Source organism: Neofelis nebulosa, chromosome 13, assembly GCF_028018385.1.
Source record: "Neofelis nebulosa isolate mNeoNeb1 chromosome 13, mNeoNeb1.pri, whole genome shotgun sequence".
NCBI lineage: Eukaryota > Metazoa > Chordata > Mammalia > Carnivora > Felidae > Neofelis > Neofelis nebulosa.
The window spans coordinates 58,308,607-58,431,213 of NC_080794.1; the positions used below are offsets into that span (position 1 = coordinate 58,308,607).

Below are 122,607 nucleotides of genomic sequence, written 5' to 3' on the forward strand. Positions count from 1 at the left end.
TCTTTATGTATTACTTTTAACTCCCGTATTATACCACAAGTGTGTGTGAAATTGGGATCAAGACTTACTTGTCGCCTGCATCCCCCCTGAGTAGAAGTGTAGCAGTCAGGATTGATTTGGATGTGCTGCAGTAACAAATAGCCCTCATCTCTCAGAGCTAAAAACAAGAAAGGTTTATTTCTCACTCATGCTACACGTCCCATCTCAGGTCAGGAGGAGGCTCTGTTCCAGGACATCCTCACTTGGAATCAGGAGGCCCCTCCATCTGGAACTGATGTGGCAGCAGGAAAATGGAGAGTAGAGGGTCTTAAGCTGGCAATTAATCGTTCTTACCTAAAAGAGACATTTCTGCCCACAACCCATAGGCAAAGTTGATCATGTGGCCCTATAGGGGAGGAGGGCAGGAAAGAATAACCTCATATAATGAGGAGGAGGAGAGAATAAGAAGAGGGGGAACATGAAGTCTCTACCACGGAGGCTAATATGGTGGCTTGTGATGGACAATCAATAGACATGTTGAAAGAATGAGCAAATCACAAATCAGGAGTAATTATAAAAGCAAAAATAAAGAATGGTGGCAATAATAGAATGTGTTTCATTTTTAAATTAATTTTTATTTTTATAAGTAGAGGAATGTTAACATCTGTGGGTATTTTGTTTTTCCTATTAAGTATGTATCTGCATATGGAATATAGATATGTGGTTTTTCCTCTCTGCTTATGAGGGAAGGATGGAACTAGGGAACTGTGAGTACACAACATACTTTTGGTAGAAGTTGGAGCTGTGCCATAGGCACACAAAAGAACTAGGTAGTGTTATGCCCAGAATCTGTGATTCCCAAAGACCACCAGGGAGACGAGTCTGATGCAAAAGCAAAGAGCCTTTATTCGAGCTAGCTCGAGCTCAATCCCCTACCTGCACCGACACAACACTGAGATACCCAGCGGGTTTCAAGAGCACAAAGGTTTTATAGGGATCATGGCCTCAGCCGATTGGCTGGGGAAGGGTCTTGGCCTCAGCCTATTGGCTGGGGGAGGATAGAACAATGGCTGCCAAGGTGTGGTCCCAGATCAGCAATTATCAGCGTCACCTGGAACTTGTTAAAAATGCAAATGTTGGGCCTGGTGGTCACAGACCCACTGAATCAGAAACTCTGGGGGTGGGGCTCAGCAATCTGTGTTTGAACAAGTCTTCCAGGAGATTCTGATGCACCTGAAGTTTAAGAACCGCTGTGTCTGAGGGTCTCTAACATGTTTGGCCTCGGTGTATACAGAATGTTTCTCACTGGTCACCTATTAACCATTGGCTGTCAGCCTTGCTGTGCTATATAAATACCTGGCACCAAACACCATCCCCAGAGACTCTGATTTAATTGGTTTGGAGAGAGGTAAAAGTGCTCCCAGGTCATTCTAAGCCTGGACAGGGCTGAGGGCTCCTGCCTCTGGCCCCTACCTGAGAGAAGCCCTCCCTCTTCTACTCACACTTTCCATGCCTCTCACACTCCCCTTCCTCCCACCTTAGACTTCGGAAGAATGCATCAATTGATAGCCTGCTTTCTTAGAAAACATAAGTTACTCAAGGGGAGGAGGCGTGGCCTGAGGTTTGAGCGGGAACTTCTTTCTGAGGCCATGTCCGGGACATAGTTACTAGTCGACCGGCCTAGGTCTGCTCTTTCAGTAGGAAGTGTCCAAACTGTGAGAAGGTGAGGGTCCCATGAGAGGGGTGGGCTGACTCAGATCCTTTCTCTTCAGAGGTAAACCCCTGCCTTACTCTGATTATAATGAGATGCTAATAGGATGTTGAAGTAAACAGCACTCTGAGGAGGACTCTCCTGAGACTAGGCAGAGGAGGACAGAAGGTGTGTGCTCTGCAGGGCCCCTCGAGGTAGCAAGTGAACTCCATGAGAAGCCAATAGCTCAAGTGCCAGTGTGAGTTGGGTTCTTCTGGGAAAACCATGTTCCAACCAGGACCCTCTCATTTCCTGACATAGAACCTGTGACCTCAGTGGATGTCTTTTCCTTTTTCGGTAAGACTGTTATCACTCTATCAAGGTAAGCTTTAAGTTTAGCACAGTAAATGAAACGCACAGCGTTGCTATCTTTGAAGTAGACTTAAATGTGGGTCTAACGGTAACTTCTAGAGTCACTGTAACATGGGGGCTCACTCAAGAGAATCTGTTACAAAGTTTATAGTTTTTTTAAAATGCTTAAAAGACCTTGGCTACCTTTGAAATCAGCATTTAAGTATTCAAGGAAATTGGGGGTGGCTGGGTGGCTCAGTCGAGAATCCAACTCTTGGTTTCAGCTCAGGTCATGATCCCAGGGTTGTGAGATTAAGTCCCGAGTCAGGCTCCAACCTGGGCGTGGAGGCTTCTTAAGATTCTCTCTCTCCCTCTGCCCCCTCCCCTCCTCGTGATGAGTTCTCTCTCTTTCTCTCTCTCTAAAAAGAAAAAAAGAAAATTCAAGGAAATCAGTTCATGAAATATGTTGTTTGACTTATTAGTTGTATAACAGTGTTTAAATATTTGGGAAAGTGTGCTTAATGGATGTAAAAGTTTAATAAACTGAACATTAAGCCAAACTAAGTAGTACTACGTGTTTGTCCACGCACAACCCCACCCCCCACACCCCACCCCCTCCCCCGAGATGCTGGAGATCCAAGCAACGGACAAGACAGGTTTTATCCACTAGATTTAACAGACTATGTCTCGGAGCAAAAATGCACAAGTCTGGCTATTACTATTCAAAACAAAATCCACACTAATATGCATGGCAGGAAAACCCAGTTAGCAGCTGCATGGGCTGCTTTTTACAATCATGTCTGTTGACAAGGATTATTGCTTAAGTTGTGGCTTGATTAGGCTTGGATCCCAGGCAAATGTTTTGCCGTGTTCACCTTTCTAGAATAAGATTAAGGTTTGTTCCCTTACAACACTACCGAGGTCAAGCTTTTAAATGAGGGGAATTGAGAGGTGAAGGTTTTAGAGAAAGTAGGCCAGGCAACTTGTTTGATCATAGGACTTTTAAGAGAAGGAAAGATTAATATTCCATTTTATGTTGCATGGATGCTAAATGCTTCTATCTCCCCTACGTGCTCATTAAAGTTGCTGTACAAATAAGGAGACACTTCCAAGGTCTAATAGTCTCACTTCATATAGCTGTCATGGAAAAAATGAGTCAAATTGTCAGTCGATGCTAATGTAATATCATTAATGGATATATTATCGATGATTCTTCTTGCTGCGGATGGCGGCTCGTGTTCCGTTATTTTTCTGGAAGAATCACTTCGACTTGCCACTTGCCTGGCTGATCTAAGATGTTCTGAGGATTCTCCGAGGACTTATGAGCTAATAATGCTTAGGGATTTCGTGTCCCGAAGAACTCTTTAATCCTGTGCTTCCGAATCCTACTCTAAGCCAGACCTTCTGTCACAGCCCAAGAGTTACCGGCAGTTTTTGAAAGCTCTTCCAAGCGAGCAACCGTTCTGTTCCATCTTTGGGGGATCTTGTGAGGTGCCATTACCAGGATGTATCTCCTCGCTGGCACTGGGTCCCAGGCGGTGCTCTGAGGGTGTTCCTTCCTGGAAGAGCAGCGAAGCAAAGCGAACCACACCATGGGCGAGATCAGCCAAGAGGCCGTGGAGAAATACCTGGAGGACAACCCTCAGTTTGCCAAGGAGTACTTCGCCAAGAGGCTGCCGGAAGCCCCCGGCCCGAGCAGGGCGCTGTCGCCGGCGGATGAGTGGGCCCTGTGCGCCGAGCTGCTGCGGGCGGTGAAGGAGGAGGCCCGTGGAGCCGAGCCCGCGGTGCACGGGGCCCTGCAGAAGCTGGCGCAGCTGCTGCAGGCCGACCGCTGCAGCCTGTTCGCCTGCCGGGCTCGCAACGGCACGCCTGAGGTGGCCTCCCGGCTGTTCGACGTCACCCCCACCTCCAGGTTTGAGGACAACCTGGTGGGCCCCGACAGAGAAGTCGTGTTCCCGTTGGAAATTGGGATAGTGGGTTGGGTTGCTCACACGAAGAAAGCCGTTAATGTCCCAGACGTGCACAAGGTAGGTGGCTTTATGACGGTGGGGCCCACCGGACGTCTTGGCGGGACTGAGGGGAGAAAGCAATGGAGAGAGAGTCGGGCGCCGACGGCCACCCTTGTAGCGTGGGTTTGGCTAGAACCTGAGTAGGAACGGTGGGGAGAGGATCTGCCAGGCCAAGGGTTGCCAGATTTAGCAAATAAAAATACAAGATGCCCAGTTCAGGTTGAGTTTCAGATAAACAATGAGTAAGTTTTTATTGTGTGTCCCTTGTAATGTTTTGCATTTTGTCGGGCAAACTCACCTGGGCCTGGTGCATTCCACGGGTGCTCCTTGCATCTCCTCCCTGCTCTGGGAACTTTCCTTCTGAACAGCGAGGCACAGTGGTGCTATTGGGAGATTAGCAAGCTCCTTGATGCTGAGACTTGTGAACTGCACCCCCCCCACACACACACACACACACATACACACCTCTCACTCACAACCTTTTCAGGTCACTCTGTGCTCTGGGATGGACTGGCTCACAAGTGAACACTTTCACCTACAGACCAGATGTGCAGAAAGAAAAAATAATACCATGTGAAAGTTCAGATGTTCACATTTGGATTGTGAAAAGTGTAAATTTGGGTGATAAGTGCAGTTGACCATCCCAACCCCCTATAACTCAGCTCTACTCAGAATCAACTCCAGGGGCACCTGGCTGGCTCAGTCCGGGGAGTGTGTGACTCTTGATCTCCGGGTGGTGAGTTTGGGCTCCATGTTGGGTGTAGAGATTACTTAAACTTCAAAAAAAAAAAAAAAAAAAAAAAAGAATCCACTCCAGTCATGTAGTTTGCCCCTGAAGACCCACAGCGTCCCGCACAAACACAAGGCATTGTTACATGCTTTTAAAAACAAACACACAGGGGCGCCTGGGTGGCTGAGTCCGTTAAGCGACCGACTTCAGCTCAGGTCATGATCTCGCGGTCTGTGAGTTCGAGCCCCACGTCGGGCTCTGTGCTGATGGTTCAGAGCCCGGAGCCTGTTTCAGATTCTGTGTCTCCCTCTCTCTCCACCCCTCCCTTGCTCACGCTCTATCTCTGTCCCCAAAATAAATAAACATTGAGAAAAAAATTAACAAACAAACACACAAACAAAAAAAATCACTCTTCTTGCCACCGGTGCTTATTCATTTTAAAAAGATTGTAAAATACAAATAAACAAAAGGGAGGAAATATAAATCACTCATAATTGTTCTGCTCATCAATAACCACAGGTACCAGCCTGTACTTTCTCCTGCTGACTTTTTTTCTATATGCACGCCCCATTAGTATGATTTGCTGGTAACCAAAGGGAAGCAGTAGCTTATGATGGAAGGGAATTGATGGGGAAGTGGTCCCTAAAATCTCTCTGCTTTCTGTGCCAAGGTTTGTTGGGTCGTGAATGGGGGCAGCTGGTCACAGGAGGATAATCCCCTTCATGCCTCCTGAAGCTGATTACAGGGGCACAGCCGCATGGATCCAGAAAGCACACAAGTCGTCAAACATTAGCAGCACTCTGCAAACAACCACACCACAGCCCTTAGGTGCAAGGGTTGCCATCAGATAGCACAGAGTCCCTCAGTCCTTTCTGATCCCTCCCTTCCGTGAGTTCAAGCTGGTCTAAGCTTCTGGGGCTGACTGCCCCCGCTTCAGTGACTAAAACAATTTGCACCCTTTCAGCAAAATTCTCTTGACACCAATTAGGAGGCTATGCCCACTCACCCTGAGGCTTTCTCACGGGAATATGCTTCTTGCCAGTCTCCACCATCTCCAAAATTACTAGGACTTCAAACTTAAAGTGACATGCAAGTTTGTTTTTGTTTTTTGTTTTTTGTTTTTTTCTGGAAAAAAACTTGCTTAAAGAGACAGGTAAAATGATTTCTGTTGTAATGCTTTATTAATGAGCCTAGTTCCACATGCTGAGAAGAGAATAATAGCAGAGAGCTACTTAACAGATCAGGCAGCCTTGGTCTATTGTTGTCCATGGTGAGCAACGCTGCATGAACAGGACAGTAATGGAGGTGGAGGTGGGCAGGAGTCGTGTTTTTCCTTTTTTTTTTTTTTTTTTTACCTAAGGACTCCTGGTTGTTATGGGTAGAACAGAGAAGTATGTGTTGAAGACAGACATCCTGCTCAGCTCGTTTGCTTTCCATTTCTACTGCTTCTAAGCATTTTTTCTCATGGTTGGTAGAATAGTGCTTTTCAACTCTGAATGCACATTGAAATCAAATTGGGAGCTTTAAAAAAAATACCACGCAAGACTTAATAGACCAATACACCAGACTCTCAGGGGTTGGGATGCAGGCGATAGTATTTTTAAAAGCTCCCCAGGCAATTCTAAAATGCAGTCAATATTGAAAACCACTGGTGTGTTGGGTGAGCAGATGCAGGAGGGAAAAGTGGATTCCAAGGCAAGCATGGGATACCAGATGGAAGGGGCTCCAGCAGTCTGGAGCTGACTTCTTCCTTGGGAAGAGGAAGCTGAGGCTGCATCTTTCCTACAGTCCATGGTATGGTCAGTGAGTGAGAAGGGCTGGACTAGATGAGGTGTCCCCAGTCTGTGTCCAATGATCTTTCTACCCTCCCCCTACCACACATCCCTGCAATTTTGCCAGACTTTAATCAACTGTGGTAAAATCTGCAAAGGGAAAGATGGAAACCAATGTTTTAATGAAATTTCTACTAATTCTTTACTGTTTCTTTGTATCTGACAATTTCTAGGCATTTTCACATTTGTAATCTATTTGATTCTGGCAAAGACCCTGCAAGGAAGGAGGGACCATGTTTTTATTTCCATCCCGTATATGTAAGAATCTTCTCAATGGCAATTAGGCAGCATGTGACGGGTCTGGGACCATAACTTGGGTCTTCTGAGGTCTCCCTCTTTTACCACACCACTGACCACACATGGCTTCTCTCTGGTTGACAGTGTTGGCACACGTGAGGGAAGAACGTGTCACACCTAGAAAAAGAGGTAAAGCCAGATGCTCTGACCTTGGGGAATCCATGAAAGTGATAGCAGGGAAGCCACGTGGTGTAGGGTAAGAGCCCGACCCCAGTGCAGGTGCAGGCCTGAGACCAGGTAATTGTGTGATAGATTGCTTTTCTGCACCTGAGACATAGAGGCAAATAAATATACAGATTCAACGTACGTAAAGTGCCTGGTTCCTATAGGTACTCAATAAACTACAACTACGATAATACTATATTTATGCCAAGGGGCTTTTGGGGTCTGTGTTTAGGTGGCTAAAAAAGGGTCAATGATTATTGCCTGTTTTTATTTATTTTTTTTTTTCAACGTTTTTTATTTATTTTTGGGACAGAGAGAGACAGAGCATGAACGGGGAAGGGGCAGAGAGAGAGGGAGACACACAGAATTGGAAACAGGCTCCAGGCTCCGAGCCATCAGCCCAGAGCCTGACGCGGGGCTCGAACTCACAGACCGCGAGATCGTGACCTGGCTGAAGTTGGACGCTCAACCGACTGCGCCACCCAGGCGCCCCAATTATTGCCTGTTTTTAAAACAGGTTAAAGACAGGAAAACTTTTAATAATAGGGAACTGAGAGATATCCTCCTCAGGTTAATGATTTCTTTCTCTGTTGGGCAAACTGCTGATCAACTCTATGGGTGGCTTTCATTCTGAATGTGGTTTAAAAGAAAGCCACGGAGAAGTCCTAAGTTTTCAATAATTAACAGGTTGCCTCTAGCTGCCGTACTTCTCTCCTCTGTATTCCTTCTCTTCTCTCTTTCTGGCTCCTGGTCTCAAGGGATAATGGTGTTCCATCAGAATCTAACAACGGGAAGATTGGATGAGGGACACAGTAAGTCTGCTGCTCTACATAATTTCTCCAGTTGCCTTCAGTGGCTTCTTTGAAGGGCCATCAAGGGGAGTTTGTGAATCCAAGAAATACAGGAATTACTCAAGCATACCTCACTGGGGCCTGTTTGAGCTGGTGAACCGGAAAGCCTCACCTCGCCTACCGTGTAACCTGACGGCTGGTTTTATCTAGGGCTTTCAGATACAATAATAAGCAAGAATTACATTTTGAAACTTGTAAGTCATTTTCTCAAAACAGCCGATTAAACTTAAGAATATTTCCTTGTGTTTAGAATCTAGGATAAAATAGCATCAAGGTTTGAACCTGCAGAGTGAAGTGTGTTTGCAAAGAAACACTGCCTGACTCCATCATCCCCTGGTGCGTGTATCTGGTATTTTGATTATTCATTTAGTGGCCGAGATCGGTGTGTAAATGAGGCAGAACGGTAATCACAAGAGAGAACTACTTCTCATCCAGGGAGGCCCAATGAAGTCCCAGGTGTCTCTTCCCAGTAATTTTTGACCAACGATTATGTGTCAGAGACTTTTCTAAGTGCTCTACCCATCCTGCGTTGTTCTATGTGTCAGGAACTTTGGACAGTTCACAGTATCAGTGTTCCTGTTTTCACAAAGGCTAAGTAGCCTTCCCAGGATCACACAGCTGGTAAACTGAGGCCTGGTTTCAGCCAGGGTACTCTGACTCCAGAGCCTAGTAAATGGCTGGTTTGTGTGGGTCCACGGTAGGAAAGGTAGAAAAGAGATCTGGGATAAGGGGCTGCATTTGACTCCTTTAGCATCTCACTGCTTCTAAGGGATCCTCCACAGGAATGAATCACCCACTGAAAGTACAGATTCCTGGGGGAGATTGAATCTGTTTTAGGAGGTTAGGACTCAGTGGGTCTGAAGATCCGCATTTATCTGCAGGTGGTTGTGAGGCACAGCCCAGGTCTACTGCTCTGAGCTGAACTGTGACTTCTGTTGACCAAGTGGCCCTGTTCCCTGGTAGATTCCGGCCCAGAAGTCTCACACCAGAGGACTCCCACCTTTTTAATTTGGGAAACTGAACAGAGTCCAGCCTCTGGGGGTTTGTGCTGTTCTTAGAAGCACCATCAACACAGGGAAATGAAAATAATACAACCTATGAAAGGAAAACCACATTAATTTTGGCCTGTGAGTCTTGGAGTCAGCCTGAAAGTTCGGTTCAATTGAAGGTTCAGTTGAAGGTTCAATTGAAGGTTCAAAGGAGAGATAGTATGAGCCACGAAAGGCTGAGTCTACACCCATCTAGAGTGCGTGATCCTCTAACTTACAGCTGATAAGAATGACTATCCTTGATCCTCTGATGCTCTTCCATTTATGGGCCTCTTCATACTCATCACTGTGCCCTTTCCATGATGAGGGTATTAGAATCATCTCTCGCATCTACTGCATGAGGCTTGTATCTGGGAAGATCCTCTTCGTCTCTCCCAAAGAGAGAAATTAAAAAAAAAATGCATGAAAGACATTAGGTTGGTAGAACATTAAAAACTAGTAAGCATCTCGTGCTGGCAAGAGAGTGGTCCTCTCACACATGACCAGTGGAAGTAAGATTTCCAGCTTGTTATGAAAGTAATCTGTGTAAATAAAAACCACATACACCTGTGGATCCAGCAAAAGGGATTTCCACTTTGGGGAATCCATCACATAAAAACGAAAGCAAGCATGATTAGCACAACGTTGTTTGTAGTGGGGAAAACTATAAACAGTCTAAGTCAGTAGAGAATGGTCGACTGGACCACGGGGCTCCCACACTGCGCTATTGTACAAGAATCTAGAGGGTAAATTCACATCCATATGCACTGGTCCGGAGGGAAGTCCACAAAATATTGTTATGTGATGAATGTCATGTGTAAATTCGAAAATAAAGCTTTATGAAAAGGGAAAAAGAAAATCTTTTGTCCAAACGTTAGGGAAAGGTACGCAAGGAAACATACTAAGCAGTTAACACTGGTTCTCTCAGGTTGGTGAGATTAGAATCAGGTAGAGAGTATTAATCTTTTTCTTTGTTATGATGTACTGGTTGCCTGATTCCAAGTGCACATTTTATTGTCATAATTAGAAAGAAGAGCTCGGTGGCCTATACCTGTAATCCCAGCTGTGCGCTCGTTCCCAGCACACTTTCTGTCCGTTGTAACCTTGCTTCCTCATAGCACTTCACTTTCCACTTTGCCGTGACATCACCTCTTTTCTCCTGGCCCAACCTCAGCCTCACCTAGAGAGGCCATAGCTCAGGTGGGAGATGCTCGTCCTGAGACCGGTGAGTTCATTCTGTGCAATCATGGGATGGGGGTGTGTGTGGGACCACTGTGCCGGGGCCCCGGTTGTCTGTACGGTTTGGACTAGAGAGAGTGGTCTGCTGCCATTCCCGGATCTACACTGCGTGGTTCTGTGCTGCTGTGGCAAACATGTGAATGTGTCTTTCAGAACAGCCATTTTTCTGACTTCATGGACAAACAAACCGGCTATGTCACAAAGAACCTGCTGGCAACACCAATCATGACAGGCAAGGAGGTTCTTGCTGTGGTTATGGCAGTTAACAAAGTAAATGCATCTGAATTTTCCAAAGAGGACGAGGAGGTAACGCTAACCCTGGGCACCGAGTCAGAGGCTTGGGAAATTGATTTGTTGTTTAACGAGAGAAAGATATCATACCTGATTTGGTTTTCTCTGCCTTCCATAGGTCTTTTCCAAATACCTCAGCTTTGTTTCTGTCATCCTAAAACTTCATCACACCCAGTACCTGTACAGTGTTGAATCCCGGAGAAGCCAGGTAACAGGAAGGTGACATTAATCACTCCATGCCAACCTGTTCTGACAAAGGGACCCAGAGGCAACAAGCTCAGACCCCTCCTATCACTCATGGGGGTTTAAGCCACATGGAGCAGATTCCCAAACTTTAGTCCCAGTTGTCTTCTCGTGGTCTGCTCCTGCCTCCCGCCCCCCTTCCCTGCCTCTCCGTCTGTAGGTACCACTGGCTTGCCTTTCTTCAGTCTTTATCCCGGGTAGCCATGGTTTCTTCTGTGGGTTGGCTATAATTAGAGTAACCTACCCTACATGCTTGTTGTAACTATCAAATGATCATTATATGAGTTTGTAACATAAAGCTCTTAGCGGTGCCTGCTACATATTGAAGCCCTTAATTTGAGGAGCAAATCACTCTTCTGAAGTCTGTTGCCTCCTTGAGCCAGAAGCATAAAGAACAACATTGGTAACCAGGGCACCTGAGTCCAGGCTGCTCTCTGAACCTCAGTTTCTTCATCAGTACAATGTGGGGGAGAGTGGTGGGGATGGAGGGCTTCCACATCCCTTCCCATCCAACTGTCCAGGTTAGGTTACCTCTGGGTAGCTCAAGATGCATGGAACAAGGCCTATGGCTTTCTCCCCTTAACTGCCAGCACGAGCCAGAGGGCCCCCAATACTGGACCCTCTCCCCCAAAACTGCCTCTGCCTCCAATTTTAGGTCACTTGCCCTTTGAAGCCAAAACATTCGGGCACGGGGACCAATCATGAGTTACCACTTTCATAAACCCACACCCTTGCATCTGAGTAGTTTGTCAGACAGGTACACGTTCAAAACCGAAATTGCATTGTTTACTGATATGTGTTCTTTTTGTCTGAGACACCTTCTCCTTTCTTTTGGCTAATGTTCCATGTCTTCACTGTATTTTGTTCTGTTTTCTCTTTAATTCATCCTTTCAGATCCTTATGTGGTCTGCCAATAAAGTATTTGAAGAGCTCACAGATGTTGAGCGGCAATTTCACAAAGCACTCTACACAATTAGAACATATCTGAACTGTGAACGGTACTCCATCGGACTGCTGGACATGACCAAGGAGAAGGTCCTCATTCTTCCATACATTTTGTCTCACCTCAAATCGTCTATACAAGACAGTGATCCATTAAAAAATGGATAATATTCACATACAATGTATAATGTTCATTTCTCATCTTGTTTCATTCATTCGGTTGGAGCTCTCCTAGCTCAGCATAAGTAATGAACACTGTCTTGTTTCTATTTCTTATTCTCCTTGTGAATTGAAGTTATTTTTTCAGAGTAATTGTTCTAAGTGGATAAACACAGGACCAAGTGTCAGGAGAGGTGGGTTCTGATCCTGGCTCTGGGACTTTGTAGTTGAGTGTATTTGGGTTAGGGTGCTTTTGGCTACAAGTAACATCAGACCCAGCTAAAAGCATCTTTAACAATAAGACAGTTATTATCTCATTTAACAAGAAGTCCCAAGTTCTTCCTGGAAGAAGAAGGGCAGAAGAAGGGCAGTTCTAGGTCTGGTTCATTGAGAATGCAGCACGGTCATCAAGGCCCCAGGGGCTTCCTGTTTTCCCACGGCAGGGTCTCTGCCGCCTTCAGCATGGTGGCAAGGTCTCCTCTTGGGGTGGCAAGATGGCTGTTATAGCTCAAGGCATGGCACATGGACAGGACCAAACTGGGAGGCTTTTCCTGTAAATGTTACCGTCATCACCTTTCATGTGATGTGAGGAGCACCCTTCCCCAGAAGCGCCTTGGCAGATTTCTCCCCCTTCTTCACTGTCCACAACTGGGCCATTTGCCTGCCCTCAGACTAATCCCAGGCATCTCATAGGGGCCACCCAGGGGCTGTACAAGCCCATATTCCCTGAGAAAAATGACCACCTGGCACCTAAATAAAATCAGGGTCTGTTAGAGAGGAAGAGGGAGAGAACAGATGTTGGGTAAGGTGGCCACACTGTTGGTCGTGCTGCATGACCTTGGCCAGGCCTCTTAACCTATTTAGATTTAGTTTATTTATCTATAAAAGAGCCACTAGCTATTGAGTCCCTTTGACTATGTGTCAGGGCAAGTGCTCTGTACATATTGTTCATTAACGCTCACCACAACCCTATAGCATAAACTCTATTATCATCCCTGTTTTACAGATGAAAACGCTTGAGTGACTTGTTCACATTCACAAGTTCGTAAGCGATATGACTGGAAATCGTAGGTCTTTTCCAGCTCTAAAATTCTGGATTTATAAAATAAATAAGTAAATAAAATATGCAAAGCCATGAAACTCATAGAAGATATAGTAGGTCATGGAACAGTTTGTTTAATATGTTTACATATAATTGCTTCCAGGAATTCTATGATGAGTGGCCAATCAAACTTGGAGAAGTCGAGCCTTATAAAGGTCCAAAGACACCAGATGGCAGAGTAAGTGCAAATGTCTTCCTCAGTGATATGTGTGCATGGTACAGGTTGCCAAAACCAGTAGGGAGGAAAGAAGAGTGCTGGCCTGAGAAGCCCTGGATTCTAGTCCTGTAAGTTTCTGGGGGACCTCAGAGTAGTAGAAAGAACACTGGACAAGGAGTTTGAGGTTCAAGTCCCAGGTCTTCCCTAGCCAGCTAGGTGCTCCTTGCCTTAACTCATTGTTTAACCGAGGGAAGACCTCCCAGGTCTTCCCTAGCCAGCTAGGTGCTCCTTCCTTGCCTAACTCATTGTTTAACCTCTCAATTTCCTTTTCTGTAAAGCCGGGCTTAGTGAATCAATAGATCTCAATAGGGAGGGACATCAGAGCCACCTGCCCAGCTTTTTAAGTGCACTATGCCCAGGCCCTCCTTCACACCTGCTGGACTCGAGACTCCAGGCAAGAGTTGGATAGTTGTGTCCCCCTTGACACAAGCTTCAGAGGGCAGGAACGATGTCTCACCACCATGTTCCCAAACACACAGGAAAGTGAAGGTACTGGGATAGAATGTGTCCAGGCCTTGGGGTTTTCATCTGCCCAAAGAAGTAGAGAGATTAGTTCTCAAGTCCCTTCCAGCTTGGAAGGCGGGAAATGTTCATTATACAGTGGGGAAGAGAAAACATTGACTGAGGTTGAGAAATTACATGGTTTGTTCCACTGAAGTTAGTAGTCAGGTATTTCTGGACAATAGAAAGGGATCAGCTAAAAGTAAAACAAGATTCCCGTGAAAGCTGTTTGGATAAACTCAACTTTTAAAATTTAGCTTAACAGGCTTGTTCATGTAGATAAATAGCCAATAGTATTTTCTAGTTGTGTTGCAAGCTTGTAATCAGGACATGAGTAATTTGGTGGTAGTTATGCAGAGCAATGTGGTTAGAATGTAAGGTACCATTTAAATGAGTTTTAAAGTATAAGCTCGCCTATAAGAAGTGTTTTCTTTGGGAAATGAGATTGCTCTCATAATCTCTTTCCTCTTAGGAAGTCATCTTTTATAAAATCATCGATTACATTTTACATGGAAAAGAAGAGATCAAAGTGATCCCGTGAGTACTGTCCTCAGCAGCCAGGAAGTTGCCATTTTGTTTTCGTGCACAGTGCATTTCTTCTCTGTATGACAATGATTTTCTTTCTTCTAATCTTCCTCAAGGACACCTCCTGCAGACCACTGGACTCTCGTTAGTGGGTTGCCGACCTATGTTGCTGAAAATGGATTTGTAAGTTATTGAACACATTTAAACCTTGAATAATATTGGATGAAGCCCTTATCAACTAAGGGGTGGGAGCAGTTGTGAAAGTAAAATGCACACACATGTGAGATGCTCACACAGGACATGGGGGAGAGGCATCTTGGCAGTTGAAAGTAGGTTGACTGGAGACTTCCAGACTACACAAAAATATTTAGTCGTTGTGAGAAAGATTCATCCATTCCCCCAACTTCTTATTCTGTTAGCCATGCAAATTTCAGACATCCTTTAGAAGTCTGTGACCATGATTCATGTTAGGTTTAATTTGATCTCAAGTACAGTTACCTTGGTCAAGACTTTTGAAGCATGGGAAATTACTGACAAGAGAGAAAAATGAATAAATGGGGAACTTTGCCACTGATTGCAATGCAAAATGTAGTAGGTTGATAAAGTAAGTGAAGATCTTTGCCCCGGTCTATCTCGTGGGGTGGGATGGGATGGGATGGACAGATAGCAGGCCAGGTCTGGCTAAGAGAGGTCAAGATATAGGCAGACAACAAGCAAGAGGTGTCTGGTAGGTCCCACAGGTCTCCAGGCCAGAGGACCAGAGTCACCATATTTTTCCCACTCTGCCTCAGCCATGCTTTCCTTTCTTCTCGTGGCTGATTTCTCTCCCTTGTTGGGCTTCTCCACCATCTGTGTCGTCTTTTGGCACCAAGATTCCTCCCTGCGAGAGTTCAATGCTTCCAACATTTCTTAGTGTTGGCATTTTCCTATCTTCCCCGTTATGAATCCAAGTTTCTGTAATGTATTTATAGCACTTATTTGCATATTTGCATATTTGATTTCGCTTTAGCGTTGTCCTTGTGTTTTGAGCAGTGTTCATTCATCTTCATTATTTAGGAAATGGGCATGTGAATTATAGTGACTAATAGAGTCACTCGAGGGTCAGAGGGAAGGAGAAATAAAACGTAGGTTAGCTCCTGTTTTCTTTCACTGTCCCAAATTTGCTTCTGCTTAGTGTGAAAGTTGCTGGGTTTGGAACAGTAGCAGAGTAAGGAAAATTCCAGATGTGACTGCAGGATGTTCTTATGTCAGGGTGCTTTGCTTTGGGGTTTCCAGGAGGCCTAAACCCTGGGGTCACTGGGTACAGGACCAGGTGGCCTCAAACAGGTGACACGATCCCTTTTTCTAGGTAGAGACATGCTAAAGGGGAAGAAAAGAAAACGAAGAGAAAAAACAATTTTATTTCTTTTAGGAATAAACAGCACTTTACACTAACAAATATCATGTTTTCAAAATCACTCCAAAATAATTGGAGTGTTTTTTAAATGTTATTCCTGACTTAGTAGTAGTGACGAAAACATTCCAATTCATTCCTGAGTCCACAGATACCACAACTTTTCAGCGTCTGTACATAACCAGATTGCTCGACCATTGACCCCCATCCTTTGTTTCCTTGCAGGTCACCTAGGCAGTTTTCTAGGGAAACAGGGTTTCCCCAAAAATCAGTTTGGAGAAAACGATTGTGTCAAAAGCCAGTTCATTGAATGGTTAATTTGCCAAGGCATCAACTTGCCATATTACCAACGTGCCAGGGAATTGATTCCCAAAGCAGGGGAGGATTTTCCGCCAGGTTTTGGTTCTATCACAGACCCAATGCACATGCTTCACTGCTGCCTTCCACATCGGAGCTCCTTCCCTGGGCCCCATCCCTGCTCTCTGAGAGCCCAAGACTGGCGGCAAACTGTTGTAAATCTAGTTTAAGGTATTTCTCACAAAATTGCTCATTAGGCAAATTGGCATTCCCAAAGTGATTTCCAGAGAATTGAGCTTGAGCCATTTCCTGGGACTCTAATTATGATTAGGGTGAACATACATCCAGTTTGCCTGGGCCAGCTTCCACGCACACCTGTTGTGCTTGAGTTATCAATAGTCCTCCCTTTCACTCCCAAAGGTATCACCCTATCATATGCACTTACAAGAGGCAGGACTTACTGAAAACATATTTTGTGTCTAGCACGGGATTTTCTCCAACTTGACGTTATTGACATTTGGGGCCAGACAATTCCTCGTGGGGAACTATCCCGTGCACTGTATGATGTTCGGCAGCATCACTGCCCTCTACCCATCAGATGCTCTACACCACCCTGGCTGGGAACCACTAGCCTAGAGGATGATTTCAAACATTTCAGCAGACCCAGCCAGAACAATGCATTCCTGGGCGGGGCGGGGTGGGGGCTGCTGTAATATGGTGGTGCACTCTATGACTCAAGAGCCCTGGGTGCCTTGACTCAGTCCTGCCCTGGGCAAATCCCTTGGCAAATCCTTGACCTTGGGCCAGGGAGGGAGAGAGGGAGGGAAGGAGGGAGGAAGGAAGGAAATAGAACCTTCCCAGAATCTCTGTCATCCCTGCCCCAGCAGAATGACCTTCTCCTCAGCTTCCTCCACTCCTTGGTCTGAACAGCTAAAAGTTTTGAATTTGGAAGAAGAATCCTTAGAGGCTGGGAAGAGTAGGCAGAAGCAGAGATTGTGCTAAATGTCACACAATGACTTAATTAGCAGAAGAGAACCTCAATGTGTTGTTAGCAAATTTGGCCCAGCCGTGGCTCAGTGTGAATAATTTGCCTGCAAACCATGGAGAGCCACAGAAGAAACCCTCGCCTCAAATGCATCCTTTCTTACACTGCTCTGTGGGTTGGTGGTCCCCCCTCCGCACGATGTTTCAGGACTTTCATGTCCTCTTGCTTTACAGATATGTAACATGCTGAACGCCCCCGCAGATGAGTACTTCACCTTTCAGGTAACTCTGCCCTCCGCCAGGCCTCCTATCACTGCTGCCCCCTCCCCCATCCTCAGGGTCTGCCTTGTGCTCAGGTGGCCAGGAGGCACGCACAAGGCTTACGTCCCATTCACCCTGGAGGGACCAGGGTCACCAACCAAGTAGCAGATTCTTCAGGGAAGGGAGAAGAGGTGGGAGGTGGAGGGGATGAGAGGAGACAGGGTGTTTATCACCCCAGCACTGGGCAGGGAAGTGGGGGGACCCTGCCCCTTCTCCATGCCCTCCCACTCCTGGTCACTCAGTGCTTCAAACAGCGCCTGGCACATCATAGGTGCTCACTAAGTGTTATTCGCAGGAGTGATCCGCTGCACAAGGTCTACCACCTGGATTCAGCCCTTTGTTGGTTTTCCCAGGCCCTTCCCTGCAGCGTATTAGAAAAGAAAAACTATTTATCGGGTCCTCGGGGGCCTCTCCTGCTGTCAGACTCTTGGTTTTATCTTTCCTCCTGCAGCATCCTGGGATCCCCCTCCCTACCTGTCCCCTCTGCCACCCCCTCCCCACGTGACTGCTGGGGAGAAAGTCGCATCTATCTCTGCGGCCCCTCCCTTTCTGCCTTCTGGTCCGTGTTCTGTGTCCCTATTTTCACAAACATCCACTTAGAGCCCTAGTTCCGGTCAGGAATAGAGAGCCACCAGTGTCTTCCTGTCTGTCACACAGACACACACACACAGAGCCCCAGCTATACCTGCTGGACAGGCTGCCTCCTCGGGCGAGAGGGGTGTGGGAGCAGCAGCAGACGCAAGCCGGGCCTGGGGAAACCGACTGCTTTGTTTCCTGGAAGGTTTCCCTCGGATCTCCTTGTTCGTCCCTCTGCTCACTGATGTGGAAAACACACAAACACCATATGGCGCGTTTGCTCCTGTTCCTCCCTCCTTGCAGCCAAAGCCTCACTGTGACCATGCTGTGCTGGCCCTGACCCCTACATTTATGGCAGTCGGGTGCCGGGGAAGAGTACACAGGAAGGAGCAAGGGGGCAAGCACTTTCTAAAGTGTCTGACCCTAAGCAGTCCTTGTCGGAACAGGGAGGGAGGGGAGCTGGCCCGGGAGAGCCCGGACTCTGCTCTGATATTTGGAGGCAGCCACGCATGGCTCTGAGGATAAAGATTTTGAGAACCACTCAAATTTTTTTCCCCAAAGCTTTGAATGTCAGGACACAATAAGTTGAGGCTTGGTTTCTCTGCTTTTCATTCCAAGTATAAAGACAAGCTCGCCAACTAATAAGCAGTTGTTTATTGAGCACCGGTCATATGCCCAGCACCGGCCCCTCACTTACATGGAAGCCAACAGTGTAGGAAATGCTCTTCCGCAGGATTAGGAAATAGCCTCACAGACAAAAATCAACAACTCCGAAGCTTTTGGAAATCATCTAAACTGCTACCTTGTGTGCTCCAGGCTAAAAGTGCTGTTAGAATTCTGAAAAAGAAAAGTTCCGTATGGGTGGAAAAGGTGAGAGAAGGCTTCACAGGAGAGGCAGGCCAGCCTGGGCCTCTGGGGACGGCTCACTGTGCTGAAGGAAGCAGAAGACAGAATAGGGTAGTGTGTTGAGTGCTTGGCTACCTTGCTCATACTGTGCAGGTGCCGCACCCTGGATCACAGGTGTCAGAGGACATCAGAGCTACCCGGGGAGCTTATTTAAGATGCACATCCTCAAATTATGACACAAGCTTGAAAAAAAAGAAAAAAGGTCTTGCACATTGACCTCACGCCACACTTTGAGAAATGCTCCTAAACTTCTGTGTCTGTATCCCCCCACTAGAATGTTATCAACCTGAGATTAGGGCCTGTGGTTAGTAGCCCCAGCAACTAGCCCAGGTCCTGGCACATCACAGGGGAACACAAAAGACGGTTTTGATGGATCCGTCGGGAACACAGAAACCACACTAGGTATTTCAACAGAGAGAATTTAATATAAGGAATTAGTTAAGCAGGTGTTGGGGGACAGAAAAAGTGAATGGGGAACACTGAGGCTTCCGATCCTTATAGCGGTGAGCAAAAGAGAAGCCGTTAGGGTTGTTACAGTGTAGACACTTGGTTCCAGTACACTGCATCAAATGGCCTAGAACACTTTTATGGCTCTATAGTCCCAGCTAATTTCTGACCCAGTGTAGGAATTGTGCAGCTCACGTAGAGATTAGATTATTCTTCCTTAAAGATAACCAGAGTTGGGGGAAGGTAGCTACGACAGGGTAGTAGTTCAGGGAAGCCTGTGATGCTCCATTAGTCCTCTGTCTTGATCCTAGTGGTAGGAGCACGTATGTACACATGTGATGAGCTTGCATAGAAATGCACACACGCATGCACACACACACAATAAGTACACATAAACCTAGTGAAATCTGACTGAGATCCATGGATTGTATCAGTATCTATTTCCTGGATTTGATGGTGCACTACAGTTACACAAGCTGTTACCTCTGGGGAAACTGGGTGAAGGGTACCTACGGCTTCCCTATACATTTCTTTTGCAACATCCTGTGAATCTATAGGTATTTCAAAATTAAAAGTTAAGAAAATAATCTAAATGTCCTTCCTGTTTGTAGAAAGGACCTGTAGATGAAACTGGCTGGGTCATTAAAAATGTCTTATCCCTGCCTATTGTCAACAAGAAAGAAGATATTGTGGGAGTAGCTACATTTTACAACAGGAAAGATGGAAAACCTTTTGATGAATATGATGAACACATTACTGAGGTAAGTGCAATCATAAACTAATGGAGACAAATGAAATTCATGAAACAATAGAGGTGGTGCAATTATTTGTTATTCTGGAGTGGTATTTTTGAAGGGCCATTAAGGCATGAGTGACATATGTTTGCGGTCAATATGTGGTTATTGTGTCATTTCTGTTTCCTGGCTTCTGTAAACTGCAACATTTTCTTCCAAAGATTGAACTTTGGCTTAATCAAAATTCTTTATAATATTAGGCAACTGGACAGAAATTTTCTATCTCCTTTCCCCACCCCTTCTATTCCTTATGTTTCTTGCTGTCACCCTCAATCCTCTGAGTTTCAGGCTGTGCTTTATTCTACTGGATATTGTAATTCTTTTGCTCTCATAAAACATTCACGGTGCCTGGTGCACTTTGAAAAGCAAGGGATTAGCCAATTTCATTGTCTGGGGCTGATTATTGGTACGTTTTTGTTCTTAGATTGAAATACGAAGCTGAATTGTTGATGGTAGAAGGGAGATTGATTGAGAGGAAAGAATGTAGATGGTTGCCTCCAAATCAGTTTTTCAGTTTTAGAGAATTGAATCACATTTTATCCATTTCAGACTCTCACACAATTTCTTGGATGGTCTCTTTTAAATACTGACACCTATGATAAAATGAATAAGCTAGAAAACAGAAAGGATATAGCTCAGGAAATGCTCATGAGCCAGACCAAAGCTACTCCTGATGAAGTCAAGTCTATTCTGGTAAGTGGGGAATTCAGTCCTGTGGACATTAGGTGGCATCTAAGCACAGCTCCTGGAATTCGCCTAATTACTTAGAGGTCTGACAGATGAGAATAGGTTTAGTCCTAGGCTAAGGAGGAGGAGACAAGGAGATTGGTGGGGGGTGGGGTGGGGGCTGCGGACCTGGGTGGCCCAGTGGACACAGAGCCTTATTGGACTTCTTGGCTGCTTGGTTGGAATAGCACTTTGCTTAAACAACAACAACAACTCAACTCCTGGGTCTGTAGGAGCTGGAGGAGTGACATCTAGATTCAAGTACGTTAGCAAGGAAAAAATATTTCCAGGAAGGGAAGTGTATCAGTCAATTATTGCCATATACATTGCCATGTATAACAACCATAACATCTCAGTGGTATACAACATTAAACATCTATTTTTGCACTCATGCATTGGTGGGTTGACTAGTCTTCAACTGATTTCTGGTTGGGCTTGGCTCTAAGCTATGAGTTTGGTTTGCTCTATGCATACCTCATCCTTCTTGCCCAGAAGCCACTTGATAAATGCCCTTCTTATGGTGAGGTCAAAGGTGCAAGAGAGCAAGCCAAACTGTGCAAGCTCATTTCAAGTCTTCCCTCATGGCACATTCACTAAAATTCTCATTGGCCAAATGTGGCCAAGACCAATATCATGGACGATGGGGAAGCAAGTAGATAGATATTTATTAACAGTGTTCTAATCACCACCAAATGAAGGGAAAATACCACACATCCCCTATCTCTATTCCTTTTATTTCCCTGGTTTTCAGAGTGTGTGTGTAGGTGTAGTTTTCTGGGGGTGGGTTTTGTTTTTTCTGGTCTTGGTTTTGCTGAGTTGCTTGGGGATTAAGAGAAATTTTATTTGACAGTTTGAGATGTTAAAAATGAGAAAACCTGAGGAGGATGAAGAGAAATTTCCATAAACTAATAGAAAAACAAATATAAGCCACTCATTTTTCTCTCTTTCTTGCCTACATATAAATAACCCACATTTCTCTCTCTCTCTCTCTCTCTCTCTCTCTCTCTCTCTCTCTCTCTCTGTCTCCCCTTCTCTCTCTCTGACAGCCACTGTTACATTTTCAGGAAATAAAAAAAAAATCATTACATTATTTTTTTTGGAGAAAATTCTTCATAATCAATGCTATAGGTCTTTTTTGTATCTAGAATACATCTTTGCAAAGAACTCATTACAGCATATTTTAAATACATTTAAACTGATTTTAAGAGTAGAGGAGTCAGATAGAAATTTACTTTATGGGAATTTCACACTTCAATTGCTTTTACATTTTAGAAAATTAAAGAGAAGTTAAATATAGATGTAATTGAAGACTGTGAAGAAAAACAACTTGTCACAATTTTGGTAAGTGTTTTACTTCTATCCTTAACGCCGCTTAAATAAAATATATTAGGATACATGTTCTCATTTCTCATGTAAGAGTTTCCTCTTCTCTGTCACCTTTAAAGGCTAAAAAGAAAAGAGATTTCTTATAAAGAGTGACCTTTTAGTTCTCTGCATTTTTTTCCTCCTGTGCCCCCTACAGTCCAATCCATAAAGATAACAGAGAATCAAAAACTAGGCTTCTGCGTAAAGGAACGCAGGCACAGATTCTAGGCATGTCATGGCCTCGTTGATTTTGATAGTTTTGGATGACACTGTGGTCACCCCGGAAGACATGACAGAATTACAGTAGAACAAAGACCCTTCAAGGCACAATTGTCCTCTGCCAGCACTCGCTTCTGTTTTCTGGAACTTGGAGGAATGTGGTTCTTTCCTCTTGTTGCCACCAGTTGAAATGGTTGAAATAACTTCTCTTCCTGTTATTAATCCTATATTTGGTTCTAGGTAGTTTTGCCCGAAACTTCTTTGCTGTAGACATCTTTGCCACAACCATTTCGTGGCAAATATTTTTGCCACATAACTAAGTGATCTGTAAGGCAGTTTTTCTGTAAAAGAGAAAACTCTTTTGACAGTTTGGTTTCCTTTCTTCATTGAGGAATTGACTGCCTTCAGCAGAGTTAATCTACTGAAGCTAGTTATCAGTAAAACTCTCGTCTTTATATTATGTAAACCTCAGCTAACCCTCACAATTGTCTATATAAACCTTAGCTAGCCCTCATAATGGTCTGTATGGACCTCAGCTAGCCCTCATAGTGGTCTATGCTGTGACAAGTACACGGGGTGGTCTTAAAGTAGGGGTGATGACAACTCCGTATACGGACTTGATAGAAAATACGGTGATAAACCTCACTGGAAGTGTGGAGTAGAATGTGAAGCCAGACTGCGCACCAGGCTGTACTAGACAACGGTAACATGCCAGTCATAATGGCCAAAGCTCAGTTGCAAACGCATCACAACCTTAGCATTTCCTCCACATTCCCCATAGAACTTAGGAACGTCTATCAACAGACGCGGGACAATCTGCCAGGAACAAACAATGGTGTAGAAGGCTTTCACAGCACAATACAGAGCTCTGTTGCAAATATGCCTCCTAGTATTTGGAAACTGATGCTTCTCTTAACAAAGGAAGAAATTTTAGTGAAAGAAAGAAAGTGTGATGCCAAAGGAGGAGACGAATCAACAAGCAAAAAAAAAAAAAAAAAGAGTGTAATACTCTAAATGAAAGACTTTGAAGACAAGCGCTGAGGTTCAATCCACAGAATGGAATCAGTTATTGGCACAGTACTGCCATGAATCTACGCTATACATTCTAAATATATTCAAATTTTTAAAAAAATTTTACAGTAAGTTCTCTTTTATTGTGTTATTCATTTTTTTTATGTTACATAAAGATGTTACATAATGTTACATGTTTTATGTTACATCCTTTTTATTGAATGTCCCTCTCATTTTTTTTGTGATTTTATTTTTATGGCAAAAATTACCTTATAGCTGACTAATTAGTTACACAGCAAGAATGTTTGCAGTGAAGATGCAATCATGGCAAGGGGAGATGCATGACTTTTGGAGAACTCGGCAATATTTGATTGTGTTTTGAGTTCTTCAGTTTTATGCAGTAATGATTTGGGACAAGCCTGGAGCAGATTTTACATTCAAAACAGTCTATTTCCTTGTAAAGCTACTGGTTCTTTGCCCATTTTGTTGCTTCTTCAATGTAAGGGCCTTCGTCCTTTAGGTGGAGAACTAGAGAATTTCTACAGTGTCAGGATGCCAACTGCAGTTTTGTTTTATGAGGAGGACTGAGGTAGGGGTGCGCTGATGAGGAAAGAAATCCCCCTACCTTCCCTCCTTTCCAAGACAAATCAGGAGGCCCTGCAGCTCGCGATCGCCACACCGTAGATCTGGAGGGGATTTCCCAAAGAAGTACCTTCGTCACTCATCCTTAATTCAGTTTTTTCTCATTCATGCAGTAGTTATCGAGAGGTACTATAATTCAAGGAGCTGCGCTGCATCCTGAGGACAAAAGGTAGTGTGGTCTGGTCTTATCTGGTTCAAGAAGCCCCATTTACTAGGGAGATAAAATGCAAACAGTGACACTGTCCCAGATGGACGAGTTAGTTCATAGACTGTGGACACCAACGGCCCCGGGGAGGCCAAGGGCCTGATTCTACTCACAGACAGTGGTCTGGTCGAATATGAGACAATACCCATGGCAATGAGGCTTAATGGGAAAGCAGGAGTTGCAGATAAGGGTTTTGGGGATGGCTGGAGGTGAGAAGGGGAAGCAAGACGGTACAGAACGGGGCCTGGAGACACAAGCGAGCACATTGTCTTAGAGAACCCCAGGCCAGCTGGTGTAGCAGAGCCCCAGGGAGCAAGGGCAGGAGCCCTGAGGCCCAGCGGGAAGGCGGGGCAGCATGACCGCCTGGTACCCCGTGAAGTGGCCCGCTCAGGGGCCCAGGGGGACCCTTCTGGGAACAGACGGAGCAAACCAGCCTCGACACAGGTGGCCATCAGAGCCATTTCATGGCCGAGTTGGGGTAGCAGCTTAACTGTGTGATTCCTCAGAGAGGTGAAAACTGGCCTTGGGGTGCCCAGAATTCCCACTTAGCAGACTAACCAAAAGCCTTTGTTCTTACAAACCCTCTGTGTCACAGAGTTTTAAATGGCTGTTCTTCAAAACCTATCATCTTTGTACTAAACTACTATCTTATTGGGTTGCCTGTTACTGCAAATGGGATCTGGGAGTCATTCTTCTGCGAACCTCTTCCTTCGTTTCCTGCTAAAATGAACATTTACACTTTAGTGTGACTGAGCCTGAAAGCATTAAAAAGCACTTTCACATTTTATCTTCACTCTGCAAACTGTAGGACTGAGACAGCCTCTAGTGGGGAGTCTGTGTGGCATGGAGTCTTCCCCACCCCAGCTGATGAACCTTCTCTTACTCTGATTTTTAAAAGATGTGCTTATTGTCTGCCCCTCCGTGAGATTGCATGTTTCAGGAGCAGTGATAATGTCTACTTTATTCATCCATAATGCCTACAACACACATAGGAACCAATAAGTGTCTGTTGAATGAATAAACAATAAATGAATGAAAGAAACAGAAGAACTCACATGGGCAAGGAAGCCGGGAAGGTTTGGAGAGAGAAAGAAAATGACAAGAAGGAGTAGCCAAGGACATAGGAGGGTCCTGTGAGAAATAGAGAAAAGTTTTGTGAATTGAATCCCCGTTAATTCTCTGTGGCACTTGCAGATGAAATTGCCATTGCTAGACAATGAAGACAACAATGTTACTGTTATTGTTCCCATTTCACAGGCTAGTTCAGTCTGGGAGATGTAGCTAATCTGAACCCAGAACTGAACACTAGTCTCCTGGCTCCAAACCGTTGCTTTTCAGGGAAAAAGGAAAAAAAAAAAATCTCTGCCTAAAGTGACCAGTCCAAGAGTAGACTGATGAGAAGGGATCAGAGGAGGTCACTGGGAGACCTGGGGAACAGAGAGAAGGACAAGGGTGTGAGAAGTCAACTCCGACTCAGGGGTTAGGGGATGAAAACCCATAATTTTACTTATAACAACCATATACCATTTGGTATTGAAGTCTGTATAAAGTAGAGCGTGAACTATCCCCTGGGAGACCTTAAACTTGCTGAGGGACATGGCCTTAGCACAGTGCACAGGACTCAGCACGGGCTCAGTAAATACCCAATGCACTGAATTGCTCCTGTACGTGGACCCACATAGCTCTTGCTAACTTCTCCCTCCTGGCGCTTTCACTCCTCCCCTGGGATTTCCTCCTCCCTGCCTTCCAACAAATCAGCTGAACTCACATCCTTCCTGAATCTCTCCTTCTTCAATCCCACTTCCAACCTGCCTTCAATTTCTCCCCCAGCCCTGGGCCCTGGATGTTATGCTCTGTGAGTATTCTAAGCTCTCACCTTTCAATGATCTATACTGTATAACCATTTCAATAGACCGCGTTCTTTAAGGGCAAGATCCATAATTTTGTTTCCTCAGCCATGTCAATACTCATGTGCTGAGTTCACTCTCTAACCTATCTACAGTCCTAAATCCTAACAAGGTGTGGGGGTAAGTGAGGTGTCTGCAGGTGTACCAATGCACCGCAGAGCATTTGTTCATTCAGTCCACAGACATGTCCCAAGCACCTGCCTGGGACAGGCCCTGCCAACTGTGAGCTACCACAGCAAATAAGACACGCGTGCTCCCACACTGTGGTGCCCACAGTCTACTGAGCATATAAAGAGTACGATAGAAAAAGGGGCGCCTGAGTGGCTCAGTCGGTTAAGCGTCCGACTTTGGCTCAGGTCACGATCTCACGGTTCGTGGGTTCAAGCCCCGCATCGGGCTCTGTGCTGACAGCTAGAAGTCTGGAGCCTGCTTCTGATTCTGTGTCTCCCTCTCTCTCTGCCCCTCCCCTGCTCACACTCTGTCTCTCAAAAATAAATATATGTAAAATAAAAACTAAAAAAAAAAAAGAATACAATAGAAATGAATTAAGTGATCACATACTATTTACTAAACATTTCTTGAATAGGAAAATAAAGTCGAGTACTGAAAACAGGTAAGGCTGCTGCAACTAAACATTTCATTTAGCAGCAAAGAAAGAAAACAGCCATTGGAAATGGATTTGGAATTGAATTCCAGCACTCAGAAAGTTTCTTAATATAGCTGAGTCTCAGTGTCACCATCTGGAAATGGGGATAATTGTGCAGGTTTGTTGTGAGGATAATAATACACGTAAACCGCATCCCCCAGAGCCGGTCCCACTGAGGCTCAGTGGGGTTGCATGCGGTATCCTTTCATGGTAATTTTGTTTTACGCCCAGGGCTGAATGTGTGAGACCAAAGGGAAAGAAGATGCATGTAACCTGAAACCATCTGTCCTTGTCCCAACAGAAAGAGGACTTGCCAGACCCACAGACAGTGGACCTGTACGAATTCCGCTTCAGTGACTTCCCCATCACAGAGCACGAATTGATTAGGTGTGGGCTGCGACTCTTCTTTGAAATAAACGTGGTGGAGAAATTCAAAGTACCCGTAGAGGTCAGATCGCATTTAATTCAAAATACTGTGTGATTCTGTTGCTGTACTCGCTAATGTGTCCCGTGGTTCAAAAGATTAACTTCAGTTAGGATTTTCAATTATTATTAACTTTGTAAATATATCAGCTTAAACCCTGTCAACAAGACCAACCTATCTTTTTAGATAAGATGGTCACAGACCTTGTAACCTTTAGAATTCTATTCCAAAGTCTGAACGGTGTTGTCTTCTTTGGGTGACAGGTTCTTACCAGGTGGATGTACACCGTGAGAAAAGGGTACCGGTCCATCACTTACCACAACTGGAGGCACGGGTTCAACGTGGGGCAGACCATGTTTACCTTGCTGATGGTAGGTGCAGAGAGCTGTAAATAATTGTCAACCCACACATTTCCCTCTTAGGCATGATGAGAAATGGATACGGTCCACCATTTTAGGTCAGTAATTTTGGAATTCGTGGACACAATCCTGTAAATCCCAAACTTCCCTGTGGATGATGCCAGGGAAAATGGGTATCCCTGGGCATGGGGCTGGATTATCACCTTGACATTCACATACTTACCTCTTTAAAGGAAAATTCGGTTACCTGCTGGGTTTTGTAATTGCCCAGAAGGAGCTGCAATATGCAACAAATTAAGCCAACTTGGTCTAAAAACATGGCAGGCCATCTTCTCCTTTGCAGGCAGTCTTCACTGCACTTGTTTGGAGGTGTATTTATCTAAGTAAATGTATATACATATATTCTTTTAGACAGGGAGACTAAAGAAATACTATACGGATCTTGAAGCCTTTGCCATGCTCGCTGCTGCTTTCTGCCATGACATTGACCACAGAGGCACCAATAATTTGTATCAGATGAAGTAAGTGATATACTGATGATGTTTGAAGGCACCTCGGGGGAGAAGAGAACTTGTCTCTGTCCCTTGGCCCTGTCAGCAACTCTTCATCACATTTAGGACTCTCAGGGCCATGTTCTGTTCCTTCTGAGCTTCAGCCTCATGATAATGTCTGCTTTCTCCCCGGAAGCTTGCAGCCCTGCAGCCCCCTTGCCCTTGGGTTTCCACTTCCAGGCGTGCCCTGCCCTACCTGTAAATGCCTTGACTCCTCCTTTCTTCAACTTGATTAGCCAGAGTATCAGATTCGTATATGAAAGTGCACAGGCCTTGGGCTTACACTTGTATACACCTGTGTAGCCCCCAGCTTAAGCCAGGGGGCGTTTCTTCCTGGGCTCACTCCCCTCCCTTCCCCTGGCTCCTCTGCTGCTCCCCAGCTCTCCTTCAGCTGGTTTGCACCTTATTCTCCTGCCCCGACAACGTGCAAACAGTAACGGTGCAGGTTCTCAGCTCAGACAGATTTGGGTTCACAAGTCATTTAAACTTTGTAAGCCTCGACTTCCTCGCCTGGAAAATAAGAGTTATATATAATAATGGTACCTAATAGGTAAGGTCGTTGTAAAGATGAAATGAACAAATGAATATCATGGTAGCCTCTTGGCAGTAAATGAGTAGTAAGTATTATTATTATGTCACTGACACCCTTCAAAATTCATCAGCAATGCCCATGGCCAGCCTTGCTCCTTGATAATGGCTTTGAGGATGCCCTGTGTGCCTTAGATACTGTATCCTCACCTCTGACACACTAGCTACCGGAGGCACTAGGTATTCTAGAGACAACAAGCTTTGGAGTCTGGGCTTGTGGGGTCCAACCACTTCCTGGTTGAGGCAGCTTGGGGCACATCCCTTCGTCTATTTGAGACTCAATTTCTTAGCGGTAGAATGGGCACAATATCTACCCGCAAAGACTTGTGGGAATCAAATGAAATTGCATGTAGACGAAACTACATAGTAGGTGCTTAAGAAAAATGTGTTCACTGAGTGAAAAGCACATCGTGAGCAGTGACTTCTCACCTATGGGACTTTGCCTTGAAAAGAGGAATGGCACTCTGGTTTTGGGCAAGGGATGTCTTCCTCCCGAGAGACTCGGGCCCACGTTGGCTATTCCGCACCTCGCACACAAGTCTCCTGACAGTCACCGGGTCCCCTTCCTCTCCTCGGATCACTGGTGCATTAGCCAATTCAGCTCCAAAGGAGCTCACATTTATAGCTCCTATCGTGAGCTGACCCAGGCTAAGAACTTGACACTCATCGTCTCATTTAATCTTTGCTGCACTCCACCTTTTACTGATGAAGAAACAAGCTCCAAAAGGTGAAGTCCAATTTGCCTTACGTGAAAGGAAGCAGCCACATTGGATGTGGTGTCTGGCCTCCAGTTTGCAGGAAGGATGCAGCCACATTTGAGGTCTCTGCTCTGGTCCGGCATTCAGAGTCTGTGCGGGTCCCCCTGGCTGTCAGCTGGCGGGGGGGGGGGGGGGGGGGCACGTTGAACTTCTTCCAGCATTTCTCTCCGTAGACCGGACAGCAGGAATATGTGGCCGCGGAAGGCCTGGGACCCGTGCACGGGTTTCCCTACCGCAGGCACCTGAGCACAGATGTGCTCCTGGTTCTGGTAGCTCCACTGCACCGTTGTGATCAAAGATCACGGTCTTTCTGCTCACTGTCCTTCAGTAGTGACGCTCGATGAGTCTCTTCACATCCTTATTGTTCTGGAGGAATCGCTCAGGAGCCCACAAAGACATGGAGACATTACATTGGCAAAAGCAGTTCACTACAAGGTTGAATGAAACAGTATTATTATTCTCACATTGATGGCTACAAATCAGGTCACTGCCTAGGGTGACTTGAAGCAGCAGGGACAGACATGACTCCACTTCCCGGCTGGAGTCCACTTCCTCGTGCCCTTGGTCTGATTTCTTGTCTCCAACATGTCTGGCCCTCTTGGTTCTGGTTTCCATCCTTATCCCCCAGCCCTAGCCTACCCTCTGACAATGCCCTAAAAACCTGGCCATTTTCACATTTCTATTATTCCCTCCAGTTCTCTTGTGCTCCTGTGTTCACTTCACTTTGCTAGCCAGTTTGTTTTCTGCTTCCCTCATTTCTAAGCTTACTGATTTCTTTCTTCATTTTGCCCCCTTTCCTTGTTTAGTTTCTCACCCCTCTTGTCTTTCTGCCTTTTTACTCTCCCCCATCCTGTTCCTGAAGAAATACAGGATGTTATTGGGACAAAAACACAAAGAATTTTAGAATTTATCTCATCCCTCATTCAACGCAGACCTCTCCTCTCTACTGCCTCCTTCCCCATTTCCTTGAGTCCACATATGATTTTTTTCCCATAATGGCCCACAGGGCAGACAGTTCTATTTGTAGATGATTCTAACGGTTGGACGTTTTTCATGATACTGAACTGAAATTGGTCTCCCGAGAACATCTGTTTGTCCTGGTTCAGGTCTCTGGAGCTGCTAGAATATATGTAATTTCTCAACCACAGGCCATTCCTTCATATTAAGGAGAATTATCACTTCCCCCAGCCTTTCCTGGTTGAACACAGCAGTTTACTTAAATCATTTCGTATATAACAGTTTCCACACATGTAATTTTATTTGTTATTCTTCTGTGAATCCTGTCTGGTGTTTTTATGTCATTCTTTAAATGCGGGTCTTGGAATTTAACACAGTAATCCAGATAGGACCTGAAGTGGTTTATAGTTAATCTTCATTAAATTTCATCTTCTTAATTTGATTCTTTATTCCACTCTTATTTGAAGTCTTCATTTGTCACTCTCTGTCAGCCAGTGGATTATCTGTTTTTTTCCAGTTTTCTGTCATTGGAAAGTTACTCATGATTTCCATCAATATTCATTCAAGTCTCTGATAAAGTTATGCATCAGGACAAGAGCAAGGGTCTTGTTTCGGGGCCCAGGGCTGGAAACGTACCCCCAGGGTTGAAGACAGCCAATTAAGTACACTCATTGAGCTCTGCTGTTCTGGCTTGTACTGAAGATATCTTGAGGTGTCCTGTCAATTACCTGGCTGAAATCCAGACACATGAGGTCCTGGCCTTCCGCTCCCACCAGCCCTGTCACAGAAGGTGCCATAACATCAACTTGGCATCATTTTCTCCTTGTAAACCTTCTCTGGAATCTCCTTGTGATTATTCTGTAAGCGCTCACAAACTCCAAAACAGTTTAAACTGTTTCAGAGATAAAGGTCAATCTTCCTGTTCTGTTATCTACAGATTGTGCCATTTTCTACTTCTTACATTTTAGGGTAAAATTTACTTGGATCCAGTCTTTAATCGTCTCCTCCGCTACCTCAGAATTCTCCAGGGGATACTGACAGTGGTGTTCCCCCGTACTAAATTTGAAATCCTCAAATTTCTTCAGGAAATTGGGATGTTACTAGTCTACCGTAAAAGAACCCCTTAGTGCTTCTTTACCAACACTGCCCCTTGCTGGAGTTCTAATTTTCAAAAAAATCAATCGGGGGAATGTTCCAGAGAAACTGATAGGTTCAATAGTCAAGCCATACCATAATCTCTATTGCTTGAGTTTCTCTCCTTTGGTTATTTTCTCCCTGAGTGCCTGGATAGTATCACAGTCTACACTGGCTATTTTCCATACTTGAAGCTTACTGTTGCCAGACATCCAAAATACAGAGAATTATTGACGGATGGTATGATTTAAACATTTTTTCCCCTCAATATCCCATTGAAACTTTTAATAACTTCTCTGAAATTTGCTTTATTTTTTAAAAATTTTTAAATGTTTATTTATTTTTGAGAGAGAGTGAGAGACAGAGCGTGAACAGGGGAGGCGCAGAGAGATAGGGAGACAGAATCCAAAGCAGGCTCCAGACTCCAAGCTGTCAGCACAGAGCCCGACGTGGGGCTCGAACTCACGGACCGCGAGATCATGACCTGAGCCAAAATCGAGTGTCACACACTTAACCAACTGAGCCACCCAGGCTCAGTTTACGCCCAGAGTAAACATTTTTGGCAGGAACTCTACATTGATGATGTTGTGCCCTTCTCAGCTCTTCAGGAGGCCCATGAGAGCAGTTTGTCCCATTATTTATGAGGTTTAGTTAAATTATTTATGGGTGATATCCAGGAGATCTCTTTATGTAAAGGTACATTTTCTCCTTTGTATTAAGTAATCTGTGAGGTGTTATTTTGAGACTGGGTGTATCTCTAACTCCCAGAAACCTTTTTTGACTGATATTTTTAAAACTAAAGGAATTAAAGATACTACTCTTTTCTGACTGGAATCAAGCTTTGATTTTTTTTTTTTTTAATCTCCAGTGCTGACACAGAGTATGTATGTAAATATGTGCTAAAATTATGATCAATTATAATATTGCTCAGGCATAGTCTGATTGTTCCCTAACTGGAGCATTTGGTTTACCAGACTTGTTCGTGACCTGTTACTGTCTCCTCTACTCCCTAAAGTTCTGTTCTTGCTGAAATAAGATGAAACTTCTCTACTAAGACTCCCACCCATATTTCTGATTTCTTCCTCCCTTCAAATTATTTATTCGCTCTGTATTTCTATAGCAAAGTCTTCACATTATCTGTGTAGGCCTTTGACCTTAGCCTCTCTCCATCACTTCCTCTTTCTACCTTTTTATCTTCAGATGCTTCCCATTCCTTAAACGGGAAGACTTGAAGAAAGACAAGGCACCAAAGACTGAGGTCCCCACTTATATAAAGCTGTGACCTAATCATTAACAAGTGGGAACTTCAAGGGGCACTTTGGTGGCTCAGTCAGTTGAGCATCAGACTTTGGCTGGGGTCACAATCTCATGGTTCGTGAGTTCGAGCCCTGCATTGGACCCACTGCAGTCTGTGAGGAGCCAGCTTGGGATCCTCTGTCCCCCTCTCTCGGCCCCTCCCCAGCTCTCCCTCTTTCTCTCTCTCTGTCTCAAAAACAAAACAAAATAAAAAACAAATGGGAACTTTAACTTAAACTCTGTGTCCCTGTCTTTGAGGAGGAAAGAAATGATTGCTTTACAATCAATTTTATTTTGGTTCCTGGAAATTCTTAATAAACATTTTCCATGCAAATGGTCGATGGGGCTTCAATAGACTTGTTACATGTTCTGGAAGTCATAGGCCACTACCATAAGCTCCAGGGAACCTAAAGATTTTAAACTGAAAGATGCAGTGGATGAACCAAACTTCCTAATTTAAATAATTCAGTCATTTTATGCATTCAACAAATTAGGTTTTTTAAAGAATTTTTTAAGAGTGTATTCTTATGTTCTAACCCTAAAAAATCTATTCCAATATGTTACTTTCGACCATTTCACAGCCATTAGAGGACAGGGAGAAAGGAGAAATGGAAAACATCCTCAGAGGGTAAAGACTCTATTCTCTATGGGCATATGTGTAGTCTTTAAAATTATGGTATATCCTCTTCCTCCTAGATCCACATCTCCATTAGCAAAGCTTCATGGATCTTCCATTCTGGAGAGGCACCACCTGGAGTACAGTAAGACTCTACTGCAGGATGAGGTACGTGAGGCTTTCCCAGGGGCAGCCAGAAGCTCTGGATCAAAGCACCAACCCACGGAAAATGCTTAGAAAGAGGATGGTCTTGAGTTGTGGCGGTTGGCAGTCTATACTCTCTTTGAGGTCAATTGCTAGAAATAGCTACTTTGCAACAGTTTTTGAGCAACCAAGTTAGAAGGAGCTGAGATAGAAAAGAGGCATAGAAAGTCGCAAAATCTCAGCGGGTCTGTGGAGAGAGAAGCAAAAGCTTACGGTGGACGTGAGAGGGCTCTGTGCACCCTAACGTGTATATCCATGGGAAGGGGAAACGAGGCTAGGTAGCCAGTGATTTTCTTATTCATGGGGCACGCACTGTGAGGAATTGTCCATATCTTTGAGGAAGGCAAGCTTTGGTAGTGGAGGCCAGCACGAAATCAGGATACAAGATAGGGACAGACAGCTGGCATCAGAGAGACAGGGAGAGGCCACATTCAGGAGTGGGCGTGGCATAGGAGAGCAGAGGGGCGGGGTCACCGACAGCTTTGGGCTGGAAGTGGCTTGGGCGTGGTCTTGAATTCACTTGGATTTGCACACGTCAGGTACTACGAACATTCCATAGGCAGCAATCATTCTTCCTTTTAACACTTTTACTTAAGGGGTATATAGGCTTGTGGAAAAGTTGTGGATATAACCTAGTTAGACTTAAAAAAAAAAAAAATCTCTTGAGAAAGTTCCAAACCAAAACTAATTAAATGAGTCTTTATTAGATGGAGGGGAACAATTTTGTCATAGCAGAGACCTTGTTTAGAATCGCACATGCTCAGGAGAAATAAGCCCTCTGGGAGTGGAGCTTTTCTGTTTCTGTGATAATATTTTATTAAAGTCTCAGGGAAGGAACATACAGAAATATGTCCAAATTTAGAGATAACACTACATTTTCCCAAGTAATGAGAAGCCAAGTGGGGAAACTTGTAAGGCAGAGAGATCAGGCCAAAAGTTGGAAAAAGAAAAAAACGTACTTGACTGTGTTTTGTTTGTTTTTAAAGTTTATTTATTTATTTTTGGGAGAGAGAGAGAGCGCGTGAGAGCGAGGGAGGGGCAGAGAGAGAGAGAGAGAGAGAGAGAGAGAGAGAGAGAATCCCAAGCAGGCTCTGAGCTGACAGGGCAGAGCCCGACATGGGCTGGATCTCACAAACTGTGAGATCATGACTTGAGCTGAAATCAAGAGTTGGACACTTAACCGACTGCACCACCCAGGCACCCCAATACTTGAGTGTTATCACCTGTGATTGATGCCATGCCCAGAGAGAGGGACCCGGACAAGTGCATCAGAATTCACCAGGCAAGTGTACTCGGGCTGTTAAAAACAGACCCTGGGCTTCATTTCACACTTACTGATGGGGTTCTCAGGGATTCTGGCCTGGGAATCTGCATTTTAATAAGACTGCTAATAATTCTGTTGGATAGCCAGAGCCTCTCCCTGCAGTAGTGTTTATAACATAAAAATGATGGTAATATCTGTTCTATGAAAATTAAAAGGAGTGGAATTGAAAGTAGTTTGGGAAGATAAGAGTAAATTGCTATTATTTAATTTTTTATGAGTCTTTTTCTTACTGGTTGGGACAATCTTACATTTTTGAGTAAGAATTTTCTCCACTTTCCATAATCAGTGGTGTCACTGATTATGTGACATCGTAAACAGGTACTGTCAAATATAATTTATTATTTAATTTTACATTTACCTACTAAAGCAAAATATATTTAAAAACTTCAGCCAAGGAGCGCCTGGGGGGCTCAGTCTGATCAAGTGTCCGACTCTTGATCTCAGCTCAGGTCTTGACCTCAGTGTCGTGAGTTCAAACAAATGTTTGGGTGGTACTCGTACTCATATGTTTTTCCTTTCTGGGATTTAAGGGTTTATAATGGACTTGTGGCTTTCCATCCTAATTTTTTAAATGTTATTTACTCTGGATCTGAACTGGTTTTGATGGCTGTATAAAGGCTTATTATTCTTTCTCAAAAGGCATACTGCATCTCGGTAATCCATACCACCTTGGCAAGGACTTGTCTACAATGCTATCCAACCTGCTAATTGCAGACTTATAAGGCTTGTAAATAGAGTCGCCAGGCAATGCAATCACAGAGATTTTTATGAGCAGGCAAATGGAACGCTAAAAAAAAAAATAAAAAAAAAAATAAAAAAAAAAAAAACTAATTTTTTAGCCATCAAATGTTCTTTTTACACTTTGGGAAACAATGTTGCTCTTTTATTTACTTTTTTTGTATAAAGAAAATATTTGCATTAAAAGCATTTAAATAAGGGAAATCCTCATGATTTAGATAACAATTTTGGTATTTTGTTTTGTATATTATGAAGCTTTGCCTTAAAATGTCATTATATCCCAGTAGATTGGGATTCACCGTTCTGAGGGTTAAGAACCACCTGCATTCCAAAGCAGACAGCAGTCAACCCTTTCACCTGAGGGAATAGATGGAAAGCTCACTAGTCAGATTAGAAAGAGCATACATCTTAATGCTACAATGTATTGTAGAAATGACAACACAAATGGCTCAGCATAAATAACAGACCCCTGTTATTATTCCAAACACTTCTTGACAGAGTTTGTGATAATCCTCTTTATGCTTTTTCATACCAACCCCATCTTTTAAAAGGAGTGAAGAAGCAATGAAATATCCAATGTATGGTCACAGTGAGTCATGAACACGTTAGCAGTCTCCTCCACAGGTGTCACAGGTACCACACTGAAGACTAGAATAGCCTATATGTTCTCCTGCCTCACCTCACCAGGAAGCTCTAATCAGGATGAATTGGAGTCATTCCTACCTATTTGGATGCACTACTGGGAATTTATATGTTTACTGCTGTTGTAATAGTAGGAGAGAACATAGACTCTCTGTGAGCTAGTGAAACCAGCTGAGCAAGTGGGGGCCCCGCCAGAATGAGCTGGGACATGGTCCCCTCTCTTGTGGTGGTGCACCTGTCCCTACCTCAGGTTTTCAGCACAATCCTCAGGAAAACAAATAGAATGTTAAACGTTTCTATGTTTTCAAAATTAATAACTTAATACTGGTTGTAAAAATTACACTTGCTCACTGTGAAAACTCAATGACAGGGAAAAATTTAAAAATAAATATAAAAAATTCATTTCAAATTCTATGACTCAAAAATAGCTATTTCATTAACACCTAATGAACTGTAATCAGCCACCCTGTGAAGGTATGCAGGCAGGATGGAGAGAAACAAGTTTAGAAAGATGGGATCATAGTATTCAAGCTTTTTTTTTAAGTCAGAGTTATGGTTTTTATTTTTTTTAATTTTTTAATGTTTATATTTGAGAGAGAGACAGGGAGACAGAGAATGAGCAAGGGAGGGACAGAGAGAGAGAGAGAAACAGGACTCAAAGCAGGCTCCAGCCTCTGGCTGTCAGCACAGAGCCTGATGCAGGACTTGAACTCACAAACTGTGAGATCATGGCCCAAGCCAAAGTTGGACGCTTAACTGACTGAGCCACCCAGGTGCCCCAGAGAGTTATTTTTTTAAATGTTTCTTTATTTTAGAGAGAGAGAGAGAGAGAGCAGGGGAGGGGCAGAGAAAGAGGGAGACACAGAATCTGAAGCAGCTCTAGGCTCTGAGCTATCAGCACAGAGCCCGACTTGGGGGTCCAATGGTGAGATCATGACCTGAACCGAAGTCAGGCACTCAACTGACTGAGCCACGCAGGCACCCCCAGAGTTATGTTTTTAAAATCAGCTTTATTGAAGTATAATATATGTACAATAAACTGCATCCTTTCAGTGTGTACAATTATATGAGTTTATACAATTTTATATACCTAGGACACCACTACCACAATCAAGACATAAAATATTCCTATGACCCCAAACCACTCCTCATGCCCATTTGCAGTGCAGGCCTCTCTCTGCTCCCAGCCGTAGGCAACCATTGAAATGCTTTTAGTCACTATAGTTTAGATTTTGTAGATTTTATATAGACGCAATTATACAGGTACTCTTTTGTGCTGTCTTCTTTCATGCAAAGTAATAATTCTGAGATTAGTATTGTATACACCAGCGATTGAATCCTTTTCATTGTTGAGTAGTTTTCCATTTATTTGTGTGTAATTCTATTTAAATTTAATGGAAGAAATATTTTAGAAATGTAATTGCAGAACTTTAGATACTGTGTCTTTATCAAAAGAAATAGTGGGTTTTTTTTTAAAGATTTAAAAAAAATGTTTATTCATTTTTGAGAGAGAGAGACAGAGCCTGAGTTGGGGAGGGGAGGAAAGAGAGGAGACCACAGAATCTGAAGCAGGCTCCAGGATCTGAGCTGTCAGCACAGAGCCCAACGCAGGGGTCAAACTCACGAACCATGAGATCATGACCTGAGCCAAAGTCAGATGCTCAACTGACTGAGCCACCCAGGTGCCCCACGAGATATTAGTTCTTAACGAACCGTCTAAAATGAACAGAGGACTATGAGAAATTGTGAAAAACCATAGCTCAGCATTTAGATGTTTGATATTTTTAGACTATATGTATTAACTTTATATTGTCTACTAACTCACTGCTATGAAACATGAAACAATTAAAATACTGCTTCCATCTTCACCTCCATTTTGTAAGGTACTTATTATCATTAGTATTTTTTTACCATTATATATTTATAAATTCATATGTTGCTCAATAATTTCCAGAGTTTTTTATCCTTTAAAAAATTTTTTTTAATGTTTATTTTCTGAGAGAGAGAGAGAGAGAGAGAGGCACGTTGTGAGCGGGGGGAGGGGCAGAAAGAGAGGGAGACACAGAATCCGAAGCAGGCTCCAGGCTCTGAGCTGTCAGCACAGAGCCTGATGCGGGGCTCAAACCCATGAACTGTGAGATCATGACTTGAGCTGAAGTCAGACACTTAACTGACTAAGCCACCTAGGCACCCCTTTTTTTTTTTTTTAGTTTTTATTTAAATTCCAGTTAGTTCACAGTGTTATATGTTTCAGGTTTACAATACAGTGATTCATCACTTCCATACATCATCAAGTGCTCATCACATGTGCAATCCTTAATCCCCATCACATATTTAATCCGTCCCCCAGCCCACATCCCTTCTGTTAACCATCAGTTTGTTCTCTGTAGTTAAGAGTCTGTTTCTTGGTTTGTCTCTTTCTCCCTCTCTCTTTCCCCTTTGCTCATTTGTTTTGTTTCTTAAATTCCGCATATGAATGAGATCATATGGTATTTGTCTTTCTCTGACTGACTTATTTCACTTAGCATAATATTCTCTAGCTCTAACACAATTGTTTATTTGTAATTCTATATTTAAATGGGCCCAATACTTACAATCAATCCTTTTATTATGGTTTCTCCATTCCTGTGTATCTTATTTTCACTCACCTCTTGATGGGCTAGACTTTTGTCAAATGGTAGTTTTTCTAAGAGAGGCTAATCTAAGTACATGCTTAAAAAAGAATACTGTTTGTTACATTTGTTTTTGAAGATCAGTTTGACTGGATATGTAGTCTTATGTCACACTTATTCTCAGAAATTGGAGGACATTGCTTCACTGTCTTTTGGCATTGAAGTGTTGCCCTGAAGAGGTATATATGGCCAATCTTTTTGCCTTACATGTGACTTGTTTTTTCTGCATAGATTCTCATCTGATACTTAATTCTTCATATTTTAGTAATGTCATCTGATGTCTTGGTGTTGATCATCTTTCCTGCTCTGATCACTGGCTCTGCCTTAGCTTACTTAAAAAAAAAAAAAAAAAAAAAAAAAAAAAAGGCATGTGTATATGTGTGTATGTTACTCAATTTGTTCCCAAAAGGTTTTATTTGAGCTTTCAAAAATACATATCAGGTTAAAAAAAATAAAATAGGGTTACTGGAAAAATAAAACTAAGACGAAGCCATAGTAAAGGCCAAAATGTGTACAGTGAAAGGGACAAGAGATGGGCCACAAATTTGGTCAAGAGCTTTCTACCAACTAATATAAATCAGAGCATGATTTTTAATATGAATCTGTATCTATAGGTTAAAAAGAAACCACTTAGGGGCCTCTGGGTAGCTCGGTCGCTTAAGTGTCCAGGTCTTGATTTTGGCTTAGGTCATGATCTCACGGTTCATGGGATCAAGCCCCCCACCCCGTGTCAGGCTCTGTGCTGACCGTGAGGAGCCTGCTTGGGATTCTCTCTCTCTCCAGCTCTCTCTGCCCCTCCCATGCTCGTGCGCTCGCGCTCTCTGAAAATAAATAAATGAACTTAAAAAAGAAAAAAAAAACACATAGAAGCTCTTCTTTTATGATCCTTAGATATGAAAGAAAAAAGAGAAAATAAAAAAAGTATAGAATTAAGACAGGTTTTTCAATTTGGAGACTTGTCCATGTTTTTAGATGAACATCAAAATGAGTGAGGAAAAAAAGAGAAGAATGCAGTTCGGGTATATGTATGTATTTCATGACCATCAACTTCATGTAGCAAAACTACTATACATCTGTCCTTTGGCCTGTATGCCTAAAGTGATTTATTTGGAATATGAGACCTTTTTCAAATTATACATATTATTACACTGCTATTAACTAGGCTTCCATATTATCAGTGGTTATCCGGTGTAGTTTGTTGCTTAAAATAATGTAATCATCAAAAGGATACATATTGGAATATGAAACCTTTTAAAAACCACTGCCAAGGGGTGCCCTGGGTGACTCAGTTAAGTGTTTGACTTTGGCTCAGGTCATGATCTCAAGGTTTGTGGGTTTGAGCCCCATGTCAGGCTCTGGGCTGACAGCTCAGAGCCTGGAGCCTGCTTCAGATTCTGTGTCTCTCTCTCTCTCTTTCTGTCCCTCCCCCCACTCTTGCTCTGTCTCTCAAAAATAAATAAAAAACATTATATATATATATATATATATATATATACACACACACACACATATATATACACATATATACACATATACATATATATATATACATACATATATATATATATATATATATACATATATATATATACACACACGCGCACACTGCCAAATTTACTCTCATTTTCTATCACACTATTAAGCTGATCCATATGTGAAGAGATTATTACTGGGAATCTCTCTGAAGAAAGGTCTAGTTGTTTGTAAAATATAATTGCAAGAAAACATTTTAAGAACAACTTGAGAGATTTCATTATCTTTTCCCATATATACATGAGTACTAGTATAATTTATAGTTTCTGAAGTCATCCAGCAACTTCTGTGATTACTCAAAAATTATCTGGTGGATAATTCAGCATGTCTAACAACTGGATGTACCAGATATTCTTTATTAAATCTCCTCAGTTAATACAAGCAAAATTTAAGTCTACTGTTATATTTTTAAGTGATCCTGGGAGAAAACACTTTTATTTACTCCCCAAACTTATACACTGCTTATATGAATATTTGCTAATAGTATCTACTTTTATAGTTTAAATTACTTTACTCAAAGTAGAGTGGTAATTTAATCCAAGAGAAAGCTGAAAACAAAAAACGTGGGAGAAAGACCTAGTTTTTCGTCTCTCTGTGCCAATAATCTTTATTTTGTTAAACATAGTTTGGCTTATTTGTTGAACCAAGACAAATTAATGATTGCACTTTATTGTGAATTTTTATCTTACAGAGTTTAAACATCTTCCAGAACCTAAATAAACGCCAGTTTGAAACAGTTATTCATTTGTTTGAAGTTGCAATAATAGCAACTGACCTGGCTTTATACTTCAAGTAAGTACAGAACTCCCCTACACTATATTTCTGCCTCACATAAATGATCCACTGCATTCAAGTCAAAAGGCATTTATTCACACACACACAGTTATTCATTTTCCTTTTGGAACATCAGTAGAATACCTTCAAGGTACTGACAGTGAATTACTAGACATCTGAAAATACATTTAAAAAAAACTAATCCCTGCTGTTGATTAGTTTGTTATTGAAGAAGTTTGAGGAATGCATGGTGAAGTTGGTGTACCTGCCAGAAGGGTGATGCCGCAAAGCCTTTGAGGAGCATTTTGGTCTGGTGGAGTCATCATGGTCCAGAGTCTGGTATTTAGAGTTGCAGGCTCAGACATTTGATTCTGCTGGAGACTCGGAGCTAAAAAACCTTGATCATACGGATGCACGTTAACCCAACTCACATAATTCTGAGTTATGTACAGCAGAGCACTACAGAAATGACCAAGGAGACCAGATACTCCCAGCTTCTGCCCATTTTGTCAGTGAACTATAGAGTTGCTTGGCAAAATGGATTAGGACAAGGTGAACTAATTATAATATCCAACTATTTAATGACTTAGATGGGTAGTATCAAATTGTGCCTCTTTGATCCTTCTTAATTAAAAAATTATTTAATAGTTCAAAGATGAAGACAGATACTTGAAAGAATATAATTGATATCCAAATATCCATGACCCAGATTCAACAAATGCTAAGATTTTGCCACACCTGAGGTCTTTTTTTTTTTTTAAGGAAAAAAAAATGCAATTGAGGCATCCGAACCCACTCTACCATGAAAAACCCCTCCCTTTCCCCTCACAGTCATCATCATCCTGATGCTGTGTATCTGTCCTTTCCGTCCACATTTTCATACGGTATTGTTACGTGCATTTTAAAATTTTCCATAAATGGTTTCATCTTGTACATACTTTTCCGCAACTTGCTTTTTCATGAAATATGTTTTAAAGATTTACCCTGGTGGTAAATGAAGATCCAGTTCATTCATTTGAACTGTATATTCAGCTTTATGAACATGCCATAATTAATTTAGCCGTTCTTCTATTCATGGACATTTAGATCATTTCCTACTTTTCATTATTGTTGACAATACCACATCATATGTCCTTGTACACGTGAGAGTTTCTCTGAAGTGCGTACCTAGAAGTGGGATTGCGACAAGAGTTGCAAATCTTAAGTTTTATACTGCATTGCAAAACTGCACTCCTGAGTAGTTTAAACTCCCACCAGCGGTGTGCAAGAGTTCCTGCTACCTCTTCTCTGGACTACTTTTGATCTGCACACACTTATTTATCTTGTTAATTTGACAGTGAGATGGCTTCTTATTGATGTTCAAATTTGTATTTTCTTGTTTACCAGTGAGGTTGAGTATCTTTTCATGTATTTTAGGTTCTGATTTTTTTGTTGCTTTTATGCATTACGTCTCATCACAGCCTGTGGCCTTTATGTTTATGTTATGATCTCTTTTGTCACATGTATCTTTTAGCTTTAATGTATTCAAACTTACCAATTTTTCCCCTTTCTGTGGCTGGTGGTTTTCCTGTCTTAAACCCTTTCTGTGCCAACAGTTAGCAGCCATTTAGTCTCTTATTCCCTGACCCTTTAGATCCACTATGTAAACATCTGATGCAAAGTGGAAACTTTAACTCTGAGAAGCGCATATTAAAGATACTTTTTTAAATCTCTGGTCTTATATGCTATAATTGTTGCACAGCTGTATCTTTTTTAGGAAGAGAACCATGTTTCAAAAAATTGTTGATGCCTGTGAAAAAATGGAAACCGAGGAAGAGGCCGTCAAATATGTAACCATTGATCCAACCAAAAAAGAGGTTATAATGTGAGTAGTCAGAATTTTATTCCTCTTTTGGCAAAAAACAAAAAACAAACACACACACACACAAAACAAAAAAAAAAAAAAAACAAAAAAAACCAAAAAAAAAAACCCACCTTATTTTTTATGTCTTTCTATTTTAACAACTTTTGTTTTCTTCTAAGGGCAATGATGATGACTGCATGTGATCTGTCAGCTATAACCAAACCCTGGGAGGTACAAAGTCAGGCGAGTACAGTTACGTTTCCTTTTCTGTCACATTCTCAGATGCAGTCTAGGTCCCATGTAAGGGTGAATGTGAAGATTCTGGCAATCTCGGAATTTTATTATAGCTAGCAATTATATGACTATATATTTTGTACACAACTATATTTCATTACCCTGGAACAAACCATCAGTTTATAATTTGAAAAGAAAAAAGAAACTTGAGAAGTTAAGACAAAAATAAAATGTTCCCTGTTGGATTTCTGTTAATGAAGAAAGGCAAATAGCTTTCAAGAGCTCACAGATGTCAATAACACAATAGGTCATTTGGTCTCTTTGCCCAGAACAAGGCAAAGAGAAGGGACCTTAGAAAGAACTACTTTCTGCAAAGAATTCCATATCACTGAACAAGCTGCAAGAACTATATAAAATTATTCAGGGAATGTCTGAGTTTTTAGTAGAATCAATCAGCACAGGGCAAAGATGAATCATCAGTGGTTTCCCCTAGCAGGGGTGGTTTGCTCCCACAACCTCTTCTTCACTGTGCTGTCAATTATCATAAGGCACCATCTGTAATAAGTTCATGTTTAAGGGTGCCCTCCCTGGAAGTTCTTTGCCAACCTTGGGGAGTGGGAGTCAGGAGCCACTAGTTTACTACTTATTTCTTACTAACTGGATGAAAGAAGCTTCTTTTTCCCTCAGTGACATCTAGGGAAAACCCTAAGCAGAAGAAAGGCCAGAATTCACTGGGTCCAATTATAAATGTGGGTTGTATTAGTAAAGACAGAATCATTGGAACCATCAAATCCCAAACCATACACTGGTGCTCCTCCATCCTGATGTGCCTGCTCTTTCTCCTTTATTCTTTATCTGCACAGTCACCCCGGCCAGAAACCTGGGGCCTTGCTTGAAGTTCATCTCCCCCATTCCTGCCTGTCACCCTTGCCACAGCCTCAGGTCAGACTTCCACCCTCTTCCATCAGCTCTGTGGTGGCAGGGATCCTCCTGAGTGATCCTTCCTCATCCTGAAACGCCCAGCCTTCCTCTGAGTGGCTGCTGGGATTATTTACAGAGTTCTGCTCAGCCACTCCCATGCTTCAAAGCCTTCTAAATTCCCCCCTTGCCAGAGATTTTCAAGCTTTCAGTCCACCCCCCACCCCCACCTCCCGCCAAAAGTTGTACAAAGAGCGCTTTATATAAAAGAAAAAACAAAGTTACTTTCGCTTAAATCTCTCTTGGCCCCCACCTGCCTGGGCCACTAGTGCATTCTGGAGGAACCCTACCCCTCCAGGAATAAGCATCACTGGTCTAGAGAATCAAACTTTCTAGCAAAGCTTACATGGCCTGTCACCACCTGTCCTTAACTCACAGTCACCACATTATTTCCTGTCATTCTCTCCCCTTCACTGCCTCACACTCTAAGCTCTGCATGTTCAATTTTCTCTCAGCAGATCGTCTTCCCTTCCTCTTTACTCCCTTCTTGATCCACAGCACTTCCCCACATAGTTCACAGAACTGTTTCTACTAGACTGTGAGCATCTTAAAGAAGGTGGTCACATCTTATTCTTCCTGGCAAGCTGGGTTCATGTCAACGTAAGGCAGCTAGTGGATAATCATCGAACTTGGTAGATACTGGGTTTTTTAAAGCTATATAAAATTTCCCTTAAATGTCCTCACACTATAGTCAAGTAAAGTTGTGTTCTAATCTGTGTGCGCGTGTATGTGCACACACATGCTAGATGCTAAGAGAGAAGCAGGACAAAAGGAGGGTGTGGGAAGCTTTAGAGCTTGAAGCAAAATATAATGGAATGAAACATTCTCCCATCTCCCCTTTCTATTGTTGAGAAGTGGTGGCAATAGCAAATAGGAGACAGGTACTCCAAGAATGGGACTAGAACACTGACACACGAAGAGGAATTCCTCTTTGCCATTTCAATATAATCTGTAGATGACATCTTTTTAATACCAAAGAGCATATGGTGTGACAACACCTCGAGCATTAATATAAACGCTATCCTGAAATGTCACTCACACTGATAAAATGCAAATTCTCTACTAATAAGTCACTTTCATGAACCGAGTCTTACTCTTCCTTGCAGGTGGCACTTCTGGTTGCAAATGAATTTTGGGAACAAGGAGATCTGGAGAGGACTGTGCTGCAGCAACAGCCTATTGTAAAGACTTTGACATAGAAACACACTACTTATTACAAATTATTGATACAAATCAGTCTCTTTTGTTCCCTGAGTCTTAGAAAACTATCCTTAAAGAATGTACTTCTCTTTCTAGCCTATGATGGACAGAAACAAAAAAGACGAACTACCCAAACTTCAAGTTGGATTTATTGATTTTGTTTGTACTTTTGTATACAAGGTAAGTAAACGAATTGAGTAAAATGTATAATCAGCTGGACTAGGGTTTTTCTTTCAAACTGTTACCAAAATTGAGTCTCCCACATGGAAAGCCATTAGGGGTGTCCTTGTTTCTCCAAAGTAGCTTGAGGAATTATCCTAATCTCTCATTCAGGGGTGGAATAAAAACTAAGAGAATTTACAAGTGAGCACACTGAACAGACCCAGACGTACTTAGAAAACAGCACCTGTCTTTCCTGTTCCCAAGGCCCTGAGTTAGGCCCAATCTAGCAGCTCTGAGCACTGTAATAATTCCTTACAGTTCCTTTTCTGCATATGAAAAGTACTGAAAATCAACTATGACTATGTTTCTGACCTAAAATTCTTGCTAGGAGTTCTCACGGTTTCACAAAGAAATCACACCAATGCTGACTGGTCTTCAGAACAACAGAGTAGAATGGAAATCCCTGGCTGATGAATACGATGCAAAGATGAAGGTAATTGAAGAGGAGACAAAAAAGCAGGAAGAAGGAAACATGGCTGCAAAAGGTTAGATGGAATCTGTTGGTTTTTTTTTTTTTTAATGTTTGTTTTGAGAGAGAGAGAGAGAGAGAGAGAGACAGAGCGCAAGCAGGGGAGGGGCAGAGAGAGGGAGACACAGAATCCAAAGCAGGCTTCAGGCTCTGAGCTGTTTGTTAGCACAGAGCCCGACGCAGGGCTCGAACCCACAAACTGTGAGATCATGACCTGAGCCGAAGTCGGACTCGCAACCGAGCCACCCAGGCACCCCAGGCAACCGAGCCACCCAGGCACCAACAGATAGATGGTATCTGTTTTTGCTCGTTGTAAAGTAGCCAGAAGTCAGGCTGAGCTTAATTTCAACTGACAAAACCATAAAAAGTAAATGCAAACAGGAGACTTGCTTTCCCAGTAATTATAATAAATTGATTAGTGCTTTTGAGAGATTTTTCCTCCCCCCAAACAAGATCTTATGAATAATTCCAGGAGGAATTGACTGGTCCAGTTGAAGTAGGGATGGGGGCTAGGCTTCTTTATCCACTCTAGTAGGTGGCTCCTGGGTACATCCACAGAATACTGAGTTTTTAGAAATACAAGAGTCATGGAACCAGTGGGATCAGGGTTAGGTGAGAAAAACAACTTTAGTCCTAACGTTATGCATTAGCTATAAGGCTTTGGGCAATTTGCTTCACCTCTCTGAGCTCAAAATTCTTGTGTATGTAATGAGAAGATTTATCTCCAGCCTCCCTTCCAGACTTAAGGAAGCCCTACATGGAAGTAAAGCTGGACAGCTGAATGGGGTGACTTGAGACTATGCCTCGAATGTTCCCATATTGTGCTGTTTTTCCCAATGAAGTTTCTACTCCTAAAGTTACTCTGTTCGGTTTAACATTATCTTCAGGAAACCACTGTTAAGATGCTTGGGATCAACTATGAGTTTATCACATGACTCAAATGTCATCTTGAAATTGGAATGCTAACATCATGATTTTGTATTCTGTCTTGACAGCACTCAAAAGATTTTGTAAGAAATTCTGTTTAGCAAAGAAATCATCTGTGTCTGGAAGAGCCTTGTAAAACAAAAGATACAACATACCTTTTAGATGATTCTACTGTGTTTAGTGGTATTTTTAAAAATTCATAGAGGGAGAAAATATTTTGCTTAAAAGGTTAAGGAGGTCCTTCAACACAATAAAAGTAGGAGTTTATGACTTCTGGATATCCATTCAGCAATGTATTTATTGGGGATCTGCTCTGTATAAGGCCCCGTGTTAGGCAGGGCCTGGGAAAAGTTGGGGTCCTTATCTCACAGAGCTTACCACCTGGTAGGGGAGCTAGACATTAAACCAATAAGTGAACAATTGATTATCTATCTATAACTACCACAGGGGAAGTCTTTCCAGAAGAACGATGCTTAAGGTAAATTCTGAAGACAGCAGGCTTTGGCTAAGCAAAGAAAGGAGGTGGGGTTGGGGAGGAAGTGACGAACAGAGGCCTTGAGGTGGAAATAAGCCTGATGCAATTGTAGAACTTAAAACGGGTATAACTGGAGTCTGGGGAACTGGTAAGACAGTTCTGCAGGAAAGTGTGGCCTTAAAGGCCTTGCTTGAGGATTTGTCCTCTACAGGAGCAAGGGGGAATCATTAAAAGGATTAAATGGGATAAAAAAAAAAATTAAAAAAAAAAAGGATTAAATGGGAAAACAATAAGATTTGATTTGCACTTCAAAAAGATAACAGAAGTGGTAAATTTTACTATCTAAGTGAAAAGCAAAGGTATTTCCTAGTACAAGTAAATTTAATCCTTATCTCAATTTTACGACAAACGGATATCAGGTCAAGTGTCTCCCGACATTTTCGTTTAGTATTCAGTATATTGGATATGGATCTATTATACTTTATTTGCATAAAAATTCCTTTTGAATTTTTTTTCCTGCTACCCTGAGAAGTCTCTGTGACCCAAGAACATAATTTTGTACTCTCAGGCAACATTAGTACCTGGCACAAAGTAACAACTTAGACTCCCAGATTGTGCAGATCAGTGGTTTCCTTGAGAACCAGATGTTAATTGGTTAATCATTTATTAGATTCTCTTTTTCAAAAGGATCAACCCTGAACGTGATCTCAAGTTTTTAAATGATCAAACCACTGGTACTTGTTGAAAGTTAAAACTATTAATTAGGCTATTAAGTTGGTCATGAGAAGGTTAGAAGAAAAATACTCTGGGTCCACTGATTTCCAATACTACTGTTTTTCTTTTTGCTAGCCACAGAAGATTCAGGAGGTGGCAGTGATGACAAAAAGTCCAAAACATGTCTAATGTTGTAATATAATCCAACTGGTCTAAATTTCAAATATTGTTTCTACTCCTGAAGAAAAACAGAAAACATGCAAAAGAACTTCAGCGAATTTCATTCAGCAAACCACGAACTAAGAGAGTAAAAGATCTTCAGATAAACTACCCTTGTGACCACCAAAAGAAAACCTATTGCTAGCATGAAACCCTGAGGGTAAAATAAAGTTCAACAGAAGTGGAAAATACAAGACGAAAACAAGTGCATTTTTGGTGCCAATTTGCTTTAAATTAAAAATATACAATCCTGAAACCAGTCACCAACTCTTTTTTTAAAGGTTCTTATTAATAGTATTCATTTGCTAGGGCTACCGTAACAAAATACGACTGAGTGGCTCGAACAGAAATTTCTCACAGTTCTGGAGGCTCCAAGTCCAAAACCAAGGTGTTGGCAGGATTGGTTTCTTGTGAGGCCTCTCCCCACTTGGCGTGTAGATGGTCATCTTCTCCCTGTATCCTCACAAAGTCTTCCATCTTGCGTGTCTGCGTCCTAATCTCCTTTTTATAAGGACACAGTCGTATTGGATTAGGGCCCATTCATATGATCTCCATTTACCTTAATTACCTCTTTAAATACCCTGTCTCCAAATATAATCACATTCTGAGGTACTGGGGTTTTGAATTTCAACATGAATTGGGGGAGTAGGGGAGGGGACATAATTCAGCCCATAACATTAATTGTAATTCATACCTCAAATTCCTTCCTAAACTAAAAATCTCTCATCAACGTGTCTTAAGGTAAGAGTAAATAGAGTATAGAATTTATAATGCCTGTAAATACTATTTAGAAAATAAAAGGACATCAAATGTTATTCTATCTGAAATGCTTATCATCTATTTCCACTTTTTATCCTTGACAATGGAAAGGTGAACATCACACCCACTTTTGGCAATCTGTAACAGAGACAGTTGTAACAGTCTGTGACAATCTTCAACAGAGATTATTTTTAAAAAATGATTACTATAGCTATGTACTAGGCATTCTAAATATTGGTTTCTCAAGAGAAACTAAGGACAATTTAAAAAATTTTAAGATTTAGAATCCTAGGATTGCTACTCTCACACTAAAATGTGAGGTCTGTGAGAGGAAAAGATTTTTGTCTATTTTTGTCTGTTTGGTTCCTAAGTCTATCCTGGTACCTAGAGTAGTGCCTGGTACAAGGTAGGTGCTCAGTAAATATGAATGAATAATATTTTGAATAAATGTCATAACAAACAGGTATAAATGAGGAGTGCCCAAAAGTTAAAAAAATATATTTAGAGGATAAAAAACTCATTGAATATATACACCCAAATGAGTGTTGTCTACTAAACTCATCACCTTGAGTAGGTAATACATGTATACCTGATTTCCATTACTTACAATAATTTTGAAACTCCACTTTTATGATTATTTTAGAAACTGCCTAAGAAACTCTTCCTTTATGTAATTTTTGGCAACAAAATATCAGCTCAACTTCCCCTCCTTATTCACTAGAAAGCAAACTGAGGAGCAAAGATGTGCCACCATTGAAGGTCTGCAAAAATAGGAACTTTGCTTAAGAGCTAGTAGAAGAAAACATAACTTCATATCCCAAACCAGTGGTCCACTGAAAACTGACTGCACTGTAGCCAAATGTGAGACAGGTCTGCTGGAGAATTAATCTTTAAACTCATCATCTTGAGGCCTTTTCAAAGACACCTTAAAAATAGGACTTCCATTATGTATGAACAGATTAAGTATTGTGATTATATGTAATGATCTGAATTTATAAATGAACCTCATGTCCATAAACCACACCTGCAATACCAAATATGTGGATCTATTTTTAAAAAGTCTTTAGTTTTTCTAGTCATCATTTAATTTTACAGGAATTTTATTTTCTGATGATCGCCAAACTATGAATATATTTTTATCATAAAAATGTTTTAGCTACATATTTCCTAATTTCAGTTTGCTGCTGAACATTTCAACACTTTTTCCTCAGGAATCAAGGTTCCTTTTTATTCACTATAAGTAGTGAGATATTAAAAAAACAGTTTCTTTAAGAGGGGGTATGAAAACAATGTTCAATATTAATAAACCAATACTGATTTACCGTTTTTTGATAGTTTAGAAATCACTGCATAATTATTTCGTAGATAGTTCCTTTGTAGCAATATCCAGCATAATGCCTCACGTACAGAAGTCTGACAAATACAATGAATAAGAACTGTTTAATAAAAGGAAAATCTCTGATGATAACCATATAAAAATAAGGCACTAGGGACGCCTGGGCTGCTCAGACTGTTCAGCGTCCAACTTTGGCTCAGGTCATGATCTCATGGTTCGTGGGTTCGAGCCCCATGTTGGGCTCTGTGCTGACAGCTCAGAGCCTGGAGCCTGCTTCAGATTCTGTGCCCCCCCCCCCCCCCCCCCGCCCCCCACTCAAGCCCTCTCAAAAATGTTAAAAAAAAAAAAAAAAAAAAAAGATACTAAACTACTTATTCTGCAATTGAATACCAATCATTCCATGTTTAAATGTCATTTAAAATAGTATATCTTCAGGGCACCTGGGTGGCTCTAATTAAGCATCTGACTCTTGATCTCGCTCAGGTCATGATCTCAAGGTTCATGGGATTGAGCCCCAAGCCCCATGTCAGGCTGTGCTGATTGTGCAGAGCCTGCTTGGGATTCCTGTTCTTCCTCTCTCCCTATCCCTCCCCGGTTCACACACTCTCTCTCTAAATAAATAAACTTAAAAAAAAAAAAGTGTATCTTCAACAAAATAATCGACATGCTATTAGATCACTTTCTATAGGTCCTCTCTCTTCACCAAATCATGCATCTTCTCCTCTATCTTTTGGCTCTTGCTCTATAAAAATGGGTTAAAACCTTTTTTTAAAAATATCAACACATCCATGTGAAAATTTGATGAAAACTATAGACCCTTTTCCCCCCAAAATACACACAATCACAGAAGTTTACACAGATTCTAGGAGTGCTTAGATCTCCTAAAGCACATCCAGTGACTGTGAGGGGTATGATCCTCAAATTAAGATTTACATTTTATAATATATCTTGGCATGGAAGTACACCCATATTTGCATGACTATATCTGGGACAAGTTCTAGCACCTACTATTACTCAGCTCAATTATCTTACTGGAGAATTGCTCTGTTGGAGAGTCAACTTTTAACCTAATCTACTGGTTTGACTTCTGGGACCTCATTTGCCCCCCTCCCCCAGTAGTATTAACTTACTTTAAATTTTTTTTTTTTTTTTTCAACATTTTTTATTTATTATTTTTGGGACAGAGAGACAGAGCATGAACGGGGGAGGGGCAGAGAGAGAGGGAGACACAGAATCGGAAACAGGCTCCAGGCTCCGAGCCATCAGCCCAGAGCCCGACGCGGGGCTCGAACTCACGGACCGCGAGATCGTGACCTGGCTGAAGTCGGACGCTTAACCGACTGCGCCACCCAGGCGCCCCAACTTACTTTATAATAAACTGCTCACACACTGGGAAGTCAACTTTGATTATAACAAACTCCCTTAAGTAGTATAGGGGAGAAGAAAGCAAGAGAAAGGTAAGCAAAAAAAAAAAAAAAAAAAAAGGCAGCTAGAAACAGGTGGTGATGGGAAAGCAGGTGCTTAAAAAGAGGGTGCCAGTGGATGAAAGGAAAGTAAATAAATAGAAGCTGGAGAGACATACTTACTCTATTTTATAATTTTTTGTGAGATACCAATAATTCTAATAATTTAAACTAACTGAGGCAAGGGAAGATAAATATGAATGAGTAAAACAACAAAAACTACAAATTACAGGAACAACAGACTCTCTGTACAGTGTACTAGCTTCACCCTTGAGGAGCGGTGGGCGGACCGGCTGTATATAAGCAATTGAAAAGACACAGAAGGGAAAGGGAAACATGTCTCCAATGGAACTGAAAAACTTTCAAAGCAGCTGACATCCTGACAGTAGTTGGATTTTTATTTCCAAAGATAAACCACTCAAGCTGCAACCTGTAGATGACATTGTTGTGGAGAGTTTCAAAGTGCACTTTCACATTAAGGAACGTAGGCTTCTCTCTTCCATCTCACAGAAATAAATCTTGAAAATAGTCATCAAATTCCTCTTCTCTATTTAAAAGAAAAAGTATACATATTGATTAAAACCAACAGAAAAGAAATTACTAGGTGACACGTAATAGGACATTAATGAAAATAAAATATTTTCACTCAATGTAATTTGCTGATTCTTCTATATATCAATGTATTTCATGATTCAGCCATCAAATAATTCTTAACTTTTTGAATAATCATAATTATACCCAGACTGATTAAATATAAAGTGTTTCATATGTTGCCACCTCCCCCTAAATGTATTTATTACCTAAGATTTTACTTTAAAGTGCATACTTTATAAAATGTTATTGCTTCTCTTTACTTTTTTTGGTTGACTTTATAGTTTCTCTGTTCATTCTCATTTCAAATCATAGTCTGATCAAGAAATGAATGAAAAAGAAAACTATTTTCAGCAAAATACACGTCTTGCTCCTAGGAATGGGAAAAATCTGCTTAGGCTATAGGTTTTTATTGCTCTGAGAATAGTCAATATATATTTGTAGCTGTAAAAATCATGTCTAACACAAAGAATTGAAGTCTGAAAGGAGATATTAAATTGTTAAAATACTATGAAAACTGTCAAGTACAAAATTAATGTTTGGAACCATTGTGATGAAGGAAAATGTACAGGTTTTCAAGTCAGATGGTATTTAAGTTCCAGTTCGGTCACTTACTAGCTAGTAACAGCAGGTTACTTAACTTCTCTGGGCTCAGTCTCCTTATCTGTGCAATAGAGGATATTATATTTCCTCACAGAGGTGCTATGAGAATTAAATGTATATACATCTGCTTTTTTCTTTCTGAGACAGGCAATCAAACTGGAAAGTCACCAGTCTACCAGTCTCTTCAGAAAAATTCTTCTAGATCAGGGATTCACAATGGGCCTTCATCATTTGATTTTAAATACTTGTGAATGCAAAAAGCTATTACACCATGTTCAAATTAATAAAAAAAAAAAAAAACAGAATCAGCTAAAGTTGATTTAAGAATTATCTGCAATTTGGCACTCCCCATTGCTGTTGTCCCTTTTTCCCCAGCATGACAGCAAAATGCAGTAAAAATTTACAAATTGTAGTCAAAACTTAAATATGGGAAATTAGCTGAATCTCTGTTAGACTTAGATGTTGAGTACTTGATCAACGTCAAGTATTTATGAGGTCACAAAGAGTTCTGGATTATGAAAGCCTTCTTAGGATTTACTCAAGTATCTTCATTGCCTAAAAAGGTGAGCTGATCCTAAGACCTAGTCTAATCACTTTCAGCTATAAAGCTCTTCAAAGAGAAGTTACACGGTTGAAAGTTTAGTCAATAGTTTGACTAGGATAGCAATATTTTATTTATAGCAATAACTTTTACATGTAGGAATTGTTTATTTGGCTGGAAAAAAAAGTTAAGGTCACAGAATAAAAGTAATCTTATTTAACAAAAACTCTTTCCAATACACTTGAATTCTATTACACTGGGAACATATCATAATTGGCAAGATGTTTTGTAATCAGCTTAAATTAGTGAATAATGATTGGTTCATTGTTTTTCCATTATGAACCAACATGCCTAAAGACTAACAAAATGGGATTAAAATTTATTGAGCACTTAGATTTGTAGGTATGGCACAAAGTGCTTTACATTCTTTATTTCATTAAATCTTCATAATAAATTCTATGCAGTAGGTATTATTTTACCCTCTTTTAGGAGAGAAAGCTCTAGTGCTGAACTTCCCAGTATATGACAAGAGCTGATAACATCCCAGCCCATACCCAGATAGCTCTTCCAACCCAAAGCAGATAACAACGTACACACTGAATTATCTGTCTTTGGGCGCTAAGGTGGCTGTTGGAAATTTACCCATCCGTATCTTCAAGGAGCTCCCCTGTACAGGTTTATGATAATCAGAATATCATGAATAGGCTGCTCTGGAACTAGTAAACAGCCCTTCTCTGATGGATTCTAAGCAAAGACCAGAGGGCCATCTGTCAAGGTGAGCTGAAGAAAAATTTACTGACAGAGAGGAAGCTGGACGAGTTAGCTGTCTATGGCCATAAGCAATGACTAGAATTAAACTCTGATCTTACCAGACTAGAGAGTCCTTGGAATTAAACAGACATTCATGATGCTGAGCTTTTTCATTAATTGTTATCAAGAACAGCTGTGGCTGCAGCTTCCTAACTGATGTAAAGGGTATGCATTATCTGTTAATATCAGGACTCACTGTGATTTTTCATCTGTCTCTGGTAGGGGGCCCTTCCAAAGTTCAGATTCTGAAGTACCTTCATCTTCATCAGAATTTCCTGTTGATTTAAAAGAGATTTTTAAAATGTGTTATATTTAAAACATGTTTTGAACTACCCACCAATGCAATTAATTAACTTCAGAGTTAACTGCAATTTAGCTTCAACATTTGTGGCTCTGAATATGTAATTCACTCTTCCAGACCAATAACATTCTTTTTAAAAATAAATAAATAAGCTGAGATATACCAGAGTCTCAACAAAAAGACCAAGGAAAGTCTCAAGGGAAATTTCCCTAAGTTACACTGAGTTAAAGTAGTGATTCCAATATTAACTCTTACAAAGGAATGATCTCTTGAAATATAATTGTCTTCACTTTAGTTTCTTCTTTCTATCAGCATACAAAGGACACACAGGTTAAGAATTTTGTAGAGTTTATTTACATTAGGATCATGACCTGAAGAATTGAACTAGTGTGTAGGACAAGTTAAATTATGAAAAAATATTGTCAGACACTTTTAAAAATTAATGCTGATTAAATTAATTAGAAGAAGCTGTTTCAAAGAAACAAGCATAGTAATACATTGCTGGAGTAAAATTTCTATAAACCTTTTTCTTGAGGAAAATCTAGCAATATAGATCAGTTTAAAATGTACATACACTTTGACCAGCAATGCTGCTTTTAAGAATTTAGCTATTTACTTAGAATAAATAAGCACCTGAGATACATGTACAAAGATGTTCATTATATAACAACAACAAAAGAAAACAACCTATATCCTCACCAGTTAGGGATTAAGGATTGGTTAAATTAATACTATACAACTTTTAAAAAAAAACCTTAGCATATCTATATGTATGACCATGGAAAAACATCTGTGCTATATCAAGTTTCTTAAAAGTTACAGAAAGCATGTATGGTATAATCCAATTTGTAGTTACATATACTGTAAGTTTGTAAGGTCCAACCAAACTGAACAGTCATTACATTACCTGTGGGCCTGGGATACTTTCTACTTCAAGCATTTCCAAATATTTTATGTTTAAAAAAATTTTTTTTAAATGTTTATTTATTTTTGAGGGAGACAGAATGTCGAGCATGAACAGGGCAGGGGCAGAGAGAGAGGGAGACACAGAATCGGAAGCAGGCTCCAGGCTCCGAGCGGTCAGCACAGAGCCCGACGCAGGGCTTGAACCCACGAGCTGTGAGATCAAGACCTGAGCTGGAGTCGGACGCTTAACCGACTGAGCCACCCAGGTGCTCCCCAAATATTTTATATTTTAAACAGTGATCATGTATTGCCTTAAAAATCAATCAAAACAATGAATATACTCTATTTTTTCTTTAATTTTTTTTTTTTAACGTTTATTTATTTTTGAGACAGAGAGAGACAGAGCATGAACGGGGGAGGGTCAGAGAGAGGGAGACACAGAATCTGAAACAGGCTCCAGGCTCTGAGCGGTCAGCACAGAGCCCGACGCGGGGCTCGAACTCACGGACTGTGAGATCGTGACCTGAGCCGAAGCTGGCCGCTCAACCGACTGAGCCACCCAGGCGCCCCATACTCTATTTTTAAAATATAACAAAATAGACATGTTTCTTGTAAATCCCCCTATATTGGTGAACTAAAAATTATCAAATACTGAAAAATACAATAAAAGTATATGTTGTAAAGTAATTTTAATAGCAAATAGTTCCTCTCCAGTAAGTTGGTCTTAAAATGAACTGACACAAATTTGGCCTGTCAATACAGAATGTCCCTTAGTTAAACACACACAAAAATAAAACAGCATTGATCTGCCACAGTGGTTTTAGCCTTTTACCTGCTGGACTTTGATCCCTGAATCAATATGTATATCTGAACTTTGGTTCTAAATGAAATCTATTCTGGCACAAATTCTGACAAAAATGGTAAAAAAAAAAAAAGGGGGGGGGAAGGGGTTGTACTTTTAATGATCTACATACAAAGACAATAAAAGATGACAAAATTATAAAGCCTTGGGAACAAGATTCCCACTCAATTACAACCAGCACTGAAACTGCCAGTGTCCCAAACCAAATATGAGAGAAAAGAGAGTAAAAGTCTTCTACTCTTATTTTTTATTTTTATGAAAACTCACTAACATGAGATAAAGAAAGCACAGAAAAACCAGTCAGGCCTAACAGTTAACACTACAGTGTTACCCTGTTAATGTTGTCAGAGAACAAAACCTACAAGGACTTTGAAAATGCGCAGCTAATTTCCCTGTCAAGAGTACTTCCCATAGGCCAGCTTTCCTATACCAGTTTTATGATACCAGACAATCCAGTTTTTTGGTAAAAGAGCAAATCAGTTTAGAGTATTATAAAATAACTTTCTTTGAAAGATCACAAGCTAAAAAAGTGACCAAATATTATTAGAGAATCAAATCCAGAAGACTGGACTATATGACCTTTAAGTGCAACCCTGTGAATCTATAATATTCTAGTTCCCTGAGAGTGGCAGTAACTAGAAACCATTCCTATGGTAATTGATACAGCCTGCCCGAGGTGGGAGGGGCAATGCTAAGGAAATAACAAGAGAACAGGCAATACAAAATGGTACTCTTGTATCAGTGTCACATCTACGCAGCCGTTATTAGCAAGTGAGGATCAAAATATAAATCACTGACTCTCTGTATGGGATCTTAGAGGTCTTTAATCTAGGTGTTATCCAATGATCCAATCTCTTACTGCAGTATCTCCCCAAACAAGTGGCTGTCCAATCTATGCTTAAACACCTCACTACTTCCTGAAGCAGCCCATTCCCCCATTGCTTTCTTCAGATATTTCTAATTGAGAAGTTTTTCCTTAAATTAAGGCAAAAATCTGTCTCTGGGCAATTTTTATCCATAGACTCTAGTTCTGCCAAATACTCACCAAAAATAAGTCTACACAAAAGCAGTTTTACAAACATCTACAGTTTCCATGTCTAACTCCTTATCCCTTCTCTCCCAACCCTTCACTTTTCTCCAAACTAAACATGTATAGTTCCTTCAACCTTCTTCCTATGACAATTTCAAGTTCTCTCAATGCGAAAATCTCTTGGTTTTCAATGTTCCTTTTAGAATGTGGTACAAACTGCATACAATTTTCCCTATATGTCTGAATAATGAAAACAGATCTGTCATCTTGGTTCTTCTAGATATTATGATAACTAAATAACTTGGGCTTACTGAAGAAGTGGCAAGTCTCCACTTATGATAACATAATGGATAGGTCAAACTTTTATAGACTTAACTTTTGATTTGATCAATTCTAGAGAACAAAACACAGAATCTGTTTAATGTCTGGTTTTCTTTCTTTTCCTGAACAACAATAATAGCTATAGGTTATCAAGAAGTTAACTTTGTGTGGGACACATGCTTTACATGTATATTGTCTCATTTGGCTCTGATAATAAAAAAACAAAGTTAAGTTTCTTTATATCCATTTTACAGATAGAACTGAGACACAGATCAAATTATTTAATATAGATTTGTCGAATGTATCTGCCAAAATTGGGGTATAAAGAGTGGACTTACATTTGATTCACTGATGAATAGTTATTGATGATACAGGTAAAAGGGCGTAGACTTTGTAGAGTTATAAATCTGGGTTTAATCCCAGATCTGCTATTAAACAACAACTAGATCTTAGGCAATTTATGTAAAATCTCTGGGTCTTGGTTCTTCTGTCTGCAAAATGGGCTATTATATGCCCATTATTAAGATTAAATGAGGTAACACAACTAAACCACTTGCCATTGTGGCTGACAGAATAAATAATCAACAAATGCAAGTTAAAATTCTTTTTCCCCACAGAAATTGGGTTTTTCTTCATGGATTTGGTTTTAATAATCCATATATTAAATAGCAGTAAAAGTAACTAAACATCATCCAAGTGAAAATGAAAGTGTGTGTGTGTATATATATATGTGTGTGTGTGTGTGTGTATGTATAAATCTATATATATCTATATATAGAGATATATATATATATGTCCCATATATCTATATATCTCTCTATATAGACATATACACATATATGTTTATATATAGATATAGATATATAGATATATAGATATAGATATATACACACTACTTCCGCCCCAGATAGCAGAAGTCTTTCAGTATCAAGCCTGGCTACGTTCTAGAAACTGTTACTATACTTTACCTAATTTAGGAAAAGGGGCTACACATCAACGAGGATTTATGTGGGGAGAAACAAATATCAGTGCTTTAGGACACTTCAAATATGCTGAAAACAAAACAGGTATCAGCAAAATAATTTATAAGATGTATGTTGTATTCCTAAACTAGAGGAATGCCTCCACTGACACTTCCCTCTCCATTAAATCTTTAAACAGTAAATATCTTAAAACTCCTCTATTTTTCCCAGTGCAAAATTTCTGATTACTGACCACTTAAAAATTCTCCTTCAGAATTATATTAAGGGGTGCCTGGGTGGCTCAGCCAGTTAAGCATCTGACTCTTGATTTCTGCTCAGGTCATCATCTCACAGTTTGTGAGTTCGAGCCCCGTGTCAGGTTCTGCATTGAGAGCGTGGAGCCCCACCTGGAATTCTCTCTCTCCCTCTCTGCCCCTCTGCTGCTCACTCTCTCTCTCTCAAAAATAAATAAATAAACTTTAAAAAAAAAGAATTAAAATACTAGTAATATTTCTATTTGAAAGGCGGGATTTGGAGTAATTACTTTTACTGATTTTGTCACAGTAATATATATTACTTTAAATCAGAAAAAACTTAACTCTTAAGTTTATAAATTTCTAAGCCTACAAGTCTCAAATTTCTGAATTTTTATAAAATAGGCCTAAATGAATTAGATATGCTATTGAACTACACTAACCCTACTGCAATGTCTTTGAAGAAATTTGACACTGTATTACTACTGAGATGCAAGGCTACTGTTTGTTACATCACAGATGGACGCCCCTTTTATGAATCTACAGGAGAGTCGACTCACTCTCAGAACTCAGCCTAGAAAAAGATGAACACACTGTGTGTGATTATATGGGTACAATTAATCATTCTACTGGTGGCTTCCTTATGTGGTTTGGTTGTATGGAAGAAGAGTGACAAATGTGTGATCTACCTTTGCAATTATGCAGGGCTTTTTGGTAAACGTTTGTCTAGCTTTATTTTGCTATTCTATCTTATTTTTCCATTATTCTGATTTCACTTTTAAAAATCTTATTTTATTGTATGTATATCTGTAAGTCATTTGAATGTTTTTTGGAATGTTGCGGGGAAAGAACAATAAAATTTGTGGCAAATATTCAATGAAATCCAATCTGGTTTGATACAATTTGGTGAAAACCACTGTACTTATTAAAAAACGTATCAGTAGTCACCAGCTGCCAAATTCTACTTTCCATACACAAACCACACATTTCACTTGATCAGTCAAAACCACAAGACAACGGAGATAATTCAGTCTCGTACAATATAAGTGACATTTTTTTTTTAATGTTTATTTTTGAGAGAGAGAGAGAGACAGAGTGCAAGGGGGATGGGGTAGGGGCAAAGAGAGAGGGAGACACAGAATCTGAAACAGGCTCCAGGCTCTGAGCTGTCAGCACAGAGCCTGGCGCAGGGCTTGAATTCACGAACCGTGAGATCATGACCTGAGCTGAAGTGGAACGCTTAACTGACTGAGCCACCCAGGTGCCCCTGTAAGTGACATTTCTTAAGTCTTAATCTACTTTCCCAATTCTTTTTCCATTCCAACCTCATCTGTTTTTCTTCCTTCATATTCCATGATGTGAAATCAAAGTGTGTATCCATTATATTTACTGAAAAAAAATTTTATGCTCTTCCATTTTAAAATAAGAAACTTTAAAATGTTTAAAACTGGGGGAAAAATCATACACTTCTAGCACTTTTTCTATGATTTTTCTCACATAGTACAAAACCAAAAAATAATATACATATGAGCAAGTCACAACTGATGGGAAACCCAAACTGGAAATAACTTGAATCTATATATTTGTGTTAAATAAAGAAATGCTAAATACTTACTGTTCACAGAATTTTCTGATTTCTTTGAGGATGAATGCCCTGAAAAGAAAACAGCATTGCTTTGTTAAAAATCATTCTGCAACAGTGTAACAGTTATACCTGTGACCAGAATTCTTCCCAAGAGCCTGGTTTACTTTAAACTCTTACAGAAAAGCACCTTACTGTCTTCTAATCTTTCATGTTTCTCAGACTTATCTCTCTAATTAAAATGTTAGTCTTTTAGGTAGAGGTATTTTATGCCTGAAATATACAGCACAAAGCTTAAACAAACAATAAACACCTTAAAAAAAAAAAAAAACATGAATTCATGTTGCAAAAAAAAAAAAAACAAAAACCCTGCAGATTAGCTGCAACATAATCATATTTTATCAATAGAGATGTTCAACATTTGAAAGTTTACAAATACTCATTTTTCACAATACTTTTTCATATACAGATGAGAATTCTTAGTAACTAAAATTCACACAAAATATTACTACATAAAACAAACATTTTCATTTCTACAATAGTCATCCAGTGAGGGAAACAGAAAGCAAAAAGTACTAAAAATGTACTAGCACAATTTTTAAAAATCATAACTCTATAGAATCTTTTGCAGTAAGACCAGAGGGGAAATAATTCTGAAGCCTGATAAATCAGAAAATGACAGATAACAGATGGAGAGCAACAAGCCCTCTAAACCTCCTTGGACCAAAGATCCCGTAAACCAAAGCTGATGCATAAATAGCCCCTTTCAGGCCCAATGAAGAGGGTGGCACAACCACAGGGTAAAGACTCCACAGGAAGCCAAGGCCTGGACTGTGGCAACCACTTTAGGTTATTGTTTCTTTTCTTTTCTTTTTTAGGTTATTGTTTCTTCACTCCTATTTCCTACTTATCAGAAAGCAAATAAAAACATAGCTAAGCTGGTGACAAATGAAATGATTCTTCTCTGTCCTATGAGGAACACAGTACCAGGTTCCAAATGTCTATAGGTACAAAAAGAGGTTAGCTTACTTTGGAGGCCTAAGGATATAACTGGAACCAAAGGTAAGAAATTGTAGGTTTGGGCTAAATTAGTTAAGGAGAAATCTGCTAACAATTACAACTAACTGAAATGTAAAAGAATATTTTGGGCAGTACTACGTTCTTCCCTGAAGGTGTCAGAGTGAAAGCAGAACAAGTACCTGATATAGAGAGTACATCTCAAACTTATGGTGCCTATGAATCATCCCAGAACTTAAAGTGTACTTGTAATTCAGGAGATCAGGAAGGGTCCGAGACTGTGCATTTCTAACATGCTCCCAAGAGATGACAATACCAAAGGACCATACTTTGAAAAGAAAACCACAGACTATCTTTTTGCTCATGATCCCAGAGCTGGGATCTCTGATGTTCCCTTCAATGTTGAGAACTGTTTCGCCGATTCACTCACTCACCTACCATTTATTGAACACCTAGTATATGGAGAAAGCACTGTGCTTAGAAATTGGATAAAGAATTAAATAAGTTACATGGCCCCTTCCTTAACAGAAAACACATTGTTCCAAGGGTGATATGTACGTCCAAAGGAGAAGTGCATGGTGCTACTGAAATGTTTAATAGGGACCTAACCTTGCTTGGAGGAGTGGGGTGACGGGTGCCAGGAAAGGCCTTCCCAAGAAAGTGAGCTTGGGGATTGACTGGTAGTGGGGGAGGGGTAATATCTTCAACTTTCTGCCAAGACACTCTACCTAAGTACCGTGTTCTGCTCAGACCTGCCAAAGCAGACTGGTCCTCAAAGTCAAGCTATGGATCTCTTTTAGATTTTTTTCTCTATCCATTCACTCAACCATCTAGCTATCCAATTATCCATCCATCTATCCACTTACTTAACATTTTGTATGATAGTAATCTGACACTACGGGAATCAATGGGACCACAAAGGGAGAACATAGAGAAAGAAGAGAAATCATGTTAACAGCCCTAGGCAACCCCAACACCTAAGGGTATGACTGAGGAGGACCTATAATCAAGAGGTGGAGGAAAGGCCAGAAAGACAGGAAGAAAATCAAGAAAGTAGATTGTTTTGAAGAAGTTTTGTCAACAGTTCAAAATGAGGCTGAGATATTAAGCATTTATTATTATGCAATTTTGGGCCAAATTAAGGTGGTCTGGCTATAAAGTATCACATAAAAATCAAGCTAGTTCCAGATGATCCCAGATACAAAGATATTACAGAGTTCCACATGGTTTTCCTAAGTTTGCTAAAATGCTGTCATTTTCTGCTCTATGCCACAGAAGTTGAAAAAAAGTAACTATATTTTATGCCATCAGGGGCTCTGAATAAAGACTAAATACGAAACACATCTCTCAATTCTACTCTGCCTTGGTTCTCTGTCCCTGAAGTTGTCCCGAAACAATCTTCAAAGTCTTTCATTTTCTCATTCTTTCTTTCTTACACCTTACATGTGCTAGTGGGGTGCTGGGATACAGCAATGAACACAGCAGACAGAACCCTTGCCTTCCTGGGGCTTTTATATAACTGTCATATATGTAATGAGAAAAGTTCCAGGTCTATAATGTTGATGGTATTATAATTAGAAGTATTAATTTAAATTCATGGTCAGGGATGGAATCAGGAAAGGATCCCTAAGGAAGTGACATTTAAGCTTAGACCCGGAGGATGAGTTAGGATGGCATCTGGTGGTGGGGGGAGGGGTTAGAAAGAGAGGAAGCAGCATCTATGTAGCCTCTAAATGGAAAGAAGTTTGGCATTGTCTAGAAACTGAAAGGCTGTGAAAGTGGAGTATGAAAGTGAGGTGAAGCATGGTGAGAACCACAAGTTTTGTATGCTGGATCATATAAAGCCTCTGGGTTTTATGCAGGTTTTGATTATATCCTAAGAAAAATAGGAAATCACTGCTTTATGGAGAATGGATTAAGGGGAGGGCAGGAGGGATGGCAAGATAGTGGCAGAGCTAGTGAGGATAATACAGCAGTGGTCTAGATGAGAAAACATGGTGGTTTGAACTAGAGTAGAGAGAACTTGAGAAATATACACTGTTGGGGTAAAACTGACAGGATCTGGTAACAAATTAAACATAAATAATGAGAAGAAAGAAGGCATCAAGGATAAGTTCCAGATATGATACTAGTTTTTAGGCTGACAGAGATGTCATCTACTAAAACATGGAACACTACAGGAAAAACATCTGTAAGGAAGATCACACGCATATCTTTGTGTAATCCGAGCGTTCCAACCCCATACCTGATCCTGAGTATCCAGCTATCTGACTGTCTGCTTTGAATGTACTAAACAAGTTTTTACAAGGTAGGGATTAGTTCTTCTTTAATTTGGAATACATAGTGGTTAACATGGTATCATACTATGACGTGAATACAATATTATATACTATAATAATGAATTTAACAAAACTCTCAAGTATGATACATTAAATATTTTTAAAACAATTTTTTAAACACAAACAGGATTTTCACATTTATTAACATTTATTTTGGAGTTTGGAAATGACTGAGATAGACACAAAAAGGAATTCTGCTTCAAATACCATTTCTCAATAAACCCCAGAACAGTATTTTCTTCTCACCATCTATCAATTTCACCAACTCTGTAAGTTGGTGGTACTATACGCTTGAATATGTTATGATTCACAAGAAAAAAAATACATGTAAGAAGGAAACCTATTAATAATCTTCATAGCTGGAGCAAGGGAGCCCTCTCCTGTCCAAGTATTATGTTAACATTTGGCTGAATCTAATGTAATCTTCCATTAACCACGTAATTTAAGTTCAATTCACTCTAAGTTATAGCCAATTTACTCTATTATGGACTGAAAAATAAACTAGCAGCAACCTTCATAATAGCTAACTATGCACCAAGCACTGTGCTAACAGCTTATATGCATTATCTCATTTGAACTTCTGAACAATCCTATAATCTAGGTACTACCATCATGACAATTTTACACATGAAGAAATTAAGGCTTAGAGAGCCTAAGGACTACTGAGGAAGAAGTAAGTGACTGATGGATTTGAATTTAACAATTATTTACTAAGTGTATGTGAACAGCACCATGCTAGGTTCTGAGGACACATATATATCAAGCTCTATGATTTCAAGAAGCTCATAAGCTAGTAAGAAAATCACACAGGCCAAGGTAATTGAAATCACAGTGTTATAATTTTATACTGACTTATAGATTATGTACTGTTTCACAATGTTCAAAGTGCCTCTCACATTCTTATTTGATTCTCCACAATAAGCTCAAACAGCACAGAAGCCCATTATTCACATCGTCCCTACTTACATGAGGAAAGTAAAACTCAAAAAGCTCAGGGACTTGCCCAAGGTAACAGGTGTCTAAGAGACAAAGTCAGGAAGGAGAATGCTATTTGCAACATTATTACTGTCTGCCCAAAATGAATTAAAACCATACTTGTTTTTGAAACTCCTGTAAATTACTATAAATTCCTATCTAAATTCCCCAACCAGTTTCCTTTCAACTACTATAAAACAGAAATCTAAATACATTCACCAATTAAATTCTACATTTGATACATATAGCACATTACATTTCATGTTTAAAAATGTGAGTAGGTATTATATTTGAATTCCCTTTTACCTTTTGCTTTTTTCTGAGACGTCTCTTCTACAGAAGATGATCTGGATTTTTTATGTGATGACTCTTCATGATCTTTTTTGGATTTATCCTTTCTTTTTTTTGACTTGACTTCTTTTCTCCTTTATGTTGAACAATATAAAACTAAAGTTAACTTTTTCAACTGACCTTTATGAAAAATAAGAACCAATGAGCAAAACAGTCAAATCAGTTAAAGTACATATTTTTACAATGGAATTTACATAAGGAACCCTTAAATGAGTCTGTAAATATTTCAGGCTAGTATATTAATTGAGACAATTTTGAAGGAAGCCTAAAACTCTAAGACAAATTATTTTTTGTAAGTTCTGTATACAAACCTTAGTAAATATAAATCATAGTTTCCTCATTTCCTACTTGTTTTCTATCATTTAGCCATTTTTTAAATTACAAAAACAAATGTCATTTCCCTCCACATAATTCCTATCCACCTATACTTTGAAAAAGCACACAAAACAAGAAGAAACACTCTAACAGTTCCAAATCATCTGTAGATAGAAAATTCTTCTGCTAAGAGAAAAGGAATACAGTAAAGGCATAAAGGAATGAGGATGGAGGGGCTTACTTCAACTCAAATGTCTACTTTAGACCATTTGTCCTTTTACTGCTGTAGCTTTATCTCTTCTAGGCCATGTTTACAAGGCTGTTGGTACCATGGCTGGCAAGCAACTGATTTTAACTGGTTAAGAAAGGAAACACTAGATAGGAAAAGGTGATAATGCTGAAATTAGGACCGAGAAGGAGAATGAAGAGACAACAGGGGATTAGTTTCAAGAAATTTACTCATCAGACCTTCCAAATTAAGGTACTTATACCAAATGCTATAATACTTTTTAAGGCAATCATCACTTTCTGCCTTTCATAAGAATCATTTCAATTTTGAAATGAAGCTCGAAAGTCAAAGTAAAAAAAACCCTCTGGTATCACTGATGGAGAGGGAAAATAAAGGTTAGGCTATTCAAGTAATCTAAGAAATTCTACTAATTTCAATAATTTAAAAATTATTAATTATTTATATTTACTTTTAACAACTAAAATACTTGATACAGCACATTCATAGCATAGCTGATTTAAAAATTAATCTACTGGGGCACCTGGATGGATCATTCGGTTAAGCGTCCAACTTTAGCCCAGGTCGTGATCTCATGGTTCGTGGGTTAGAGCCCCGCATTGGGCTCTGTGCTGACAGCTCAGAGCCTGGAGCCTGCTTTGGATTCTGTGTCTCCCTCTCTCTCTGACCCTCCCCTGTTCGTGCTCTGTCTCTCAAAAATAAATAAACGTCAAAAAAATTTTTTTAATATACTGACATATATATTTTATAAAGTTGCAGAATCTCATTGTTAAACTTTTAACTTATTCAGGGCCTTATTCAGGCCCTGAAATGTGATCATCACAATAATGGCAGGTCACCAATTTTGTCTGAACATCCTCAATACCAGGGACCCCTCTATGCTTGACCTACCATATGTCAGGCACCATGTCAAGCACTTTACATGCACTTTCACTAGTGTATCCTTAGCATCCTCATTTTTAGAGTTGATAAAATTGAGTCTTACAGAGGTTAAGTACCTTTTTTTCTAATGTATATTTATTTATTTTGAAAGAGGGGAGGAGGAGAGGAAGGGGCAGCAAGAGAGAGAGAGAGAATCCCAAGCAGGCTCTGCACTGTTAGTGCAATCTCATAAACCGTAAGATCATGACAGGAGCCAAAATCAATTCCAGAGGCTTAATGCTTAACTGAGCCACCCAGGTGCCCCCCAGAGCTTAAGTACCTTGCCTAAAACAGACAACTAGAAAGTGGAGAAGCTGAGAGAAATACACAGGAGTCTGATTTCCAAGCCCATGAGCTTACTTATATATACACTGCATATTGCAGAACATGGATACTCCTCCCCCACTGAATATGACAGGCACATTCTAGCTCACTCAACAGGAGCCTGATTTTGACATTTGAAATGAGAACAGAGGAATATAATCCCTTGTAAGAATGACAAACTCCAAATAAAACACTGTTTAAATGAGACATATGAAATCACTTTATGAAGACCTGCTTTATAATACAGTTCCAAGAATATTATGGCATCTAAACACTGACTCCAAACTAAAAATTCTAATATCTATCACCCTGCACAGGCGTTCACATTTAAAACTGCTTGGCTAGAGTAAGGCATGGCAAACTTCCAGTTCCCTGGTATATGTAGACAGTCTATCCCAGACATTCTACACAATCAATTAATTAAACCATCAACCACTTAAATCTACATTTTGACACTGAGTGCAGGTAAGTGACTATACAAGACTACTAAACAATAACAACAGCATTTCAAAAGATAATATTACCTGTGATGAAAATTTAATTTAAAGGAACATTCTTGGCATAATCCTAAAAAATAAAAATAAAAAAGTGACACCACTGAAAGGCTGAATTTGAATAACTGTACTGCTACTCTACTTTTAATATCATACATTCTCATTCTTCCTTATATCCCTTTACTATAAGAGGGGAGACAAAACTCTGAAAAAAAAATCTGATTCTCTCCACTTCAAAAAATGCCTATGCACAGTAAAAATGTTATTAGAATGCTTGAGAAATTGAAAATATTCTAACATTGCTTTAAAAAAAGTGCTGTCAATTTATTCTAAAAGCAAACTCTGTTTCATACACAGCATTAATGTGTGTCTCACATCAAAAGTATCTAATAACAATAGTCTGGGTATAGTCACTTGGTCTGAAGTGCTCTAAGAGTTTTCAAATAGAAAAGAGCATTTCAAAAAGTTCCAGTTGTGGGCTCTTCTTTTGCCTTATACTTAATTTCAGTTCATACCAGCTGACTTGTCCCCATGAGTACTTCCAGGAGGGACTTCTGCACTGGTGAGCATTAAGTAGCACATGAGGAAATTCTTGACTTCTATATGGAGTGGGCAGAAAATTGCCAGGAGTTTACTTAGGTAAGGTAATTAACATGACAGGAGAAGAAGCTGACACAGAAGAGTAGCTTAGAAGAAAGAAAGAAAGAAAGAAAGAAAGAAAGAAAGAAAGAAAGAAAGAAAGAAAGAAAGAAAGAAAGAAAGAAAGAAAGAAAGAAAAAGAGAGAGAGAGAGAGAGAGAGAGAAAGAAAGAAAGAAAGAAAGAAAGAAAGAAAGAAAGAAAGAAAGAAAGAAAGAAAGTTAGAAAGAAAGAAAAAGGGAGAAAGAAAGAAAGAGAGAAAGAGAAAGAATGAAAGATTCTAAAACATGCATATTACAAGAGGTTGCTGTATTCTGGGGTATAACCTTAAGATTTTAAGACTGATGTCACAAACAGTTATGCCCACCTAAATCTTTTTCCTTATTGACACAAAGAGAGTGTATTTATTGTCCACACCGTAACAATATGGCTACTAGGTAACAGATTTTATGCTGACTTTTCTGATACTCTGCATCTCATTGTGCACTGGTGACATACTCATGTTAATGGGAAGAGGTCTTAACTTTACAAATTATCGGTTTACATCTGTCATTAGAACTGTTTCACCCAGGGGCGCCTGGGTGGCTCAGTCGGTTAAGCGTCTGACTTCGGCTCAGGTCATGATCTCGAGGTCTGTGAGTTCGAGCCCCGCGTCGGGCTTTGTGCTGACAGCTCAGAGCCTGGAGCCTGTTTCCGATTCTGTGTCTCCCTCTCTCTCTGCCTCTCCCCTATTCACGCTCTGTCTCTCTCTGTCTCAAAAATAAATAAACGTTTAAAAAAAAATTAAAAAAAAAAATTAAAAAAAAAAAAAGAACTGTTTCACCCAAATGTCACCATAATAGTGACCTCATAAAAATTTTAGCCTCAAAAGTTATCTATCACTTTGGGAAGCTCTCAGAAAAAAGAGCACTTCCAGAAAGACACATTAAAATTTTTTAATTAAACCTTAAATTAGCCTATATATTTTTAAATCTAAGCAATTAGATAAACTTTGAAGAAAGCAATTATATAACACCTAAAATCAACTTACTTAATTTAACAAGTGCATTTCTCTTTTCACCATGTTCAATGTAACCAAAATTAACTTCCCAACTCTTCAAATCTTCTTTTTCTTCACAACATTTATTTCCACAGAAAAATTGGCCTGTGAAAAAGAAAGGAATATTAGCTACGATAGTTGGAAACAATTTTAATCTGGAATATTAATATCAATTTGGAATTACTCCTGAAATTTAACATACATATATTCTAGTTCTAGCAAGTCAGCATTAAAAAATAACTGAGTGTAATAACTATAGTATGCTCAACAAATGTGTAAATAAGTATTAATTCAAAGAGCTAAAGAAAGTATTTAAAAAAAAATCAGTCACAGAATTCTTGCTCAACAGATAAACTGTTTAGATCAGAGTTTTACTAACTCCCTGTTAGGGAATCTTCTACTTTGGAAAATGGAAGTACTAAAAGAGTATACTCAATAATACCCTAAAAGAATAAATATATTTTCCATAATACATGTATTTATATGTTGGCGAATCCCTTTTAATATTTAATAATAATTTTTAAATTGATTAAAATTCTAACATTATGCCATCTATTTTAAATACCAGCATAAAATGGCATTTAAAGCACGTTTTAGATGGTAGCACTCTGAGATGAAATGACTAAGTAGAATAATAATGTTCTACGTTTTAGAGTTACTTGACTCTAAAATCAACATATGAAAACATTCTGCATAAAAGGACTGATCCTGACAATCCAAGAGGAAAAAATGAAAGGAACTACCCAACTACTATTTCCTTTCACAGAATGAACCTTTTATTTGTACAGTAAAAAAGTAATTGCACCAACAGGAACAAATCTAAACTTTTCATTAAAAAGAAATTATCAAAATGGATTTTGAAAATTATCAGTCCAAAGAACCTGTAACTTTTCTAAATTGGCATTTTTCACTCATTCCAAGTGAATACATTATGAAATGTATGCATGTTTAGTAATGGCTCTATTGTTAAAATGGCAACCAAATTATAATTCTAAATCATAGCAATAGCTTTCTCTCACCAACCAATCCTTTTTTCACTTATATTAGTTTAGAGAATGCCCTTTAATTTTTTAAAAAGCAGCATTACTTACCATCACCTGAAAATTCCACTTAATAAAAGTACAAAATTTTAAAACTGTGAAACATTTCAAAATTTCTCACTGTTTAGGTAAAAACATAAACTAAAATGTAATACTAAGAAAAATTAAAAATAGCTTTAAATTTATTCTTTTTCCTTCTCCTTTAGAGTATCTTCAGGGCTGATCCTTTATCTAAAGAAAAAAAAAGTCCTACTCTTTAATTTTGTTTTATTGCATATCCAGTTTTACACTTCACACAGACATCGAATTTATGGAAGATGGAAATGATCCACAGGGATGGCGTCAAAGCTTAATCATTCTAAAATGCAACCTTTATTTTTAAAGTTTTTAAGTTATTAGTTTAAAATGATTTCCTAAATGCTCCTATGCAGTTTTCAGAAGCATTAACAGTTTGAAATGCAATTATCAAAAAAGAGGTAACTTTACAGCATGAAATAGGATAAAGATATTAATTTTTCAGAGACTTATGAGTAGATTACAACAATGCATTAAAAAAGCATTTAATAACTGCCTCCCAAATGTTTGATCTTTTGCTGTAAGACTAAATATTTGGTCTCAATCTCAATGATATCCCAAAATAAGAACTAGCCTATCCAAAAATTCCATTAGGTTGAAAGTGATAGTTAATCTCTACTTTCAAAATGTGATTAGACTGAAATACAATAATACCAAATCATTCTTCCAAAAGTTAATAAAAAGAAAAACTCAAGTATTCATCCTTTACTAGTTTCCTTTAACTCTTTAAACATTTTTGGGGTGCCTTGGTGGCTCAGTCAGTTAAGTGTCCAACTCTTGATTTGAATTCAGGTCACGATCTCACAGTTCATGGGTTCGAGCCCCACACTGGACACAGCACTAACAGTGTGGAGTCTGCTTGGCATTCTCTCTCTCTCTCTCTCTCTCTCTCTCTCTCTCTCTCTCTCTCCCCCCACCCCCGCCTCTTTCCTGCTCAAGCACTCTATCTCTCAAAATAAATAAACTTTAAAAGTTTTGTAAAAAATAAACATTTTCTACTTATACTCTTATCAAATGTTCTAAAAGCAAAAATTCTAGAGGTAAAAATCTTTAAAGCATTATATTTTGACATTTGCTAATGTATCACAAATACATTGTCTGTAATTTTACTTTTATAGACAAGCATTTATTGTATAAATCAGGACCAATCTTACCAAATGACTTCAATTCAATAGTATAACAAAATAACCTCATCCTATTAAAAAGTAAAATTTCAAAAAGGAATTACCTTTTCCTGAAATTACTTCTTTTTCTACTCGCCACCTAAATCCAAACTAATGAGAAAAAAATTACATTTATGTTAGGATAAATTTAAACATTATTTAAATTGTATGTACATCTAAACACAGAGCCAATAACTGAAATAATGATATTTACCAACATAAAAAGCAAATCTAATTCACCAGGAGGGGAAGATGGCAGGGGAATAGGAGGACCTTAGGCTCACCTTGTCCAATGAATACTACTAGATAGCTATCAATTATCCTAAATACCCCAGAAATCAACCTGAAGACTTAAAGAACTATGTAAAATATGACACTATATACCTAAAACATAGGGAGAAGAGGAGTGAAAAATGGATTCAAATGTAAACCATGAACTTACTAGAGACCACAATATATAAAAGATGTTATACATAAAGCTAATGGTAACCACAAATGAAACTACCATTAAATATGCAAAGAATAAAGAGAAAGAAATCCAACTATCCCACTAAAGAAAACCAGCAAACCATTTATGAGAGAAAGATGAGAAAGGATCAGACAAAAGAAACAACCACAAAATGAGTAATAAAATAGCAATAAATACATATCAATAATTACACTGAATGTAAATGAACTAAATACTCCAATCAAAAGACATAGGGTGACAGAATGAATAGAAAATCAAGACCCATCTATATGTTGCCTACAAGAGACTATTTTAGACCTAAAGACACATGCTTTGAGGATGTGAGAGGTGAGAGGTGAGAGGATGGAGAAACATTTATCATGCAAATGATGTCAAAAGAAAGCCAGAGTAGCAATACTTGTATCAGAAAAAACAGACTTTAAAACAAAGACTGTTGGGGCGCCTGGGTGGCTCAGTCAGTTGAGTGTCCGACTTCAGCTCAGGTCATGATCTCACAGCTCCTCAGTTCGAGCCTCACATCAGGCTCTATGCTGACAGCTCGGAGCCTGGAGCCTGCTTTGGATTCTGTGTCTCCCTCTCTCTCTGCCCCTAACCCACTCTCATTCTGTCTCCGTCTCTCTCAAAAATAAACATTAAAAAAAAAAAATTTTACACAAAGACTGTAACAATAGACAAAGAAGGACACTATATATTAATAAAGAGGACAATCCAAGAAGAAGATATGACAACTGTAAATATTTATGCACCCAACATGAAAGCACTCAAATACATAAAACAGTTAATAACAAACATAAAGGAACTAATCAATAATAATACAGTAATAAGTAACAGTAGGGGACTTTAATACCCCACTTACATCAATGGACAGATCATCTAAACAGAAAATCAGTAAGGAAACAATGGCTTCAAATGACACATTGGAACAGATGGATTTAACAGATATATATTCAGATCTATTCAGAACACTGCATCCTAAAATAGAAGAACATATTCTTTTCAAGTGCATGTGGAACGTTCTCCAGGATAGATCACGTATTATGCCACAAAACAAGCTTCAATAAATTCATGAAGATCAAAGTCATATACCATGTATCTTTTCTGACCATAATGCTATGAAACTAGATGTCAACCACCAGAAAAATTCTGGAAAGACCACAAATGCATGGAGGTTAAATAACATGCTACTAAACAATGAATGAGCCAACCAGGAAATAAAAGAAGTACTGAAAAAAGTATATGGAAACAAATTAAATAAAAACACAACAGTTTAAAAACCTTTATAAAAAAGCAAAATGGGGCACCTGGGTGGCTCAGTCAGCTAATTGTCCTACTCTTGGTTTCAGCTCAGATCATGATCTCACTGTTGGTGGGTTCGAGCCTGCTTGGGATTCTCTCTCCCCCTCTCTCTGCACCTCCCTTGCTTGCTTGCTCTTTCTCAAAATAAATAAATAAACATTTAAAAATAAAATAAATAAAACCTTTGTGATGCAGCAAAAGCGGTTTGAAGGGGGAAGATTATAGCAATACAGGCCTACTTCAAGAAGCAAGAAAAATCTCAAATAAATAACCTAACCTTGTACCTAAAGGAGCTAGAAAAATAATAAAACATAAAACTAGCAGAAGAAGGAAATAATAGGATTAGAGCAGAAATGATATAGAAACTAAAAAAATAATAGAACAGATCAATGAAACCAGGAGCAGGTTCTTGGAAAAAAAATCAATAAAATTAATAAATCTCCAGCCAAACTGAGAGAAAGGACCCAAATCAATAAAATCACAAATGAGAGAAGAGAAATAACAACCAACACCACAGAAATACAAATAATGATGAAAAACTATATGCCAACAAACTAGGCAACCTAGAAAAAATGAATAAATTCCCAGAAACATATAAACTACCAAAACTGAAGCTGAAGGAAACAGAAAATTTGAACAGACTGATAACCAGCAAAGAAATTGATTCAGTAATCAAAAAAACTCCAAATAAACAGAAGTCCAGGACCAGATGGCTTCACAGGTGAATTTTACCAAACATTTAAAGAAGAGTTAATACCTACTCTTCTCAAACTATTGCATAGAATACAAAAAGGAAAACTTTCAAATTCACCCTATAAGGTCAGCATTACCCTGATACCAAAACCAGATAAAGACACCACCAAAAAAAGAAAACTACAGGCCAACATCTCTCATGAACATTGATGCAAAAATACTCAACAAAAATACTACCAAAACAAATCCAACAATACATTTTAAAAAATCATTCACTACCATCAAGTGGGATTTATTCCTGGGTGTCAATAGCAGTTCAATATTTGCAAATCAAACAACATGATGTATCACATCAATAAGAGAAAGGATAAGAACTATATGATTTCAATAGATGCAGAAAAAGCATTTGACAAAGTATAACATCCATTCATGATAAAAAACCCTCAAAAATAGTAGGTTTAGAGGGAACATATCTCAACACAATAAGGGCCATATATGAAAAACCCAAAGCTAACATCATTCTCAGTGGGGAAAAACTGAGAGCCTTTCCCCTAACTAAGGTCAGGAATTAGACAAGAGTGTTCACTCTCACTACTTTTATTTAACATAGTAAATAAAAGTTGTGCAGACAACAAAAAGAAATAAAAGGCACCCAAATCAGTAAGAAAAAAATTAAAACTTTCACTATTTACAGATGACACGATACTACATATAGAAAACTGAAAGACTCCACCAAAGAACTGCCAGAACTGATAAACGAATTCAGTAAAGTTGCAGAGTACAAAATCAATGTACAGAAATCTGTTGTATTTCTGTACACCAATAATGAAGCAGTAGAAAGAGAAATTAAGAAACTATCTTATTTACAATTGCACCAAAAATAATAAGATACCTAGGAACAAACCTAACCAAATAGACACAGGTGAGAGACCTGTACTCCATAAACCATAAAACACTGATGAAAGAAACTGAAGAGGACACAAAGAAGTGGAAAGACATCCCACACTCACGGACTGGAAGAAAAAATATTGTCAAAATGTCTGTACTACCCAAAGCAATCTACACATTGAATGCAATCTCTATCAAAATACCAACAACATTTTTCACAGAACTAGAACAAATAACACTAAAATTTGTATGGAACCACAAAGACCATGAGTAGCCAAAGCAATCTTGAAAAAGAAAAGCAAACCTGGAGGCATCACAACTCTGGACTTCAAGTTACATTACAAAGCTGTAATAGTCAAAACATTATGGTACTGGCACAAAAACAGACACATAGATCAATGGAACAGAATAGAAAATCCAGAAATAACCCCACAATTGTAAGGTCAATTAATCTCTGACAAAGTGGGAAAGAATACCCAATAAGAAAAAGTCAATCTCTTCAACAAATGAATGGTATTGGGAAAACTGGACAGCAACAAGCAAAAGAATAAAACTGGACTACTTCCTATACCATACACAAGAATAAATTCAAAATGGATTAAAGACCTAAATGTGAGACCTGAAACCATAAAAATCCTAGAAAACAGCAATGGGAATAATTTCTCTGGCATTGGCTATAACAACTTTTTCTTGATAGGTCCCTTGAGGCAAAGGAAACAAAAGCAAAAAACTATTGGAAGTACATCAGAATAAAAAGTTTCTCCACAGTGAAGGAAACAATCAACAAAACTAAAAGCCAATCTATGGAATGGGGAAGATATCTGCAAATGACAGATCTAATAAAGGGTTAGTCCAAAAAACAAAGAACTTATACAACTCCACACCCCAAAAACAAATAATTCAATTAAAAATGGGCAAAAGACATGAACAGATATTTTTCCAAAGAAGACATACAGATGGCCAACAGACATATGAAAAGATGTTCATCATCACTTATCATCAGGGAAATGCAAATCAAAACTACAATGAGATATTACCTCACACTTATCAATATAGCTAAAATAAAAAAACATAAGAAACAACAAGGGTTGGCAAGGATGTAGAGAAAAAGGAACCCTCCTGCGCTGTTGGTGGGAATGCAAACTGGTGCAGCCACTCTGAAAAACAGTATGGAGGTTCCTCAGAAAGTTAAAGATAGAACAGCCTTAAGATCCAGCAATAACACTACTCGGTATTTACCCAAAGATACAAAAACACTAATTCAAAGGGATACATGCACCCCTATGCAGCACTATTTACAACAGCCAAAATATGGAAGCAGCTCGTGTCCATAGATTGATGAATGGATAAAGAAGATGTGTTATATAAAAATACACACACACACACACACACACACAAAATAGAATATTATTCATCCATAAAAAAGAATGGAGTCTTGCCATTTGCAATGACATGGATAGAGCTAGAGACTACTATGCTAAGTGAAATAAGTCAGTCAGAGAAAGACAAATACCATATGATTTCACTCATGTGGAATTTAAGAAACAAAACAGATAAAGGGAAGAGAGAAAGAGTGAGAGAAAGTGAGAAAGAGAGAGAAACCAAGAGACTCTTAACTATAGAGAACTGATGGTTACCAGCAGGGAGGTGTGGGTGGGTAGATGAAACATATGATGGGGAGTGCACTTGTGATGAGCAACAAGTGATTAAAATAAAGAGTTAAAAAAAAGCAAACTTAATTTTATTTTATTTATTTTTTTTTTTTTAATTTTTTTTTTCAACGTTTTTTATTTATTTTTGGGACAGAGAGAGACAGAGCACGAACGGGGGAGGGGCAGAGAGAGAGGGAGACACAGAATCGGAAACAGGCTCCAGGCTCCGAGCCATCAGCCCAGAGCCTGACGCGGGGCTCGAACTCACAGACCGCGAGATCGTGACCTGGCTGAAGTCGGACGCTTAACCGACTGCGCCACCCAGGCGCCCCGAAACTTAATTTTAAACACGATAGCTTTTTTTCTCCATATAGGATTCCAGTTATTTAAAGATATATTTGAACAATGTTAAGGAACAATCTTTACTTTAAAAAAAATTTTTTTTAACGTTTTTATTTGTTTTTGAAGGAGAAAGAGCATGAGCTGGGGAGGACCAGAGAGACAGGGAGACACAGAATTCGAAGCAGGCTCCAGGCTCTAAGCTGTCAGCACAGAGCCCGATGCGGGGCTCGAACTCAGACTGCAAGATCATGACCCGAGCCGAAGTCGGATGCTTAACCAACTAAGCCATCCAGGTGCCCCTTGAACAATCTTTACTTTTAAACTACTTATTAAAAGGTACAGGTGCTAGGCCACAAGATGCCTCCTTTAATAAAAAATATATATATTATTTTATGACATTGACAGAAAAAAAGATTATAGTACAGTAAAGAAGCAATATACTATAGTGCAAAAGAGTTGAATTATCCAGGTTTTAGGTCTTAGCCCCACCGCTTAACAGGTTATAACTGGACAAGGTATTAAATATTCTTGTGCCTCAGTTTCCTCATACGTAATGCAGAGATAACACAGTTCTTTCTTCTTTGGTTTAAGAGGTTTAAATAGGAATAGTACACATAAAGTACTTAGAATAGTACCTGGTACATACTACCCCAGGGGTTAGCAACTATGGCTCACAGGCCTGCTGCCTGTTTTACATATAAAGTTTTATTAGAACACAACCACAACCATTCATTCATGAATGGCTCTTTCCTCACTGCAATGGCAAAGTAATGAACAAGAAAGAGAAATGGGACCCTCTGGACCCTAAAGTGGAAAGGTATTAAACTTCCCTCCAGATTCCTAAACATACCTTTGTATTTTAGCTAAAAAATGTTTTTTCTCCACTGCCTTTTTAAGATCTTTCATATTCACATGCTAATTTCCTGAAATTATAGTAAATAATTTAGTTTTCTATTCAGTTTACTGTAATGGTTAAAAGCTCAGCTCTAGAATCATACAGACCCAATGTAAGCTCTACCATTCACTAACTAGCTCTGTGACCTTGGAAAGTTTCTTAACTTCTCAGTCTATTTATTTCCTTTGTATGAATAAAAACCCCAATATTATAGGTTGCTATATTAAGATAATTCAGATGAAGTATTCAATGCCTGTTTAACTTTGCCTATTTTTTTTAATCACCTATTACCTGAATCAGGCAATTTTGTATTTTAAATGCAAATGAGGGCTCAAAATATTTGAAAATATTCTCATTAAAATCCCCCCCCAAAAAAAAAAATCTCTCCAGTCTAGGAAAAAAATAAAGCATTCAAAATAAGTCTGTTTAATTCTACTTTTAAGTCCATACATGTATGGGAGGATTGCTTGTCATAAAACATATATGTTAGGATGTCCACTGAAGCACAGTCAAATGAAAATAAGTTTCCCAACTTTTTCTTCCATTCATTAATCTATTCAATAATTATTTAAAAAAAAAATTTTTTTTTACATTTATTTATTTTTGAGAGACAGAGAAAGACAGAGCACGAGTGGGGGAGGGGCAGAGAGAGAAGGAGACACACAATCCGAAGCAGGCCCCATGCTCTGAGCTGACAGCATAGAGCGTGACATGGGGCTCGAACTCACAAACCGTGAGATCATGACCTGAGCTGAAGTTGGATGCTTAACCGACTGAGCCACCCAGGTGTCCCAATCTATTCAATAATTATTAAGCAACTACTTACTGGGCCTGGAACTCTGCTGAAGATATAAAATGATTATTAAAATGTCTGTCAGGGGTGCCTGGGTGGCTCGGTCAGTTCAGTGTCCGACTTCGGCTCAGGTCATGACCTCATGGTTTGTAAGTTCAAGCCCCTCATTGGGCTCTGTGCTGATGGCTCAGAGCCTGGAGCCTGCTTCGGACTCTTTGCCTCCCTCTCTCTTTGCCCCTCCCCCACTCACACTCTGTCTCTGCCTCAAAAGTAAACAAACATTAAAAAAAATCTTTTTAAAAACACTGTCTGTCATCAGGAAGGTTACAATCTTATAGGGGGATAAAAAATGTAACAAATACAGTATGTCCTACTAGTTAGTTAGTTACTAAGGATTTGGTGCTGAGCCACTGCCTCTTACTCTACCCGCTAGCACAAAGAGATCACACATGCAAGTAATAAGACAGACAGATCCTAACTTCCTGAAAACACAAAGTCTGTGACCATCCACTTGGATTCCTATGTAGGAGAAAAATAAACTTATATCTCATTTAAACCAGTGTTATGGAGGAGTGCTTCAGTCCTTCCACCTGAATCTAATCCTGATGCAATGATCCAACCAAATTCTCAATGATGAAAGGGAAGAAGTAATAAGGAAGGGAATAGGTGTGTGAGACAAAAGCTGGAGTTCACTAAAAATGCCCCATCTATTATATATATTAGGCACTGAGCTAGGAGCTGATTTTTTAAAAATCAATAAAACACTGTCTTTGTATAAATAAAACTATGAGAAAATGCATCCTAGTAAGGAACTCAAAGGCACTACTCTTTTAACATTTTCCAGAACCTCAAATGTGGTATGCCAAAAAAAGTCATCTTTCCTCCTAGAAAAGATCTCCCTGTGTATGGGGTGAGGGGTATATGGGAAATCTCTGTACCTTCCCCCTTTATTTTGCTGTAAACTTAAAACTGCCCCTAAAAAATTAAGTCTTTAAAAAAAAACAACACATCTGTCTCCCTCCAGATTTCCTATTTCTGATTTCTTACTTGGATTTACCCTCATATCTAACTACTCATCATGTTCTAATAGGAAAATATAATTTATTTCAAGATTATCCTCTTTCAAGCATGATTTCTAGTAATATACTGTGTTTTTTAAATGGAGAATACAAATATTTAACATTGATTTATATACACTTTCTTCCCTCAATTATTACTATAGGTTTTTTTGAACGGCAGTCACATTTTAATCCACAACACCTTGCCCAGTCCTTAATAAATACTGAAAAACAATCAACAGATGAGTCAGCATTGAAAAAGCTGCTTTATTATGTGCTTTTAGAAAGATTTATATTTCATACTCAACTTGCAGTTGAGTAACTCCAATTGCTGTGATGCCTTTTGGATTTAATGTGATCAAGAACTAGTACAGACAGGAGAGCTAGTTCCTAAGAAACTGGGGAAATCTTTGGGATATATGACATGCATGGGTTTGTAAACAGGGTTTGTAAAAAAAAAACAAGGGTTTGTAAAAACAGATACTGTTACCTATAAGAATACTGTGAAGCAACTCACATATTAAAGCCACTACTGAAAAAAAAATTGAACCAATCATGATTCTGAGATTTAATTATTTAAATGAAAAAGAAATTCGTATAAGAAATAAATCTAAAACAACTTTTTAAATAGATTATCTTTCTTAATACAAATGCACACTAGCCAAAACATACAGATTTATGCAACATTCCCTCCCCCCCACCCCCCACCAACCCATTTCAAACTGACATCATCTGTTCCTGGGTCACCTTCTCTAGTTACAAATGTGAAATTTGAGATAGGAATAAAAATCACTTTAATATCAACTAGAGTAAGATGCAGTGAGAACAGAAATCTGCCATTACTAATTAGCACTGGTAAGATTTAATTCTACTAGAATAGACATTTATATAAAAGAAGATGTGCATCTGCCTCTTTACAGATGGTAATTTATTTGAAAAAAAAAAAGTCTATCAATTTCAAACATCATCTGTGAGACAAGACATCATTCTGCAGTGTCAAATCATTCATTATAATCAGTAGAGGCTCTAGGCCAGAGTCAGGATGAAACAGGATCCAGTAGCCACTTGTGTTTAATCTTAGACTATTCATGCCTCAGGTCACAAAGGTTGACTAAGAAACCCTTGACTAAGAGACCCTTTGTAAATTTCATAGCTGTAGAGGTTAAACGGTCCAAATGACTCTTCATAGATGCAGGACTAATTCAACCTAGACTTGAATTAGCACCTTTAAAAGAATAATGTGGGGCATGATGATGATAATAATAATAATAATAATAATAATACTGTACTTAAATAAGAACCTTCTATAAATACTTGGAAGGCATACCTTATTTTCTTTGTATCTACTGAGATCTGCTATGCAGTATTCCTTGAATAATTTATCATAGTATTTCTTTGCAAGTTTCTTCTCCCTAGATCCATAAAAATATATAAATCTTTTGCATTTAGAAATTCAACCACAGCTTACTACTTGGAAGCAATGTCAATAAATAACACATATGATATAAATATTAATGTTTTAAAAGAGGCCTATTCCTTACATGTGCATAGAATACCTGAATATTAACTATTTATAGTGGCTCTCTCAGGGAGGGCAACTGCAAGGCTGCCAGTCAGAGAAGGGGAGCCTTACTCCTCACTTTTTGTCTTTTGTTATGTTTGCATTTCAGGTATTACTTTCAGGTATTACTTTTTCCCAAGATATTTTAAAAATTTAAAAAGAAGCACATTATGGAACAACAAACAATACACTAAAAATGCAATAAACTATATTTTCAAAGTCAAGCAATGACAAGTCAGTAAAAACGGCTAAAAATTAGCAAAAGAACCAAAGCAAACTTAATACTACTCCAAGGCATGTTTTTATGTCTTCCACTCAGAACTCCTCCACACAGGGGCTGAATGACCTGGACAGGTGACAGGATAAGAAAACAGGAAGCAGGAGAGACAGGACTAAAGCAGTTTATGTATTATGTGTTGGGTGGCAAAAATTACCAATTCATGTCCATTTCATCCTCCTCATTCCATAGGAATCTATGATTTTCTCGTATAACATCCATGTCTGTCTTGTCATTTTCCCTGGAAAATAAAACTATTTCAACTTAATATAAACACAAAATTTGTCAAATTTAGGAGGTTAAACAGTTCTGTGAGATTTTTTAACAGCTGAGTATAAATACATGAAGATACAGTTTTATGTGTGAATATGTATATATGTTCATAAACTTATAAAAAGGATTTCAGTATTTTCAAAAGACACTGATAAAGAGGGCTGCTACACAAACAAGTTAAAGGAATAAGGCATTTATCCGTCTCTAGTACTGGTTTCAATTATACAAATGGTGCTAAATTACCAAAGATAGTTTGAGAAATCTAAATAAACACTAAGTGGATACGGAAAAATGAGTGAAAGTAAGTTTTAGAATCTAAGACGTCAGTAACACCATGCCACAGAGATCAAATTTAAAAAATGGAAGAGTTTTCCATACCTCATTTTACTATAGCTTCCTAGAAAGAGTGAGTTACAGCAGACCAGAAGAAAGGGGATAATATTTTTAAGATGCTAACAATTTGGGGGTGTCTGGGTGGCTCAGTCAGTTAAGCATTCAATTCTTGATTTTGGCTCAGATCATGATCTCACGGTTCGTGAGACTGAGCCCTGTGTCAGGCTCTGTGCTGACAGTGCAGAGCCTGCTTGGCTTTCTTTCTCTCCTTTCTCTCTTTCTCTTTCTGCTCCTCCCCCACTCTCTCTTTCAAAATAAATAAAGAAATAAACTTAAAAAAAAAGGTGTTAACAGTTTGGGGGTAGAACAAGGGATTGTTGGGGAATACAGACTAAAGTGAGAGGGGAGATAAATTTGAGGTAGATGAGATAATACAAAGTTTTTTAGGGCTTTATCAAACTCAGAAAATTATTAAGTCAGAGAAAAAAACACACACACCATGAAGAGGCTCTGATAGAAGAGCCTCAACTACAGGGAGGAGTTGCTTTTTGTTTTTGTTTCTTTTCCTGTTTGCGCTACCTTTTAAAAAGCAATCCCAAACACTGAGGTCTAAAAAGTTAATGATCTCAAAAATCCTTACCAAAAAAAAAAAAAAAAAAAATTACTGCATAATCAGGCATTGGAGTATTCCTCACATATCCTGTTACTGCTTGAGGCAGACCTGGCTCTGCAGGCTACCTGAGGCCTGTTGCCAGATAATGGGCTTCATGATGAGCTACTTAGCCAAAAGTTATGGATAGCCTCTCCATTTCAGGATATGATAAGGAAACTGGAATGGAGAGCAGGAGAGAATGACAGAATCAGAAGACACAGTAGCTGTGGGTCTTTAAAGACATCCGTATCTTCCTCCCATTCTATGTAAACTTCATGACACTTACCCCAATCGCCTGAAGTCTTCTTTTTTGCCACCATAGTACAAAATATAGTCATTTACAAACTTTGTATGCCTTTGATACTGAAATGCAAAAAATTAAGGATTTTATTTGTTCAGGAGTTGTTCTGTGTCCATGACATACTAGTAAGTAGAGACAAACAGTGTGAATCTACTTAGTTTTTTAAATATGTAAATACATACTATATTATGTTTATGAATTAAAAATATCTGAAAGGGTAAATATTAAACTGTTAAGAGTCAACACTGTAGTGTAGAAGGATTTCACTTTCTACTGAATACTGTTTATATTGTTTTGAACATTTTTCAAGCATATACTACTCTTGTGATAAAATATTATCTCCAACTGGGAAGAAGGAAAACTTCTTGTCCCTATTGCTGAAATACATACAGCCTCACATCAATATTTAACATAATACTATGAAAAATAAATTATAGTGTCCAAAATTAAAGATATGGAATACAATTTAACTCTTATAAGATCTAGTTATTCCAGTAATGACAAAGCCTCTAAAATAGAAGATACAACTTTTGTAATATTAAATCCTAACATTAAGCTTTGAAAAACAATGTTATTTTTTTATATTTCTTTTAATACTTAAAGAATTCAGTCATGTTTATTTTTAACACAATACAACAAGATATATGACCGTTTTACCTGTTTTAAAAAGTTCAAAGGTATTTTCTCCAGAGCCGAGTATGCAAATAAAATTAACCTCATCCATAATACTGTCTGGCTACATCCTATTATATCAAAGATAAATAATGACCTTATTCATTACAATGTGTTCTGATAGAATATTGAATCAGAATATGATGCTGGCAATAAAGCAGTTAACCTTCCAGAAAAGAAAAAAGAGAAAATCCAGACATCCAGAGATTTGGGTTTTCCAGCTTTTGGTCTATTTCAAATTTTTTCTATAAATGGTCTCTTTGTCACCTGTAAACGTGTCTTTGTCACAACTGTTTGGCTCTGCCATTTTAGCATGAAAATAAGCACAGATAACACCTCAATGAAAGAACACAGGTATGTGCCAATAAAACTTTATTTATAAAAACAGGTGCTGAGTGGGACTTTGCTTCCAGGAAGATGGAGCAAAGTTGTGCTTCTCCCTATTTTTCTCATTAAGAACAACTAAAAACCTTGGAAATTATATCTAAAACAAATATAAAAAGACTCTAAAAGTGAGGAGGAGAATCCATTAATAGCTAGGGAGTTCAAGACCCATGGTTTGACACGGCGGTAAGTTCCCCAGGTTTTCTTTTTGCCTCATGAACTCAGAATTGGAAGTGAAGAAGCTGGCAACCTGGAAATGTCAACAAGCACAGACAAGGAAAGTCCCAACAAAAGCCTGTTCTCTCTGAATAACCAAGAGAGAGGAAATCTAACAAGACAGATAACTTTAGACAACGCTTACTCTACTCCAGCCAAAAATTCTAGAAATAACTGTGGCCCCACCTCCACCAATGCCAGAAAGGGGACCTACACTTTCACTCTTACCAGGCTGTAACTAGATGCCCCAATACCCCCAAAAGAGTGGTGTCACCGAAGGCACAATAGATGCCGAAATGTTAAAGGAACAAGTGGCAGATGAGAATAAATCCATGGGAAAGCTGAGATATTGGATTAGAAGATAAGAGGAATAAATAAATCGGTGATAAGAGGATTTCTATAACTTATAGAAAAGGATTAGGAATGATAACAAAGTGAAAGAGACGTCAATAGATAGGGGATGTATCTAATTGCCATGGTCTCCTCTTAATCCTGCCCATAGTAATAAACATCCAGAAATACTTCAGGTCTTGCTTGACCTCTCTTTCATTCTCCCAATATTCCAAACAGTAGTATGGATGGATAGTGGTAGCAGTTAGTGTAATAAGCCACAGTTTTACCAAAAAGTTGAGGTGAGACATGACTATAATAGGGAAGCAAGAAAGAGCTTAAAGACAGCCCCAAGTCATGCCTTAGAGTTGAAGCAACTACAGGCCTGAGGACAGTCCAGGCCTTCCATAGCCAAGAACCAGGTAGTAAGAGAATAAGAGTTAAAATGAGATTAAAGATAAGAACAGTATTAAAATGAGAAATTTTGAGAGCCAGACAAAAACAGGTTGGAAAAATATTTGCAAGTTCATGGACTATTTTATAAACTTATTTATAGATCATTACTAATACGTTTTATTTTTGTCTCTAAATCTTTCTTATGTATCAATAAAAGAGAACTGTACTCAAAAGTATAAATGACAAGATTGCACATCAATAAACATTTACCTTTAAAAACATAATATAGGTCTATCTGACTTCACAAGATTTTATGAAATAGAAAAGTAGATTTAGAAATATTCTATTTGTTATAAAAATCTAGAAGTATAAAAAGGATACAGCATCCATAGCTATCAGATGAAACCTTCTATTTTTTGCTTCTTCCCTGTTAAGACAAATTTTAAGCAAATTCAAATTTCTATATTCTAATTAATACAATTAAATCCCCCAAGTCCCTGAGTTTACAAAAACATCTTAAACCAAAAAAGGACATTTACACTGAAGTACACACCTATCCAGCAATTCTGCGGCAACTTGTTTATGGGCCACCTTTCCATGTTTTTCTTTCTGAAATGGCTTTTTGAGCAGTAAATCATCTTCAACTGTCCTGGTTTATGAAGAAGAAAAATTATTAAAAGAGTTCATTTTTCTTAAAGGGTGTTTCTTGTTTCTTTTTATTTTCCTAATTGGAACATGTTTTAAAATTTCAAGTCTAAACTTAAAAATGACTCACTGATTTTTAATGAGACATTTTAGGTCTCCTTAAATCACTTAATTAATATCTTAGCTTTATTTAATACTAGAAAATGGAGAAGGTGAAACAAACAAATGCATGGGTTCTGATGTTAGACCACCTACATTCGTGGATCCAAATTTGGGCTCTGTCATTCACTATCTTTTTTTTTTTTCCACCATCTTAATCTCAAATGAGATTAAGTTACTTAATTTTGCGCCACAATTTTCCTGTTTGTAGAGATACTGATGCTTTTGGTAACCAATAATATAAAAAAGAATAAGGGTTGATTATAAATGATATAGACTACAGATGATCAGCCCTAGTTATAAAGATAGATATAACTGAAGAGTACAGACTATTCAGCTAGATTTGCTCAAGTTCTATTCTTACAAAGTAATACTTTTAAGTGAAAAATCTTAAAAACATAAAGAACCATACAACATAATTTGTTATAATCATTTCTATTCTTTTGGTCACCCATGAATACTGAACCCAACAAAAATGTTCGGTTCCATTCAGTATGCCTTACATATTGCTCTCGGTGTGAAATAGTAAAACAACTTTTATAAGTTTGGTTAATATAGATCAGTCAATCACTTCTAAGTTAACAGTTGAAATCAATTTCTAACCACTGAAAGCTGAAAACAATGCACCTAAACACAGCAATATCACCGGATGCAGAGTCCTCATAAAGCATAGGCTTTATTTGCTGACAGTTCTTGTCCCTTCCAATTCAATAAAAACTTCCATGAGCTCCTTCCTTTAAACACTTAGTCTGCTCATTCACAAAACCATAAAACTGCACAGTCTCACCCTCCACATGAACTTCATTTTGAGGTCAAGTACTTGCAAAGGGACCTCCAACTAAGCCTGTACTTAGCTATGACATTCACAAGTAAAAAGACCTTAACAGTTGCATGAAAAATAGATGCAACAGAGAAATCTAAGTTTTGTTTGGTCTCCTTTTTCCCCCACCTCCACTTCCATAAATCTCTTCACAGCATAAACATCATTTTCTTATTTTTCACATAACTGTTCTCAAATTCTCGAGTCAATTCATTATAGTTTAATGAACAAAAATTCATTGAGTAGAGCATCATTGTCTTCCCATGTAAACATAATCCAGAAACTTTGAGTATTATTTATACGTCATCTCAACCTGGAAAGGATCTGAAACACAGATCAATAAAAAATTACTTACCTTTTTTTCCTTTTGTTAGATTCACCACAGTGTTCATCATCACTAAAATCAGAGTCATAGCCCCCATGACCATGCATCTGTAAAGAACTATAAAGTCAGTTACCTAGAACCTAAATTGCTCATAGTTCAGGAAACAGTTCAAAAATGAGTTATCTTTAAAAGCTGTAGTAACTGTAAAGGATCATGGTGGGCATATCACTGTTCACCAGCCAACTAAAATTTTCATTCACTTTGAAGTAACAGACTTACCCTTCAGAAAATGAATCAATCAACATTTTCCACCTTAATTACTATTAAGCCAACCAGGGAAGCTACTCTTTGACCTCTTCACTGAAAACGAGGTTCTTTTTATAGAACCTGCCATGTGACCGCACACAAGATTCAGCGATGCTTCACCTGATTCAGTGTATTTATCACCAACTTTGTTCCAGACATTATGGTAGGTCCTTAACAAACACTGCTTCTAATTCCATAAATTAGGAACTATGATCTCCACTTTACAGATGAAGAAATCAAAGACAAAGTTAAGTAAATCAGTCACAGAGCAAATAAGTGGCTAAGCTGATCTACTTGACTCTTAAGCCCAGGATTTCAACTACTCCAATTTGCCTTTATGGAATATGCTGCCCTGATTATTATATTCCGTTAGACTTACTCTGTGAAGAGTACACTATCAGTTCATTAAAACTTGCCTTTTTACAACATATGTTGAGATTTCCTAGTTTCTTCAAAGTAAACAACCTTGCCCTTTGGTCTAGTAAACTTTATTTTGTTCCAATTCATTTTTTAACTGAAGTTCTTAGAAATCCAGGAAGATCTCAATTGTCACTCAATTGTACTTGAAGAAGCCTCTGGTTTCAGCATTACATTGAATTTGGAACACACATTAATGGGGAATCAGTGGATTATTTGACTTTTGAGGTCATACTCAATTCATACGGCTACAAGGAATTAGTCCAGGTCAAATGACATATCGAAATTTTTAAACTTTAATATTCACTATTACAAGTGCAGCAGGACAAAAAGGAAAGAACTCCCTAAACTTTATTGCACTGGACCTAAGACAAGATACCTTTCTAGTCCTGGCTACCTTGAATAAATTACTTTATCTCTTTGGGCTTCATCTGCTAAATAAGGTGTCTACATCAAGTAAACCTTAAATCTTACATATTTGTGAATTTTTATGATTCCATTTTCAAACTTAGGTGTGTGGGTGAAAACCTTTCTTCTCTGTCCCACAAAATTCTAAAGAGGAAGGTGTTAGCCAAGGTTGGAGGTAAAGGGTAGAAGGCCACAGTTCCAACTCTATCCTCCCTTAACATCTGTCATCACCTGGATCTCCCACCCTTTATCATGTCAACTCCTTGCTCCAGCTGTCTTACCACATCTCAGCAACTTCTCACCCTTTATGTCCTCGTTTTCCAAACATCTTGATGAGGGTCAACCATTGTGTGAAGCTTAGAGATGTATTTCTGGCATCAACCTACCAGAGTGCAAATCCTGGCTCTGAACTTTTCATTTGTCTTTTGTTCTGCATGTTCCTTAACCTCTCTGAGCCTCAGTTCCCTCTTTCCCCCTTCTATGAAACGCGGCTAATAAGAGCACCGGTCTCCTATCTCATAGGACTGTACGTTAAATGTGGTACAGCATATAAAGAGTTTTAGAACAGAGTCTACTATGGTAAAATCCTGTAAATGTTGACTATTATTAATGTCATCTTGACCCCACAGCCCGCGACACCACCTCCTACCGTTGCTCCCCCTCTCCCATTTTCCCCCCTCTGGCGGCTTCATCCATCCCATACTCATCTCAAATCAGTGGTTGCACTGAAAAGCTCTCACTCACTTCGGGTAACGAATCAAATGACAAGGGCCGAGAGAAATTCGAGACGGCAGACGCCGGGTGTTCTCTAGAACCAAAAAAACAACCAAAAGATAATCAACGAGTAGCATATGAGGAACAATTCTGGAGGTCCTTCTACACTCAAGGCCCTTATCACACACCCCTTCGTTCCTCCCTGCTCTGCCAAGTACGCCCGCGGGAGTCGCTTCCCCTCTCCCGGTGGCTGCAGCGACTACGCACGGCCTGAGCGAGCCGCTGCAGGGCCAGTCCGGTTCGCCCCGGCCGCGCAGCCTCCCCGCAGCTAAGGCCGCCGCCGCCCGCTCCCCGCCTCTTTCTACGGGTCCCTATTGGGCGCCGCTTCCGGCCCGGCTCGGCCGCGTGTCACACTTAAATGACACCGTCCTCGGGCGCGCCGACCTCGTGCTACAGCCAGAACAGCCCCGGGAAACAAAGGCAGCGGCAACTAAGGCCGGGAGAGTAGGCAAAGGCTATCTACTTTCTACAGTCGCAACCGTTAGTTTTTTCCCTCGGCCTCCTTCCCCTCGCGAGCGCAGCTTTTAATGTCGTGTGGTACTGCTCGCACTACGCCCACGCCCGTTTGAAAATATTTTGTTTTAGAAAAAAATCCTGCCTGTATATCACCTGCCGTCCTCTTTCTAGTAACCTTAGTAACGCCTCCTCGGAGCATCCCCGCTGAAGCGTCTGTCTCCGATCTGCCTCTCCTCCTCCCTCCATAAAACAGTTCTCATAATTAAAACAAAAATAACTTTCCATCGTTTCACCACCCACACAATACATGCCATTCCAGTACTGGCGGCAGAGGAGCTCATGGAATATGGGAGCAAAGGAAGAACAGGGAATAGGGGAGATTTCACAGGGTCGCAGATTCTCCGCAACCACCTGGCACACGTGAAAAGGAATCTAAAATATTTCCTTTTAAAAAGAAGAAAAAGACAAAAACGTAGGCAGGAAAATTTAAATTATTTGAGCTCCACCAGGTTCTCCCTGTGATTTACCTTTCCTACGTTATGATGCCCCATTCTGCTTTGCAGACCAGTTACTGGGTTCACGTCTTGTCTCCCTCCAGCTGATTGATGCTTTTCATCTTTGCTTCCTCTCAGCACCCAACACAGTTCCTTGGAAATCACAAGCGCTAATTAAATATTTGTTGAATCGAACTGGCACGCCACTGACTTTTACAGCGGGCCCATTTTAGAGAAAACCTTGGCACTTAACATACATATCATTTTTACATCTTTTGCACTAAACAGAAGATAATGATATTCAAGGCCCCCTTCTATTCCTGAGAGTAAATTGTAGATCTTTTTTTACTCAATGCAGTGAATGTGATCTCAAAAATCTGTAAGTTAAATTACTGTAAATTCGATTATTTCAAAATACAATCAGATTATACCGCAATAAAAACATTTATTCAAAAAACGTAAAGCAATAGGTAGCCTCACAATTTAACATTATACTATATTGAGTTACTTTGTCAAGCAGTTCCTTTTTTAGTAAATATCTAAAATCTATATTTAGTTCTTTTATTATTAAAACCAAGCACACCTGTACCTTATATTCAATTTACTTTCTACCGATATTTGACATTTATTTTAATTTTTAATGTTTGTTCATTATGAGAGAGAGAGAGAGAGAGAGAGAGAGAGAGAGAGAGAGAGAAAGAAAACAGGGGAGGGGCAAAAAGAGAGGGAGAGAGATCCCAAGCAGGCTCTGTGCTCTCAGCGCAGAGCCCCATGCAGGGCTCAAGCTAATGAACCTTGAGATCATGACCTGAGCCAAAACCAAAAGTCAGAGGCTTAGCCGACTGAGCCACCCAGGTGCCCCCCCCCAACACAGTATTTGACATTTAATAGCATTTTTCAACTATTCTTGGTATGTTTTTGTCCATTTTGTCTGTTGCTTCATTTTATTCTTAAAATAAGCCCTATTTTGCACCTGAGAAATAAAAGCACAGAACTTAAAGCCACAGACCTGGTGAAGGTCTAGAACTTGGAGTGCTTGTCTCTCTACAAGACTCAATTTTCTCTGTGTCTCTGTGTCTTTCTCTGTCAGTTTCTCTCTCTTTTTAACTCATTCATTGTGTGGGAAGTAGCTCCTGGTTCTAACATTTTAAGAATTTCAGATCTGTTGCTTCCAGACCATTCCGTCAAAGATTTGCATTTTTCCCTTTGAGGCAACAGCTATTGAAAGAGAAAAAATAGGAAATATATGTTAGGGATAGAACACATGATCTGAACTAAATACAATTTATACAGGATAGAAAACCTCCCTGAACAGAAAATCTCAAGTTTGCAATCACAGCTCAACAACTCTAAAAACACAAATATATTTATTAACTGTTTGCTCTGGGCAGAGCACTATTCTAGTTACAGGGTTACAAATATGTAAAGGTCACTCCTTCCTCTCAAAGGTTGACTACTAATCAAGAAAGAATACATAGTGTAATGACAACAGTATATTCTGTGGGGGCACCTGGCTGGCTCGGTCAGTAGAGCATGTAACTCTTGATCTCAGGGTTGTGAGTTTGAGTCCCACATTGGGTGTAGAGATTGCTTAACAAATAAAATCCTTAAAGAACAATATATTCTATCATATGCCAAGTACATAGTAAATGGCATAAACCTATGGTTCCTAATCTATAAAATGTGTTATTTCAATGAATGTGAACATTTAAATGTGCACCAGTGCCATGTAAGTCAAACAAAGCAACAAAATACTATGATAAGTATGTGGTGGAGTGAGGGAAGTTGGTGTCATGCCTCCCCGTTACCATCACCCTTCACTCTCAACATACACACTCTTATTGCCTACCCTCCCTGCTCTACACTGCTCGTAGTAAAGAGCCACATTTCAGAGTCAGCCAGATTTTCTTCCACTTACTAGCTGGGAGATCTTGGGCAAATTATTTAATCTCTGAGTCTTAATTTCTTCATCTACAAAATGGAGATTAAAATAGCAGCTATCTCCTGGGGGTTAATGAGGTTTAAAATGAAATGAGGCAGCTACATGCTTAGCATCATGTCTAATTCACAATGAGTACGTAATAAATGCTACTTGGGGAAACAATCAGATTACAAGCATTCTTTCTTGAGAATAAGCTTAACATTTAACTGCTTCTTGAAGATAGCCCAGAAACAAACCCACACATATATAATCCCATGATTAATGGCATGGTTTTAAGTATGGACTCTTCAATAAGTAGTAATGGGTCAATCGAATAATATGGCAAAAAAAATCAGTTTCAGAGAAAACAGGAAAACATCTTCATGATATTTCATATCTTCCTTAGGGCAGAAAAAAATTTCCTAGACAGGACGCACAAGGGGCTAACCATTAAGGAAAAAATAAATAAATTAAAGACTTCTGTTTAGGGATGCCTGGCTGGCTCAGTCAGTGGAGTGAGCAACTCTTAATTTCAGGGTTGTGGGTTCGGGCTCCACATTGAGTATAGAGATTATTTAATAAATCTTTAAAACTAAATAAATAAATAGGGGCACCTGATTGGCTCAGTTGGTTAAGCGTCCGACTCTTGATATCAGCTCAGGTCATGATCTCCCTGTCCTGGGATTGAAACCCCATGTGGGGCTCTGTACTCAGCCCAGGGCCTGCTTGGGATTCTTTCTCCCTCTCTCTGCCCCTCCCCTGCATGCATACATGTGCTTTCTCTCTCTCGAAATACATAAACTTTTAATTAATTAATTAATTAATCAACCAATTAATAATAAATAAAATAAAGGTTTCTGTGCATTTAAAAGATGATTAAAAATGAAAAGTTGATTCATGGAGTGGGAAAAAATATTGCAGTATGCACAGTCAACAAATTATCAGGTTATATGAAGAACTTTAAAAATCATTAAGTAAAAGCCAGAAAGCTAATAGAAAATTTAGCAAAAAGACTTGAACAATTAACAAAATAGGATACCCAAATGGCCAATGCATATCAAACAAAGTGCTCATCTTTATCAGTTATCAGAGAAACGGGAATTAAGAACAGGAGGTATACCATTACACACCCACCAGAATGGCTAAACAGAAAAGACAGATCTAGTGCTGATGAATATATCCTATGTCTCATATATTCCATTCCTCAGCGTATTTTCAACAGAAAAGTGTACATATGTTCATTGAAAGACCTGAACTAGAAGACACTAGTTATAAATAACAGCGCTATTTATAAGGAAAAAACTGGAAGCAACCCAAATGTCTCTCAGCAATGGAACAGTTCAATAAGTTATAGTTTATTCCCACAATGGAAGACTATAGAACAATACAAGTGAATAAACTACAACTATACACAACAGCTTAGGTGGACCTCATAAATATAATGCTGAGCAGAAGAAACGTTGTATATGATGAAATTTGAAGTGGGGTTTGCGAGAGAATGGCTAAGAAAGAATTCTTGAGACTTTTTGGTGCAAAAAGGTGATCTTATTAAAGCATGGGGACAGAACACGTGGGCAGAAAGAGCTGCACTGGGGTTGTGAGGAGTGACTGATTATATATATTTAAGTTGGTGGAGGGAGGGGAGAGAGAGATAAAGTAAGTTTCTAAGGAATTTTGGAAGCAAGGCTTTCAGGACCTTGAGGGGCTAGCTGCTGTTCAGGTAAGGTTACTTTTAGTTTTTAACAAAACATAAACATTAAGGCAGTAAGACAGCCAGGAGTTCCTTGAGCAAGGTCATGCTTTCTATGTTTCAGGTGTCTATCAGTGGGCTACAAAGCTGTAAGGAGATTTAATTTAAGGCACATTTCTTTCGCCTTTGTTTCCCTCATCAGTCTGTGCAAAAAGAATACATATAACACAATCTTTATATAAAGAACAAAAGCAAAAGTAATCTGTTTATGAGTCAGGATAATGGTTTCCCTGGTGGGTGAAGGGGAGGTGAAGGGGGCACAAGGCCATGGTGGGGAGGGCTTCTGGGGAGACAGCAATATTCTGTTTCTTGATCCTTGCATTCTTGAATCATGGTGGTTCATTTACACCTATGGTTTGTGTACCTTTATGTATGAATGTTATACTTCAATAAAAAGTTTACATTTAAAAAATTTACTCCCAGAGGTTTTTAAAAACTTTGACACCAATGGGTAAATGCAAGTATTGGTGATCAAAGCAATGTCAGGCACAATAGAACAGGTTGGGGAGTAGATAGGTGGGATTTCCTGGGGTCCCAGAAATCATGTCATATAAATGCTACATAGTCAAAGACAGATTTCCTAGGCACTGAGATGGGAGCAACTGGGGGAGAGGGGTGGATCATGGAGGGGGAGCTTTGTAAGTGCTGAGAAAGACTCTAGTCAGTACCCAAAGGACTGGAAGAACCCAGGCCTAGATCCCTTGGCAAGGTCAGCCTGTATTTACCATACATTTCTAAGTCAGGATCTGGCAGAAGGCAGCTGTACAGCCTCCCTAAGTAGAGCTCAGTCCATGAACAGAGACACAGTCCAATAGGTATCTTTTGCAAGCTGGTCAAAGGTCGGTCACTTGCTTGTGTAAATGCCCGAAGGAAACTGCCAGAGCATGAACACTGTGGTTGGATGGAAGTGAAGCGGAGAGACTGAGCAATATATCAATTACCAAATGAATTGATTGTCATTTTGAGGCCTGCTCCCAGGAGGCAAGAACAGAGACAGGATGTCTATAAAACCGCTCCCTGAGGCAGTCGTGGATAAGGAGGCTTGTGATTAACAACAGATAGGGAGACACCAGATCAGAGGAGATGAGAAGCAGACACCAGGAACACTAAATGTCACCGGAAAACTGGTGCACTCATTTTTTGTCATATAATATCTATGGGTATAAAGATTTCATGCCTCACTCAGGAACGTGTGAAGTGGAGAGACTCACTATAATAATGAAGGTGGATGGGTGTTGTATCTCTGGATTCTGCCTCAACAGCTGGCTAGGCCTGGGGCCTATAATCATGGAAAATACATAATTCCCCCATCAAGGCTCAAGCTCTACATGAGACACAGACACAGAAACAGATCATTAGAGTACAGCGCTGTGGGCAGTGATAGGAATAGACCCAAAAGGCTGTGGAAGCACCAGGGAGGGGCCTCTAGTCCTAAGAATAGGAAGACTGGAAATGCTTAGGGACGGAGGACTTGATGTTTATGTTCCAAATGCTTAAACCACAGGTTTAATTCTATCTACAAATCAGACTAACTTTGCATCCAAAAGAAAGGGAAGTATGTCCTCCTAGACCTCCCACATTCACCAGTGACCCCCAACAGCCTCTTTCTCTTCATAAGGTGTAAGCAAGAACTAAGTACGAGTTGATCAAATCGTATGATTTCAGTGTATGGACACAAGTTGATCATGTAGACAGCATGTTAGTATATCAAGTGAAATGTCCAGTGAAGTTGGTCTACTGGATGGTTAAGGATACATGTCAGCATTATTATGTGGGCAGGCAATTATATGTAAATAGTAAGAAATTTTCCAAAACGATGCCTTAATTAACATATTCTCTGAAAGTCAAACCTCTTTGGTTGTCCTGGTACTGAAAGTGATCATTGGTGGTAGAAAATGGAAACACTTAAACATACACAATAATATAAATGACTGAATAGGTTCAGAGGAGCAATGGTAAACAGGAAATGGAGAGCTCATGCTTCTCCTGACTAGGGCTTTAAAAAAGCAACAGCACCCAAAGTAATATTTGGATCCATAAATAGAACTTCTCCAATGGCACAGTTTATTGTCAGGAATTCTGTTAAATACTGTAGGAAACATACAATAGAGATGCAGGCCAGAATTGCTAGACCCCATTTTTCTTGAGAAGTTGGAAATCTGGATTTTTAGATTCAATATTCGGATTTTTAATATTGGCATCGAATTCAAGTTTGAAAATCAAAGCAAAACATCACTTGGAGCAAAACACTTCTGTGAACTGCATTCAGCCCATAGGAAGCAAATTTCCAAGGAGTGGTCCATTATCCTCAGAACGGCATTTTGGAGCCAGCGGTCTGGAAGAAAAGGTTATGAGGCTATCTTGGAGGTAAGTCTTGGGGATAAGATGTGTTCCTGGCATGTCAAGCAGGAGGACTCTTTCAAGGGAGGAATCAAAAGCCTTAACTAAACACTCAGGAAAGGGGGCTTGAAGGGGTTCCAGCTTGGGCCACAAAAAAGGGTGGTCCCTAAGTTCCTGAGCAGGAATATCTATGCTGGCTGAGAGGACCAGTGTGACCCTCAGATTGGGGAGATGGAACTCACATCCCAGAGCATGCTGACAATGTTGAATTTTACCTGAGCTCTTTGCTCCTAGAAAATAGTGATGATTAAAGGAACCCCTCATTTTTGTTTTTGGTTTGTTTGGGGTTTTTTGTGGTTTTTTGTTTTTGTTTTTGTTTTTGTTTTTTGAGAGAAAGAGAGAGAGAGAGAGAGAGAGAGAGAGAGAAGGAGAGTCGGGGAGGGGCAGAGGGAGAGGAAGAGAGAGTCTTAAGCAGGCTCCACGCTGAGCATGGAGTCCCATGTGGAGCTCTATCTCCTGACCTGCGATCATGACCTGAACTCAAATCAAGAGTTGGATGCTTAATGGACTGAGCCACCCAGGTGCCCCAGGAATCCCCTCATTTTTGTGTTCTGGAAAACAGCTTACTGCAAAGAATGACTCTTTCCCATATGACTTAGATAAGCCTCCGATGACCCCTGTTTAACCTATGACAAAGTTACACCCAGACCTTCCAAATTCCCATTCTTTGCCTCAGAAATGATGAGCTGAACTGCTTACTCCACTGATCAATTAGAACTCAATGCTTGTTAACCAAACTTTGGTTAAGCTTCTTTCCTTTTTCCAAGTCCCTGAACTTTGGCCCACCTGCAGCATGAGCCAGCATTGAGCCCCTCCTGAGAACGGATGGGCCTTTTAGCATAAAATCGTCTCTGATCTACCATCTGATCATGCCAGCCCTTCACTCCATTTCCCCACACTCAGTTCTTTCCAGCCTTGTTCACGCCTTTCAAAAAAAGACATTTATTTGCCCTGACCTCTGAGACACTTGCAGGTTCTCTCTGTTGCAATAGTCCCTTTCCTCTTTTGTAATAATCTTTGAATAAAAAAAAAAAAATCTCTCCTAACTACGTCCTGATTTGTTTTCTATTAGACAATGACCTTATGCAGGCTATACTGTTTAGCACAATTTCTGAAAATAAAGTGTGTGACTGACAAGGTTCTCTTTATGACCAGACGTATTACTCTACTGGGTGATGATGCCCTCTTACATGACAAGAATTAGACCGTGGCCAATGTGGCCCCCAGTCACTGGACAGTGAGTTAGTTACTAGATGTCAAGGGTAAGTTCGCTAGTCTGCCTTGGCTTCTGCAACACCACACTCTGTTTTCCCTCTTCCCCAGAGTCTATGCCTTCTCAGGCTCCTGGTGTTCTGCAGGGCTAAGGCTGGGTGTTCTTCACTACCTGCAATATCAGACACCGCCATGCTCAGAGGTCCATCTATTTGCTGATGTGCCCCAGTTTATATCCTTTTAATGGCTGCATAATACTCATTGCATATATATTACATTTTGTTCATTCATTCATCTGTTGACCAATATTTGGATTGTTTAGACCTTTTGGCTATTGTGAATAAGGATGGCATGAACATTGGTGTACGAATATCTATTCAAGTCCCTGCTTTCAATTCTTTTGATACACTTGGAGAAGTAGAATTGCTGGGTCATAAGGGAGTTTTATGTTTAACCTTTTGAGAAACCACCAAACTGTTTTCCATAGCAGCAACCATTGTACTTTCCTACCTCCTCCACATCCTCATCAATACATGTTATTTTAGAAAATTATTATGATGGCCATCCTAGTGGGCATGAAGTGGTAGCTCATTATAGTTTTGATTTTATTTCTCTAATGACTAATGATATTAGCACCTTTTCATGTACGTATTGGGCATTTTTATATCTTCTTTGGAGAACTGTCTATTCAAGTCCTTTGCCTACTTTTGAATTGGGCTGTTTAGTTTTTTTCTGTTGTTGAGTTTTAGTTTTTATAGATTCCAGATATTAATGTCTTTTTTTCCAATGGTTATTTATTTATTTTGAGAGAGAGAAAGACAAGTGTGCACGCATGTGTGAGATGGGGAGGGGCAGGGAGAGAGGGAGAAAGAATCCCAAGTAGCTTCTATACTGTCAGCACAGAGTCTGATGCAGAGCTCAACCCCACAAACCATGAGATCATGACCTGAGCCGAAATCAAGAGTCAGATGCTTAACTGACTGAGCCACCCAGGCACCCCCAGCTATTAATTTCTTATCAGGTGTGTGATTCACACATATTTTCTCCCATTTTATACAGTCTTTTTGCTTTCTTGATGGTATCCTTTAATCCACAAAAGGTGATTTTGACAAGTCCAATTTAAAAAGATAATTTTCTAAAAAGCCAAAATCATGACTCTTGTACAAATATAAAAACACGTATCAGAGATTTTATTTACCTATTTCATAAGGCAACCAGCAAGAACTTACCGTCAGTTCAAAGAAGAATTCAAAGAATCCATGCATAAAGGCAATCAGGAAAGCTAAAATGAACTTATGAATAGATGCAAAACTGGTCAATATCCAAGGGCAATAATCAGTTGCACTTCCACCAGACAAAATTCATTCGCATCTCTAGTGACAAAAATCATTTGTATTGCTATCCGTTTTATACAACCTAAATAGTTGTAAAAGAGTTCAAAGACGATGAAAGTCCCAGTAATTCAATAGGGTGCTAGACAGGGCACCTAGCAACTTTTTAATGCCTATTTCAAAGTCTTTCATAATTTTTCCTGATGCCACTCTCAGAGCACCCCTACCACCACTATCTCACCAGTATGTTGAACCAGTGGCTCTCAGCTTGCCTCGAGTCTTTCAGCCCTGGGACGGCTACTGGGGACAGTTATTGGAGCTCAGGGACTACTCACTGGGTGCCAGGTGGGGAAGGTGCAGCTATCCAGCCATTCCTGCTACAAATACTTAATATCTACTCTGAGCCGGCATTATGCTATGAGCACAGTGGGGATCAAGCAGACTGATCTCAGTCCTTTCGAGCCTTACTGTCCACATGGGAACAGGAAGAATAGTAAATAAACAAATAAAATAATTACAAACTGATAAATGCAATGAAGGAAAATAGCTGCCAACACAGAATCACCAAGAAGGGCCTGGGTAAGTAGGGCGGTCAGGGCGGCCGCTCTGAAGAGAACATTTAAGCTGAGACTTGACAGATGAAGAGGAGCAGCTACTCCGAGTGTGGACGGTGGCAGGAAGCCAGCAGAGCAGCCAACGCTACAGTCTGCCTTCACCCTCTGTGCTTCTAGGGATGGGCCTGCAAGCAGCTCAGTTATTGCTTATCCCTGCCCGGGTGTTCAGGAGGCAAGAAAGGCCAAGTCCTGCCCCATCCCACCCCCCACCACCACCCCAGCCAATGGTGTTACTGGCTGCCTTTGAGTCTAAGCTTCAAAAAATGCCAAAGAGAAGGGTCCCTCCTAAACCAGCTTGCCCTCCTTCCTCCTCTGACCCAGTTTCCCTCTGAACTACCCCCATCTGCTAAGTGAAGCCTGAAATGTCTTCCACTTGTGAACAACGGTTGAACCCACATAAAAAGATAAAAGACTTTAAAAATGCAAATAAGCGGCAGAATTAACACGTTAGTGTGACTGTGTAACACGATCAGCTTTTTGCTGAACTGATTGGATTACAAACCTGCAAAGCACAGGGCCCTTGGGGCAAGAGGAAAGACCCAAGGGTGATGTGGGGTGATGGGGCACCCAAATCGACGTATCATCTGCCTCACAGTTTTATCCAGAGCCTGGGCAATAGTTCATTGCTGTTCCAAAATCATTTCATGCTGCTCCATGACTCTCACCAGGATGTTGGCACCAGAAGGGCTGGGTGGGGAACCATCTGCCTGAGTTGGAGTGCTGCAGGTGGATGGGCTCATGGGGACAGACAGCAGAGGGAGGAGAAGGCGGAGGGCAGAATCTGGGGCCACTGATCCGGGCAGGAGAGGAAGAAGGAGATGGAGAACAACAGACTCAGAGAGCCCAGAGAACCAGAAAAAAATGTTGTATCATAGCAACCAAAGGAAATGTTTAAAGAAAGGAAGTGGCCAATTATGTCAATACAGAGGGACTGTTTCTCAAAATGTATGTGGTTCTGGGAACACTCATATCAGAATCATTTGGGGCATGATTAAGAATTCAGATTCCTAAGGTCTCAGCCACACCTTGTTTGGAACCTCTGGCACTAGAACCTGGAATTGGCATTTTAACAGGTGCACGGGGATTCTGATGCATGTTCTGGAGTAATATGTAATACATGGGATGTGGAATCAGATCTGGGTTGGATTCTGGTTTCTTCCCTTAAGCTGTTGGGCAAGTTGTTGAACTTCACAGAGCCTAGTATTTTTTTTTTAATTTTTTAATGTTTATTTATTTTTGAGAGACAGACAGAGTGTGAGTGGGGGAGGAGCAGAGAGAGAGGGAGACACAGAATCTGAAGCAGGCTCCAGGCTCTGAGCTGTCAGCACAGAGCCTGATGCGGGGCTTGAACTCACAAACCGTGAGATCATGACCTAAGCTGAAGTCGGATGCTTACCAACTGAGCACCTCTCGGAGCACCCCTCAGAGCCTAGTATTTTTAATCTGTAAAATAATACCAGCTTCATAGGGTGGATCTGAGGATGATCTTCACAATGAGATTATATTTATATATATAGCTTACATATTTCAGTGCTTAGCGCAATGCCTGGAATGCCGTTGGAATTCAATGAATATCAACTGCTATGGGTACCTAATAAAGAAAGGCCGCTATATTTGGGAAGAAGGGTGATTTTCAATTTTCCAGATAGTCTCAATAGAGCAGCTTGGGAAATTTCTGGTACTTTTTATTTTTTTAATTTTTTAAATATTTATTTATTTTTGAGAGAGACAGAGAGACAGAGCGTGAGTGGGGGAGGGGCAGAAAGAGATGGAAACACAGAATCCAAAGCAGGCTCCAGGCTCTGAGCTGTCAGCACATAGTCCCCAGGGCTTGAACACATGAGCTGCGAGATCATGACCCAAGCCGAAGTCAGACACTTAACCAACTGAGCCACCCAGGTGCCCTGGGAAATTTCTGGTACTTAGAAAGCAAATACATGGATAAGAAGTAGAAGTAGTAGGTGAAGATCAGGTTCAAGTTCAGATACATGTGCAGCAGAAGGAAAGACAGTTGGCTTGGTAGTCAGAACTGGGTGATGTTGGTGAGAGAAAGGTTACTATTGGAAGAGCGGTGATGGGAGGGTGCTTGAAGGATGAGGTAAGGACAGTTCAATGGCACAAATATAGGAGGCACTAGAAGAAAACAAGAAGAAGAGCCCAGTCTCAGAGAAGATTAGAAGGAGGTTCAGAGGATGGGTAGTTGGGCGGGTACTAGTTAGAGAAGCTATACCATTTCCCCTGACATCAGAAGAAAGAATTATAACAGGAGTTTAGCAAGTGTGAACCCTGGTCCAGCAGCATCAGTCCCACCAGGAACTGGTTAGAAATGTAGTTTTCCTGCTCCATCACAGACCTACTATATCAGAAATTCTGGAGGATGGGGCAATCTTTGCCTTAACAAGCCCTCCAGGCAATTCCAATGTACCTGAAGCTTGAGAACCACTGGATTAGGCAAGAGTTGAAGAGGTGGGGATCTTTGAGACAAAGTTATGCAGTGCCCTGTGCAAGCCATCTGCTGAGTACGGAGGTGGCAGAGGGCACAAGCGGAGGCTGAAGGAGCAGGGAAGGAGGCTGGGACAACTATCATAGGAGGGTGCTAAAGATTCGATAAGATATATGCAAGGGTTTCCAAACCACAAGATGCTATAAGCAGGTAAGAACATTTCTGTCCTACAATAACAACACATCTGAGGTGACTAAAAAATAATTCAAAATATTCAAAAGCAACATATTTATAATATGGGAAAACTAAACACTTAATTGCCCAACATTAGGGGAAGGGTTAACAGAGCCCCAAGGCATTTATTAATACCTTGTGCAGATTATGAGAAAATGAGAAAAAATATCTATGATACAATGGAGGGGGGAAAGCCTACAACAGTGTTCATGTATATAATGACAATTACGTTTTTTAAAAAAGCACTTTGGGGGTGGGGGGGATGATTGGAATTTTAAAATAGATTGCCAAAGGCCACTGGATCCAAAGATAGAGCCATTAAACTTGCCACCATAGAAGCTGGGCCATTGGTATGACTAGTCAGAGAGGGCCTCTGGATAAGATGGGCTTTAATCTGGGAGTTGACAGTCATGGGGTGGTGCAGGGACCAGGAGCTGCTTTCCCTCAGTAGCAGTGACTCAGAGCCAGAGCAGATAGGATGGAATCATTTAAGTTGCTTCAGAGTCCTTGAGGCCACCCACTTGTCTGTAGTAGAGGAATGTTACAGAGAATTATAGGAGGGGGATGACATTTTTACACTTGATCTTAGCCAAAAGGCTGAGAAGTGATGGGGGATAGCTGAGTATAGATTCTATTGGGAGTGCGGGCCAGCATACCTGAATCTGGGAACTCCTGGAAAATGGGTGAGACCAGGGCGGTCATGTTGAACGAGAAGTTCTAGGAAATCATTTATATTTGGAGACCTCAGTCCCCAGTCATTTTATAGATAAGGTAAATGAAGGCAAGGGAAGTTGAACAACATGTCCAGAGTCAGACAGCTTGAGAGCTGCAAAGGCTGAGGCAAAAGCTAGGCTCCTATTTTAATACCGTGCTTCCTGAGCTAAAATACCAAACCCTGAGCTAAAAAGTTGAGACGAGATGTGACAGGTAACAGGGATTCATGACAAATCATGGCTTAGGAAGGCACATGGGGAGTGGAGCGTCTGAGGAAAGGCAGTGACGTGTGACCTGGGCAGGAAGAGTCTGAAGCAAGGAGATCACTGAGGGACCAGCAGTAACCTCTAGGCATGTGTTTAGTTACAGCCTGGACAGATTGCTGGCTGTCAAATTAAGAAAGAACCACAGAGAGCCATGGCATTCCTCTCTCCACACTTTCCCCAATTTCCTTCTGTCCGTTCCTCAGAACTCATTTTATTTGCCTTCAAGGCTTTGTGGACACCACTCGGCACAGACGTTAGCTACCCTGTAGATCTTTCAGAGACTTTTTGCTATGCCATGCTCCACACCTTCCAGAGCCAGGGCTATACCCACTGGTAGTTACAAGGAATCACCCACACCACAAACCGCAAGTGGCCCTGACCTCGTGGCCTTCTACAAATACTGTCGTACTTAAGGCGGAAGCTGACAGAGCAGAGAGGCACTGGAACGTCTCCCCCAAATCCTGCACTTCCTTTCCCACTTCCACTTCTGGCACCTCTGATGCTCCCTCAAGTTTCCAGTTTCCTTCGCTCCATGCACAGCTGCTGGCTTCGTCCAGGACCACAGGAGGCATCATGCTAACATGAGGACTGAAAGGTCAAGTTTCCAGGTTAAGCCCTCAGGGACCTAGAACTTGAGTGGTGAAGGAGAAAACAAGACTGAACCCAGGTCTCTTAAAGCCCTCTCTGAACGACCACTTGTCTTTCCCCATCCCTGAAATGCAACCAGAAATAAAGTTCCAAAAGAAAAAAATTTTTTTCAGTTCAAAACTGTACTAATCATATAGACAGATGGTATGTAATAGAAATACATTTATGTAAAATGTAATTATGTATTTATACATAAAATATACAAATACACATCGTATATATACAGATTAAAATCAATAGAAGGTGGAAAAAGTTATGGTAAATGTGTAGAAATCCAAATAGCACCTTAAGTGCAGTAATTGAATAGCATTCTTTAAGTTGAATTGCTTCAAGGAAGAGAAAAATGAAGAATTTCTTCCTTTAAGTTAGACCTGCCATCGGAAGTAACCGGTCCAGAGGCACCTGGGTGGCTCCGTCGGATAAGGGTCTGACTCTTGGTTTCCGCTCAAGTCATGATCTCACAATTTGTGGGTTTGTGCCCTGCATGGGGCTCGACTCTGACAGTGCAGAGCCTGCTTGGGATTCTCTCTCTCTGCCTCTCTCCCCCTCATGCTCTCTCTCTCAAAATAAATAAATAAATAAACTTAAAAACAAAAAAGAACTGGTCTACGTGTGCTTTTCTTTGGCATGTGACTGTTACTTCCCTCAGAACTGCGTTATGTTATTCCTTGTCCTTGTTTCCCTTTCCTTCTGTGGCCCAATCTGCTGAAAGGAAAAGACCTTATCTTTGCATGCCTCATGATTCTTTGTATTGTTTTTGGCACATTGTTTATTCTTCAAAGGGTTGCATGGCGTTCATGCTTTATAAACATTTGTGGAATAACAGTGTATAAAAAATTTGCAGCCAATATTTTTGTAACATGTCCCTTCACCATGGAAAGAAGAAAAGTCAAACAGCAAAATGAATATGCCACATTAACTGGAGAGTTTAACAACTTGTTTTTCCAAAGAAAACACCTTAGGAAGCATTGGGCTCATACATAAAGTTCTGAAATCCATATTGTACAGATGGGTCCAAACAGTTGAATCAAGTCTTTGGACACGAATGAAAAATTTGACCCATGGCAAATTGGGCAGGATCAAATAAGATGTCAAATTGCATTAAAGCCAGTTTCCCTTTCTATAATCAATGAGTTGTTTTGAAGCCAAAAAAAAAAAAAAAAAAAAAAAAAAAGTCCTCAGGATTGTGTTTACTTCAGAAAACTGCTTTGCTTGCTTTTCTGTAAAACTAAGAACAGAGTGGGTTCCTAGACTCTTCTCCAATGCTTCAGCTAAAAAGTTAAATGAGCACCAGTGCCAACAAAACGAGGAGAAAAATTATGCCAAACGCTTGACACCAGCTGCAGCAATTAAGCAAGCACCTGCTTTGTGTTTCATCTCCCGTCATCCCCTCCCGGCTTCATTTAGGCTGGTTTCTGGGTTTTTTGAGAATAAATGCACCTCAGTGCACAAGCACACAAATGTGCTTTCCTCTTCTTTTTCTTTCTTTCTATTTGCTTTGGCTATCATTAACTGGGGCAAACCGAGTGGCAGGAAGATCCAGACAAAGGCAGGGTAGTAAAGGCACTTAAATTTCTAAAATCTAGAGTTTTTTAGAATGTTGGGGGCAGATGTAACCATAGCAATCAGCTCCAATATGAGTGCTCACGTATGCTGCTTGTGCAAAGCAGCACACTATGCCACCCCAGGGAGACCCTGCAAATGAAGATGTGGATTTGGTTTCTGGGAGCAAGGTTTCTATTGGCTTCAAAAGCAAGTTTCTCTGCAGAGATTCAGGCTTGAAAAGAGACGCCATCAAGTAGTTCTAGACTGTTATCAGGGCAGAGCTAGCAAGAGCATCAAACAACATATGAAAGAGATGACAGTTCTTTGAAAAGTTGAAAAGATTATGCAAAGGAGAGGCAGGTATTAATATTAAACACGCTTATTGAAATCCATCGAATAGAAACTAGACAGCAAGCATATTCATCCCCTGGAAGTGAATTAGCACTTTTCAGAGCCCTGAGCTACCATTTCCTCCTTCCCCTTTTATCTTCTCTGTAAAAGCTGGCTAATGATGTCTCACTCACAGGAGATTGGGAGGCTTACAGGAGACTAAATGAGATAATGTATATGAAGCACCTTACTCCGTGCCTCGTGTATAAAAAAAAACACTTAATAAATGTGAATTGATTTCAAGGGGAAATTAAACACATGATCCTGAGAATTCTTCGTACTTGCAGCCCACCAATAGATGCTCCGCATTAAATCATTTCCAAGAGAGAAAAAAGGTCACCCTCAACAGTATGGAATCAGGAAGCTGACTACTTTTCACATGGAGAAACCAAGACATTAACCCTTCAGTTCATGGATACCAAAGTATCCATTCCTTTCTTCCCATACTGATTACTAGTGCTCTGCTCTCCAGGGGGGAAATGTTAAAGCTGCTTTTTAAGTCCCTCTAACATAGCCAGACACCCTCAAAAGAGCGATTCTGAGAATGGAACAAGAACTTCCAGCTGCAAACAAGCAGCTCCTTGAGGGCAGGGACCTGCCAGGAGGACCCAGAGGTGGCAGGAGTACCCAGCGCTTAACAATCCCTCAGGGCACATTCATTCAATGAGTTCAGCACATCAGAGATGTGAGGAAGAAAATACGGTCTCAAATTAAAGGTGCTTTATTTCAGCAATGTATTGGTACTCTTGTTTCCTCTGCCTTTGGTTCAGAATGAGGCCACATTTGTGTTAGGGCTCAGACCATAACAATTCTGTAGCTCCGCATGGTGACGGATGGAACTAGTCTGACTATGGTATTCATTTCCCAATGTGCACAAATAGTGAATCGTTATATTGTGCACCTGAAACTAATACAATGCCATATGGCAATTATACTTTAATAAAAGAAAAACATAATGATTCCAAAGTTTTAGTCTTCATCAAGGGTCCATCCTAGTCTTACTGGTGTGCTCATCCCATCACTAAGAGCAAGAGCTCCAGGAGTACATAGTCCAAAGTGGTCAACCTATTAATTGTTAATTAGCTAATATTGCCTCACTGAAGAAAAAAACAGAAAGTCTGGTCATTCTACTAAAGGGCTCTGCCATCTGCTGTTGGAACAGATTTACATTGGTGCAAAAGAAAGGAAGTTGTATAGAATGAGTCTTTTTTTTTTTTTTTTTTTTTTTAAGATATAGTGGTCTTCACTACCAAGACAGACAGCCATTGACAATCCTGAGAGATTTTTAGGGACTGTGGGGAGATGGTGTCTCTCTCTCTCTGGGACAATGCCCACCCTTGGAACATCTGCACCAAACAAGTCAGTGATTGCAGTGTTATATCCCTTGCTGGTTTACACATACATACATACATACATACATACATACATACACACACATACACACACACACACAGCCAGTTTGTCCCTAAGGCATGTCTATGGTACCTGGGTGGCCAGATCAGCAGGTCCAGCTGTCTTGACTAGTCTTTCCCCTGCAGAGCCTGGAAACCCTGAGTCTGAGTTCAAGAAGGTAACAGCTGAGCAGACCATCAAGGATAGAAAGGAAAAGAGGAGAAAGGCATACTAGGAAAGCAAACAGTATCTCCAAAGACAGAGTCGGTTTTTTTGTTTTTTGTTTTCCCTCAGGTTTCTAGCAAATTTAATGCACAGCTCTCAAAATGCAATCGCATTTTGCAAGGGCAAGGAGAATAAAATAAAAATGAAGTCAGGGAAGAGGGTCATGGGCACACACAGGGAGGGGCAAGAAGTACACAAGTTAGGAGCTGGAGCAGAGGGATGCCTTTTTGGGGGCAGTACACCTCATCCAGCCCATAGTCTTCCTCAGGGAAGTCCCCCACTGTCACAACTGATGGCTTGATGAAGGCACTGTACCTGGCCAGAATTCACAGTAGCACTTTCCATTCACACTGTCATCTCTTTCCTCTACGTGTTCATCATAGTGGGTGCCAGTTTGGTAGCTAGGTTTGAAATCTGTGAGTCCTATGTACATGATTGTGTCATGGCAGGGGGCTGCCTAGGCACCTGCACCTCACAGGGGCTGCCCACGGGGAGTCTGGGCCTTCTCCTTGGTGAGGAGCTGGGTGGTCTCGGCCTCAAGGAACCTTCATTTGTCTGGACACAGAATTCATACAAGGGTAGGGAGGTAGGAGATGTCATAGAAAGGAAGGGCCATTTTGGGGCTCTTCAATTGCAAGGGTGGGTGGAATAGAGAAGTGTCAAGATTTAAAGAAGCATTCATTCTTTCCTTGGAATGCAAAGATACCTTAAAAGGTGCTATTTGTACCACATTTTAGACTTGGGGCAAAAACTAGAACCTACCGCCATCATTTCAGCATCCTGAAAATCAGTGGTGGTTCCAGGGAGGCCATAAAGAACTACAACAGCATATTGGGATTAGACAGTCTTCCCAACATTTGGGGTAACATTGCCCATGTCGGTCTATCGCATAACATGGACTAATTAGCTCTATGATAGAAATAGGTTAAAGGTGTTAAAGACCCTTGAAAAGATATCCAAGTCAGTCTAGGACAATCAGAGAAATAATCCTGGTCATGAGAGTGGACTCTTCAAAATCCTACCAATCTAGATTGGTAAGGAGTATATTCATTTGTTGATCTGGCCAAAGAGAGTGTGATTAGCCATGATTGGCTTAGACCAATCCTTTCATTGGTCCTCTTCCCTGGCTGTAAAGTAGAACTACCTAGGGAGTTTTAAAATAAATTCCCAATGTCTAGACCCCACACCAGTGATTCTAGACCCAACTGGGCTTACGGAGCAACGAGTGGGAAGGCCTGGAGAACAGGGTAAGTTTATGGGGATATTCACAGTTCTACATGCCTGGAACACCGAATAGGGAAATGAGGCATCAGGTGACATACTGGGGCCACCACTGTTCAGTGGACATGGAGGTAGTGGTGTAGAGTTTAATTCGCTGTCTCCAAGTCTAAAATATGGTAGATGTCCCTGTAGCCATATCACAGCAGAGGCTATTAAACAAGGGAGTCTTAAAGAATCTTTGAGAAAGGATACAATGGTTATTCTGGCAGACATTATGTATTCACCAAATCTTATCTCCCTTTTCTTCTGCTAAAGGAACATGTGATTGGATTCTGACCAATGGAATGTGGGCAGAAGGGCTACATGCCACATCCAGGCCTAGACTTGAAGAAACCTTGCTTGAGAACCTCCCCATGTGCACTCTCTCCATCTCCCTTCGTCTGCTGGTGGGAGGCAGAGTCCAGTGGAGGAGTCCAAGGTCCTGGGGAGGGTGGGATATGTGTAAGCAGTCAACCTGCATATGTTAAGTCACTGAACTTCAGGAAATGTTTGCTATGGCTAGCTTACCCTGACTTATACAGCAGTCCTAGATCAAACAAGTTAACTTATTCACAAGCATAATGTCAAGCATAATGTCAAGAACATAGCAAATGTTTAGTAAGTAATAGCTATTTGTTATTATGTGATATTTACCCTACTTTAGGTACGTAGACTTTCCCTTCCCATTTTTCTAATGCTATTTCTTCCCTTTGAGCCAGTGACCAAGGCATATCTGGATGTCTATTTCTGCTCTGTCTTTAAGCCTGATCAAAATGTCAATGCAATACTTCTTTCTGGACTTCGCTTTACTAATGGCATTTCCTTGCAAAAACTATGAGGATAGAGGAGATGCTTCTGTTGACATGATAATGGTTCTGAAATGAGTCAGAGGCATGAGGCAGTCCAATTGGCACCATTCATCACCGCTCCGTTCTGCTTTCCCTGCCTTTCCGTATGAAGGCTACTGGGCTGAGAGTTCAATTAGTTTGAGGGCTAACCTGGAGAAGCAGCACAATCTGGTCCACTGGAGAAAACAGTCCATAAAAACTGTTCCTGCTGAGTTTTCACAAAACTTCCAGATTGTGATTAGAAACTGGAGAACCAGATGGGTGGCAAAAGGAATTCTGACAACTTCAAGGAATTCAGGGTACTAAATCAATAGTTGTGTGACTAGGTGGCCACTTAGCATGATTTGAGGAGCTCCAGGGGTTCCTCCTGTGGCCCCCAGACATCTCCTCCATTGCGTCAGCAATGCCTGACCAGTGGTTCATAACAACCTTTCACAAACATGTTACTTTGCACGATCTCTTTAATGCTCCCAATTCTCCTGCAAGTTAGGGGTATAAGTATGGACCCCAAGGCTCCACAAAATCAAGAGATTTGCACAAGATCACACAGCTAGTAAAGGGCAGAAAGGGGACACTTCATATGCTCAGTGGCTTCAGAGTTCTTTTGACCCCACCACAACTGCCTCTGACATTATTAAAGCTTCGCTTCTTTGGGTTCAGTGCATCTCCTAAGGAATTTCTCATTCAAATGAAATCTCACCCGAATCTTAGTGTATAAGTGGAGTGGTTCTGGTCAAAGTGTATTTATGAGAATGAGAGACAGGGAGAGGGAAAGCTCAGGGAAGTAGATGAAAAGCCCAAGAAGTACAGTCTAAAAGCCACTGGGTTAAAGCATCTGTCCCCTATTCTGATACAAATGACCTTGGAGGAACCACTTAGTGTCACTCATACACTGTATCCCATCAGATAACTTCCTACTGGCTGACACAGTGAGATAAAACAGCAAACCCAGGATGAAGGGACCTGTCAGTGTATGACAAGGAGAGAAGGAGAGAAGGCAACCAATAAAGGATGAAAACCAACTTCAGGTTTACTCTGCCTGTGGAGGGAATCGACTTCTGCTGCTGCTAGTAGATTATTGTGCTTCTTGAACACTGATGTTTAAAGCTAATGCTTTAAAGTACTGTATTTATGGAGTGCTCTGAGAATCAGGATTTTAGGGGCCAGAGAGAGTGATGGAAACCAGCCACCAAGCTCTTCAAATTCCTGGGAGCAGGACAATGCAAGAGAAGAGGGTGTGGGCAGCTGGCCTCTGACTGGGATTGGTGAGAGAAGAGCCTGGGTGGGTCCTGATGCGTTGGGAGATACTAATTGAGGGGCTTCCCTCGTTCTCTTTCTCTCTTCTCCAGGTCTTCCCTCTGCTTTACTCAGTTCATGTTCATCGAGATCCTCCTTGGCCAGCACCACAAGGTGTTAGAGGATTTACAATTCCTGCCAAGGATCCATTTCTTGATTCTTTTTAAATGCCCCTTTTGAGGAACAATGGTGTTTCCCACATTCACTCCTGCAAAAATTTGTCTTTACTAAAAAAGGATCAATTAATTTTATCATTTTCCTGGACTCAAATCCTAGCTCTGCTGTTGGCTGGCTCTACAACCTATTTATTTCACCTCTCTAGCCTGTTTCCTTACTTGAAAAATGGGCATAACAACACCTACCTCAGAGAGTTGTAATGAGAAATAAATGATATAACAAAATATAAATAAACAGTTCTTAGCACAATGCTCTATACTCACACAGGGCCCAGTGAAAGGGATCAGAGTATGTCACCCAAAAAATGCCATTTTGAAATAAGGTTTGTTTTGAGCTGAAAGCATTTAGCCTTTGCCCTTTCACTTCTTGTCTAAAAGCAAAACACACATTTCCCTTTGTAAATGTAATGTAAATTTTCATTTGTGAACATGCCTTTCTCTCCAGTACCAGGAAAAGAACTACTGAGACAATTCTTATCACTTGAGAGAAACTTATCTGCATAACAAACCTTACTAAACCAAGTCTTATTTACCATACATTTCCTAGACCCTTCTCATAATATACCCACATTCCAGAAGCCCCAAGCCCCTCTTCCTTTGTCTCCCCTTTCTCCCCCAACAGTATCACCCTTTGTTAAGATGACATACAAGTCCCAAATTCTTACACCTCCTTAAGTCACATTTGTTTGTGAACTCTTGCGCACAAGTGTGTAATTAAATCCTGTTTTTAAAAATCTCTTGTCAATCTGCCTTTCATCAGCTTAATTTGCAGGACTCAGGTACAGAACATAAGAAAGTAGAGGAGAAAGTTTTTCCTTCCCTACAGAGACATAAAACCTTTTTCTTCTTGTACTTTTTTTTTCTTGTTTCACATTATATTCAATGTTCCCTGGTTTACCCTAGAAACCATTTCTCAGAAGCCTTCGCCATTTGGGGGAGGATTCAGAGGCAAAGGAGAGAAGACATTTCCCAGATCTTTGGGAGCAGAAGGACTACAGTGAGATACTCTCTACTACTGAGCCATCTGACATCCACAGGGAATCTGGGGACCTTGAGGAAGCTGCCAGCCTGGGCTGAAATAGAGATGGGGCCTTTCAGGTTTAGTTTAAATTTCCCTGACACTTTAGTCAGGACTCGGTGCTGCTATCGCTGCTCCGCCAACCTGATTGTCCCCTGACACAGCCTTCTCCCACACTGTGCTTCCTCTTGTTTAATTCTCGTGTCCTCCTCTAGACTACATGATGCCCAAAGGTAGCAGCTCTGTGGGGCTTGCCCTGTGCTGAATGTCCGGTGCTGTGCTGTGCCTCACATGGAAAACACACTTAGCACACATGTGTTGAATGAGTGAACTTAGACAACATGCTGAGTAAGAAATAAGATTCATTTGTTTAGAGTAAAAAAAAACAAAAACAAAAAACAATCCAGCAATCTAATCTGAGTGGCACGATTATAGTCAAATGTCAGCCGATGGACACTCCACTTAAGCAAGGCTTGTGTCCGTCACAACTCACTTCAGTGTTGGGCCCGAAAAATGACAAAAGGGAAAGTGAGTGTTGTTTTCCTGGAAAAACCTTAACAATCATCTCAGGGTGCTGATGCTGTCATTTGAGAGCCCTTATGAAATCTGGCTGCTCTTCAGGCTGAGGATGGAAGGAAATGCCACCTCTGGATTGTGTTTCTTCAAGGTTCTGTGATTTACCCTCAGACTAGAATGAAGGCACTGTAACAGAGGTCTGGGCTTGAGGGTATAGTCTGGGTTGGGAAGGCAGCCTTTCCACTCTGTTCTCCTCCCCGGGTCAGGCCTGGTTTCTCCCTTCAGTCATTCTGACAGGTTCAGGAGGGATGCTCTCATAAGGGTACCTGGGATAGTGGGAGACATCAGAATAATAATAGTTTGCTATGTGCTAAGCACCTTCTTACAGTATCTCATTTCCTCTTCAGAGCAATCCTGTGACAGGAGTACTGGTATCTCCATTTTACAGGTGAGAAAAGGATAAGAAAGTTCCAAAATTTTCCCAAGGTTACACAGCTGGTAAATGGCAGAGCCAGGGGTGAAGCCATAACCACCACACTAGACCACACTACTGGTTTGGGATGACCCAAGGCTTCCCCTACGTGTCCCCAAAGAGCCTCCCGCGCCAGCGCTGAATCATCCTCAGTCGTGTCCATGCCTCGAATGCCGTATATTCTACAGACATCTTACACAACACTTGCCTCACATAGACAAGGCCTCCAGAACTGCCCATAATTTCATATACATCAAAAATAAGGAATCACATGATAAACATTTTGGAAATAGACAGAAGTCAGTGTGAAGCCAAACTACGTGGCCCTGGGCAAGTCATTTAGCCTCTGTGAGCTGTGCTTCCTCTTCTGCGGGGTGAGGATGACAATGCCTTGTATGCAGGGCAGGTAAGATGATCAGCTGGCCCAGCAAGTATTGGCTCTCCCATCTTCCTCAGTCCACCTCAGGAACAGTACAGACAGTGACGCACGTGTGGCCAGGAGAGGGGCTGGTGCAGGAGCCTGATGCTTTCCTGCTGCTGCTGCTCCTCCCTGCCCCAGACCAGCGGGGCACTAATCCTATGGTCGTAACCATTCCTTTGCCATTTTCTGGGGTTAAATTCCAAGCTTCTTGGATCATCATTCCTATGCAAACTTAATGGGTGTAACACAGGCCGTAAGTCATGGGCAGCAACGGAAAGCTCTTAATTCTTCGAGAATGAGAATTCAAAGCCAAACAAAACAGGACCTTTCTAAATGGATAAGGCAAAAGCAACAAGCTTGAAATCCAACATCACGAAGTTCAAGTTTCCAAAGCCCGAGCAGTCTGGTTGTATGTTTCTCCTTTAATTTCAGAATCTTAAACCAAAATCATCAGACAAAAAAGCACTTAGTGGCCTCCTTGAAAAGGTAGAGAAGTGTCTCTTTTAAGAAAAAAGTGTCTAATAACTTTTGTGGCAGTGATTCAGGCATGAAGAAGAAGAAGAAGAAGAAGAAGAAGAAGAAGAAGAAGGAGAAAAAGAGGGAGAAAAAGAAGAAGAAGGAGAAGAAGAGAGAATAATCATATTTTCAACTTTATATTTCAATAAACAAGTCCTCCCTAGAGGCAGTGTTTTCCCTTAGTACCACCCCAAATCATATTTCTGGCTCAGTTACGTTCACCTTGCCCATGACTTAGAATCGTGCTCATTATATTCACTAACAACCTTCTGTTTTTTCGCTATTCAAGTCTAGTTGGTAGCAAGGGCAGCCTACCATGATGCCCTTCCCCTGTTTTTGGTGTTTGGCTCTGAAAAATTCCAATATATTTATAGAGAAAATGCTAAATAGCTAAAATCCTAGTTTATCAAAAATATTCTTGATATTTTTGATAAAATATTCTGATAAAATATTTTGATAAAAATATTCTTGAATAGCTTCTGTATACTTTTATTTTAAATTGAGGTACAGTTGACCTATATTACATTAACTTCTGGTATTCAACATAATGATGAGATCTTTGTATGTAGTTTTGCAAAATGATCACCACAATAAATCTAGTTAACATCCATCACCATATAGAGCTACAAAAAATTTTTTGTTTCTTGTGACGAGAACAAGATCAAATATGCAATATGGCATTGTTAGCTACAGTCAATATAGTCCATAAAGAATGCTTTTGTATTTTGATTTAAACTTTGCCATGTGCATTTTGGTTAACTGAAGGATATGCATCTGCCAGACATGAAGTGAGGAAAACAAAGTCTTTTCAAGCCCCTGTTTTGACAAGGTATTTTTCCTGCCTGAGGAGAGAAATTTGGAAGTTATAGAATGTCAGTGCTAGAAAGATGGAGAAACTGAGGCCTGAGGAAATGAGGAAACGAAATGCCTGTCCAAGGCCACACAGCCTCTCCTCAGTTCTTGCCGGAGGGTATCTGTCAGTTTGTTTTGGATTCTGTATGTAGAGCATTCAGTGTCCCTGAGTTAATGGATTATTGATTAATGTTCAGAAAAATGCACAAAGAAGTTTTTTATGTTCCCACTATGAGAACTCCTTTTATTCCTTCTCAGTGGGAACGCTAGGAGCTTTGGGGCAGGACAATTCTTCGTTGTGTGTGGAGGTTCCAAGAGTTTCAGGATGTTGGCATCTCCCGTCCAACAGTTGCAGCCAGGGTGAAGCAAGAGGCAACTAGGCCAATGTTTTCACTCCTCAGGGCACCAAATAGCTAGGAGTAACTTGCTACTGTCCATGCAAGAAGCTGCTCAATGATCTCCCTGCCTTTCTGATAATCTTCCCTCCAGGAGGGTTTCTGACAGAGGCAGTTCACATGTACAGGATCCTTAGAGATCATCCAGACCAAGCACTTCCTTTGAAAACCAGAGCCGGGATGTCAAGAGCTATGCACAAGGTCATACAGCTCATCCCAGATAGAACCAGATCCTGGCCTCTTCTCTTTCTACCACGGCTTAGAGACAAACTTCCCAAATGCCACATCTTTGGCCAGGATCAGCCCCAGGTACACACCCAGAGGAGCACAGGGGCTGAATACCCATCACCTCACAGGGGTTCTGCACTCCCACAGTCCCTGCCTGCTCTTGTGAGTACAGTGAGACAACCCTTGTTCCAGGAAACCATGCTGAAGCAAGAAGTGCTTCACAGCTTCACAGCAACAGTGCTGTGGAGTGATCAAGAGTGTGGAATGTCTCAGTTTTAAGCCAAATGGACTTCTTATTGTATGTGGGTGAGCTGCCTAGCCTTGTGCCTCAGTTTCCTCATTGGGCAATAATTCCAAGGCACCTACAATAGCGCCTGGCACATTATAAACAGGTGCCAGTGTTATTTGTCAGCAACATCACCACCACCATCATTTTCTTCTTCCTCATCAATTACATCAACTTTCCTCCCCTGGAAATTTAACCAAGGAAAGAAAGCAGGGCCGGTTTCTGCCACCAGCATGAGTCAGGGGGTCTCTTTCTTTGGGGCTGCAAGCAATGGTCTCCAGTCCATGCCTAATTCAGTTTCTATTCAACATTGAAGACAGTTATGAAAATGTATCAACTTGGCATACTTAACTGTGGTAATAAAAATTAAACAAAACTGAGTTCATTTTTTTAAGAGCAAAAAGTAAGTACAAGCCCACACATCTAAACTACATTTTCTCCTTTACAAGCCCATTTTAGCGGTTTCTCCTAGGTAATGATCATTCAATCAAGGGAATAGAAAGATAAATAAAACTGCAGATCGCACCTTCAAGGAGGATTTTTTTAAGCAGTACAACTTGCTGCCTTTCATCCCATTCACCCGGGCTTCACTCTGTGATGGGTTTGGAATCTTGGTAAACTGAATAGGGCCAGGGCGAAAATCCTACTGGATTCACTGACCCTCCTACTCCCTTCCTTGCAGATCACCACTCCGAATAGCTTCCCCAGGCTTCCACAGTGTTCTCAGATCCCTTAGAGTTCAGTCAGTTGCTTCCTATTGAGGAGCCATTGGAAGGGTACAGTAAGTATGTCTTTTTATCTTCTATATTCTGATGGTTTGACATCTGGGGACTTCCTGACCCTGGAGGGACTGCCCCTGCAAGGTTAACCAATTCCTAGAGGTAGTAAACGACACAGCTGTAAGAATATCTTTCATCTGCAAACCAACTAATGCAGAATCCATCTCCCCAACCATCTCCTCTATTGGGCTCTCTTACTCTGAGCCACTATCCACCTGCCCTAATCATCCCAGAAACAGGTACCAGATAATCAGGGACAGCTCCTATGTCCCAAAGCCCACTGAGATTATTCAGACTAGCACAATAAAGGCTCTTGTCTACATTTTCCTTCACTCCTTCTGCCTCCTGACTGACCCCAGTGCTTCCCCACGTAGCCTCCCTACATAGTATGCCACACCTCCTACTTTACACTCCAAGGTTGGTACAGCAACTTCTGTGAGTACAGCAACTCTTTCCTTCATGGTAGTCATTTCCATGCTTGCCTGTTTTACCAGACCTGATTCAAACAAATCTTGGCTACCCTTACAATAAAGGGAAATAAAATGGAAAAAGATTCCGAGATAAGAGCCAGTTGGGGAGGAAGGGTAGTAAACATGACTAGAACAGCATAATGACCTCTCACACTTGTAAAAGACTAGAGTTGATGAAATGCGGTCATAGACACAATTTAATCCAGCCAGTGGCAAAAGCCTGTGAAGTCAACATTAATCTCATTTCACACAAAGATACTGAGACAGAGAGAGGTTGCATGACTTAACCGTGATCCCACAGCCAGTAGTTGGCAATGTCAGAATTTGAACTCAGATCTATCAGTTTCTACAATTCTATTGCTGCCTCTCAAAGAAGCAGAGAGAATAAGAATGGAGAATGAGCTTTCTACCATCTTACTGTCTGGGTAATCATTCCATTTGCTGAGAACAGAGACTTGTATGTCTTTGCATTCCCCAACACCTTGTGCATAATATTCAGAAGTATACATTGAACTAATAAATGAAGAGCAATTGAAAGGGGGCAGTAAACAGTTCCAAGCACCTTAAGAACCCACTGACCCTCCCTCTCTTATCCTTGGTTCTGACACACCAATGTAGCATTGGTATTGACAAAGGTGATTTTAAGATACTTCCTACAGAAGACACTGGAGCTTCTGTCAGAAGAATTTTAAAAGAAGTAGTTCAAAAAACAAGAACAACAACAACAACAAAAAATGACCCACCCTTTTTGTATAATTTTGGAGACTTAGAGGCCAAAGAAGCTGTTCTGGCATGGCTTGTAATTGGACTTGTTTTTTCTTAAGCAACTGACTACTTAGGAAACTCACTTCCGGGACTAAAAAGTTTAGTTTAAGTTTCTCAAAATGCCTAAATTCTGACTACTCTTCATCACAGATTGCTGGCCCTAAGATTAACTACTGGTTTCCTTTGTTTTACCGAATAGATGTAACCTGTCAACTTTAGCTATAATATGAGATCTATTTTTCCATGGACTTCTATCCTAAAATGGGAGATGCATTCATGTGCTAACATAGCACATTTTATTTACAACCAATGGCAGATGGTTACTCTTCTTTGAGTACCCACAGGGTCACTATTCAGTTTTCCTGAATAGTTTGGCCCTACTGTGTGCTTAAAAACTTGAATTTCGGAATTAGACAAATATGGGTTGAGTTCCTTTTAATAGTAGCTGCGTGACTTTGGGCAAATGACTTAACCCATTTGATCTTACATTTCCTTATCTGTAAGATGGGGTAATAATAGTATTAATGCAAATCTGTTGAGAAGAATTAATATATAATTCAAATATATATAATACAGTCATATAGAATATTATTATATAAGTTATATGTAACTTTAAATATGTAATATCTGTTGCTGGGCATTAATATTGGAGAGATGTTTTATCTATATGCCATAATAGATAAAAGCCAGGTGGGGAGGAAGGGTAGAATTCAACTTAGTAAGCATGACTAGAGCAGCATAATAGACCCTCACACTTGTGAAAGACTAGAGTTGAAATGCTTTCATAGACACGATTTCATCCAGCCATTGGCAAAAGCCTGTGAAGCAACATTAATCTCATTTCACACAAAGATACTGAGACAGAGAGAGGTTGCGTGATTTAACCATGATCCCGCAGCCAGTAGGTGGCATATATATATTATACTATATAATCAGTATTCAGTGTGGTAGCAAGACTTAGCACCTTTTCTTTTTTAAGTTTATTTACTTATTTTGAGAGAACGCATGCTAGCAGAGGAGGGACAGAGAGAGAGGGAGAGAGAGAGAATCTCAAGCAGGCTCTGTGTCCAGCGAGGAGCCTGACACAGAGCTCTATCTCCCCACCATTAGATCATGACCTGAGCCATTATCAAGAGTTGGATGCTTAACTGACTGAGCCACTCAGGCTCCCGAGTACCTTTGATTCTTCCGCCCTTGGCTAGGCCCTGTGGGCCTTTGCTGTCTGGGCTGTGTGTGCAGTGTTAATGACTTCTGCTCAGAATTCCCTCCTTAGCCATCCTTTTCACCAACTGGCTAGTTATGTCCCTGCTTTCTATCTAACTCCTGTTTTTCCCCCTTTGACAAAAGCGAGAGGCTGTGTTCTAGCTCCATGTCCCTGTAGCACTTTCACTGTTAATTCAACAGGTATTTCTTAAGCATTGTTTCATTTTTCATGTTGCTGCATTAACAAACCACCCAAAACTGACTAGCTTAAAATCATTTGATTTGCTCACAGCTCTTTGATCTGGTGTAGGCTCAACTGGGAGTTTCTTCTGTTGGCCTTGCCAGCAGTCACTCTTGTGGTTGCATTCATCTGGCAGATCTGTTGGGAGCTGAACTCAGCCTAGATGCTGGAGTGGCTGGGTCTCCTTCTCTATGGAGACTCAGGGTTTCTAACTCTACGTGACCTCTTCACAAGGAGCCTGACTTACATGGCACCTCAGCACTCCTAAAAGTGCAAAAGCAGAAGTTGCCAGTTCTTAAGACTCTGGCCAGGAACTGGCATCGATTGTGTCACTTCTGCAGATTTTGTTGGACAGTCCTGCTCCCAGAGGAGAGGGCACAAGGGCATGAATACTGGGAGGCCTGGTTCATTGAGGGCCATTAATGTAACAGACTATGGAAAGCACATTCTCTGTGCCTAACATTGTGTTAGGATCATTGGTAAAACGTCAGACCAGATTCCTGTCTCCACGGGCCTGCATCCTAGGGCAGTGGTTATCAAAACTTAAGAGTGAATCGGAATCACTTGGAAGCTTTGTGAAAACACAAATTGCTGAGCCCCACCCCAGAGTTTCTGTTTCCATTTGTCTGGGGTGGGGCCCGAGAATCTGTATCTCTAATAAGTTCTCAGGTGATACCAATGCTGCTGGTCTGGGAACACTTTAAGAACCACAGTCCCGGGAACCAGAATACATCCAGAGATTTTAATTCAGTTAGTCTGGGGTAAGGCCCAGGCACCTGTATTTTTTTTTAAACATTTCCCAGATGATCCTAATATGCAGCCAGGATTAAAAACCACTGCTTGAGAGCCTATTCTGTCTCCCTCTCTTTTATCTTACAAGTTTCCTTGAGCTAGTCACATGTTGATTTATCTTTATGACCCCACCTGAATATTTCCCATCTTCAAAACCAAGGTTCTCAAATTTTGCTGCACTTTAGAATTTCATGTGACCTTTAAAAGTCTCAATGTCCAGGTCATACACCAGACCAATTAAATAAGAACCTCTAGGGATGTGACCCCAGCATTAAGTATTTTTAAGAATTCTCAAAGTGAATGGGGCACCTGGGTGGCTCAGTCGGTTGAGCGTCCAACTTCGGCTCAGGTCGTGATCTCATGGTTTGTGAGTTGGAGCCCTGCGTCGGGCTCTGTGCTGACAGCTCAGAGCCTGGAGCCTGCTTCAGATTCTGTGTCTCCCTCTCTCTCTGCCCCTAACCCACTCTCATTCTGTCTCTGTCTCTCTCAAAAATAAATAAACATTAAAAAAAAAAAAAAAGAATTCTCAAAGTAGAGGTGCCTGTGTGGCTCATTTGGTTAAGCATCTGACTCTTGATTTCGGCTCAGGTCATGATCTTGTGATCCGTGGGATCGAGCCCCGTGTTGGGCTCTGCATTGACCATGTGGAGTCTGCGTGGTATTCTCTTTCCTTCTCTCTCTGCCCCTCCCCTATTTACACTCTCACACTCTCTCTCTCTCTCTCTCTCTCTCTCTGAAAATAAATAAACATTAAAAAAAATTCTCCAAGTGATTGCAAAGTGCAACAAAGTTTGAGAATGGGTGCTTTAAAATACCCTTATTGATATCGTCACAGTACACATTTCTCAGTTAAAAAATGATCCTTCCCACAGTAATTTTCAGTGTCTTCCTTTGAACATTAAAAAAAAATGAAGAGTATATTTTAAACTAGAATTTTACCCTCTCCTCTGTCATTCCCACTTACATCTGCATTCATGCCTCAATTGCATAATTATCCTTTAGGGAGACCAGATTTTGCCACATTTGCCATTAATTTTTTTTTTTTTTTTTTTTTTTTTTTTTTTTTTTTTTACCGAAGACAGTGAGGAACTTTTGGTGAAGAAGGGGTTAATGTGATAGCCCAGTTGCATGCTGGGAACTGTAGTCCGGGAGAAGCACCTAGCCAATGAGGCACTATGGGCCTCCAAAGCAGCACCCAGTGTCTCACATCCCACTGATCCTTTGGGGACGCAGCACCTGATAGTGGCTAACATCGTGGGTATCAGAGTCAGATCCCAGTGCCACTCCTCGCCAGCTGCAGGACCCGGGGCAAGCTACTTCACCTCCTGGCCCTAAGTTTCCTTATCTGTAAGTAGAGAGGAAATAACAACACTAATAAAGATCTAACCCATTGGATTGTTATGAGGATTAAATGAATTAATATACATAAAGGGCTTTGAACAGCAGATGGCACACAATATGCATTCTGTTAAGTGTCAGCTTTCATTATTCTTGCCTTCCATCTCCCCTTTTGGCCAAAGATGGACTGCAGGAATCGAAAATGCCCCAATTCCACAGTCAGGACACAAGAGTTTAGCTGTCTTTTGAGAAATTATCCCTGTTTGTCTGAATTGTCCTCTGGTCATTCTCTTAAAAATCATGAGTTCGGCTGGGGTGATAAGCTGGGGCCAAGGGAAATGATATTAGCAGACAGATACTGGCACACGTCCCATCCGTAGTGAGTATTCCTGGGTTTTGCCTACCCAGCAGCCATCCTCTCTGCTCCTGGTAGTAGTACCAAAGTTTCCTTTGGGGTGCCACCCCCCTGCCACTGTGTCCACTCTCGGTGGGGGTGGGACTGCTGCCAATGTGTCCTGTTTTCCCGTGGCAAGTGGGTAGGTACCTGACCCCAGATCAGCCCACCGGGCTCTCTCCTTCAGGGAGGAACATGGGGATAAGAACTGGTTAGAGTGCATACACCTGAGGACCTTGTCCCTTACCTCCTTCTACCTAGACTCCGAAGCTCCCTCAAGTTTCTCCATTCTGAAGTCTGCTTGGACAGCCCTTCCTTGGATTCTGCCAGTCACTCTATCACCATGGCAATAAGGGCCTTTTATGCTAAGGTTGGCAGAGTCAATGTCTGACACTTTCTCCAAAGAGTCCTAAGTGACACACTCCTTCTAAGCAATCTTCAAAATCTGGTCCTCTGCTCACTGCCCTCGCCTACTTCTCATCTACTTTCTGGCAGAACTATCAGTAGCTGAATGCCTTCTTTGTGACATGCCTTCCACGTGCATTGTCACTAATCTTAATATCAACAATGCAAAGATGGTATTCTTGCTACTTTATCAACGTAGAAAGTGAGGCAAAGAGAAGCTAAGCAACTTGCCCAAGGTCACACAGCTAGTGAATAACAGAAATGGAATTCTTACTGGTCTATTTACTGCCCTCAATCAGTAAGTGGAATTGATTGAAATTGAGATCAACATTTCACAGACTCCTGGGGCGGTGAAAATCTTACGCACTCTCTAATGAAGCATTTTCATTTTCTTTCTTTCTTTTTTTTTTCTTTTTTCTTTTTGGTCATAGACTGTAAGAAACATTTTACATCACAACTGTGCGCGCGCACGAACTGACACCATTTGCGTGTGTGAGTGTTTGTAAAAGGAGGCAGGGCCAAGCTGCATCTTTCAAGGCTCATAATAATGATTTGTTTACTTGCATAATGCGTGTTTCCTAGGCCACACCAGCCGGATGGGAGAGCTGGAATCAGAACCAGCACAGGCTGTTCCTCTCTCACTCTGCTTTCATCAGCTCTCCCAGAATCTCCAGCTCCCCCACAAAGCCCCTGTCCAGTTTCTGAGGATGCCCAGGGAACGTCGCACACATGCTCCCAAACACACACCAGATCCTCATTTCCCTTCTCCTGTGCTCTGGCTCCTGCTGGGATCATCCGCCAACTCCTCTGTGGGGCTGTCACTGCTGCTGGGTCACTAGTGTTGAGCTGCTCCTGGTGGAAAGCCCG

At 40.3% G+C, this 122,607-nt stretch overlaps 2 protein-coding genes across 10 annotated transcripts; one reads left to right on the forward strand and one right to left on the reverse strand.

Annotated features, from left to right (window-relative positions):
• The first annotated feature begins 3,259 nt into the window (after nucleotides 1-3,259).
• PDE6C (phosphodiesterase 6C) lies at nucleotides 3,260-48,697 on the forward strand. 6 transcript variants are annotated; one of them, XM_058697194.1, is made up of 22 exons: nucleotides 3,261-4,047; nucleotides 10,325-10,477; nucleotides 10,581-10,670; nucleotides 11,600-11,740; nucleotides 13,012-13,086; nucleotides 14,099-14,163; nucleotides 14,268-14,334; nucleotides 17,060-17,107; nucleotides 19,687-19,836; nucleotides 20,419-20,562; nucleotides 21,868-21,936; nucleotides 26,892-27,038; nucleotides 27,278-27,385; nucleotides 27,785-27,894; nucleotides 33,354-33,441; nucleotides 41,078-41,178; nucleotides 42,902-43,024; nucleotides 43,183-43,255; nucleotides 45,322-45,396; nucleotides 45,512-45,595; nucleotides 45,966-46,122; nucleotides 48,358-48,697. In XM_058697194.1, the coding sequence occupies exons 1-22, from the start codon at nucleotides 3,613-3,615 to the stop codon at nucleotides 48,417-48,419; spliced, it is 2,565 nt and encodes an 854-aa protein (XP_058553177.1). In that variant the 5' UTR covers nucleotides 3,261-3,612; the 3' UTR covers nucleotides 48,420-48,697. The 6 variants fall into 6 exon arrangements, with proteins under 6 accessions (XP_058553182.1, XP_058553181.1, XP_058553177.1 ...); XM_058697195.1 differs by having other exon boundaries at nucleotides 3,264-4,047; nucleotides 43,183-43,246; XM_058697196.1 differs by having other exon boundaries at nucleotides 3,267-4,047; nucleotides 42,917-43,024.
• A 3,679-nt stretch (nucleotides 48,698-52,376) lies between these two features.
• LOC131493102 (protein FRA10AC1) lies at nucleotides 52,377-90,042 on the reverse strand. 4 transcript variants are annotated; one of them, XM_058697206.1, is made up of 15 exons: nucleotides 90,018-90,042; nucleotides 89,005-89,068; nucleotides 87,160-87,236; nucleotides 85,734-85,829; nucleotides 85,562-85,607; nucleotides 83,168-83,244; nucleotides 81,781-81,864; nucleotides 81,113-81,197; nucleotides 71,765-71,810; nucleotides 69,413-69,526; nucleotides 67,776-67,818; nucleotides 65,400-65,518; nucleotides 60,796-60,834; nucleotides 54,741-54,819; nucleotides 52,377-52,546 (listed from the first exon to the last, which is right to left on the reverse strand). In XM_058697206.1, exons 3-15 carry the CDS (start codon nucleotides 87,234-87,236, stop codon nucleotides 52,504-52,506), a joined length of 948 nt encoding a protein of 315 aa, XP_058553189.1. In that variant the 5' UTR covers nucleotides 89,005-89,068; nucleotides 90,018-90,042; the 3' UTR covers nucleotides 52,377-52,503. The 4 variants fall into 4 exon arrangements, with proteins under 4 accessions (XP_058553189.1, XP_058553188.1, XP_058553187.1 ...); XM_058697205.1 differs by lacking the exon at nucleotides 90,018-90,042 and adding an exon at nucleotides 89,242-89,349; XM_058697204.1 differs by lacking the exon at nucleotides 90,018-90,042 and adding an exon at nucleotides 89,163-89,331.
• Between the last annotated feature and the right edge of the window lie 32,565 nt (nucleotides 90,043-122,607).

Bases quoted from the DNA above. Each gene is read 5' to 3' on its own strand.
- LOC131493102 (XM_058697206.1), bottom strand. From the start codon at position 87,236: ATGCATGGTCATGGGGGCTATGACTCTGATTTTAGTGATGATGAACAC. The intron at 85,830-87,159 runs GTAAGTAATTTT...TTCATAAACCAG, and splicing joins TCTAACAAAAGGAAAAAAAG to GACAGTTGAAGATGATTTAC. The intron at 52,547-54,740 runs GTGAGTCCTGAT...TCTTTTAAATAG, and splicing joins GAGACAGATGAAAAATCACA to AGAAGAGGAATTTGATGACT.
- PDE6C (XM_058697194.1), top strand. From the start codon at position 3,613: ATGGGCGAGATCAGCCAAGAGGCCGTGGAGAAATACCTGGAGGACAAC. The intron at 10,671-11,599 runs GTAACAGGAAGG...TCATCCTTTCAG, and splicing joins TTGAATCCCGGAGAAGCCAG to ATCCTTATGTGGTCTGCCAA. The intron at 14,164-14,267 runs GTGAGTACTGTC...ATCTTCCTCAAG, and splicing joins GAAGAGATCAAAGTGATCCC to GACACCTCCTGCAGACCACT.